The following is a 135,037-nucleotide window of genomic DNA, read 5'->3' as shown; positions in this document are numbered from 1 at the left end:
CACCCCACTCTCCAGTTCCACTTCTCGGTGTCTCTCTGTCTCCACTGTGCATGTGTTTCAAACATACTTTTTCTCTTTACCAGCCTTGCGCTCTGCTGCTCCACCTGGTGGTAGCCTCCGATATCACAGCGTCCATTAGCTTCCGTTGATCACATCATATTTTAATATTTTTTTATTTGCTTTTAACACTCTCCATGCTACTTGGGCACTTATTATCTTCAATTTCTGGCCATTTGCTGTAATGTATCTGAATTGTGAACTGATTTTGACCATTTTTTGTGCTTACAGTGAATCCACACCTCTTGTCGTGTTCCTGACACATCTGCTCCTGTTATTTGCTTGAAAATTAGAGCCTCAGTCCCTGGATATGATTTTTGTTACATACCAGGGAACCTTCATTTCTTTTTGACCTGATAAGCGGTGATAAGAAATTATAATTATTGGGTCTATAAACCACATCATTAATACAAAATTATGCCCCTAACATACTAGTATTTGACCTTTATTACACTTCCCATGACAATAAATGCATTTGCACAAAGAAATATGTAGCAAAGGGGCATATTTCTGTAAAGTTGTAAATTAAGTTTTTCATGTGTGCTTGACACATCAGTGGCAGGCAACAGTAGTAGTGGTCCTAGCTTGGGGCTTCCCCCTCTAGTAGTGGGTATAGCATGGGGCTTCCCCCTCTAGTAGTAGGTATAGCTTGGGGCATCCCCCTCTAGTAGTGGGTATAGCATGGGGCTTCCCCCTCTAGTAGTGGCCATAGCTTGGGGCTTCCCCCTCTAGTAGTAGGTATAGCTTGGGGCTTCCCCCTCTAGTAGTGGGTATAGCTAGGGGCTTCCCCCTCTAGTAGTGGGCCTAGCTTGGGGTTTCTCCCTCTAGTAGTGATCATAGCTTGGGGCTTCCTCCTCTAGTAGTTAACATAGCTTGGGGCTTCTCCTTCTAGTAGTGGTCATAGCTTGGGACTCCCCCCTCTAGTAGTGGGCATAGCTTGGGACTCCCCCCTCTAGTAGTTAGCATAGTTTGGGGCTTCCCCCTCTAGAACTGTGCATAGCTTGGGGCTTCCCCCTCTAGTAGTGGGCATAGCTTGGTACTCCCCCCTCTAGTAGTGGGCATAGCTTGGGACTCCCCATCTAGTAGTTAGCATAGCTTGGGGCTTCCCCCTACAGATGTTAGAATAGCTTGGGGCTTCCCCCTCTAGTAGTGGGCCTAGCTTGGGGTTTCTCCCTCTAGTAGTGGGCATAGCTTGGGGCTTCCACCTCTAGTAGTTAGCATAGCTTGGGGCTTCACCTTCTAGTAGTGGTCATAGCTTGGGACTCCCCCCTCTAGTAGTGGGCATAGCTTGGGACTCCCCCCTCTAGTAGTTAGCATAGTTTGGGGCTTCCCCCTCTAGAAGTGTGCATAGCTTGGGGCTTCTCCCTCTAGTAGTGGGCATAGCTTGGTACTCCCCCTCTAGTAGTGGGCATAGCTTGGTACTCCCCCCTCTAGTAGTGGGCATAGCTTGGGACTCCCCGTCTAGTAGTTAGCATAGCTTGGGGCTTCCCCCTACAGATGTTAAAATAGCTTGGGGCTTCCCCCTCTAGTAGTGGGCACAGCTTGGGACTCCCCCTCTAGTAGTCAACATAGCTTGGGACTCTCCCTCTAGTAGTAGGCATAGCTTGGGACTCCCCTCTCTAGTAGTGGGCATAGCTTGGGACTCCCCCCTCTAGTAGTGGGCATAGCTTGGGACTCCCCCCTCTAGTAGTGGGCATAGCTTGGGGCTTCCCCCTCTAATAATGGGCATAGCTTGGGGCCTCCCCCTCTAGTACTGGGCATAGCTTGGAACTTCCCCCTCTTGTAGTGGGCATAGCTTGGAACTCCCCCCTCTAATAGTGAGCATAGCTTGGGATATAGCTTACCTACAATTAAAGGGGGAAGCCCCTCTACCCCGATGGTCAGACCGGACCCAGAGCAGGCGCCTGTGCCGTTCTGGGCGCTACATGTGACATCATTACATGACAATGTCATGCCAAATGCAGGGTGCATGGAACCATGCTGTGGGGAATTGACACTGCGCACCCATGGCCCTGGGTCACACAGAGGCAGGAGGCAGCGCATGACATGATGCTTGCTGATGGCCCAAAAGTGGCAGAAAGCTTTAACTGAGGCAACTAGGATGGCCAGACAATATAACTAAATATTGTCTAAAACTGCTACTGGACTTTGAAAAAGCATTATTATAAACATAGACATTTGAGCTAATGAGATAGATGGTTATTTACTGAAGTTGTTCAAATGTTCATATCTACACCAAAAAATTAGAAGCCATTCTGATATTTACCTGTAACCTCCCTTCACTGTATATATACTTATGTATTAAAGGAAAGGGTGATTTGTGTAATAAGAAATGTACATATATTATATATATTGTATGTACAGTACATGTAGGGATGGAGCAGTATACATTATAACTTTATGGAGCTTTTTTGTATATACAGATATTCCTCACTTAACAATGGAGTTCCGTTCCTACGAATTGGACGTTAAGCGAGTACCTTATAAAATGAGAACTGGCACATTCAACCATTTCAACAATATTGAAGGATAAAGATAAAGGGGCCTATTCATCAACACTAAAATAACGTTTTTAAGGACATTATCGTTAAATAACGTTATTTTGGTATTCATGAACAGACTTAGCACAGGAGATATCACAGATATCTCCTTGCTAAGTTCCCCTGCGTTAATTTCCACACTCCCCATACATTAGTGCATTAGTCTGGGGATGTGGAAATTGTGGTATTCATCAAATTCCGAAAATTATGAATTTTCGGAATTTGATGCAGTTACTATTCGCCACTGTGAGGTGGCGAATAGCAGAATCAACTTACCTGTATCCGTGTGTGCAGGTCCTCCAACGAGTCCCTCCGGCGCTCTGCTCCATCCTCAGGCTCCGTCCTGCTGGTCTGTTATGTGGTTTCCCAGCAGAGCACAAGAAAGTTTTGAAAAAAAAAAAAAAGTTTTTTTTTTTTGTCTAATCTGTCATGTGATCTGCTGGGAAACCACATGACAGACCAGCAGGACGGAGCCAGAGACTGCTGCGCGGACAGGTAAGTCGGGGGGGGGGAGGTGAGCGGAGGGGGGAGGGGGGTGGGGAGGGGTCGGGGGGGGTACACAAACTTAACGCATCTGTAGGCAGTGCTGCGCATGCGCTGGTTTTACAGATGTAACAGCGCATGCGCAGCACTGTTTCCAGATGCGATAAGGTAGTGTAGGCAGGGAAAAGTATCTATTTCCTGAAAAGCTGTCATCGCAAAAATGACAGCTTTTCGGAATAAATACTTATGGAGAGGAGGAATGATGAATTCCACCTATAATTAGGTAGAACTCCATGCGAGTTTTAAACCTAATTATCTCTAGAGAATTTTTAGGTTTAATGAATAGGCCCCAAAGTGAGAGAGGCAGTGAAAGCATCAGCAGGTTATACTGTACTGTAAATGAATACATATGTGCTGTACAATACTGTAATAGTACAGTATTGTATATAGTATGTAATACAGTACAGTTCTGTATTTATTATGAATAAAGAAAAGGAAACTTTGCTTTGCTTTGCATAACTTGTTTGTTTTATTTTGCATATTTTTTTTTACTTTGCAAAACTTGTTTGTTTTATTTTGAATGACTTTATTTACTTTGCATACAGTAACTTACAGTATTTGTTTTATTTTGCATAACTTTCTTTACTGTGCATAATTTTTTTTTACTTTGCAAAACTTGTTTGACTTGCCATAGTTGTTACATACTGTACTTTACAGAACGTAAAAATACAGGACAAACGGCACCAAAAGAAATTGTAAACAAAACACATTCTAGCCAATGAATCCTACATCATGTGATAGTGGTTCGCGGTCACCAGCTACATCATTGGAGTTATCAGAATCTGTAGAGGGCTCGGGTAAGGGAGATGATGGCAAGGAAATGAAAGGACTTGTAGGGGTAGGGGTAGTGGGTGTAGCTTTCGAGAAGAATCCTGTTAGTGTGGTCTGCTTTGTAAGTTTCTTTTTTTTCATAAATTTCATGATAACATCGTAAAAGTTCAATCAATTGCCGTTCCACTTTCGTTAAGCCTTAAACATTTGGGTCCATACCCTCTAGTTGTAACATAGCTGCATTCACTTTTGAGAACACATCAGCTAACCCCTTTACAGTGAAGTTCTTTTGTACTTCTTCCATTCTTTCCTCTTCTTCTTCTTCTTTAGGGTGCTGTTGCGCTTCCAACTCTATTAAATTTTCATTAGTTAGCTCTCCCTCAAAATATTCCACTAATTCTTTAATATCTCCCACTTCAAGATCTAAATTAAGCACGTTATCAAGTTGCACAGTTGTTTGATTTATGTAATGAAGATGTTGATCTGGTCCATTGGCTGTATGATAAAAGTGGTGTTTTTAGGTAGATACACTACCTTTACATCTGGGTTAACATCTGACGCTAGGGGTGGTCTGGGCAATTATAAAGCAGGAGTATAATTTTAAAGGGAACACCCTTTTCCAGACAATAACGCTTGACTGGGGGTATGAAGCAGTTGGTGAACCAGTCCTCAAATAAAACTTGTGTCATCCATGACTTGTTATGTGCCTAGATGATTTAATCAAATATGTCAACAAATTTTTTTACTTCTTGCTTGTCAGCACTTGCTGCCTGACCGCTAATACTGCGATTATGTAGGTTGAATCTCAGACTAAACCGCTGAAACCATCCATGGCTTGTCGTAAATGTTTCCATCGATTCATCCTCCTTACGCGTCTTCAAAGTCTCAAAGATACTGCATGCCTTGGCTTGAATAATTGATAGGCTCAGTGGCATTTTTTTTGCATTTGGTTGTCAAACAAGATCGCCAGTAATTTTTCCATTTCATGAATGAGGCCTTTCCGCTGCCTAGTTATTATGGCTTTAAGGGGGGGATTACTAACATTACTAACCAATCAGCACCTGTTTTTTTTTTCAAACACAGCCTGTAAAGTGACAGTTAGGAGCTGATTGGTTGGTGCTATTTATCTCCAATTTTATCTCTCTCCAAGCTTTATTAAATCTCCCCCTAAATCCTGTTGATGCTTTCACTGCCTCTTTCACTCTATGTTTATCCTCCAAGTTTGTTGTAATGGTTGAATGTGCCAGCTCCAAGTCACCTGCTATCTCTTTAACTTTCTTTATAGCTTCATAATTGCTTATGATCTTCATTTTCAAGTCAAGATCAATAGCCTTCCTTTTCTTTGTGCTTCTTCTCTCTGACTTCTCCTTCTCTGACACTGACTTCTCTCATCTCTCTGACGTCTGACGCTGAGATGCCATGCACGCTGTCTGTCGCTAAAGAGTTTGGGTGTGTTGTAACTCCGAGATGGTAGCTAAAAAGTCAGCGCGGGTCGTAAGTCTGAGGTGGTTGGTAACGTGTGAGCGTGGTCGTAAGTCCGTGCGGTCAGTAAACAGGTACTGTAGGTCAATAAGTGAGGAAGGTCTGTATTTGTTATGGTGCTGCATGGAACATGGGGGTAGATGTATGAAGCAGTGAAAAGAGTGGAGAAGTGTGTCAGTGGAGAAGTTACCCATGGCAACCAATCAGCTTTTATCTATCATTTTATAGAATGTACTTGATAAATGCAACCTCAAAGCTGATTGGTTGCCATGGGCAACTTCTCAACTGGCACACTTCTCCACTATTTTCACTGCTTCATACATCTACCCCATGGTTCTATAGTGTAATTTAAAATCGACACATATGGCACTGATGTAATAAGTGCCAGAAAGATCGAGAACTGGCACATACCAGGAGTAGAAAAATGCCCTGTCACACGGGCAGATATAATGCACTGGTAGCCTGACCGTGAGGGGAGTCTTACCTCAGCGGAGTTCAGAGTAGCAGCTCTAGCATGGGTGCAGCTCCTGAGATGTCATTGCCCGGGGATGTGAACTCAGTAGGAGTCTCCCTGGAAGGAGTGGCCGGAGCCGGGGAAGGCTGTGTGACAGGGGAATGTCAGAGGAGGGCGCTGGAGGTGGAGCAGATAAAATGTATGCATTAAACTCCACAGGATAACTGAACAGTATAATAGCCTGAGAGAGAATAAAGAGGTATTTCTCAGAACATTACTAATATAAACCAGGGCCGGCTCCAGCAGGAGCAGCGCCCTGTGCAGCGAGGGACCCAGACGCCCCATATCGCTGCATGCGACCAAAAAAGGGGTGTGGCTTAATTACCATAGGCCATGACCCTAAATTACACTATTCGGGGGCGTGCCCGTATGGCATGCCTCCCATTTAACGTCGAGCTGGGGGCGAGCCCAGCACTACGTCAGTAGCTGGGCTGCCCCCGGCATCCATTCTTGTTCCCAGGGGCTGGCAACGCCGCACAGCAGCGGCAGCGGAGGTGCCCAACATCCCGACTGCCTGCGGGACACTTCGTCCCGCGTGTGGAACAGCGGGGCAGTGCTTAAAAAACGGGACTGTCCCGCTGTAATCAAGAATGGCTGGGAGGGGTGTGCCCTCTATGGGGTAGTGCCCCTGTTTGACCGCACTAGTCGAACATGCCTCGAGCCGGCCCTGATATAAACCAGTATAGACTTGAGGGAAAACATCATCATCCCTTTTACAAAGATTAAAAAATAAATAATAATCTGCACCTATTTGAGACTGTAAATTACAGTTTGCTTCAGTCTGCTCCCCTCAGTGAACCTTGTATAACAATACAACCCTGATTCAGAGATGTACTCTATGCCAATGTTTTCACAGTTCAGCGATTATTGGCAGTGTGATTGACAGGGAGCATTTAGGGCTGTTAATGGGGAGTGTCAACTAAAAACACAGGGGTGTCGTGGCCCTTTTGGGGGCTTGTCACATCCTGTGTATGTGATCTTATACGCCGTACACATGGCTCTGCTGTCTAAGTTCCCGTAGCCATTCTGCACAGTCTTAGGGGTAAATTTACTAAGAATCGAGTTTGTGTGAGTTTTGGTGAGATTGCATTCTCACGTGAGTTTTGGCATATTTTTCATCTTGCAAATTTACTAAAGACAAACTCGAGTGAGTTTGGAAGTGAGTTCTCTTTTTTCACTGTTAAAACTCATGTGAGTTTGCAAACTCGAAAAAACTCACCATCGGCCAAAATAGGAAGTACTTTAGATGAAAAAGAAACAACTCGCAAATTTACTAAGAATCGAGTTTCCAATCTCGTGTGAGATTGTAGCAAACTCACTGTGAAATAGAAGTTTCAAATAGACCACCTCCTGAGTTGCGTGTTTGGCAGAGACATACACAGATCAGTGTGATTTGTGTATGTTTCTGCCTGTATACCTCATATAAAGTGTTTTTATTTAAAAAAAAATGACATAGGGTCCCCCCACAAAAGCATAACCAGCCCCAGACTTGCCAGCCAGTCCTGGTTTCTAAAATTATGGGGAACAAAATGAATAGGGTTCCACTGTAATTTAAGAACCAGCACCAGGCAGCACGGCCAGGTCTGGTTTTAAATATACGGAGAAAAAAAATGGCGTGAGGTCCCCCACATATTTAAAACCAGTTCCAGACCCTTTCTAGCAGGGGGACTGATGCCACAGCCAGGGAAGCCCTTTCACCAGGCCCCCCTGCCGCAGCATCAGCCCTGACCGCTAGTCAGCCCAGGCAAGGGATCCCTGGGGAGTTGGGGACCCACCCCTGTCCTAGACTGATAGCCCAGGGCTATCCCCGGCACCCTAGGGCAGTGGGTGCCGGGATGATAGTGTTAGTATGTAGTGTAAAATCAATGGTTAAATATTGTCTTTAGTTGTGGAACACACACTAACACTAGCACTATCAACCCGCCACCCACCACCCATGGGTGGCGGGGATTGCCCCGGGCTATCAGCCTAGGCCGGGAGTGCCCTGGAGAGGGGGACCCCTTTATTGGAGGGGTCCTCAACTCCCCAGTGATCCCTGGCCTTGGCTGACTAGTGGTCAGGGCTGATGCTGCGGCTGGGGGGCCCGGTGAAAAGGCTCCCCTGGCTGTGGTATCAGCCCCCCTCTAGAAAGGGAGTGCTGGTTTTAATTATACAGACCACACGCTGATACACTGCAAAAAAAACAAAAATATAGTGAAGAAAAAAATTCACTTACCTGACTCCATGGACCGGTGGTCAGGGCTCCGGTGATGACTCCCCTCCGGTCAGCTGGTCTCCCATGCTGCACTGCGGCCCGGTCATCAGCTGGCCGGGTCATGGTGCAGGATGGCAGATCAGCTGACCGGAGGACATGGAAGACATCACCGGAGGCCGGATCATGCAGGTAAGTGTAAGTAAGGGAGAGGGGGGATTGCGGGGGGTCCGCGATCATGGGGGTGGGGCTTAATGACGGGGGCGGGGTTTAACTCCGGGGGTTAGCAGTGGCGGCCGGTCGGCGCATGCACGGGGCATTAGTCACAGTATTTTTTTAACGAAAATACAGTGACTAGTGTGCGGAGGGGATTCGCAGGGACAGAGCTTTCTCGCAAGCTCTGTCCCTTCAAGGGATTTGTAGTAAATCCCTGTGATATTGCAATGCGAATTCAGTCGGTAATATCGCACTACAATCTGCATTACTAATGCGGATTGTAGTAAATAGAGCCCCTAATCACTGGTTAACCTAAAGCCCTATGGAATACTAAAAGACTAATGGGAATCGGTGTCTAAAGAAATGTAAAACATTTTGGAGTTTGATACAACTGAAGAATCACATAGTGAGTGGCCAAGTCCCATTGAGCTCATTCTGAAACCCGACAAGAGTTTAAGCTTCTGCAATGATTTCTGTAAATTGAATAGTATGGTGAAACTTGATGCCTACCCTATGCCTCATGTGGGTAAACTTACTGAAAGTCTGGGAACAGCTTGGAACTTTATGGTCTATGTACTAAGCCTTGGATGGAGATAAAGTGAACAGAGATAAAGTACCAGCCAATCAGCTTCTAACTGCCATGTCACAGGCTGTGCTTGAAAAATGACAGGAGCTGGTTGGCTGGTACTGTATCTTCGTCCACTTTACCTCTATCCAAGACTTAGTAGATAGACCCCTTAAGCACTCCAGACTTAACCAATGGGTACTGGCAAGTGTTATTGACAGATAATGCAAAAGAAAATACAGCATTTTCTGCACTGTAGAGTCTGCTCCAAAATAAGATGTTGCCATTTGTGTTATATGGGGCACCCCCACCTTTCAGAAGATGATAAATAAAATTCTAAGGCCACCTGGACAGTGTGCTGCAGCTTATCTTGATTATTTAGTCATCTATAGTCCCGATTGGCAGTCTCACTTACCCAGGGTACAAGCAGCGTTGGACTCCATCCATGAGGCAGGACTGACAGCCATCCCAAAATAGTGTTGCTTAGGGATGGAAGGTGAAGTATCTTGGATACACCATAGGCAGAGGTTTGATAAAGGCCCAAATTAATAAAATTATGGCAATACAAAATTGGCCATGTAAAAGCTCTGTGCGAGCAGGGCTGCCATCAAAACTTGTGGGGCCCGGGACTCACAAAATAGGCTGCCCCCCCTCCCCCCGCTACTGTTAAGTCTCATGAGTCATGACTTACATTATTGCCTTGAAGAATGCTCCTTTCTTCTGGCTTTTTCTCCTCCAGGTCTAGCTGGAGCCAATCCTCACGCGTCACGGCTCCTCTGACCTATTCCTTCCATCAGCGTGGAGTGACGTCATGAAGTCACGCACGCCGACTCCAAAGGGGAAAAGAAAAACTGTTGAACAAGAGCAGGGGCAATCACAGGATTTTTTTTTTTTTTTGGGGGGGGGGAGGTTGTAATATATATATATATTTGTGTGTTTATTAAACACACAGTATATGTCGGGGTGTTGTTGTGATTCCTTAAAAAGTCAGTATCTTAGATGTCACACTGTGAAAATTCAGTCAGCAGGTCAGGATGTATGAATCTCTGATGGAGTTGCAATCGCTGTATAATCCAAGACAAGGACGGATGTCTCTAACTTCAGTGTAATATACTATCAATACAGCAGTAGGGCACAAAAAAACCAGGGCTAAGGCAGCAGGGTAATAGTGACACACCAGAGAGCGTTTTACTCACCACGATCCGACTGTAAGTAGTCTCCTACGCTCATCAGGTTTCTTTTCCGGGTATCTGTCCTCCTTAGGTAGTGATCTGGGGAGGTAACGGTTCTCTTAATCGGCAAAGAGCTAGCCACTCACATGTATGGGGAGCGCAGTCAGTGATTGGAGTGATGTATGGGTGTCCGCCGGCAGACTCACACGCTGCAAATGATGGTTAGCGTGTACTTCCGATTCCCATGGTACAACGTGTTTCGCCCGGCGCAGCAGGGTGCATCAGACTCAATAGAGATGATCACATATCCGTACTCACATCCTTGTATTCTAGTGATCATTGACATCGTCCTAGAGGTGTAGCGGAGGGACTTGTGCTTAATAGAAAACAATTGTTTGTACCTGTTCATTGTGGGTCAAAAAACCCACGGTGGATAGTCATAAACTTAAAGACTGGGTAGCTTAGAAGGCGACACATATAACATAAAAGTCAGACATATAGATAAAAACAACTATAGCATAAAAGAGATATAAGGTGGTATGTGAATATTATAAGGATAGACCTTCAAAAAAACATATTCGACTTCACAATGTATGCATCTATATTTTTACAGTAACTAAAGAACAAGGTGGTGCTGCATGTTCTAATAGGACCAGAAGACTAATTGTGTGGTATCACAATAATTTAAGAACAATTCAATAAAACAACAAAGTAAGGGATATATTTACTAAAGTGAGAGTTTATAGAAATGGAGATGTTGCCCATAGCAACCAATTAGATTCAACTTAAAATTTAACTAGCAACTTCTAGAAGATAATAGGGAGAATTTAAAGAGCTAGGGTGTGCACAGGGTGTGCTAGGGTGTGCACACATACCAATACTTTGTGAATGCCAGCTGACGGGCCTCCTGTGGAAATCCCACGGCCCGCCAGCCAATCAGAGGCCGCTTTACATATAGCGGCCGTTCATTGGCTGGTTACACGTGGGTCCCAGCCAATGAGCGGCCGCTACATATAAAACAGCCTCTGATTGGCTGGCAGGCCATGGGATTTCCTGAGGAGGCCTGTCAGCTGGCATTGGCGAAGTATTGGTATGTTCTGCCTGTATGGGTTCGGTTACTCGGTTTGTTATTTTGCCAAGACCCCTGGATGCTACGGAGAGCAGCGCGAGGATCGAGGTGAGTATATATGTCTATATGTCTGTTTTTTTATGTCAGTGTCTATATATCTGTTTTATGCTATAGTTGTTTTTATCTATATGTCTGACTTTTATGTTATGTGTGGAGCCTTCTAAGCTACCCAGCCTTTTCATTTATGAATATCCACTGTGGGTTTTTTCCCCTTCAATGAACAACAGGTACAAACAGGTGTTTGTGTTAAGCACAAGTCCCTCCGATACACCTCTAGGACGACGTCAATGACCATTAGAATCAAAGGATATGAGTACAAATATGTGATCATCCCTGTTGCGCCTGACGAAGCCTGTTGCGGTGCGCAAAACGTGCTGCACCTTGGAAATTGGAAGTACACGCTAACCATCATTTGCAGCGTGTGAGTATGCCGGCGGACACCTGTACATCACTCCGATCACTGACTGCGTTCCTCATACATGTGAGCGGCTAGCCCTTTGCCGATTTACAGAATCGTAACCTCCCTGGATCACTCCCTAAGGAGGACAGAAACTCGGAAAAGAAACCTGACAAGCAGAGGAAACTACTACAGCAGGATCGTGGTCAGTAAAAAGCTCTCTGGAGTTGGAGTGGGACAGGCCAGTTTCCCTCTGGCGGCGACTCTTCCTCCTATCTGACCAGCAGTACCTGGCTGGTCCCCATCAAACACAGCAGAGCCTCCCCTTCCTTCTCCAGAGCACCGGCGAGCCATTATTTAACACCTAGATGCCCTCTGAAGCCCTAATTCCAGGCTTGATCCGACACTCCTAATTGGCCAGGGGACCCCAGTACTAACCTCCCACAGGGCCCTCTACCCCACAACCAAAAGGGCCAAACATCTCAGGGGATTTTTCCCGGCCTTGGGGCCCGATTCAGAGCTGCTCGCTAGATCCAATCGCTTGCACGATGTGTATGCAAATTGCGTAGGCAGTGCTACCGCACAGCAATGCATTAGCACGCCCAGTATTTCTTAGAGAGCGATCACATAGTGTATGCAGACACCCACCAACCAGCCTGTTTTAATATGCCCACTTGTGCACGTCATGTCCAGGAAGTGTATGCAACCATCGGAACATCGGGTAACATTGGATGCTATCGCAGCGCTTGAGGTTGACCCTACCCTGCCGCAAGCACTTCAGTGTAAAAACAAGCCAGATGACGTGTACTATTTTCATACTGTCTTATATTAATGCACACGTCTAAAACGCTGTGGAGATGCTCAGGCACGCCTGCGTTTGCACTGCCACTCCCCCAATGGCCAGCTCCTGTTACCACCTACAGTACAAACGGCTGCCCCTGTCACTCACTCTGCTGGGCTGTCTATGCGCAGTGAGCAAATGCATTGTGAACTTTCGCTAAGGTATGCGCATGCGCACAATGCACACACACTGCATACCATTGGCTCCTAGGGCCGTTGCTGGCCTGTATGAAAAGTCTGTCCTCTGGCTGTGCAGGCTCAGGAGTACCAGGGACTGGTTACCTCCAGTTCATCAGCCCTGCTATTATAGGCTAAGGGCTGTAGCATACACAAAAAAAGTGGGGGACCCCAATAATAGACTTTTTGGGAGTACCACTACTACTGTGGCATTATGTGAATAAAGAGCACTACTACTGTGTGGCATAACGTGAATAAGGGGCACCACTGTGTGATGTAATGGGAATAAGGGGCACTACTATGTGGCGTAATGTGAATAAGGGACACTACTATGTGGTGTAATGTGAATCGGGCCCTATGTGCTGTGAAATGTGAAGAAGATTGTGCTACTGTGTGGTGTAATTTCAATTGGGGATACTATTGTATGGCTATGCCCCTCCTTTGTGAGACCACACCACTTTTTTGCGCGCACTGTCCCTTTATAAAAAATGGGAGTGAGGGCGCAAATTTATAGCTTGTGGGGGGTGCCGAATACCATAGCACCAGCCCTGCCGGTAGTAGGCACATTTTTCATCATAATATATATTTTTACCAGTCAGTACTACGGAACAACACGTTTCTTCCCATTTTAGATCCTTTTATTACGAACATAATACTTTCTTGTATAGCTTTACTCTGGCTATAATAAAATAGCTTTATTAACCGACATGTCACATTCTGGCGAGCGCTGTTTTTTTGTTATATGTTAGCATTTCCTTACTGTAGGTGGGGTACCCTACATAATTCCAGCAGCCCCTTGTAAATGTATTTTGTGATAATAGAGAAGTGCAAACTATTTCTTTTTACAATTAAAACCACCTGCCTATTATTGTGTAAGTCTTGTGCCGCCAAAATAGCTCTGACCTGTTGAGGCATGGACTCCACAAGACATTAGCAGCAGATCCTTTAAGCCCTGTAAATTTTGATGTGGGGCCTCCATTGCTCTGACTTATTTTTCCAGAACCCTCCTACAGCCCAAAGTGCTTGTTCGGGTCAAGATCTGGGGAATTTGGAGGCCAAATCAACACCTTGAACTCTTTGTCTTGTTCCTCAAACCATTCCTGAACAATTTTTGCAGTGTGGCAAGGCACATAATACTGCTGAAAGAGGCCACTGCCATCAGGGAATACCGTTTCCATAAAGGGGAATACTTGGTCGGCAACAATGTAGGTCAGAGGTTTCCAATCATGGTCCTCAAGGCTCCCCAACAGTTCAGGTTTTAGAGATATCCATGGTTGAGCACAGGTGATTTAATTAGTACCTCAGTCAATTTGATTTAAACACCTGTGCTTAACCATGGATTTCTCTAAAACCTGAACTGTTGGGGAGCCCTGAGGACGGCGTTTGGGAACCTCTGAACTAGATGATATGAGTAATATCCACATGAATGCCAGGACTCGAGGTTTCCCACCAGAACATTGCTCAAAGCATCACACTGCCTCTCCCGGCTTGTCTTCTTTTCATAGTGTTCCTAGTGCCATCTGCAATGGTGAGTAGAATAAAATAGTGAAAAGTGAAGGAAAATAGAGTGTCTTATAGTATATAATAGTGAAACAAAACCTAGTGATAAATAGACTCAGTGAAAAATAACCACAAAATAAATTCTTATCTTAGTTTTTGATTTTCAGGTTGTTTTTTGGGGGAATTATTTCCATAGATCCACGATGCATTTAAAAAGGAAAAAAATATACAACATAGTATGAACTGTTTTTAAAACATAACAAATTGTATCAAAGTGAAAGTACTAGTGGTATAGACAACCCAGCGTTTTGTTAGGAATATCTCGTCCCACAAACTCGCACTCAATATTATAAAGTAAAAAAGTTTAATTTAGACAACTAATAAAAAACCAATGGTAAGTATCCAGACAGATAAGCGTTCATTACTTTAATTTTGTATGTTTGCTATTTTACAATACTAGCCCCCAGAGTCAGAGGGGAATGTGACCTCGAGAGGAGGGGTACTAATTACCTGGGCTTGTTGGAGGGGCCCTTATCAGCACCTCCCCAAATGCAGTGGCACATTGAGCAGTAGCCTCTCTTCCCAGCCCAGCACCCGGGCCTATCCTCTTCTCAGTGGCTCTGCCACTGGGCTATTGCTCATGTGCAGCAGGCGTCATCTGTACTGTGTAGGATGTCACATGTACGGATGCACAGTCCTTGAGCTCCTGAGCTGAGACACCTAAATACCAATGTTAACCCTTGCAATACCGCAATTCTGCTCACCGCTGATACCGCTGTGTTACCCTGTTGATATCAATAAACTCAGCATCCTGCTTAAGTACTCTCTGGGTTGCCTAACATCCACTGTCACATTCCACCTGAAAACTATTGTGACCACCATTCCAATAGGCTATATCAATATCCTGGGAATTAGGTCCCATCTTTAAGTAAAGAAGAGGGAGTCAGACAGCATTACGTAGGAAACCCAGGAGTAATCGCGCGGCAGGCCAAGTGTGGTTAGTGTTATGCTGGCTATCCTTTTACTGGTGTTTAGGCCATGGCTTAGTAGGAGGTGTCAATTAAGAAGAAACAAGATCTGCTAGGGGAATTGCTTAGTACGTTTAGAAGGGTATTACTTGTCTGCTGTGATTCTTAGTGTCTTGTAACTGTAATTTGTTATAACTAACTTGTTTTGCACTGGTAAAGTTGTTTAGTAAGGGTCCCCTGTGAAGATATAGGGGCTGATTCTGAGTTGGGGGCAAGGAAAAAAGAGCAAGTAACTTTGCACCTTGCCAAACGATGTTGCACTGCAGGTAGGGCAGATTAAAAATGGGCAGTGAAATTTAGATAGGGAAGGGTGTGTCGATTAGTTCATATCTAAATTTCAGTGTCAAAATAAAGCTGTCCAGCATTTGTAGGCTACTTGCAAAAGCAACCAGTTTTTACCCTGCATGCAAAAATATTAAATGTATTTGCAAGATGGTTTGTTCCGATCCCATCCAGGGGCACAAGTGCCATTCGGTGATAATTGAAGGGATGAGGCTCTTTCGCCAAGGATGACAAGTCTCCTGTCCCAAAAAAAGGTTGTCATAGTTTTTCTGTATACTTACCTCGAGAGAAAGTGATGTTGATTGAGTACATGACTGCAGGAACTCCCTGGAGGTGTGCCCACACAGGATCCTCCCCCTCAGACATACCAGGTGAGTATTCTGACTGTCCTTAGAGGTAATTAGAGATGAGCGCAGACCCCTGTGTTTTAGTTGTGCCAAAACCACACTCAAAGGATTTTTGATTTTGCCAAAACCACCCTCAAGTGTTTTGGTTCGGATTCGGAGATAGTACATGAGTGCACCGCTTTCTTATATGACAGAGTGCATTGGGGGTAGAAGGGGTGGTATTTAGCTTTGTCTAGGCTGTTTAGAAACTTTGCACTGGCCGTGAAACCACGGTAGTGCTCTAATTAGTGTTATGCACCATAGTAGTGCCCTAGTTAATTTTATGTTCCATAGTAGGGCCCTAGATCACATATTACAGCAGAGGTTCCCAAATTCCACCATTACAGTCCACGTTTTGAGGATATATATGCTTGAGCACAGGTAAGTTAATCTCAATTTGATTTAACCATCTGGACTCAATGATGGATATCCTTAAAACCTGGACTGTAATGGCGGAGTTTGGGAACCTCTGTACAACAGTGCTCCCAGTTCATCATTTTTTCCACATTGAAGTGAAACCAGTTCGCAATATGCCACATTGTGGTGCCCCCAGTTCACATTATGCCACACAGTGCTCCTAGTTCATCATGAGGTACAATACAAGTGGATCATGCAGACCCCCCCCCTTCCTAGGGCCCAGAGGGTGCAAAGGTGTAGCATGGAGTGCTGATGATTTAACAAATGAGAATTGTATTTACATGCAATCCTTCAATTCAATTATGTGATGTTGAACATGGTTGTGCTTACCTTCATCCACACCTTTTCTGCTTGCCACCCCGGTCATGATTCTATGTACAACATTCAGAATATGAGCATGGTAAGACATAAAGTGAAGATGAGGAGCATGAAAGGTGTGGCATAAGTAGAAAGTGAATGGTCGGAGCAGATAGCCGAAGGTGGGGATCAGATGTGATGGGGAGAAAGATGGGATGTGACAAAGAGGAAGAAAGTGGCAGGGGTCAGAGGCACAAATGTGGAGTGGATAAAGGGCCGAGACACTCATGGGTCATGGGGTAATGGGGCATAGGCATGCATGGGGATTGTAGTGTCCAGCACAGACACACATGGGAGATAGAAGGGGACAGAGGCACACATAGGGAGTGGAGCGGGATGCAGATGCACTCATGGGGAGGGAAGGTTTTAGTTGCAATCATGGAGAGGGGAGGGAGGCACAGGCACTCCTTTGGAGGGGGAAGAGGCACATGTGGAGGAGGACAGAGGCAATCATGGAGAGGAGGGCAGGGGGGAAGAAGCACACAAAGGAAGTGGAGGAGAGGTCAGAGTCACACATGGAAAGTGGAGGAGGGGCAGTGGCACTCATCGGTGGTAGGGACGGGAAATAGAGCTGCAGCCACAAGGGGTGATATCCGTTTTAAATACACTTTGCTGTGTGGGTGGCCGGGCTCACTAAGCTGTCCTGGCCCAGTATGGGAGTGTGCTGGTAGTACCCCTCTAAAGGCAGCCCTGGTTCCCAGTATACATTATGCCACATTGTAGTATACCCAGTTTATACTGAGCAATATTACAGCGCCCCCAGTTCATTATATACTTATAGTGCCCCCATTTCATATCATGCCATATTAGTGCCCCCAGTTCATATAAAAACAGAAAAGCAGCCTCCCTCAGCCCGGGATTTTTACCAGATCCCAACACAAGCATACAATAAACAAATATGGTTGGGGGATGGCGCTGATCTGCCACACAATATTAAAGACCACCAAACTGCAATCACCAAAAGGGAAATTGATGCTTTACTCTATAAGTTATGTTCAGAGTAAAGTCAGGGAAAGTTCACCGTAGGGCATAGGCTTCCTGTCACTTGGAGGATAGATTGTTTGGTACCATGTTCCTGTGTAGAACACTGTAACTGGTCTTTATTGCGGTTGGCGGCTATTTTGTTGTGGTGGTCCTTTTGCCGTTCCCCCAGAGACTTCTGTCGGTTCTGGTCACTAGTAGCAGCCACTACCGTCCCGGCATCCCCCTCACTGGGTCCTGTTCTGCAGCTGCAGCACGGCCACTGGATGGGTGTTGTGGGCTGAGGCTGTGCGTAAATTGGGTCAAAACTGAGTAGAGTGAGAGATTGAATAAGTGACAAGAACATATGCAATATATGGAAGGATGATCTCTTTATTATTGAAAAAATAATAAAAAAGAAGCTTATACAAATCCGGTTAAGGATGAACTTTCCCTGACTTTACTCTGAACATAACTTATAGAGTAAGGCATCTATTTTCAAATTCGTGATTGCAGTTTGGCGGACTTTAATATTGTGTGGCAGATCAGCGCCATCCCCCAACCATATTTGTTTATTGTATCCCAGTTCATATTATGACAAACTACAGTGCCCTCCAGTTTATATGCCACATTACAGTGCTCCGGTTCAGATTATGCCACATTACAGTATTAATAAAATAATATAATAGACAATATAGTGCCTCCACGTTTATATGGTGCACATTCCAGTGCCCCAATTCATAGTATGTAACATTACCATGCCCCCAGGTCAGTTTATGTCACATTATAGTGCCCCCTTACCATAAGAACATCCACTAAAACGCCGCTCAGTGAAAATGTAACGTCACTACATTACAGAGCCTTATCTTTCATAGAAGTCAGTTAAGAGCTTATATGCCATTGACCACTTGTCTCATCTCACTTTATTTGGTGTTGACAGGGGAGGAGAAGCAGCAACCAACCAGCTCCTACCTGAGGAGGATATTACATAATATAGGAAATTGCACTTTGAGGGGAGATCTTATTAATTACTGCACACTGGGCCTGATTCAGAGGTGCATGCAAATCCCATTATGGCTGAAATTCTGTAAGCAGTGATTGTGCAAAAATATGCAAATGTGGCAGCAGTGCATGCAAAAACGTACCCTCGAACTTCTGAGTTACCCTATGGTCTCTCAGAATGTCCATCACAAGTAAGCCACCGAAGCTGCCCAAAATATGTCTGCGTTTGCCTTGCCACCCCCATATCCGCCCACAAACTCTCCATCAATCACACTGCACCATTTGTCAGTAATCTAATTTGGAGCATGAGTGCAAATCTGAATCAGGCCCACTGTCCCTTTCTTGAACAGTCCTAATCTCAGACCTCAATCCCTACTGACCAGCTCACTTCACAAAGGAGAGGCCAACAGTGTCAGACTCACTGATTATCTCAGCTGTACCTGTGAGGGTGAAATGGAAGCACATGAGATGGATCTCACTATTATGGAGCATTGCTGAGAGGGAGACGTCTCACCCTCACAGGTACAGCTGAGATAATCAGTTATCTATATGAGCATCGATCAGTCCAACTTTTCAGACTGGACCCAATTGCTTAGCGGGAATTTCAAACTTAGTTGGCAACTATAAGATATGTATCTGGAGCCCCTAAGCCCCTGGGTCTCGTAGCAATGGCACCCTCTACACCAGTGGTCTCCAACCTGTAGCTTGCGGTCTTAATTTTGGTAGCTCACCTAGCTGCAGTACTGCCGAGTAAGCTAGGAGGAAGTGACCTCTGACGCGTGATTCCCCCCGTGGTGTTGACGCCATGGGTGGAACCACAGGGAAGCACGTCAGGTGATTGCCTCAGCTGTGCTTCCACCCACCGCGTCTACGCTACGGCGGAGTTAGTGATTCCCGCTAAGCCCTGCCGGAAAATCACACAGCAGCCCTGCCTATACAGTATCTTTCGCTCCTGTACTGCACGTACCACGTTGGAGCCGGTAATTAACAGTGCAATGTGCCTGTGCTTAAATTTTATTTACAAACTACAACAATATCACTGTAATAATTAAATGCATTGTTTTCTATGAAACAATTTTTTTTAATTTTCTTTAAATGACCTTCAGTTGTTTGGATATTAGCCAGATTTTTTTCTACAATTTTAGTAGCTCTTCAAGAGGTTTCATTTTACTAAAGTAGCTCACATCTCAATTAAGGCTGGCAACCACTGTTCTACACCAACTACAGCTAGGCCTATAATGTGACCTGTCACATATTGAGGGGCTGAGGCAGATTCTGGTGAAAAATTATTTATGATCAAAAAAGTTGCACATGCAAAGTGTATTTCTGCTCATGTGTAGACGTCAAAGTTAGTTATGGTCAGAAACAGTAACACATGCATCTTGTTTATGCCAAGCACATGTCCCACTTGTGCCCATGTTGGAAACCATTTATTTTATGCCAACACAAGCTTTTGCTATTAAGCTTTGATTACTTTATAAACCATAATACAACAGAAACATCCCCCAAATTCCATACGCATGAAAAAAAAAATCGGATAAACATGCTCACAACAGCATAATCTATGCCCAGGTGAGAAAGCCAGAAGCAGAACCAGCAGAGTGTTTGCAAACATCTAACCAAAGTGATTAGCTAGTCATCATCATTATCCACTATTTGCACCTGTCCCAGACTGCCTACAAATATTCTGGATTTCATAGGCGTATATGCATCTTTTTCCTCATCTGGATCAGTTTGCTATTCAGGAAAAATGCCACCCTACATTGAAACTCCCCTATCTTGTCCATTCAGGTGCAGGCAGGTGTAAGTGGCAGACTCACAAATCTACATGGGTGTACATATATAACGGTACTCACTCTGCATTAGGCACTAAGGGCCTGATTCAAAGATGTACGCACATGCCACTACTGCTGCATATTTACAGTATATGCAGCACCTGTGCGCAAATATTGCAGCTGCACAAATCCAAGCGATTGCGTACAAAGACGCAGCATCGGTCACAGATTAGTCGATTATCAAAGTTCTGAATCTCTATGGATACTCGGAATGTCCGGCGAAAGACACAGCAGCATTTGCAACAGCATACAGGATTGCAGTCTGCAACACACCCGCGTTTTCATTGCTACTCCTTTACTTCCCTCAAACGCTGCCTGAATGTCAATCACACTGCGGCCAGACCCTAGCTGTGCTGTGACTGCCGTTGGTAAAGAACCTTGACATGTGCAGTGCGTACAGTAGATCACCGATAATTGCTCAACTGCGAAAACTTAGCATTGCATCCATCTCTGAGTTAGGCCCTAAATATATTGGTGGAGATTCAATCCAAGCAGCCAATTCACAGAAGTGTTTTTTACTATCCAATGTATCTTTCCCAATATCATTTTTTTTTTAACCATTCATTGTGACAATACACAACACACTTTCAACCAAAATGTAGTGAGGGAGCATAACATATGTTCAGTATAGTGCAAGACAGTTTGGAATGGTATATATATTTTGTATTCATGTCATAAGGGGTTTGTTTTTTAAAAATAGCTATGAGATTGCTTTAATAAAACATGGCTCTAAACCAATCCTTTGTGCACAGTGAATTCTATTATAAAGTTATTAAAGGTTTGCAACACAAATATCATTAGCGCTATTCACTGTATGGAACTGTGTAGGTTTGCGTAAGCAGCCAGAAAAGATGTGCATTATTCGCCTCGATAGACATAACTGTGAAACTTTAGATGTCGGTAGCAGTATTTTAGGCTAACTAGCTACCTGGCTTCTGGGACTCGAGGTCTAAAATGCAAGATTCAATCCTGTATCAGACAATACAGCAGCAGTATACACAAAAATAATATTTTCTTGTAACAAGCAAGCTATGTTCCCTTTATAGTGGCACGCAGAGGAGGTCATTTATACCATGCAAGGCGGCTGAGGCTCTCTTTGGTGGCGCTGTGAGCATGTTTACAGAGCCATAACTATTTTTTTTGGAGCCCTGTGCCAGAGAGAGCACCCCCCCCTATTTTTTAAATAGTGCACCTGAAAAAAGGGCCATGGCCTCATGGGGAAGGGCCATGGAAGATATAGGGGAGGCCAGGAGACACTGGGGATAAAAGAATAGGAAGCTACAAATGACAATGATAATAAACAGGAAAACTGACAGGCCCAAATAGCGCCCCCTGCCCTGCGGTGCCCTGTGCCATGGCACTGGTCGCACTACCCTAGTTACGGCCCTGCCTGTTTACACCAGCTGGTAGTATGATTTGGGAAAGTGCAGAGTAGGAGTTTTGTTGAACCTAATTTTGAAGAGTAATTAAAAAGCTTTCATTTAGTGCAGCAAAAATGTAAAAATAAAATGTTACAGGGTTGGAAAATGCAAATTTTTAGCTCATTCCTAAACACACTTTGCACAATGTAAATGAGTAAAAATAAATGAATAATAAAAAAAAGCTTCAACACAGTCCTGATGTCCCCTCACTCAGGATTCACGTATATCATAAATGAGGTTAGGCTGCACAGTATTGTAAGAGAAAAGCAGGAAAAGTTTAATGTAATGAAATGGTGGTTCTATAGTGTCAGAAAGTTGTGACTCTTACACTTTTGCACAGTGCGCCTTTGAAATGGTTTTCTGTCTTAGCACAAACATAGGGCGGCACAGTAAGTAACAAATTACATCCATTCATGATTTTTCTTTCCTGGCATTCATAAATACCATACCAGTATCGCTATACTCTTGGCAAGTATCGTTGATCCCTATCCCTGTTAGAAAATAGAATTTCTTGATACCATTCCTTCTCATTCTGTTAAAGCCTTTATCTCTATTATGTAATTGGATCATGAGGTTAATATTATGCAATATGAAGAGAGAGGATTTCTGAGACTAAATAAGTATCCAGATTTCTACTCCAAGGACACAGTAGAGCGCTGGTTTTGTTAACGTACAGAAGGCCTGACTCAGCAAGGATCACATTTGCTAATACGCACAAAATCGGCTGATTGTTGAGTTCTGCACATGCGTACACATAGCAGTGCACTTGCGCGAACTAGCTACTGCGATTGGGACTGCCATCGCAGTGACTACGCAGAAAGTGACGATTGTGGGTGGTGACGGGGGTGGTCGGGGAAACGCAGGCATGCCAGTCCGTTTGAATGCCGTTAAAGGGATGTGCATAAATTAGCCACTGCGATGCCCTATGCAGCCTGAGGTCTCATAGCGTGCAATGAAGTTAGCAATTTCTGAGGTCAGAGCTTGTGCAAGTGTGCGTGAGGCTGCGATGGTATTTTATTGTACCAATGGTTTTGCAGTCTTAATAAACATTACGGATGTGTGTAAGGTAAAGTGGGAGTCCTTATGCAGTGCTGCGGCAGCATTGTGATCGCAATGGATTAGTATACAATCGCAGTTGAACTGCGTGCGTAATTGCTATTGCATTTGCAATCCGTAGTGAATCAGGACCAGAGTCGCAGTACTGATTCAGATACACTGTGTCTGCAATGTATTAGAGATGTATTGGGAATTCCTGGGAGGTGACAGTGGTGGGAGTGTCGCTGAAAGTGTTTATAAAGCCGCTTCATCGCTCTCATTGGAAGCCATACTCTGATGGATAATCTGCACCTAGCATGGGGCAGGTACAAGTTTCCCTGTTGCAAATGATGGTGGCATCTAAAGGTGCATCAAGCAGTACTTGAGTGTCACACAGCTGTACACCAGGGAAGGGCTTTGTAGCGGCACTATTACACTCACAGACACTATAGCGACAAAATCAGCTCCCAAATGCAATGGCCCAAGGCTAGGATCGCTGACTCACAGGAAAACTGCTTTCCTCCCAGTGTAACTTATGGACTTATGCAAACTCTTCATTCTATTTCAAGATGAAAAACACAATTTGTAATTATTTTCCCTATTCCCAGGCCCTTATTCTATTATATCTGTCTTCCCCTCACTGTTAATGCAGCTAATACTAGAATATGCTCTTTAATATTTGCAATATTGAAAAGCAAATAACCTTATAAAGAGGACAAAACCTTTGTAATATGCATCGTGATGTAATGACCTATACTTAAATAACCTTCACTATTAGAAAAACATAAAAAAGATAATTAAAAAAGAAAGAGAAAATGAGTAGTTGTTTGTACTATTTATACTAGCTAATTGCAGTGCTTAGATCCTTCTATCACCAGAGTACAGAAATATAAGGAACTGGTGATGGCAAGTTGGGATAGTTTCTCCATAACTTGGTCAGCAGTATCATCAAACAGATGTACAGTATATCAGTTGTTACAAATGTACCACTTCTCTATGTTTACACAAGTAGCAGGATGTGTGGCAGAATTATATTTATTGCATTTTATATGCCAATGTCCATACAGGTTTGTTTCATGCACCTAGAACCTATTGTACACAAGGAATCTGCACCAGGTGCACACGTGATGCCAGCACAGTGTTGGATCTGCTATATACAGACCACAGCACCGATGAGGTAACAATTCCTGCCTCTTCTCCTCCCACCAACCAGCAGCATAGTGACACAACACAAGGTCAGATCCAGCGGAAAGGACACAATGTATGGGCTGTAGTGTGTACATGCTCTCACCCATTGTTGTATACACGCAGTGCCATTTACACTTTTCACATGAGTGTGTGTACCCTTCAAACTTCCACGCACTTGACATTCACCATAAACACACTAACTTCAACTGAAGCTCACACTCACAGAGTGCAACTGCACACACTTATCAATGTGTGTGACACACTCACCATTCACACTGTTATAGGACTTCTATATGAGCAAAATTAATACTTTTTATATTCTTGCTACACACAGACAAATATCACACTGACAATTTTTCACAGTCAACAGACTTCCGCACAAAGTGCATGACAGTTACTATTGACATTGACACCAAGCCTCATTGTGTATGTATACAGACAGATGAGATACAGCATGAGAAGAGATCGGACTCCAGCAGGAGAGGGTAGTGACAGTCTCAGTGACTGTTATAGATACACTAGTACATTTGGCTTAGGGTGACCTCCATGTTTTATTCCATGTTCCAGGAATCTAAAGCCAAAGTAAGAGGTGGTTTTGGTTTATTTGGCATGAAGAGGTATCTTTGGTCAGGGAAGGGTAGGAGGATGCAGCACACAGGAGGGAGGGTCTGTCTACTAGCCCTTCACTTGTTCAGGAGGGGTGTGTAATTTTGTGACATAACAGGGCAGTTGTTGGAAGAAATAAATGGACTATGTTCTTTTCAGCGACAGTACAAACATACAATCTGTGTGTTAGGGCAGTGGGTGTGAAATGTATACAAATAGGCAGAGTCAGTATATGTAAATAGATATTACGTATATAAGACCAACTACTGCAAATGTGTGTATCAATGGAAATAAGTAAAGGTGTGTATGACAAACATGGTATATGTTTAATTTATCTGTGAATTTGGAATGTATGTTCCATGATATGCAACAGAATTGGTCCCAAATAACATAACATTCTTAGTAGACTGCAATAAGATTTGTATGTCTAATAGTGATCCTGCCTGTGATGTAACACTGTAGTTATATATAACACAGTAAGAATATAAGTGGCTTGTGATTGTAACTAATGAACTGACACTTTAGGCTTTTTTTCTCTTTTTTTTTTTTTTTTTTTAAAAAGGGCATTAAACGCCGGTTTGGAGTGGAACTGAAAATCACAGTTCTTTCATGTGCACCAGTCATGGAACTATATATTTTACAGGTACAAAAAAATATTTGTAAAAGTATTTTGAAGACAGGGCGAGTCCAGATGGGTTGCAAACTTTGTACACATATGAAGCAGCATTTGTCCTATTTTGCAGTGCACAAATCCCCTCCAAGGCACAAGCAACATTGCTCTTCATAGTCCCCCATGTGTGCATTTGTCTAATATTAGTGAGTGTTGAGCTGTACGTGTATGCTTCATGTTGTGCACCCATCTGAAAGTGTACGTACCATATGCTCACATGTATGTGTGAGGAATGCCAGCAGTAACATTGATCCGAAACAAGCAGAGCAAAATAAATAAAGTCTGGGTTTTTGGTACCTTCAGAAATGACCAGACAAAAAAGCTAGTAAAGGGGACTTGATGAAGGACACCCGGTCCTGCATGCATTGTGGGACGGAGAAAGAAGTCCAGGCATGCTCCTAAAGGCAGTTGTAGGAGTCCATACTTCCCATAATGTGCAGTGGGGGTAAGAACACAGGAGTGGTTCTCCCCTCCCTGGTAATATCCAGCCATAAAAAGAAACAGTGCCAATTCCATATCTGTTTTGGGTTAAAAGGAATGTGGGACCCCTCTTCTGTCCGTAAGTCACTGAAGTGAAGTGCTGCAAAAATGAGGAAGACCCAAAGGATGGTAGTTAGCCATGTTCAAGTCTCATTCAGTTTCAACTGAACAAGTTTTGGGGTAGAGGGTCAAGTTGGTCTCTGATGGAAGTGCTGGACTTTGGGGCAAGGGAGGTAACTCTTCGATACTGAAGCTATTAGGACAATTCTTCCATAGCTGTCTCTGGTTCCAGGTCTTGGTCTTCTGGCAGCACTGTATTCTGACTGGGGACTGAGAGAGAGCCAGGTCTGACGTCCTCTTCAGCTGGCTCTTCTTTGACATGAACAGATTGACTGTAGTATAAAAAAAGATAAAGATTTAGTGAAGCAAAACCAACACTTAAGTAGGAATGGGTATGATATACCGTCGGGCGCATGGCCGGCGGTTCGATTCCCGTCAGCGGAAGCCCGACAGCAGCAGAGTGCGACGCAGCGGAAGCCCAACAGCGCTGGAAATCCCGATCGTGGATAGGTGAGTATCCACTAACCTAACCCCCCTAACCCTCCTTAGAGGTGCCTAACCCTAACTTCCCCCCCAAGTGCCTAACCCTAATCCCCCCTCTAAGTGCCTAACCTTAACCACCCCCTTCCCCGCTGCCTAAACCTAAGTCCCCCGGGGGGGGTGCCTAACCCTAAGTCCCCCCTGGGGGTGCCTAACCCTAACCCTCCCTCCCCCTAGCCTAACCCTAACCCTCCCGGGGGGGGGGTGCCTAACCCTAAGTCCCCCCCGGGAGCCCTAAACCTAACCCTCCCCCCCGCGGCTGTTCGCTCGCGGCGCCCGGCATCACTACGATCGTGATGCCGGGCGCCGATCTCCCGGCGTCGGGGAAATGCGGGCGTCTACAACCAGACGCCCGGCATTTCACCCTTGCCGGGATAAGACAGTCGGGAAGCCGGCTGCCGGTATATAGGCAGTTGGCTTCCCGATTGCTTCCCCTTAAGTATGTATGTAGCTTGCCCTGAATTCCAAACATAATAATCAATACAGAACTCTACACTGTCATGAGCAGATGTAAAACAGGCAGTACCTGTATTGGGGAGACAGGCGTGGGCTGCTACCATTACTGTTTCCAGGCTCTCCGGTGCTTGTGACATCATCATGTCCACCATGGAGGCCGCTGCCAGAGCTGTTGAGCAGCGGAGGGCTATTCAGCAAAGGAAAACTACTCTCGGCGAGTGCAGCCTGGGTGGGAATAGAGAACTGTTATAAAAAGGTAAAGAATTATTTAATAATAAAATGATATAACATCACATTAGTAGCAGTCTTTTTCTCTTCTACAAACATTCAGTGACAGAGATGAGCTAATGAGCAACTCCAACTAAGTATATGGTGCACCACATCACCACTTTAAGAGAAAGTATAACAAACCATTTATATAAAGCATATAGTGACCTTTGACTGTACAATGAGAATGGTAGTATGCATGTTATTGTAAACGCATCTAAGAGAATCCTTTTTTTTTTCCCAGGGAAAATATAAAACAAAGCAAGAAAAAAAAGGCAAATGTTGTATATTTCTACTTAACTACAAAATAAAAATATAATGTCAGCATGCTCTTTTAAGCATATATGCAGACCTACAGACTCAAATTATAATGCACATACTAACAAAGAGTGTATTCAAATGGAGCCTTGGTCTAAATAAATCATATTCAAATTCAACCATAACAATGAATCATGGCAGCAAGCACACCTCATCAGTAGAGGAAAGAATACTATATGCAAATTATTATAGCCTAATGCAGCATGCCAATAATAATACTCAGCTAAACAGAAAGATGGCATGAATGGGCACCTTCGTTAAGGGTAGCTATAAACAAACTAACTCCAAAACCCTTTTATGTATAAGTGTGGGTGATTAACAATGGATCACACCAGTATGAGTTGAAACTTATTTCCAAATATTGGGAGCTGACAAAATGCGTTGGATGGCCTCCTATGTTGGTGATTTTGTTGCGGAAGGCTGCTCCAGAGACTCGCACCTCTATTGGGATAAGCTATCTTGTTTTCAATTTCATGTAAGCAGTCATTGTTATGGATTTTCATATCAATTAAAGGATCCTTTAATGGATTCACACTATGGTGGCCTGTTGTGGTTTTATTCAAATTTAGGGAAGTTTGAAACAGATTGGGTCTTCAACTGGACATTGAAAAGTATTGGATGATATGCTGTTATAATACTTAACCAATGTACGCGCATTTTCCTGTGGGAGGAATTGTTTTAAAATGACATTATCTTATGTGCACCCACTTGATTTCCATAGTGAAACAAAACTGCTGACAATCTGTTTTGTAAACTGTAAGGTGACCTTGACTTGAGAGTCTTATCTCACCTGGTAACTGGCATTTAAGGCTCCATATCCCAGGCCTGAAATCATGTTCTTAACCAGGGTTGGGCTCCTGCAAAAATTAAAAGTAATGGAAAGATGATTACTTATGTTTAGAGATAGCAAAGGCCAGAACAGATTTAATTTAGGGAAAAAAAAAACATTTTGAATCATTTGATTAATTTAGTTGATTGCATGAAAAAAAAATTAACTGCACTGGAAACTAAACGAAATTCAAAAGTATTACAGTGTAATAGACTATTTTACTTGTACTATTGAAGAAATGTATCTCTGCTGCCACCTGCTGGAATTGTTTGTTGTTACATCAGATGTAACCTGTTGCATTGAGTATTTGTTTAGTGGTACACATTCAAACTCTGAACAACAATATTAACATACATTTTCTAAAGGATGGTGCATGACAATATTTATTATACACCAGCTGATACAACATTGGCAGTATTTTCTTTGTGGCATATTAATTAGTATCCATGTAAAAAAGACCATGACTGGATCACAAGTATTTTCTGACAGATATTGTGTATTTAAATTTTTATACCAGGTTCTTATATCAAAGTAAATAATATTTTTGCTGCCATCACATACCATTTTTTTGCAGATACACTTCTAGAATAGGAGTAGGTGACTGAGTTTTCTAATTAATATTTATGCAGAAGGTGTGCTGGAATCTGAGGATTAAGTTATCATCATAGTAAAGGATCATGAATATGGTATGATCAGGAGTTAGGAAAACAAAATATAACTGTGGTTGAAATCGTTTGCCAGCTATCAACGATTTTCACCTTTAAATCACAGCAGGGCCCTCTTACCTCTCTGTCTGTCTCTTAATATCCAGTCTTTTTTATAACTGTGTTCCCAATTGAAATAGAGTAATGGAATATACAGGTGCTACACTGTATAAATAGATGTTATTATTAATAATAGTTGGAACAGCCTGTCACCTTGTTTATGGCACAGCCCAGATGCTGAGCCTATAATAGTAATGGACAATAACAGTATTATATTTCATGCACGGAAAATACATGAAAATAATACTTTGCATAATACATATTTCGGAATAACTCTGTACAGATAAATAACCATTGAATATAGGAAGATGTCATCGCCATCCCCATTTGGAAGAAAAGGTATCTTCCCCAAGAATGTATCTAACATATTCAATTTTTATATTCATACGTGCAAAATGTCAGACCCAATTTCCTAATTATAGAAGTCCTGACTAAATGTATTTGAACGAAGAGGGCATTGAAGCAGACCAGCTAACTATACAATATGCATTGGTTCATATAATACTTCACTTACATTAGAAAATTGTTTGACAAATAGTAAATCTGAATAAATTCAGTTGTGATTGTATTTTCGTAACAATATATGTGGCAATACAAATATCTGTGGCACCTCAATCAACCCTCAATTAGTGACTGGACTTAAAAGGATAATAGAACCCAAACTGAATTCTACCCAAAAAGAACAAGAAACTCGGTTGACATAATTTGAGGGAAACTCATCAAACCTGAAACTTAACTTTTTTCAGAAAGGCAGTGTGATGTCTCCTGACAACACACTAGCATGCATTAACCCGTGGAGAAATGTGGGGTGCATGCAAAACCTGTTGGATAGCCTAAACATTAGACCCAATGTTACCCTTTGGGACTGGGATGTATTTAAGATGCTCCAAACAAAACAGAAATTTAAAATTTAGATCAAATTCTCCTATAGAAAAAAGGCCAAAACATAAAAATGCACTTAGATTGAATTTCAGCAATAGCAGTCAAACAGCTTACAGCCCGGGGGAACCCTGTTGTCATCAGACACCTGTGACAATAGTCAGCTGAAGCTGGACACCGTAACTCCTCATTGGTTCCAGATGAGGCTACTGTATATCTATGTTAGCTAACTTTTATACACACCATAGACTGTGGCTTCCCGATTATTAATACAATTATTAATATATTAATACTGACCACATAACCGACATAGCTTCCATGTCTTATTACATCCCCTCTCACAGTCCACACATAACCTCACATATTGTCTTTCTTTCACATACTCCTGACATTTGGCCGACATTCCTGTGTGACTGGATCATGCAGCCAACCAAGAAACTCTGCTTTCTGGCTGGACCAAATTGCAATATATAGCACCTATCCTTGTGTATCAATGCCTATTTCCCTATAGATTGTAAGCTTGCAAGCAGGGCCCTCTTACATCTATGTCTGTCTGTTATTACCCTATTTTGTTCTATAAATGTTTCCAATTGTAATGAGCAACGGTATATGCTGTGCTATATAAGAAACTGTTAATAAATAATAAAATACTGTTACGAAGAATACTACTGTACATCAACTCTTTATCTAGCTGCACAAGTAATGTTGATAGGGTTAATAGAGTCCTCTTCACATGTCCCTGGTAAAGAACATTGTTGATGGGAAGGCCTCGAGAAGAAAGTACTGCAGGAATTGCAGAACAATGCATCTGCTCACTTTGCTGACTGCTAATAATTGCTGAGAAATCATTGATCATGTGTTGACATGCGCAGAAAGTTGTTATAGTGCTGATATTCGCAGAAAGTTGTTATTGTGCATAAACATGCTATTATGGCCTTGGTGTTTGTGCAGCTAGATAAAGAATATAATTCTTTATTGCTGAACATCGAAGCTAAGTGCATAAATATCTTGTGATACATTATATCCCCCTCCCTGAAACTGAAGAACAATGCTTAATTTTACCACTAGAAACATACAATAGGCTGATCTGCTCTCCCTGGAGTCCGGGAGAACTCCCAGACATGCTGGGAGAAAAGGCATGTGGGAATAAAAATCAAGGACTTCCGCACAGGGATGGCCAGGGTTGTTAATTAGACAAACAAAATCTCAACATTGTGAGGGGCAGCATAAAAAACTGGACTTCCCCAATGACCTGTAATTATGCTGCCATGGATGCAAGAAGAGACCTGAGTGACTCTGAAAGGGATACAATTGTTTAGATGCTTTTATCAGAAGTCCAATGTTGTATTCACTCATAAACAACGGTGTCTAAAGCCCAGTACACAGTAGGTCGACCCGTCAAACTGTCTGAGGCTTGGCAAGTGCATACACACTTACCAATCATCTGCCCGATGTGCCGGGCCTTATGTCACAACTGTACGGGCATTTGAATTTGCACGCCCAGCTGAGCTGTCACTCATCGGCGAATACCTGGAGCATGTGTGTGGGCGATCGTCGGGTCGCCTGTACACACCAGTAGATGACAGATATATCTTTCAGATATCTTGCAGGGCCGATCCGATATGTCTGTGAACGACGTCGTTCAGAGACATATATGGTGTAGATACCCGCCGATGTACTATAGATATATCGGCCATTCAATGGAACGGCCGATATATCTATCAGTGTGCACCCAGCATAAGGTTATCTTAGCATGTAACGCTTGGGGAAAATCCAATGACAACTACAAAAGGTTCAACTTGTGGTATAAACTGCCAGCTTTATCAGAAATTCTCCAACGAGAATGATCTGTTAGCCAGCTATCAGTCTAGTTACAGTGTAGAAACCACTCATCATGCTTAGCAATGCATGTGTGTGAGCTCAGCGATACACGGACTACCGAGTGGTGGTTGAAGGTGATATGATCATATAACTCTTTATCATGCAGTTGAAATTAGTGCACATTTGGTGTCAACCTACAGCCCTTAGTGTTGGTTTCCACTGGCAGTTTGTAATGTTGTGGGCATGGCTTGGGTGCACTCAATCCCTTAGAAGTCATGCTAATCACTACTTAATAGTACCTAATAATCATCTTCACTCCTTTGCAGCATCTCTTTCCAGGTGGGAGGGAAGGCTAACAGGATGAAAATACACAAACATTCTTGGAACTAGTACAGACAGACTAGAATATCTAAATGGTCTAATTTCATAAATCTGTAGCTGTTATGTCACCCTCCAAGGATGACATCACCATTCCAGTGGCTACCGCGATTAATTGAATCTGTCCCAAGTTCCAAGGGGCCCTGCACTGCCCACCCTGCACCCAGATTATACTTATCTTGTGCCGGCAAGTGGGTCCCTCCTCCTCTGGGAAGATGGCACTGTGCCAGAGCCTTTGCTCTCTTGTGCGCCATCTTCCCGAATATCACTGGGAAGGTAGCGCAGCATAGAAGGGACCGGCTTGCCGCCCGGCGCACAGGTAAGATGTGCAGCTGAGGAGGAGGGGCCTCTGCAAGGCACCCACCTCGGGTGTTAATAGGCCCCTGCTCTACACAAATGAATTTGCAATCTAAGAGGTGTGGGGAACGTATGATACAGAAGGTAGCGAAGTATCAATGGTGGCGAAAGTGCTAGAGGCTATGAAAATTATTTTATATGAAAAAGGAGAGGGGGGAAATACAAGACTTAGAAAAACTTTCAGTCAGAAATATTTTGAATTATTTCCAATATAATCATATATTTATGTAAATATTAGATGTGACAGATGCAGTCAGATGATAGTAGGCCTATATCTCTACTCTGCATGAGTGATAAATATTCCTTCTGTATAGGTTGATCTGTTAGGCACAAACAATTTACATTAACTGAACATAAAATATAAATTATTAATTTAGTACAAGTGGAGAGAGATGTCATTGTAAAATAACAATCATGTGACTTGTAGTTCATTCCACTTCAACAGTACTGTGGCTATTAGATGCCTTTATACACCAATATCAATTAAGGAGTGAGAAGCAAGTCTGTTTTATATCATTACTGTTATTCATATCATCGCTCATCCTATTCTTACAAAGCTTCAGATAACCCGCAATTGTTGATGTACAAAAATTAAAAATAAGCTCATCCCAATAATTTCCCAATATGGTTCTTTATATTTCCACAGTTATACAAAGCAATGATTCAGTCAGTCTATACAGAATAATTAGTTTATTACACCATTACTATTAAATCTTCCCTAACAATTGCTGTCTAATAGCACTGAGGTCATGTGTTCAATTCCCAACTACCATATGTGGGAGGCGTTTATATGTCTTCCCCATATTTCTGTGAGTTTCCTCCAGATGCTCCAGTTTCCTCCCACAGTCCAAAAACAGACTAATTATGGACTTTGGATTGTAAGCTCCAATGGTGCAGGGACGGACATGAATGAGAACTATTCTTAACACATTGTGTGTTGTTGGAGATGCTATATAAATAAACTGGCATACACATTATATAATATATACACATACATACTTTAATTTTTCTATTTTTAGTCTGCATACATGAGCAAAATGTAATGCAGTTTCAAACAAATCAAGTTGTGTAAAGGTATGAGAACGTCTGAGGTTTGGTTATTTAAACAGATTTACATAGAGCCCTTTATGTGCATTGGTTCTCTTAGCATTGTCAATTAAAATGTTGCTAAATTGTATCTACATTTCTCAAAAAATGTTGATAATTTGAAAAATATGAAGTTGTAAAACAAAAATGAGGAATTAGTTTAAAAAAAGTTTTCAACAATATGTCCATTAATGTGTTATATTATATTCATACATTCATTTTTATCCATCATTTTTACACATTCGCTCTTCTTTCATGTAGTGATGCTATCTCTACTGTGCACATTTAATCTGGCCACTTGACACTGAGCGTACGCTCTTCATACTGAAAGCTCAGCTTTGGTAACATGAAATGAACCTACTCTGTAAGAACTTACCCTGTCATCTTTGGCGGTCTCCTCTTTTGGTATTCCAGCTCATCCACTGTCCACACTGCACCCTTCACGTTTTCCACACGCACAAAGCATTTGTGTAAGCTAAGGTTGTGGCGAACTGCATTCTGTAGAAGAGCGAATGGATTTGTAAATTTACATATTTCCATGCATTGCCCACAAAAAACAAAATACGTGATCTTTAATTTACAGCTTGGCAAGGGTGGGTCCATTTACATCATTGTTCCACAGGGACAGTGAGAGCAGGCCGTCTATATGAAACATACTGGTGTCTTTTTACTCACTAATTTGCCTCTAATTCAACCAAGTATATTTTACAGAGCCTCACAAGCTGATGCCTATGTAATTTTGATTGCCAAAGAGTTAATAATAGCATGTACATATCACCACCCTTCCCTGATGCTCCCACACACAAATTATATGACCCCAATTTCAAAGCAGCGCCCCCTTCTCTCATTCTAAGCCCTGGCTGAAGATGAGAGACTAATTCGTTAGGCTAAAACATTAACAGCAATTTGAGAGGTCAGAAGAGGGTCAGGCAAGCAGAGCTCAGAAAGAAAGGGAGAGAGAAAGGGAGAGAGAGAGAGAGAGAAAGAATGAGATAGGGGAGGAAGGAGAAATTAATACACTTGATAGGAGAAAATAGTAAAAACAGTCAAAACATTTTGAAATAAACAGCATATTAAAAAGTAAGAACACCATACTGTAATAAAACCTCAAAATAAATAAAACGCCCCAGAAAGTTCAGCATAAACTGTAATATTTCCATGGTTAAGTACGTAATGACATTTTTGCCTTGCAGGAAATTAAATCAAAATGGTAAAACATGTTATTTATAGAGAGAGATTATTTATTATATTGCTTAACCCATCTAAACAATACATGGATCAGTGGCCAATCTTTCTAAAAAAATATATATGAAGCGATTGCTCAGAATCACTCATTAATATTTTAATGAAGAATTTCTTCGATCTGGCAAGTACTCAGTAAAAAAGGCCATACAGAATATGCTGAATAATAAAAATAATAATTAATGATAATAAAATTTGGAAAGCCACATGTATTCATGCAAACACTAATAAGAAATAACACACACAACGCTTTCACTGTTTATGTTAATATAATGTTACGTTGTTGCTTACATTTATAGTAAAAACCCTTTCATTGGACACTGACAAAGTGACAGACAGTGATGGATCTGTACATAGAGATATTTCCTACACTTACAGATCTGTCCCTCCTTACCTTCCATGTGGCTGTGTTCCGTCGAAAATACGCAAACATGCGTGTAAACCAATTGTAGATCTCATTCAGAGTCAGCTGCCTGTCTGGCGTGTCTAGAATAGCCTGTTAAGAAATCAAAAGTGGTGTCAATATTTCAAATAGGGATCATAAAGCAACTTTTTGTTAGTCTCTCTCTCCTCACTTCTTCTGAGCACTTACCTGTCGGATGAGGGAGGCGTATGTGAATGGCGGACGGACTTCTGCATTTTTATAAAACTCGTGATTCTGAGCAAGCTCTAAAAGATAGTAAGAAATATAAAGCATTAAGTGCATAATAGTAACAAGTAAAGAAGGCTGTGAATGAGATGGGAGTGATACAGCCAATGAAGCAAAACAAACAATCTAAAAGAATATTTACTAAAATGAGAGATACATAGGTCTTAGCTACATTTTGTTTTTGCCACTAATTGAACAAGGTCTTTGTATTATTCAGCTAAAGTGCAACTAAACTACTGACCTAGTAGGAAATGTCATCTAAAAAAAAATAAACAACTGTTCCCATGTAACCTTGTTTTGGACATTAATATATACTATAATACTTTGTTATTAGCAATTTTTACTCCCTGACTTCCAATAGACCTGCTTATATACAGTCAGGTGCATGAATATTGGGACATTGACAGAATTTTCATATTTTGGCCTCTATTCACCACCACAATTGCTTTGAAATGAAACAAACAAGATGTGCTTTAACTGCAGACTTTCAGATTTAATTTGAGGGTAATTACATCCAAATCAGGTGAACGGTGTAGGAATTACAACGGTTTCTATATATGCGCCCACTTTTTAAGGGGCTAAAAGTAATGGGACAAACTAAACAATCCTAAATCAAACTTTCACTTTTTAATACTTTGTTGCAAATACTTTGCAGGCAATTACAGCCTGAAGTCTGGAACGCATAGACATCACCAGACGCTGGGTTTCATCCCTGGTGATGCTCTGCCAGGCCTCTACTGCAAATGTCTTCAGTTCCTGCTTGTTCTTGGGGCATTTTCCCTTCAGCTTTGTCTTCATCAAGTGAAATGCATGCTCAATCGGATTCAGGTCAGGGGATTGACTTGGCCATTGCATAACATTCCACTTTTTAGCCTTAAAAAACTCTTTGGTTGCTTTTGCAGTATGCTTCGGGTCATTGTCCATCTGCACTGTGAAGCGCCGTCCAATGAGTTCTGAAGCATTTGACTTAATATGAGCACATAATATTGCCCGAAACACTTCAGAATTCATTCTGCTGCTTTTGTCAGCAGTCACATCATCAATAAGTACAAGGGAACCAGTTCCATTGGCAGCCATACATGCCCACGCCATGACACTACCACCACCATGCTTCACTGATGAGGTGGTATGTTTTGATCATGAGCAGTTCCTTTCCTTCTCCATCACTCTGGTACAAGTTGATCTTTGTCTCATCTGTCCATAGGATGTTGTTCCAAAACTGTAATGGCTTTTTCAGATGTTGTTTGGCAAACTCTAATCTGGTCTTCCTGTTTTTGAGGCTCACCAATGGTTTACATCTTGTGGCGAACCCTCTATATTCACTCTTGTGAAGTCTTCTCTTGATTGTTGACTTTGACACATATACACCTACCTCCTGGAGAGTGTTCTTGATTTGGCCAACTGCTGTGAAGGGGTTTTTCTTCACCAGGGAAATAATTCTTCTGTCATCCACCACAGTTGTTTTCCGTGGTCTTCCGGGTCTTTTGGTGTTGCTCAGCATTCCGGTGCGTTCTTTCTTTATAAGAATGTTCCAAACAGTTGATTTGGCCACACCTAATGTTTTTGCTATCTCTCTGATGGGTTTGTTTTGATTTTTCAGCCTAATGGCTTGCTTCACTGATAGTGACAGCTCTCTGGATTTCACATTGAAAGTCGACAGCAACTGATTCCAAATGCAAATGTCACACCTAGAATCAACTCCAGACCTTTTACCTGCTTAATTGATAATGAAATAACGAGGGAATAGCCCACACCTGTCCATGAAATAGCTTGTGAGTTGATAGTCCCATTACTTTTGGCCCCTTAAAAAGTGGGAGGCACATATAGAAACCGTTGTAATTCCCACACCGTTCACCTGATTTGGATGTAATTACCCTCAAATTAAATCTGAAAGTCTGCAGTTAAAGCACATCTTTTATGTTTCATTTCAAAGCCATTGTGGTGGTGAATAGAGGCCAAAATATGAAAATTCTGTCAATGTCGCAATATTTATGCACCTGACTGTATAATCTGATGTGGATAGAAAAAATACATTCTACATGATCTTCAATATACACTCATGAATGTACAGAGTATATGTTAAAAAGAAACTTGTGATTTAGTGGTGGTGGCCCTAGTGAAATGTAATGTCCTGCACCTAATTGTACTGCTTAGGGGAAAGGGCAAAATGGCATGAGCACGGGCAAAGTCATGGTTCCCTTTTTGGTTTAGTGGACAAAAAAATTAAAAATGAGTGCATATTAGAGACATTAAATAGTCATAATGAGTATAAATGTGTGATAGAAGGTGTGGACTAAGTATCTTTCACCTGAGGATATTGGGGTGCAAAACTTGTCCACTATCCTTCTTCGCACTGGGCCGAGGCTAGGCAGGCTTGACGAGCTGATCACAGATGTGCCTGCTCTCATTGGAGTGATGGGGGCTGTTGCAGAGGTTGGAGGTTGAGGTAAGCCATCTGGGTAGGTGTCTGGGGACATTTTGGTGAGGGATGCACTGGAGACCAGGTTGAGCTGTAAAATTATAACACACACACACAAACAAATGAATAGATCGAAAAGGAACAGGTATCAAGTGACAGATAAAAGCTGAAGAAAAGGCAGATTAAGCAAAATAAATAGGATAGTAGTTCAATAGACGATGGTGACTCACTGGTTGATTGAAGTGCTTTGGTTCTGATGGTCTCATGTGCAGATGTGTCATCATGGCCTGTAATCGCTCACTCTCTTTTGCCAGCTAATACAGAAAATATATTGGTTAGCTCAATATAGTCAAAATGTCAGATTTAGACTAACACAGTCAACGATTAATGTAATCAGCTAAACAGTGAAAACAACCCATGAGACTACTCTACAAAGTCAATATTTAAACAAATGTAATTGTTAACAATATTATAATTAGGGGTTGCAGTTTTCTGATAAAAAAAAAAGGCTAAAAATCAAGACTTGACTTAGATAATGCACAAGCGCCGCCGTCGGTCCATGCCTATGGGCTGCAAAAAGTAACGGCAGCAAAACATGGCATTAGTTATGGAGAGGCAAGTGAGACTTGCTTTATACATTAGTGGGCCACGCTATGTGGTAATCCTCTGAAAATAGCCATTTTCCATGGACTTTCTGCAATAAGGGCTTAATAAATAGGCCCCTCTGTGTGAGGAGCAGATCAGCACACAATCTTCACTTTGCTGCTTCCCACAACAGCAAATATTTATTTCTAGGTCACAGGAACATTTCTGAACTAATCCAGCAGGTAAATGAGACAGAGAAAGACAGAGATAGAGGGAAAAAGAAAGAGAAAAACAAAGAGAGAAAGACCGATACAAAGTAAGAGACTAGTGGGAAGTAAAAGAGAATGTGGAAAATGACTATGATATACAGAGATACATTAATACTACATTTGTTTTACTCTCTCTCTCCTGACACATTATCCCCTCTCATTACATCTTCTCCAGATACCTTGTCTCATCTAATACCTTTCCCGCTCACTTGCTGCCTCCTCCATTGCCCCTTTTCAAAAGCTCCATCTACCTTGGGACCTTCTGTCTTCCCTTGCACCCTGTATCCAGTCACCATCTCCCCTCACTGAGGTCCATCTCCCCTACGACTCTCTCCTGAAATCATTGAACCCTGTATCCTGACATCCTCACTCTTTTCTGCCTCTCCTGAAACCCCAACACCTTATCCCCCCCCCTTGGACTCTGCCCTTTACAGATAAACTATATTGTATTGTTTATTATTTTGTTTTAGGATATATGCAGTACATAAACATAAAAATAAATAAATAGCGGTATAAGCCACAAAATAACAATTGAAGCTGTAAACCCTAGTTACAGTCTATAGATCATATAGTCTATTGGTCTTTCTGATACATCAAGATCAAACATGGATGACGACTTAATGTCTGGAGGCTCTCTATTCACCTGTATCTCCAGTTGCTGCACCACCTGCATCTGTACTCGGCACTGTGCTGTACTGCGATCATCCAGAGCATGTTCTGTGTTCAGGTGTCTGCATAGTCCACAAAACATGAATGCTTAAAATGATAGCATTAGCACTGAAGTATTTAATAGTCTAGAACGTGCAGTTTTACAATACACTGCCTCATTTATTGTTCTTAAGATGACATTTAAAACATAATTATTTCAATTCAGATATAGCCGGTTATTATAAAATAGGTGCGAGTATGTAAATACCTTCTGTTATAAAAGGTGGCTTATGTAATTTAAAAAAAAGCTATTAAAAAAAAGGATCTAGCTTTATTTATCATTTTAATATCAAAACACTAAATGTACAATAACTCTTGTGTGTACCCAGCATTACTTACTATTTTGGACTAGTGCAAGAACAAAAATTGCAGTTGTATTTTTAATGGGGTAAATAACGAATGAGAAAGTGTTTGTTTCATTAATCAAAATACATTTACTTAACTTACACACATATATACGGTATAGTATATTTTTGTGACAGAACCCTAATAAAAGCAAGGATGAAATTGTTGTTCTCTGTTTCAATCAAACCTAATGATGTAACATTTTGTGGACATAGTGAAATAATCCCTAGGAAAAATAATAAAACCCAAATATACTAACTTGATAAACTGTCCCATATCCTCACATAGAGCCTCACAGCCTGGCCACCGACATTCACCATGTCCATACAGAGGATGTGAGCTGGGGGGCATCTCATAATGTGATGAACTGTGGAAAGATGAGAACATTGTGGTCAAAAATAGACAGTGTATGGACATGCATATTCCACAGACAGCAGTGCAGGATTTACACCGAAAGACTCTGCAATAAGGTGTGTTGCTCCCGATGTCTGTTTACTTACTGGTAAAGGATCACGCACTACAACCAAGCTTAGGGCAACCTATCATGTGTGCATACATGTGATTAGATCTAAACACCTAAACAGAAGCTTGACTCTCTACATGTTATTAACGGGAGACTAACATAATTAGGATTAGAAAATATGTATGAATAAAACATTCTTATATCTTTTCATATAGATTACATTGAAAGTACAAAGCACAACTAAAGAAAAGACTGTACAATTACCATTACTTTTAGGTGATAGCTAGCACTTACCTGTCCCGGCGTGTGTTCAGTAAAGCACCTTGACCATTGGGTAATGAAGGGTAAACAGTGGCAGGGGACATCTTGGTAGATGGGTATGAGGTAGTGATTGTAGTGCTTAGTTCAACACTGTCCTGCTTGCTGGAATCTTCTTGATTATTACTCATTTCCTTCAAGAGTTGCTGCAGATCTGAAGGGGATACCGCTAGGAGGGGATTCCAAAATCATGTGTAAGTTAATATGCAAGTCAAAGGCTTCCTATCTTTAGAATACTGTGCTATATTTCTCAGGGTACGACATACCTAAGTCAAAGGCTTCCTATCTTTAGAATACTGTGCTATATTTCTCAGGGTACGACATACCTAAGTCAAAGGCTTCCTATCTTTAGAACACTTCCCTTACTGTTGTGTGCTATATTTCTCAGTGTACGACATACCTATTATATGCATGTTGTAAGCCTTCCAAAATTTTCTATCTTTTTTTTTTTTAGATAAAATGCAACTTCTGATCCCTCACCTTGTGGGAGGCCTGGCAAGGTCAACGATCCTTGCCCTGGCTGCAGTCCTATCAGGCTCTGTCTCTGTAGGTTTAGCAAGTGTTGTTGTTGTAGCTGCTGCATCTGTAGAAGCTGCTGCTGGAATGCTAGCTGTTTATTCCCCAATGCAGGCTGTAAAGCAGAGATCTAAGTACATGAGCAGAAAGAAGGCTGAGAAAAAAAAATGTATACAAGACTACACCAGCAAATTTGAACATACCTGAAATTCTGAGGATGATACATACATAACCAACATCTCTAGGTAAGTCTTACTAAATCCATGACTTGGTAGGTGTTCAACAATACAGAAAAACACGCAGTTGGTATAAAATAACAAAAAGGGGCCACTCACTAAAGGTGGGTACACACTTGCCAACCCCCTGATGTTTTGGCTGATGGTGACAATAAACTATATATTCGGTGGGCGGTACACACTGCACGATCTGGTGACCGATCACCCGTTATGTCGTTCACTAGCACCATTGACCTTGCCGGCATTGGCAGCTGGGTCGCTCCGGCCGACAGACCGACCCCAATGTCGGCCAGCAGGGGCGCGCATGGCGGTACACATTAGACGATTGCCCGATATGTTGGTCTCACATATCGCCTAGTGTGTACCCAGCATTAGGCTTGGGGCATACAAGTAAGCAGTTTAAAGACTAGTGCAAATGATGGCGTGATGCTTAGAGAGAAGTCATCTAAAGAAAATGTCTGATATACAAGTAAATTGTGTATATAGGAAGAGGTAGAAGGTTATATCAATTGGAGCTTTATGACCATTAAAGGTATAACCTTATAACATTTAGAATGTAAGCTCTCACGACCAGGGCCCTCTACCCTCTTGTGCTTTTCCTTACTTATACTGTGATCTACACCTCACTCGGGTAGCCCAACACACCATCAGCGTGGGATCACGCACCGTTCGCCACTACTGTGGGATGCGGCAGGCATGGCAATGAAAGGCGGGAGCGGGATGCAGCAGCGGGACTGCTGCGGGCATGGCGGATGGTGGTGGCAGCGTGACGATGAGGGAGGTGGCAGTGGGCAACAGTGCAGCTTCCCATTTGAAAAATGGCAATAACCGTGGCGAGCCAATCACAGCTCACTGCATCTATGCCTCACCCCCTTTATGCCAGTTTATATGCCGGAGGAGGAGCGATGAAGAGCTCCTGAAGATAGTAGACGCCGGGGAAGTCCTGGATGGGCAGCGGCCATGTAAAAGAGCTTAAAGGCCGCCGCCTACCAGGTGAAGGTGCAGCAAAATAAATTATTAAAACTTTCTGTGTCTTGTTTTTATTTTAATATTTCTGTTACAGGAGTACTATAGGTACCAGCGGGCCCCTATTGCCCCGCCTGCTGGTACTTGTGGTTTTCCAAGTACCAGCATACTGGGGAGACCTGCTGGGACTGTAGTTCCACCTGTAAGAGACAACATTAAACTTTTACTAATGGACAATCAACATGGCACCCACAGCCCAGGGTTGCCGGGGATAGCCCCGGATTCAGCCCTGGCCTTGCGGGCCCTGGAGAGGGGGGAACCCTTTATTGGGGGGGGGTTCTCACTTCTCCAGGAATCGATGGCCTTGACTGACTAAGTAGGGGGGGATGAATGCTTTAGCTGGGAGACCACGTCAAGTGTGTCCCCTGGCTGTGGCATTACACCTCCTGCTAGTGGAGCCCAGTGTTGGTTCTGAAAATACAGGAGACCCCTACTAACCTACTAATACCCCTATAAAAAATACAATGTTGTTCCTCATATTTTTAGAACCAGTGCCAGTTCCAAGAGCCTGCTGGTTCAGCAAATATGGGGGACCCCTACACGTTTTGTTCCCTGTATTTTTTTGAACCAGAGCCAGCTCAAAGATCCTGGGGCTGGTTATGCCTCTGTGGGGGGAATCCCACGCTGTTGTATTTGTTTTTATGGAAACGTGAAATCCTGTCCCCATCCAATAATCAGGTTGTTAATTCTCAACCTCCCGCTCTTCACCATTATAATTAAATTCCTCATTAATAAATCCTCTTTCCTGCACAGACGAATGTATTTTATCAGACTGTTTCAGCAGACAAAGATTGGAGGTCTGCTTAAATTTGGACAAGTGAGTAGAGAGGATTGGATGTAAGATCTGTAAGCAGGTCTGCAGTAGGATTGTATAAACAGTCCCATCTGCCGGCTGATCTGCCGTGTATTGGACAAGTGTGTACCCAGCTTAAGTCACTTGTTGCTTGTTCATAAATTTGTCTATTTACTTTGTAAGGCACTGCGGAACATTTGTGGTGCCATATAAATAGGATAATAATAACATATTATTTTAATTCCTTTTTAACTATCAAACACAGAATTAGTATATTTACATAATTATTTTTTTAGGTGTGAAAATAGCAAAGATGTGCTATGAAGGGACGGAACTGTCCCCAAAGGCAAAACATACGCCGATATCATGTTCACATAACATAATAAGTAACTGATTTATAACTGAGTCCATAAAGGACAACAAAGTACAGAAATGTAAATACTTGGCTATACTAAGGCAGCTTTGTTAGACTGCAATGTGTTGTGTATTGCTTCCTCTTCCATCTTTCTAATAAAATCAGCTATAGACACATATAACACAAACAAATAAGCACAGCGCAACCCGCGTATCAGTTGCATTTGCTGAAAGTGGATCCACCGATGTGATTATGTACACCGCATTTCTGATAATTAGCAAATCAACTTTTCTGATTTATGTATTGTTCCTACTCCAATCCATGTTTTAACAGTGGTGTAACTAGGGTATTTGGAGCCCAGGGCAAATTTGAAAAGGGAGCCCCCCCCAGATGTGCGCGTGCGGCAAACAATTGGGCGTGGTCACTTAAAAATGGGGCGTGTCAACATGACACACCCCTTTATTTTCACGCTGAACATTCCTATCCATATGCACCTTAACCCCAGTAGTACCCCTTATACAGTACCCCCAGTATGCAGTTGTGGTCCCTCTTATGCAGGCCCATAGTAGTGCCCCTTATACAGTATCCCCAGTAGTGGTCTCTCTTATACAGCCCCCAATTAGTTCCCCTTACTCAGTATCCCCAGTAGTGCCCCCCCCAAATGCAGTGCCCCATGTAGTGTTCCCCCTTATGCAGTGCCCCCAGTAGCAGTCCCCACAATGTAGTGCACCCAGTAGCGGTATCCCCTTATGCAGTGCCCTTTATATAGTGCCCCCAGTAGTAGTCCCCCCCTATGCAGTGCCCTTTATATAGTGCCCCCAGCAGTAGTCCCCCCCAAGCAGTTTTCCCAGTAGTGGTCCCCTTTATGCAGGCACCCAGTAGTGATCCCCCCTATCCAGTGCCCCCTGTAGTGGCCCTTCCTATTATTGCCAACAGTAGTGGTCCCCCCAATGCAGTGCCTCTAGTAGTAGGCCCCTTTAATAATGCCCCCAGTGGTAGTCCCCCCCCCCCCAAGTAGTAGTCCCCAGTAGAGGTTCCCCCTCCCGATTAAGTGCCCTCAGTAGTAGCCCCCCCCAGTAGAGGTCCTCCCAATAATGGTGCCTCCAGTAGTAGCCACGCCTCCCCCGTTGTGCCCCCACCCCCAGTAGAGGTCCCCCCAGTAGTAGCCTCCCCCGTTGTGCCCCCAGTAGTGTAGACAGGTTTAAAAAAATATATATATATAAAAATATACTTACCTGAATCCACGCTGCTGCTCTGGACCACGACACTGCTCCCGCTGCCGCCGCCCGACAGTCCTCCCGGGCTGGCGCGCTCAGCATTATGGGAGAGACGTCATGATGTCATGACGTCTGTCCCATTACCCACTGCAGGAGCCGGACGGAAGCCCGGCTCTTGCAGTGGGTGCTGCAGCAGTCAATGAGAGTCTCTCTGACTCTCATTGGCTGCTGTTTAACACACGCATCGCCGCCAGCACTGGCGGCGATGTGTGTTATGCACAGCCTGAGCCCGCCTCCTAGCGCTATTGGGCAAGCGCTCAGGGGGAGGGAACGGGCTCAGGTGTGCAGCTCAGGACCGGCGCTGGAAGCCTAGCGCCAGTCCTGTGTAAATGTGTAGCGCTGACCGCACTCACTGCGGTCGGCGCTACACTGGTGGCTAACTAGAGCGGGCCAGACTGTGCCGCCGGTCTCCCTGCGCCGCCAGTCCCACAGCGCCCAGGGCACGCACCCTGCCCGACCCCCCCTAGTTACGCCACTGTGTTTTAATGTCAAGTATTACAAGATGGAGAAGCAGTGCCCTCCTAAACTTATTCTCAATCACTGCTTTCACCAAATAGAATAGAACTTTAGGCTAGGGCTAATACAGTAGAGGAATTTAAACATGCTTTGGGTAGGCATAAGGAAATCCTTTTCAAAGAACTAAAGATCAAATAGCTTTTGAGGTTACCATAAGCTTACAAAAGTGGTAGACTAGATGGGCCAAGTGGTTCCCATCGGCTGTCAAAATCTATGTTGCAACATATATTATTATTTTTTTTTAAAATGGAGGTTGAATTGTAAGGTGTTTCAGAAGAGAAATGAAATAGCAGATGAATGCAAAATGTGTTCACTCAAAGGTGGAGTGTTAATATCTGACAAAATAAGTCCATCAATTGTGGGGTTTAGTGACCTCATACAACCCTACAATATATTAACAATTATGTGTGGCCAGAATAGGTCCCATCGAAAACAAATGGCTGTATATGACATGACAGATTACTTGGGGCAGGGTTTCCTAAACTCGGTCTCAGTCTTCAATGCAACCTTACAGTACAGCTTTTAAGGATATCCATGCACAGATGGTTTAATCAACACTGGTTAAATCAAAGTCGCCTGTGCTTAAGCATGGATATCCTTAAAACCTGAACTGTTAAATTCTGTCCTCAAGACACCCTAAGGATGGCAAACAGTGAGTTGGGGGTTTAGGACAACATTAGATTGATTTGCAAGTTACTCACCTCTTTGGGTTGATGTTTCCCTGCCTGTTGCTGGGAGAGTAATTGGAGGTGTAGTTGCTCTTGCTGCTTTTTGTAATATTCCTGCAGCTGACAAAAATAAAAATCACAACACATCATGACTACAAGGGAGCAATGGCTGAAAAGGTATTGTTCCCAGTTGACGATTTCTGTAGCCAAGCACTACAAAACACTAAATCATGGATGCAAAAGCCTTTTGAAAATTAGGGTTTCAGCTGGTTTTAACCATATTCTACATATACATATCACTTTAGTGGATTAATAGTGTATTTTGATAACCTTAAAAACGAGTTATAAGTATAGTTGTAGACCGGTAAGGTTGATAGGTTTTCAAATAACCCAGCTCTGCTCTCAGGGGTTCTAGTTCTTCAACATGCAGCCTTCAGCTGCAGTGGAACTGCACAATCCTGCATGCCCCGTCACAGTTTTTCTACTAGGGCATGTTAAACTATGGCAGGGCATGCCGAGATGTGCAATTCCACAGCAGCTGGAGGGCAGCATGTTGAATATCCCTGGCATACAGTATAAGTAACTAATAACAGAGGGAATGTAAAGTACAATATAGTTATAGTATACTATATACAGATGTGTGTAATAGTATAACTACATAAAAAAAAAATCTTAATTAGAGCAACAACTGAAAGGAGAGTAATACAAAAAAAAGACCCTGAGAATAAGGCATTGGGCTGCGAATACCTAGCTAAGTCGGTCATTTAAGCCATACTGTGTCCCATCCTCTCTTCTCTCTTTTCAGCATCAGTGACTGAACTCACCTGTTGTAACATTAGTGCTTGCTGCTGCTGCAGGACTGCTTGGAGCTGTCCTGGGGACAAAATCTGCTGCATCTGTTGCTGTGTGATCATCTGAGGAGACATCATGGCCACCGAGACTGGGACCTGTGAGAGAGGTGTGAAAGGAAGTGACCTGTCAGGCTTCATGACAAGTCATCATTATGCTTCAATACACCTGTACAATGAGTCTCACCTGAACTGATGTCTGCTTGTTATCTGTACTGCTAGGAGAGTTCAGTCCAGTTGCCTGCTGAAGCAAAAACTGCCTTGCCACCTGTAAAGCCTACAGGAAAGAAAATCCGTAAAAAACTCTATATGCGCAACAAAGATTCTGAAAATATGTGTTTCTTGCTTTAAATTTCATTGGATAGTCTTTGATTTTAAGAAATATAAACTATTTTACTTGTACTGTACTTCCTCTTATATAAAAGACCATGCACATTTTCTCTCATTACATTCTCCCTTCCTTTTCTACCACTGTTTATTTTTCTTTAATTGCCCTCCCCCTTTATCTTCAATCTGTGCTGAAGCAGGAAGTGTAAGTCCTAGAGGTCACACTGCTATTTTTCTGTCACCTTCACCTATATGGTCTTCCCCGACACTTCCTTCTACATTGGCTTTCTTCCAAAGCACTAAAATAAGGTCACAGGGGGAATACAGCATATGACATCATGAAAGGATGGCAACATTAAAACAAGCAAGTTCAATTTATTCAAACTTTCCCTTTATAAATCTGGGACAGAACGTTTGTAAAAGTGGCATTACACATGAGAATTTCAGAATTCCCATTTTTATGGTTATCAACAAATCACTGCTCTTTACCTGCTGCTGTTGGAAGTGTAGGAGTTCTGCCGTACTTAACTCTCCATTAGTATCCCCACTTGCACTACCTTCCCTTGCCCCACCTCCATCTGATTGGTTGGGAAGGCTGCCCACTCCATTCTGACTTGTTGGAGTTGAACGTATCGACTCAGATGCAGATTCCACCATCATGACTTGTTTTTAATACCTTAGACAAAAAAACAATAAAAAATTAAATGTAAGCTTGCAGACATCAGAAAAGAGCAAGAACATTCATAAGGCATTGGTGTGTGTGGATAAGAGGAGTTTGTAGCATGAAAGTTCTACATGTTCTAACACACTCACACAGCTTGCAAAAAGTCATAGATGGAATCGCAGAGAAGGACAGAAACAAAAGTGTCTATATCAGGTGCACAATTAAATTGTTAAAAAATACATTTTATTAATTTCAATGAAAACAAAATGTGTGCATACAGTATTACAAAATTCACTAAAGTTTATTATAAATGAACAATAAATCTACACAGGCGGAAAGAGTCTTAATACACAATTTCATTTCTTTCACACATTCATTGTTTTACTTTGCTGTTTTCTTTTGTAATTTATGTACTTATTTGTTTTAACTGAAATTAATAAAAGTTTTTTTTATTTTTTTATTTATAGATGAGTGGTTAGGTTCTGCTGCAAACCGAACGCACCCAAACTTTAGGGTTTCGAGTAGAACAGAGTCCCGACTCAGATCTTCCCACAAGTCAGATCTCAGATCTAAAAACTTGTGTGTTTTTGATTGCATGAAAGTTCCTCCCTCATGATTTCAGGTGCCAAAATTGGTCAAAATTGACTGTAAATAATGGTTACTGATGTTAACAATACTATAAAACAAAAACAGGTCCAAGTTACAAGATTTTAGCTGTTTTTATACATTTTTAAAGAAATCAAAAACCAAAACACTTGAGGGAGGTTTTGCAAAACCAAAACACGACGACGATTTACAACCAAATTCAAGACCAAAACACGGGAATCTGTGTACATCTCTAGTATTTTTAACAATTTAGTTGTGCACCTGATAAAGACACTCTTATTTCTGTCCTTGCTCTGCAATACCAATTATATATTTGTGTGTATGGCAGTACCCATTTGTAGCCAAAGTAATTGCCCTGAGTGCATTAATAATTTAAAAACTAAACTTGGGTAATCTAGATTCTTTTTAATATATATTGCAGCTATTGGCATTAGGGTGTGGGAGCATAAGTCTAAAATATACAAATATATACCACTTATATCGAGGGAAATATTAGGTATAAACTGTTATATTCAGATAGCACCTCAATGACCACATCAATTTTCTATATTTTTACTTGGCATCAGTTTTATGGGATATAACCAGCTGAGTTGTATTATTGCTGCAGTGTATGATAAGGACGGATTCTGAGGAGCAAGTATATTTGTATCTGGAACAAATCATGTTGTAATGCAAGGAGTGCAAATACATTTATTGTTTTACATGCAGGGTAAATACTGGCTGCCTTTGCATGTAGCTCACAAATGCTGGACAGCTTTATGTTTACACTGCAGTTTAGATTGGAGTCTGGACATGCAACCATCTCGGCACATTTAAATCTGCAGCACCTGCAGTGCAGCATGGCTTCACAAAGGTGCATTTTTTGTTTTTGCTTTGCTTCTAACTCAGGGCCTGATTCAGAGCCGCTCGCAAAAAGCGAGCGCTCGATCTGAATCAGGGCGTGTGTTTTTTCTTTTTTGTTGTGGCCTCTTGGCCGCTCACATAGCTGTGGGTTACCACCCACAGCTTATGCGAGCGGCCATGATGATGGTCGCGATGGTCAAGACCATCGTGACCATCGGGCTTGCGACGAGACCTTTGCGGTAGGGTCTCGTTGCCGCAGGCCCCAGTGGACTTCCTGCACTATTAGAGCAGGAAGTCCACCTACTGACATCAATAGTGATGTCAGTAAGGCCGCCCACAAACGGAGGCGTTCCTGCAGGAACGCCTCCGTTTGCTCAGCCACCCCCCCCCTTCCACGCCTTCCAAACGGGGCAGCTGTCAATCAACATCGACAGCTGCCCCTTTTGGATACGAGCGCCAGAGCGAGTGCTTTCTGCGCTCGCTCCGGGGCTCGCGTGCGCACTGGGCCACCATTGACCCGCTTGCGAGCGGGTCTGAATCAGGCCCTCGGTTCCATAATCGCCCCAGCCAGGGGTGTATTTATAATGGGTGCAAAGTGTGTGGTGCACACAGGCTCCTGGGTCCAGGGGGGCCTACACACTGTACAGCCTGCACCCACACAAATATACTCACTGCTCCATTGGGCCGATGTTGGCTGCAGAAATCACAAGGAAAATGGCCACTGCGGCCATTTTCCAGTGATTCGCGCATGCGCTGTAGAGATGTCCCGGGAACGCGGTGTGGGTGCCATGTTCCCGGAGTCCTGCACATGTGAACACGAGCCCTCTACTCTCTTAAACCACCTCTGGCCCCAGCATTTATCTGGGGCAGTCCCCTACCAGCATACATTCCTGTTCATATTACATTAAGCCTTGAACTCAAAGTGCAACGATCACATGAATAGTAAATATGCAATTGTAGACACACTTGGGAGTACTTCGAGAGTTATACTGTCAAATCAAACTTCAGAACATAGGGCCTTATTCACTGTTCCGCATAGTGCAGCCACAATAGAGACCGTTTTCCATACTAGGAAATAAATGCGGTTCTCCACCTGTCGGCACCACCTAAGTGCCTGCATCACCCCCAGCCATCCGCTTGTGAAAAGAGCAGTCATCACTTTCTGTGCGGATTTGCACCAGCTCTATCCTTGGGGGGAATTTAATTCAGTGCACTGTTGATAGTGCTGGGAGGGAGCTCCCGGAGCTATTCAATTCAGTGCACTGTTGATAGTGCTGGGAGGGAGCTCCCGGAGCTATTCAATTCAGTGCGCTGTTTAGTCCGACTAATGATTTCTTCTCGCACTCTCCTGAGGGTGCAAGGATAAATCCAACTAAAGTGCCAGCTGCGAGGCTGTTCTCCGGCTTAGCGCGGCACTAACAGCCTTGCGGATGGCACTTTAGTTGGAGAATGCAGATTCTCGTGACTAAACACCAGGTTTAGTTTCTGTAGGACTAAACAGCACACTGAATTGAATTCCCTCCATGACAAATGAGATCAATATGAAGTTGGATCTCTGTATATGCTAACCTCTGAATAGCCTGCAATTCTACCAATACGCCCATGGAACACTCATCCTAATTGTGAACGGCCAAGTGAATATACCATTGAGAGCCATATGACTCTAAATCACCCATAATTAATCTAGGTTGATTAAGCAATCTCCACAGCGGGCACAATTTGCTAAAAATCCCAAGATCCGTCAGAAGATGGACGTCAAGTAACTCTGTATCAGCCCCATTATGTTTATAAATGCATTCCTGTTAGTAAAAAAAAAAAAAGATATGAAATTATATATATATATATATATATATATATATATATATATAAAAACAAAAAAGACGTGTTCAGTGATGTGCAGGTCTACAATGTGTGTGTTGGCTTACTTCTATGTGTTACGTTTGCACTTATGTTCAGTGATGTGCAGGTCTACAATGTGTGTGGTGGCTTACTTCTATGTGTTACGTTTGCACTTATGTTCAGTGATGTGCAGGTCTACAATGTGTGTGGTGGCTTACTTCTATGTGTTACGTTTGCACTTATGTTCAGTGATGTGCAGGTCTACAATGTGTGTGTTGGCTTACTTCTTTGTGTTACGTTTGCACTTATGTTCAGTGATGTGCAGGTCTACAATGTGTGTGGTGGCTTACTTCTATGTGTTACGTTTGCACTTATGTTCAGTGATGTGCAGGTCTACAATGTGTGTGGTGGCTTACTTCTATGTGTTACGTTTGCACTTATGTTCAGTGATGTGCAGGTCTACAATGTGTGTGGTGGCTTACCTATGTGTTACCTTTGCACTTATGTTCAGTGATGTGCAAGTTACAATGTGTGTGGTGGCTTACTTCTATGTGTTACGTTTGCACTTATGTTCAGTGATGTGCAAGTTACAATGTGTGTGGTGGCTTACTTCTATGTGTTACGTTTGCACTTATGTTCAGTGATGTGCAAGTTACAATGTGTGTGGTGGCTTACTTCTATGTTACGTTTGCCACTTATGTTCAGTGATGTGCAGGTCTACAATGTGTGTGGTGGCTTACTTCTATGTGTTACGTTTGCACTTATGTTCAGTGATGTGCAGGTCTACAATGTGTGTGGTGGCTTACTTCTATGTGTTACGTTTGCACTTATGTTCAGTGATGTGCAGGTCTACAATGTGTGTGGTGGCTTACTTCTATGTGTTACATTTGCCACTTATGTTCAGTGATGTGCAGGTCTACAATGTGTGTAGTGGCTTACTTCTATGTGTTACGTTTGCACTTATGTTCAGTGATGTGCAGGTCTACAATGTGTGTGGTGGCTTACTTCTATGTGTTACGTTTGCACTTATGTTCAGTGATGTGCAGGTCTACAATGTGTGTGGTGGCTTACTTCTATGTGTTACATTTGCCACTTATGTTCAGTGATGTGCAGGTCTACAATGTGTGTAGTGGCTTACTTCTATGTGTTACGTTTGCACTTATGTTCAGTGATGTGCAGGTCTACAATGTGATTGGTGGCTTACTTCTATGTGTTACGTTTGCACTTATGTTCAGTGATGTGCAGGTCTACAATGTGTGTGGTGGCTTACTTCTATGTGTTACGTTTGCACTTATGTTCAGTGATGTGCAGGTCTACAATGTGTGTAGTGGCTTACTTCTATGTGTTACGTTTGCACTTATGTTCAGTGATGTGCAGGTCTACAATGTGTGTGGTGGCTTACTTCTATGTGTTACATTTGCCACTTATGTTCAGTGATGTGCAGGTCTACAATGTGTGTAGTGGCTTACTTCTATGTGTTACGTTTGCACTTATGTTCAGTGATGTGCAGGTCTACAATGTGTGTGGTGGCTTACTTCTATGTGTTACGTTTGCACTTATGTTCAGTGATGTGCAGGTCTACAATGTGTGTGGTGGCTTACTTCTATGTGTTACATTTGCCACTTATGTTCAGTGATGTGCAGGTCTACAATGTGTGTAGTGGCTTACGTCTATGTGTTACGTTTGCACTTATGTTCAGTGATGTGCAGGTCTACAATGTGTTTGGTGGCTTACTTCTATGTGTTACGTTTGCACTTATGTTCAGTGATGTGCAGGTCTACAATGTGTGTGGTGGCTTACTTCTATGTGTTACGTTTGCACTTATGTTCAGTGATGTGCAGGTCTACAATGTGTGTAGTGGCTTACTTCTATGTGTTACATTTGCCACTTATGTTCATTGATGTGCAGGTCTACAATGTGTGTGGTGGCTTACTTCTATGTGTTACGTTTGCACTTATGTTCAGTGATGTGCAGGTTACAATGTGTGTGGTGGCTTACTTCTATGTGTTACGTTTGCCACTTATGTTCAGTGATGTGCAGGTCTACAATGTGTGTGGTGGCTTACTTCTATGTGTTACGTTTGCACTTATGTTCAGTGATGTGCAGGTCTACAATGTGTGTGGTGGCTTACTTCTATGTGTTACATTTGCCACTTATGTTCAGTGATGTGCAAGTTACAATGTGTGTGGTGGCTTACTTCTATGTGTTACGTTTGCACTTATGTTCAGTGATGTGCAGGTCTACAATGTGTGTGGTGGCTTACTTCTATGTGTTACGTTTGCACTTATGTTCAGTGATGTGCAGGTCTACAATGTGTGTAGTGGCTTACTTCTATGTGTTACATTTGCCACTTATGTTCATTGATGTGCAGGTCTACAATGTGTGTGGTGGCTTACTTCTATGTGTTACGTTTGCACTTATGTTCAGTGATGTGCAGGTTACAATGTGTGTGGTGGCTTACTTCTATGTGTTACGTTTGCCACTTATGTTCAGTGATGTGCAGGTCTACAATGTGTGTGGTGGCTTACTTCTATGTGTTACGTTTGCACTTATGTTCAGTGATGTGCAGGTCTACAATGTGTGTGGTGGCTTACTTCTATGTGTTACATTTGCCACTTATGTTCAGTGATGTGCAAGTTACAATGTGTGTGGTGGCTTACTTCTATGTGTTACGTTTGCACTTATGTTCAGTGATGTGCAGGTCTACAATGTGTGTGGTGGCTTACTTCTATGTGTTACGTTTGCACTTATGTTCAGTGATGTGCAGGTCTACAAATGTGTGGTGGCTTACTTCTATGTGTTACGTTTGCCACTTATGTTCAGTGATGTGCAGGTCTACAATGTGTGTGGTGGCTTACTTCTATGTGTTACATTTGCCACTTATGTTCAGTGATGTTCAAGTTACAATGTGTGTGGTGGCTTACTTCTATGTGTTACGTTTGCACTTATGTTCAGTGATGTGCAGGTCTACAATGTGTGTGGTGGCTTACTTCTATGTGTTACGTTTGCACTTATGTTCAGTGATGTGCAGGTCTACAATGTGTGTGGTGGCTTACTTCTATGTGTTACGTTTGCACTTATGTTCTGTGATGTGCAGGTCTACAATGTGTGTGGTGGCTTACTTCTATGTGTTACATTTGCCACTTATGTTCAGTGATGTGCAGGTCTACAATGTGTGTGGTGGCTTACTTCTATGTGTTACGTTTGCACTTATGTTCAGTGTAAATAATTAACCCATTTCTCCTGGTTGCGGTATAGCTGTGAATACAATGTATACATTGCTCCATTCAGCAGCCCCTTGATTTGTTTTAATTCTGCAATTCAAGTTGAGAGATTAATAAAAAAAAATGATACATTTCCCTTTTCTTTGCATTTCTATGCATTTTTATTTTTTCTAAAGAAGAATTAAGAACAACTTCGTACTACCAACTGTATATACTCTATTATCAGCTCACTTGTTGGTATAAGAAAGAGTGTATACAGCAAAGGATGTTAGCAATGGAGAATAATACATCAAGTGCACTTTTATTAAGGTAAACAATAGATGCTGGAAGTTCACTATGACTGGCAGAGTTGGGAAAATATAGAAGATTAGTTTTATTCATTATAGGTATGCCTTTAAATCTCAAGTAGTAGTCTCAAAATGTGAACATTCAGTTAATGATTAGTAAACATTATTTTATGCCACCCATTACACAAACAACAAATAACCTGTTACTATAGAGTAAAGCTGTAAGAAAAAAGAAAGACAAAACTTGTGAGTTGTTGAAGTAAGGAGGCGGGGAGTAAAGGTCAAGGGTTATGCAAAACAACACATAGAAACATTCTAATGAATACAAAAAATAATACATTGGTAAATACAGACAATACACACCAACATTTTATGTGAAGACAATGTATAACACAATATGAAACAATAGTGTTTCACCTTCTGGTACATTATGATCTCTTCACAGACATGCACGTTTTATATTGCAAGCTACTTACACATGAAGTTCAGAACTTATCTGAAGATGGACAGACAATAAACTGACTGGAACAAGGACTCCATCAGCTGCATGAATGCGTTGCACTGCTTGCTAGTACTGAAAATCGCCGGGGCACCTAGCTCGAGGTATTAGTGCCCCTCTAGGTAAGCAAACACTGCAGGGCGTTAGTTTACAGCTGACACTCAAAAGTGGCCAATCCACATTCTGCTGCACAGGTCACACTGAGATAAGAAGGGGGCGAGGAGGCGGAGGAACACTTATTGTTTTACCTGTACAAGGAGCCAGGTGAAGGGTCTCGGACTCTGCCCTCCCACACCCCACAGATAGGGAAAATATGCTCAGCCCATTAACACCTTCTCAACACTACTGATGAGAAAAGAAAAAACAACTAATCTTGCACATACAATATTGTAGAGGGAAAAAAAAGTGACAACATTGTTGTTTCAGTGTGTGCAGAGAGTGTATTCACATGTAAGGTGTGTCTATATTTATATACACAGCAGTAAGTCTCAGCAATTATGTTTGTAGATATTTGTGGAGCAAAGTTCCCCAGCAATCTATTCTGATATTACAGTTCCCACATGCTATGCTCCTAGCTTCTGTCCCTTGATAATATTCTCTAGTTAAATACATTAAAAAACAATATTAAAAAAGAAAACCAATACTATGTTGAATTTGTATCTCCCAAATCATAGCAGGGCTGGATTTAGGGCAGTGAGTACCCTCTGAACCATGGGCAATGACAGTTAACTGGTCTCATAAATAAGAACGTTTTCCTTTAGACCACCTCATTGCACATTGGGAATATATGTGTTTTATCACCCAGATAGAATTGAGAAAAAGCAAATTAGTTTTGATATATTCTTTTTCTGAATGTGAACACTCATTTGAAGGTACTCATTTGTGTGAGATATATATATATATATATAATGCACACACACACACACACACACACACCAATCAGCCACAACATTAAAACCACCGTGCTATCAAAACAGCTCTGAGCCACCAAAGCATGGACTCCACAAGACCTCTGAAGGTGTACTGTGGCATCTGGCACCAAGACATTAGCAGCAGTTCCTTTAATTCCTGTATGCTGCAAGGTGGGGACTCCATGGATCTGACTTGTATTTCCAGCACATCCCACATATGATTAATCAGATTGACCTCTTTGTCATGTTCCTCAAACCACTTCTGAACAATATTTGCAGTGTGGCAGGAAGAACTATCATGTTGAAAGAGGCCACTGCCATCAGGGAATATTGTTGCCATGAAGGGGAGTACTTGGTACGCAACAATGTTTAGGTAGGTGGTACATGTCAAAAAGAACATCCACTTATAAGCCAGGACACAAGGTTTCCCAGCAGAATATTGCTCGGAGCATCACACTGCCTCCACCAGCTTAGTGTAAAAGAAAACGTGATCCTCATGAGCAGGCCACCTTCTTCCATTGCTCCATGGTCCATTTCTGATGTTCACGTGCCCATTGCAGGCGCTTTTGGCGGTGGACAGGGGTCAGCATGGGCAGTCTGACCGATCTGCGGCTATGCAGCTCCATACTAAGCAGGCTGTGGTGCACTGTGTGTTCTCACACCTTCCTATAATAGCCAGCATTAACTTTTTCTGCAATTTGTGCTACATTAGCTCTTCTGTGGGATCAGACCAGACGGGCTAGCCTTCACTCCTCACACATATCAATGAGCCTTGGGTGTCCATGACCCAGTCGCCGTACCTTGGACCACTTTTGGTAGGTACTAGCCACTGAATATCAGGAACACCCTACAAGACCTGCCATTTTATACACATGTGTCCTCATACATCTAGCCTCCTTGCGTGTTAAACAACCTTCTAGTCACGCCATGCCGCGTCATGATTCTGTAGCGCTGAGCGTATTTCGTGCAACTTTTCCCTTTAAATGAGTCTAAGTTGCACAATGATGCAAATAGGACGTACATGCAGTTTCTGCCAATTAAAATTATATGCAGCATGCCTATATTCTATGTACGACTGTGGGTGCATCTGCATGCGAAACGCTACGTTACAGTGTTAAAGCCGCTTACACTGTAACATAGCATAGGCATGCCACATATCATTTTAAACAGCAGAAGCTTGTGCGTCCTATTCACATTGTGCAAATAAGACGCATTTCAAGGGAAAAAATTGCACAAAAAGACGCTTGGAGCTACAAAGTCACACGGCGCTCACATGTTGTGTAATGAATGATAGATGGATGTGGACACATCTGTATATCCCAAGTTTTGACAGGTGCCATTGTAAAGAGATAATCAATGTTATTCACTTCACCTGTCAGTGGTTTTAATATTATGGCTGAGCAGCGTATATACAATAGTTAGAATTTTACAACCAAAAAACAGGAGAGGTATAGAAATTACCAGTGAATGAACGCACAGTGCTAGCAAATGAATGGACAAGTCCAGTAAATTAATAAAACATAGTCAATAGATTTAATCTAAGATTGTATGCACTAAAATGAAAGATTACTGTGTTAAACCTGAAAACGTGAATTCACTGGTTGTGTTCATTTACTGGCTGATTCACCCTGTAGACTGTTTATAGACTAACTGACTGTGATCATCATGATGATGTGTGTACCCAGCGTAAGTTAAAGGTAGCCCCAATCTAGTAGGAGTTCTGCTAGCAATGGTGTTAGTCAGTAACTAACTGTAACTTGGCCTGGTAGGGCTAGGTAGGAAACTACAACTCCTATGTAACAGTGACACTCACAGACAGAGTATGCATTATTATATATCATATATTTATTATAGATCTATAAAATATATTAATTCACTCAATGGTCCCATCCTAAATTAGCAGTAGCGACAGGCCTGCAGCAGTATATGTATATATATTGTGGTCGGACACACTGTGGAGTGCACCACCAGGAGAGGAGTGGACCAGGACACTAAAGCTGTGTACACACTTGACGATATGTCGTCCAAACCCTCTGATTGGAGCGACATATCAGGTACATAGTCTAATGCAGTGATTCCCAACCTCGGTCTTCAAGGCACACTAACAGTCCTGGTTTTAGTGATATCCATGCTTGAGCACAGATGGTTAAATCAAAATAACTGAGGTATTAATAAAGTCACCTGTGCTCAGGTATGGCTATCCTTAAAACCTTGACTGTTAGTGTGCCTTGAGGACCGTGATTGGGAACCCCTGGTCTAGTGTGTACCCATAATAAGCGCGCTCCTGTGGGTCCCTAGCGACATCGCCCGTTGGCCCTGTTGCAGGGCTAATGGGGGATGAGGACACATCCCTCTTCCGTCTAACCCGGCATTGGCAAGTGTGTATGCACTAACCGCATGCTGGGTCCAGTCGCCGCCGATGTCGTGCTGGGTACACATCGTCTAATGGGTACCCAGCTTTAGGACATGCTCTCTGAAACAGCACAAGGGATCAGACGCAGCCCCTCAGACAGGCAACACTGAAAGCCAATCATGCCTTGCCGCGCCGGTAGTACAACACAGAGGTATAAGGCAATCCAGGTAGGACGCAGCACACCACGGCTGCAGAGCATACCGGCCATGGACCAACTGCGCAGAGCTGCTAGGAAATATAGTCCTGCACAACGGTGACATTCCACTGCTTACATTGCGGATGAGCTTGCCAATGCCCCATAAAATGCAGTGTAGCAGTGGGCGGTGGGCACCAATGGTGGGAGGGTCCTCTCTGAGTACACTAGTAGTGTGGGGCCCCTTCGTGGTGGAGGCCCTGATTTCTGGTGGAGGCCCTGATAGGATGACTTGGAAATCATTGTGATTTTTTGTTTTTCTTCTGCCTTCTGATGAAAATAATGTGTCCTAAATACATCTAGATTCTACTTGTCTGCTGTAGAATCGAGCTGACCTGTATCAATTGAGCTTGGAAAGATACCAAACCGGGCTTTCATATCATTCTCTTTACCTGTATAGACAGCAAGCGACAGTCCTTTTTTGTGCTACACTGTAGAAACCATTAACCCCTACTGCAAACAGACTCTAAGCAGCTTATCAATCGGTGGGTAAGAATAAAAAAAAATTATAAAAATAATTTCCCTTTTAGCCTTATTTAAATATTTACCTAACAGTTCATACTTTGTAAATATGACTGCTTGTTATAGATTTTCAATTTACCTTCTATATGAATTATCTAACTTTATTTGTTTATTTATAGAGAGCCTCCATTTTACACAGCACTTTAGCGAGAATATCTTTTCATTCACATCAATCCCAAATAACCCTTTTAAACATAAGACCCGGGAAACACACAGGTCTATGAACCTTGGAATTTACTGGATCTCAGTCTGACCCTAGTACAGAGCAGGGTTGTGGACCTGGGACTTCGGCCCGGTTCGTTTCTATTCACATATCGCAAAAACCCGGATTGATGCTCGTTCACGGCAAAAAAAAAAAGTTTTAGCTGTATGTGGGAAAGGGGTATTACAGGGAAATTCAACAGATTTATTATGATGGGAACTATTCAATTGTTTGTGCCGCTATCACAGATTTCTGCTCGCACCTTCGTTTAGGTGCTAGCAAAAATCCACCCAAAGAAGGGCTTTTGGGCGCCTTAATCACATTGTGTCCGGCTTTTGGGTGCCATAACTGTCTCTTTACGTAGTTGAAGCCACATTGCACGGCTAATCCCCCGCATTTTGAGCGCAACAATTGAATAGCTTCCATTTTTATTTTTGCTTATTATTTCCAACTGTTGTTGTAACTAAATTAACAGGATCAGCTGGGATTCTTATGATTGAGTTTTCTGTATTTGGCTCTCAGAAGGAAGAATTGGGCGGTCTTTGTGGCCTGAGCAAACTTCAGTTCACATGCATGTCCCAGCTTTATTTATTTCAAAATGATGTGAGCTTTATCATGTATACCAAGATATACCTGACCCAGTTCCAAAAGTGTGATTATTGGTCTATACTGTGCCAATAATCCATTTCTAAGGTCATGGACTATAAACGTTTACCACAGGATACGATGCAGTTTGCTACTTTACTTTTGTTTGACTGGTTGTATGGCTCCGGTGACACCTACAACTATTCTGCCTGGTCCAAGTAAAGATTAGTTCACAAAGTTTGGACACTCTCCTTTTACTTGTTCTGGGCAAATGTCTACATCATATTGTGGGTCCAGCTTTTGATACTAGTGGAGCAATATTTACCAACAAACAACTGGTGTTTAGTTGGAAACAGTGCAAAGTGCACAAACGTCCTGCAGTCCTTCAGCTGGATGCTTTCATTTTGTAGCCTGACTGAACACAAAATCTGACGAGTAGCAACATACAGTATGTGTATATTGCATCATGTTGGTATGTGGCGAGTCTACAGCTTGCGTATACCTGGAACAAAGGAATAATAGTAGTGTCTCTTCTTTCTACCGTTCCTCAAAAGCTTATAGACAAAGACTTGATGAAAGTGGATTCCTGTACTTTAATGCACCTATCACAATTACTTTCATCATATGTATTTCCCACTCAGATTCCAATTCTATATATAAGAAATCAAAACCTTTACCAATCAACGATTTGAAAAAAAAAAAAAAAAGAATTCTGCTGTAGCAATTAATCTGAAGTTTATCCAACTTTTGTGGACAAAATATTACCAACCAAAAAACAGTAATCTCTACTCTGCATGGTATACGAATCAGTTCTTTACTTGACAGAGTTTATATGGTCCTATGGTGGCTGTTTTTCTCATGGTGGAGTGACTGGCCTACGCAGCTCCACACTACCAGATCTTGAAAGTTAAGAAGTACTGTACAAGAAGAGGAAGCTTATCTTCTCCATCTCATTAAAAAGGTAAACATGAGAGCCAGCTAAGTGTCTAATTAAGCTTCTAATTAGTCCCTGCTTGTTACTAATGCAAATTAGATTACGCCGCTTAACTACAGCATGTCCACAACACCCTTGTTAATTGCGGCCTTTGAAATTAAATTACTCCCTAATTAGCATATCAAAGCCATTGATTCTCAGCCAGAGAAGACAAGGGCAGGAGAGAGGCGAGTGCCAAGTTTTGTTAATTAGGGTCGCCTAATTAAATTGTGACGTGTGACTGCATGGTGAGGTCTCAAGTAGTATAGTGGCACGTGTTTGCAAAGTGCCAGCTCATGGGGCTAACATAGAAAACAGTGTGCAGTAAGATTATTGATATTACACATGCATTCACCAGCCACATAAAAAGCATTAACAGACCTATATAAACAATATTTAGCATACTAATCTAGAATCCTTTCAACGCAATCTGAGGGTTAAAATAAACCCAAAACAATAGCAACTCTAGGCTTATCATATATTACACGCAGTCTCAACAGGCACAATGCACTACTGAAAAATTTGTATGTAAAGGGACCTGTGATTAACCTGGCCACCGCTTGGTTGACTTTAGTGAAGTAGTTCCAAACAAACAAAAACAGGATGGAAATGGTTTGTCATTACATCATCAACTACCCAGAATGCTCAACCCTCTCTATGAAAATCTGCTCAGTAATACACTTGTTCAGTGGGCACTATGGGCCTGATTCAGAGCCGTTCGCTATTTGCGGTCGTTCGTTCAAAAACAAGGGGTGGCTATTCAAATGATCCGTTCGCAAATTGCAGTCTGTTCACACCTCTAAGTCTGAACGAGCGAGCAAAACATACGCTCGTTTATTTGTTAAAAACGCCCCCTGGCCGCTCGCACCATACGTCATGTCCGCTATTTATTAGATTAATCGAGTACATCGACCAGCGTATGAACTGCTCGCTATTCTTGTGGTTGGTTTTTGCTACCACAATCTTGCGAGCAGTTCCGGCTATAAAATAACCCAGTGACGTGGTCAATGACGCTGCTGTATTAATTATGCACACCCATAAAACGCCCGTTTTGACCTTTAAGCACGCCTGCATTCTGATCTCCACTCCCCGTTTTCAAGCACCTTCCCCTGTTACCACCCACATACGCCTCATTCTGTCACTCAAAATAGCAGGCATTCGCTATTTTGCGAGCACATGAATTTCGGCCGCACTGACTGGTTCGCGCATGCGTATAACGATCCGTATGCATGCGCAGATGTGCGAACATCACTCGGAACGAGCGTACTGCCGCTAGCGAGTGGCTCTGAATGAGGGCCTATGTTGTTAGAGCTCTGTGGACAAGAATATGTATAAATTAACTCACAATATGTATTGTGTGTGACCAACTTAATCTTTGTTACTTCATTTGCTGATAATTATAAACAATCTGTCTTTTACAGAAAATCAATTATACAGTGGTAATAGAAATTTTACATTTTTGGAGCCAAATCATTCATATGTCTTTTTGATAACAAATGTTCTATGTACAAAGCAATGGAAATTACAGCAAAATTCAGAAATAATCATGATATTGTTTTAGATATTTTCGGCCAATATTGTCGTGACTTTAACTTAGTTTCCCCCGATATGCAATAAACTACTTCACAGGGACAGCGGTTGCGTTAACACTCTGTTCCTGCGCAGGCCGTCTTTTCAGTTGTCCGAAAGACTGTCCTGCACTGCGCATGCCCCATCTCTGCACAAATTTATAATATATAAATTTAAGACAGTCATACACTTTATTTGCAGGAACATCATGTTAACACAACTGATGTCCCTGTGAAGTAGTTTGTTAAATAGAGGGAAAAACTAAATTTAAAAATGATAATAATTACCACAATATTGGCTGAAAATATTCAAACCAATATAGTGATTATTGCTGAATAGACCCAAAAGTCCCAAAAACTTTACCATATAAAATGTTTGCACATCATTCAAAAGGGAAGAAAGTATTTCCTATAGACCGACCTAAAAGATAAGAGTAATCTCCAGAGAGAGTTTCTCTACTCCACCCAAATCTATAAATAGAATTACCAAAGAGGAGTCAATCATTGAATCTGCTAGGGTGCCGATGGCTGTAACAGCGCTACATCCCACACCCTCTCTACTCCATTTAAAAAACAAGGTTCACTGGGTATAGGAGTCACCATCGTCTTGTTTTGTTTGTAACAGAGGAGAGATGAGTGCAGCATGAGGCCGTTACAGCCATTGGGGACCTCAGCAGATACCACAAATGGACTTCTACTTTAAATACAATTTCATTTTGTTTATTAACTCATTGAACTCCATCCACACCTACATTTTTCTTTTGTGTGGGGCAAAAAACAATTAGGACCGAATGAATGAGGAGATGCAGTATGTGTACTGAGCGTGGGGAGAAACAACCATCACACACTGTATAGCTTACATCATCTCAAAGCAGTTAAACGAACTATCCACCAATAATCTTTTAATTCTAATTTTCTATTGTCAGGTGGTACATGCTGGGTGCAGACGTTCCCGAGCACAGCAGAACCTTCTCCTTATCACTTGTGGCCTTGTGGACATCTCAGAAACGACAGAACTTTTCCATGCCTGAAGCTTGAAAGCTTTCCCTGAGACAAGAGGAACAATTTTTATTCATCTCTTATTTTACTGAAAATGTATAAAAATGGGAAAATAAAAAAGGAAGGTTTCATAATGTTGCAGTGATTGAAATAAGAAAGGGAAAAGAAAGCCCAGAGAGAGGCCGCTTTTAATCACCCTCCACACAAACCCCGTCCCTGAGCTGATTCAATTAACTGATAACAGAAGCATCAAATTAATTTTTCAAGGATGTTAGATTTTGATGAAGAAAATCTTTCTGATTTTAATCGGCATGGTGTTTAAAAGGCATAAATGAATATCCCTTTTAAATCATCAGGGGCACCAAAGGACACTGGCGCTTCGCTTAACGTGTACATTCCAACCGTTTAATTGGGGAGGGGGCGAGAAAAGAGTAGCAAATCTGTATTAATAAATTAAATTAAAAATAAAAATCCCCACGCCCCTTTAAAATATTAAACAATGGGATGGGAAACTTTTTGCATTATGGATTTCTAAAGCTGAAGGGAGATATAGAACAGAGACCCAAGATACTGAATATAAAAAATATGAATTACCTGGAAATACAAATATTAAAATAGCTTATGTAAAGCTTGGCTGGCTTAATATTGTGGCTAACATTATTGTTACTATAAGCATCAAAAGCCAGTTTTAAAACAAGATAAAAAGGGCAATTTCTGGTGCCCTCATTTTCAAAGGGTCCCTTGAATGTTGATTTTATTTGGCTCTGGTAAATTGATGTCTACATTTGAATGGCCTAGTTGAATGTGATTCCACAGATCGACCCTGTACTAGCAAACACCATATTAGCTGGTAATAATCTCACACATAGATTAATAGCGGTCATCTTATGCCCTTATTTAGACTTCCTTCTAGCACCCTTCACCTGTCACAACCGATGCCATTCCTTTTTCCTGTCTGGGGTGTCTCTCTCTGCTTCTGTGCTTCTAGCACACAAACTACTGAATCTCAGCAGTTTGTTGCCTCAGCTGAGTGTGCTAGAAGCACCAGAGCATAGAGCAACACCCCAGGTAGGAAAGAGGAACTGCACGGGTTGTGACAGGTGCAGGGTGCCAGAATGAAGACTACCCTTAGTTACCAATGTGGCCCTAGCTTTCTAAATGGGTCATACTTGAGTACTGCAATAATTTTGTGGCTAAACATGGCGATATCTGGATAACTGGCATAAATTGCCAAGTGCAAATAAACAAACACCACAATTCCAGCGCTATATAAATTGCCAAGTATTTAACCAATTTTAGATCCAAATAGTTTAAATTGCATTGGCTAGCCATACTTTTTTATAATGAAACAGATTTTCAGGTTAATAAACTAAAAACTTCACCACATTTATTTATATATTACCAGTTATTTATATGCTGCACTCAAATCAGCCTTGCCCCAATGGAGCTTACAATCTATTTTTTGGCTTCAACCAGAATCTCCCATAACAGAGATTTTAAAATAGTTTTCATGGACACTTTGGGCGTGGTTCTGTGTTGCACACAATTTCCAAAAATGAACTTATTTTAATGTTTTTCAGCAAATTGCGTATTCGCTGCACCAAACACGCACCTTGATGGAAGCTCAGTGTGCATCTGGCTCTTCCAGTCTGTGAAATGGACATATTTGGATTTCAACTGGGTGGCTGCCTTGCAGACACTGTGGGAGGGTTTATTGTCAAGAGTTCTGTGCTACTCTTAGCCGGGACTATGATGAAGGGTTTCCTCTTTCTAATGGACCTTTTGCACCCAGCAAGTGCTGATACTCATGATGACAGTTGCGGCTGCATACATAAGAACAGTGGGCACTGTGAGTATAGGCATGAAGCCCTACAAATACTCTCATTAGCATAAGGTAATAAATCTGACTGCTGTGGATCTCCGCACTTGTGGCTGCATTGTATGGAACTCAGAGTCAGGCCCTTTGCCATATGCCACTAAAAATCTATACTGTCTCGGCAGGTCTCTCAGATCACTAGAATAGAAATCATGCCATTTACTGAATTAACAGATAAGAAGCATAGATGTCAGAAATTCCAAATGTCATGCAGTAAGATTGGAAGTTTAGCGACAGTTGACAACTAGTCGATTTTGGGACTATAATTGCTTGAAGCAATTGCTTGTGCCCACCTCACATTGTCAAAGTTATAGTACATTAGTAAATGTTTAGTAATTAAATAAAATATATTAAAGTAATTCTGTAGCTATAAAAAAGCAGTGCAGTACTAGCAGCCATTAATGTTCATTGGCGCAGAGTATTAAAGTTTCACAAAAAATTGTAAATATTGAAACATTATATGCTTTTCGAACAGTATGTGTTTTATAAAGCTCCTTGTGCTGATATATATATATATATATATATATATATAGACACACACACACACACACACGCACACAGGTATGTAGGTGATACCCTCGCGGTCGGGATGCCCGTGCACAGAATCCCGACTGCCGTCAACCTGACGCTAAGTAATAGGGTTAGGGGGATGGTTAAGTTTAGGGGTTAGGCACTAGGGGCAGGATTAGGCTACGGGAGGGGGGGAAGGTTAGGCTGCGGGAAAGGTAGGTTAGGGTAAGGCAAAATACCTTTGGGTATCAGGATTCTGACTGTCAGGATGCCGCTGTTGGTATTCTGGCAGCGGCATACCGACCACCTGGATTCCCTTACCCAACCCATATATATATAATAATACTACTCCCTTGTCTGAAAGATGCACTGTTCAAAATTATTGCTTGCATGATCTAAATGTGTATTCTACGATCTTCCACAATAATATGGCAAATGGAAGCAGTCTTCCATGAAGCTAATGGCTGATGTTTTATCACTGCCAACCACACAGAAGGGCAGTATTGTTATGCAAATATTCAGCAAGCTACAGTTGTCTGTGCAAAATATCACATGGTTATATATTTTACTGAACATTTATAGAACAAAAAATTGAAAGTAACTGCTTATAAACAGCTGTCTGGTCTATGGAAATTTTGCAGCAAAATTACCACTTGTTAAGACCAAGCTTTGCATATTAACCACATAAAAATGATGATAAAAGGAAGATGATTTGCTGTAGTTAAGTCTTTCAAAATAACACATGCATTTTTGTCAGTGTAAAGGCACTAGGGAACTTACACAATGTTCTGCTAGGGTAAGGAGAGAGGGTTTCTGACATGAGAAAGATGTGAGAAGAGGTACATGCTACGTTTTCAGCTTGAATAAAAGTAGGACAGAGATTGCACAAAGCAAAGAAAGAGAACTTGAGTAGAGATAACCAGGTTAAAAGCAGAAATTCTTGGAATGAATGTCCTAAGAGAGAAAACAAACAGAGAGGAGAGCACATTCTCTGTCCACTCTTATACCCCTCCCCTTCATCTCCCCTATGTGAGCACAGAGCTGGGAAAATGGGGTTGGAAGCAAGTGAAGTCTTTGTGGGAAGTTGGAATGAGGCCAGTAAAATTATCTAATTTGAATGGCTTAGTGCATCATCTCATCCATGAGGTTCCATAGAAAGCAAGATAGAACCCTTCGACAAACCCATAAAATACATACAGTATTTTCAGAGGGCCTTACACATACTCTACATTGCTATTAAAAGCGAACTAGGTATAGTTACTACATGTAGATATAACCCATGTCTATTGCTTTCTCAGTAGATTTTTTCAAATAAAGGCAAAAGTTTTTCAAATGATACATTTCTTCTACGTACCATAATAGTACACACTTACTCGATTACAGGGATACTATCGAGCTTCCTGTCCTTACCTAAATATGCTACTTTTATTTGAAGAATTATGTATTGACCCAGCAATTTGTGTATTTACTACAAAGGTCTAGAAATAACAACCAAAAATGATTAAGGTGGCGCTACCTTATACATTTCTGGTTGTGTCTTTCTTTGTGGAGAGCTTGGTGAAGCTCTCCTATAGGTGTGCAGCAAACTTTCACACTTTATCCATATACACCACTGTTAGCGCCGGGTACCTTTTTGTCTTTCTAGAAATAACAACTAAGAAAAAGGTCAGACTACTATGGAATTTAGCTTGCTTGATAACAATGATGGACAAATAGCCCAAATTGGGAAATGGATGCAAAATAGTCAAAAATATATGTAGACAATAGACTGGGTGATAATGTAAAGTACTACAGACAAAATAAAGAATAAATAAAATAAAAACAGACAATGTCCTAAGAGTTATTACATACTGTCAAGCAAAGTATGTTTTCACATTTCTTTTTGGGGAGTTAAACAATGGTGAGAGAGTGGACAAGTACACACCTCCGGCCGTTATAAAAGATACATTTTTTACAAGCTTCAAAACACTTAACACAATATTTCTAGGAATCTATCCAATGGGAATCTGTAAATGATAATCTATTTCCAACCTAATACTAATTTAACCAATATCTCCTTTTTGCTAACTAGCAGAACTGTGGAGGTGCTCATGCAGTGGACCCCTGCAGTTTAGGAAAATGTACCCTTGCCATCAGAAGGGCGATGGAAACTGCACTTTGTTTCTAGCAAAAACGCTGAGTAAGCTGAGCAGAATCGGTACAATTAACACCTGCGTCAGAGGCTAATGTTGCATAGATTTCTGACAGTGTTAGTTAATAATACACACATACATTTTATATATATATATATATATATATATATATAAAATCATATGTATTTATTTATTTTGGTGGAATTACCCTTTAGCGCTTGATGACCCAATGATTTACACTAATAAAAAGGTAAACAAAACTCTTGTGTCTGTACAAATGAATAATAAAATAATATAAAAAAACTTGCTTTCAGGAATACACTGGTGTTTCAATAACCTGTTACATAAGAATAGCTATATTTGTTTCTTAGAAGACAAACTGACATTTCTGTAAATGTCTGAAAGTGTGACATCCTGACTGGATTGGGAATATTTGGACCATCATCTAACAGTATTGTTAAATTGGTTAGAAACAGAGCACATATTTTCTATATTAATTGCTTCTACTTAAAATAAAAAGGTCCATTGATCCCATTACTTTGACTGTACATTTATTAATCAGACAACCTTATCCCCAGCTCAGACCTGGCAGTTCATATAATGCACAAAAAACAGACACTATATGAAGTGAAGAGTGATACAGATTATAAGAAGTATGTTAGGTATCTGTTCCAGAGCAGCCTTATGTATTTATGAGGCACGAGACAAGTTATAAAAGTAGACATGACAGAGATGTACAGACACAACATACAGACATAATAAACCAATGCATAATACACAGAGGGATGATGTACAAGGACAGCACAGAATGCAGAAACAAGAAACAGATGTGCAGCCAGTATACTGAGATAAAACAATATGCAGATACAAGACTTAAATGTATAGACACAGTATGGAGAGATAAGACATTTTATATTAAGACTTTATATATTGGTGTACAAGATTTATAACTTATGCACACAGTGGTATTTTGGATAGATTCATGGTATACTTCAGTCTGTTCAATAAAGAATAACTGTGTATATAACAAAACCTAACTTATATAAAAATAAAAAGGTACAAAGATGCACACACATACATATTAAACATATATATCAGGATAGAATCTGAAATGATAGGAATTGCATTTGTTTTATTGCTTGACAATGGAGTGCAAATTATTGATTTTGGTCATCACCCATTTCAGGCAGAGAAGTCAATCATCTGTGTTTTCCAATGGGCTTGAATACAGGAAGTCAGCTGTGCATTGAAAAAAAATAGTTAATAAAAATAAATCTTTCCACATAAAAATTTCCTACCATATATAAAATCAAGATGGTGAATACACTGTGGCTCGCGCTGCTAGAGGGATCAGTGACAGTCCACTCAGTATTCTTCAAAAGAGCTTCATGGTACTGTAATGAAGAAGACTGGAGAGACTGTAATGCCCCAATGTGAGGTGCTCAGGTAACAGAATGGAGATCATTTAGGGGATTCTGGGGCTTGGTTACAGTAAGCATTTATGCCTATTGATATACATGTTACTAGTCACTCATTTGCACTTTGATAAAATAGCAGCTACAGTAGGGCCAGTTTGGCATCTAAGTTGTGGGGGCACCTACCAATAAATATGTCAATTAGATATTCAAAATATAATGCGTAAATTCACCCAACACCACAAATTTAGTTCCCCCCCGTTCACATTAAGCCACCGTTTCTCCCATGATGGTGATGTAGCTATGTATGGGGTCCCCTTGGTAACCTTCCCCACCACACTATCCTACTGCAAATTCTACTCTGAGCTACATACTAGATAGACAAGACAGATATAACACCAATGACAGGTAGGCAGTGCATGCTGTACACATATGATCACACTGTATATACGGTCACAGAGACCCAGGAGAAGACAATATCAAGCTCAGATTAGATTTATGAATTAGCATACTGACCCATACTGCTTACATGTCATTGTGATTTTATGAATGTGGTACCCATAAGAACACAAATGAATATGTACAGCTATAAGTTTTACTGAGCGGAGTGACAGATCACAATCGTGTATGTTGCCCAAGACCTCTACAGCTTTGTTATGCACATGAAAAGTTATAAAAGTGGCCATGGCAAAATTGTACAGACACAAGATAAAGCAAAAAGCATAATACACAGAGACAGATGTACAAGGACATCTGTCACTGTGTAATGAAGGAATACAGATCATTTCTCACTTCTAAGCAAAGCCAATACTGTCACACTGATCTGCTCAAACATTATGCTACCATTTAAATCTGGTGATGACAGAAAAAGCCTCACTCTTTAAAAAGTACAGCTTCCTTAAAACAAAGTATGACATTTATGCATCTATTGCATAGGTCATATAATCTGCTTCCATTATTAGTGGCACTGTTAATTCTACCTGTGATGTGGAATACCATAATATGAATTTACTATCAGCATTGTAATATTATGTCAAGTAAGCTGCAAATAAAGTGTAACACTAAGTTTATCTTAAAAGCACTGGTTTGCAAATTAGGAAGAGGTTTCAAAAGATACCTGTAACGAAATGGAATATGACCAGTGTACAATAAGTGCAATAAAAGGCTGGAGCTTAGTCTATGCTACACTGCTCTATATAAAGAGTCAGAAACAGCAGTTTAACAGAACACACACCACTACACAGATGCAAACATGCAGAACACTGGCAAGCAGAAATGCATGAAAGGAAATATAAAGGTCACACTTTCACTTAGGTGCACACACAATGTCACCAACCTCAGCATACAATGGGCCACACAGTCGAACAAAAACATGCAGTGTCACAAAGATTTGCAGAAAACAGAATATGTAGCACAGGCAGGATCACCTACACCATGTCGCACAGTGCTACAGAAGACGCAACTGAGGTGGCCTCACTGCACACTCTTGGATTTTAATGGCACATTTCCTGCCTCATTACACACCAAAGTTATGGGGTCTGAGAGCCGCTGTAGGGTGACTGTGCAGTATCTTGCCCCCCTCCTTGTAGTCCTACTGATCTCAGCTGTGTAAACATCCCATCCTCACCCCCTAAAATACCTCCCAGTTCCGAATGGGATACGAAAGGGAAACGCAGCTGGTGACTTTGGCCTTGATAGAGTTATGGACAACTCTTGCCCTGATGCCATTCTCCTGTACTATACAGTGGCAGTTGTGTTGCAGCTATACATAACTTGTGAGGCACAATTTAGTAAATAGCTGTTCTCTGTTGAAGTTCAGCATCATTATTAGCTACAGATTTGTAAGGTGTTCTAAAAATGAGAGAGAGAGAGAGAAAGAGAGAGAGTCCACAGAAAACCAGTGTTCATAGTCCGAGTTAAAACAACAGTAGCAAGCCCAAACTTGCAGGATTTCGGCAACTATGCAGAGATCTGTAACAATCGACAGCGGTGTTTAATAACAAAATGATAAATCTTATCTATTACTGGAATCTGCTGGAGATTATCTCCTGAGCTCACCTTGCTGCTGTAAGATCACACATTCAGAAGAAACCCCTGCTATCTTACATGTGGCTGATCATTACGTTGAACAGGTGTTGTTTATTTTCCCACAAAACATTGTTAACTTATACAACTAAGCAGGTGTTTAGTTTTATACATTGTTTGCATTCCTACCAAACAAGGTACAGACTGCAGAAATTGAACACAAAATAAATGCAATATAAAAGATAAGATGCATACAGCATCTTGAGGATGTAAAAGTGCTTTAACAATTTAAATGCTGATGACCAAAACTAATTTAATGATCATTTAAATATACAAAGAACATTCAGCTGAAAGTCTGTAATGACACTTGCCATCCCTTATAAATAATGAAACAGGTCATTCTACCTACAATAGGAGAAAAAGTTATGCTGGTACCAATTACACCACAGATATCTGAACAGCCACATAAACGAAGGTTAGACGACTAGTGTATTACTTTCCAGGTGCTCTGAATAGAGATTTCCACAAATATCACTGTGCTGAACCATCTCTCAATAACTGAATATAACTGTACAAACTGGCAAACATGAACTAGTGTATTACAACCAGGGAATCTGGATCAAATGACAGCACTGATGTCAGATTAGAATAAATGAGTGACAGGGACTAAACTCAGTACCTGGCATGCTAGACAAAGTAGATGTGTGAGGAACAGCCCAATGATGCTTGTTTACCAACAAAAATATAGGAAGTCTTCAGCAAAATAACTTTTTCCAGCCCTGCAAAGAAACCACCTGTACTAATTTTGTAAAAAGAAAATGACAAATATTTACACTGTGTATGTGTAATTAGATGGTAGACTATATGTCAATAATCTGTTATGTATAGAATACTATCAAAGATTAGGAACTGTACAAATCCAATGGACCAAACAAATTGAATGTGGCAAATGCAAATATATAAATTAAAAGTAAAGTTTTGTTCATATATTTAAGAGGTTTATATCTTCCAGTAATTATTCCAAATACATTTTTTTAATTTAATTTTAATACACTTTGTTAGACAAGAAAAAAATGTTTAATTGGTACCAACAAGAACTATTTAGAATATTTCTAGCAGTAGAATTTCTTGTTTATTTTTGGTACAAATACTACAGATGGCGGACACTCTCTGTCCTCCGGAAGATCAGAGGATACGGGGAAACGGATCAGACAGATTACTTGCCTGGATCAGTATACACTGCTACCGTGAGTACATTACTTTCACATAAAGTGAATTTAAGAAGTATTGGCGCAGAAAGCTACTTAGTGAATATGTTGTGCTCAATTCTATATCGCTGCGCTAGCTTTTCTTATTGCACTGAGAATTTTGAAAGAACACTTGCGTTTCTCTATGTTAAACCATACAGTAGTGTAAGTAATATATCTTCGGTTTTGTTAATGTTACATGTGATAAATATTTTTTATATATATATATATATATATATATATATATATATATATATATATATATATAAATTAAAACTATTTTCAATGTTAAAAAAAATCAAGAAAATGGCACACAAGATAACTGACAATATCTGTAAAATATAAAAATTTTAGTTTTTTGGGGTTATATTCAGCTGTGGATTTTTGAAACCCTCAATCTTTGAAGATTTCATCTGCCAGAATTAAAAGGTCAAAAATAATTAATGCAAAAGCCTGATATTGCATGTACTATTATTGTCCTTTTAAATATGAAAAAATGTGTGGGGTTTTGAAGATCAATTGCTTAGTAAATACACCCCTAAGTCACTGTTAGATATTCAAGTTGTTCTTTTTCTGTATACTTCTGCATAGCTGAACCCCAAAGCATTTTAATTTTTCCCCCAATTTGTTTTAAACAAAAAGAAAAATTCCAAACATCCTCTGGAACGAAGGACTTCAATAAACTCCAGAGTTTTCCAACTGGCATCAGAGAGCCCAAAAGTGCTCTCACAACACAGCACAATACACACTATTGTTATTTATGGAAGCCAGTTCATGTATCCCAATCACACAAATACAAAACTGTGAAGGAGAAATAGGAAGACACACATGCAAGTTGCATATTCAGTCGTCATAAACTCTATGCTCTCCCACTCTTGTGTGAAGTTATAGTATCCAGACGTCTCTCGCCACTTGCTCTGCATACACACACACGCACATATGTGTTTGGAAAATGTGCTGAGAATACGTGTATATATTATATAAACACACACATGTTAAATACCTGTACACACCAATATGAACATTCTCTTTCTTGTCAAAGTATGTCTGTTAATTTTAATTTTTTAATAAATGCAAATCAAAATACACCTTGCACTCTGGCAAAACACTATAAACATCTATGCATTTATACTGCATTTAACAGTTTGAAACATACATATATGAACAAAGGTCTGGAAAGTATGTTATATAAAATAAATGAGATTGGCCAAAAATAAAAAAAAATCTAATACAGAAAGGACAAAAACTTCACAAGTAAATGAAACTTTGTTCCTTCTTTAATACAGTTATTTTCTCTAACATATACATGTAATCATTAACCTATATCCAAACAGAGGTATGCATACTAGCCATCCTGACGACAGTACACAAACAAAACGAACACAAGAGGCTTTCTAGAAAGAAATAGTCACTTTAGTACAAGACCGTAAATGAAGGTTGAGTCAGTAAAGGTCATGCAGAGGTGGCTAGAAAAAAAATGTCCCACTTCAGAAGGATGAGTGACTAATTAAGACTTTTTTTCCCAGAGGAATCTAAGTAATATAATGATTTGGGGGAGGCAGTTGAGCAGAGATGCGCCTTATTCCTATATAGAACATGTGAACGTTCAGGGGTACAGTAAGTATCAAAAGATGCCACTCCCTACAGGGGAGAAGTAGTGTCTGCAAACATACAACACAAAAGTGTCATAAGGGAATAAAGATCCATCACTGCACTCAGAGGCTTGGAATAGTGGCCTTGCCAGACACAACAACCCCAAGCCACTGAGAGAAATATAAGCTAAAAAACTAAAATAAAACAAAAAGATGTATAAAGTGTTTGCAATATAGATATTAATGCAAATTGTGTTGCCATTTGGACTATTAAGCAAATATTGATTGGTATTTATATTCCCAACATATCTACATATATTTACATAGCAAGCACACACTTAGAAACACCCACACAGATAATGGGAGCAATCATTCCCTGATTACTGTCACCTCGTTAGCGCATGGGGATATGACAGGCAGGTCTCACAAGATTTGCACTAAACCCGCCATAGTCAGGAGTACATGGCCCTTTCACAACCACAATAACACTTTGCAACAGTGTGTTATTTACACTACTAACTTTTTATTCATGTACTAATTGTTTGCACTAAAATTACATGTCATTCAATTGTGTTTTTACACAATTTTGCAGTAAAAATCACTGCAAAATGAAGAATTGTACGTGCTTGGAAAGAGCTTTAGTAAAGATTCCTTGCTTGTTGTCCCATGAGCAAGTCGTGCACAAGTCTGATAACATGTCTTTGACAACAAAAACCACATCAAAACCCTTTACATATGTGAAACCTCAGTGATTACTGTTGCTAGACTGGGCCCTGAGCATATGTTGTGTCTCACCGAGTTATATTATCATATCACAGACATGATATGTTTCTATCACCTGACAGGAAAGCAATGTGACCGATTTACATTGCGGTTGCCAAACTTCTTACACAGCCTGTATATATATATATATATATATATATATATATATATATATATATATATATATATATATATATATATATATATATATATATATCGTTTGTGGGGGAAGACATTTAGACATACATCTATTATACCTTAAATACAGCAAATATTTTTTTAACCTGTATGAGTATAGGGAGGGGATAAAGGGAAAAATCAAATTCAAGCAATCTGTTTAAGCCCATGAATACAGATTCCCAAGTCTATTTATATAAGCACAAGCTTACCTCTAGATACGTGGAAAGGAGCTTCCTGCAAGTGACCTGCCAGTGACAGAATCCATGCAGATGCTATTCACAGCAGCCACAAAACTTCTAGAAAGAGTAGAACTTTCTGTCGCACCCAGCCGCAGCTTTACCTCCTCCAGACCATGTACAGTGCCCGTGTGTGTGTGCGCCAAAGGCTGGATATCCCACAGGAGCAGGTGGCACACACTTCACTACAGTGTGGGAGGAATACAGTAACAGAGGAAAGGAAAAGAATATTCCCCAGTTATGGGAAGGAAACTTGGGAGGAAGGGAGAGATTGTCCTTGCTGCTTCTTCTGAGGCAGGAGGCAGAGAGTGACTGGATTCAGGAACAGCAGAAAAAAGCTCCTTCCTCGCCCCCCCACCGTGACACTACAAAGACAAGAGCAGAGCAGCACCTCTCTCTATCTGCTCCACAGCCCCCTCCCCTCCCAAAACACACACACAAAAAAAATGCAGACAATCCTCTCCCGGCCCCCTCCTCCCTCTCTGCAAGACACCAGCTCTGAGACTGAAAGGGAAGAAAGCAGGCTAGGGGAGAAGAAAAGATTGGGTCTTCTCTCCAGGCAGGAAATCTGAGCCGCCTCTTCACATCTCAGTGCACACGCGGATTCAGACTGGGCTTATTCACCAAGCAGCCAGCAGCTCGCTCTGCCGGCTCGGAGCCGGGGCGATCCTTCTATCTAGCTGCACTCCTTTCTTGTGTTAGCCAGGGCTCCCCGGCCTCCTACTGATCGGAGATTTGCAAGGGGGAGAAAAAGTTTCAGCTTTTATTTTTGTTTGGTGTGTTGTTATGGTGCGTTGTTAAATGTTAAGGCCAGAACCCCCCTAAAGAAAGGACTTTGGGGGACAGGGGGTGGGGTGTGGTGGGGTGTTGATCAACTACTTCTCAAAAAAAAATAGTTTGCTAAAATATTTCAGTTTAATCTTTCCAGTTTAATGTGATTCATTGTTCATTTATTTTAACAAAGTGCAAAAGTGCCCTGTTACTTGGCAGCACAGTACTGGAACAATAAAAATGTATGGATAGAGCTGTCCCCCATAAACATGAATTTATTTAAGCATTATTAGGTCAGATATGCAGAGAGAAGAGTTCTGATCAAGTTGATCTACTGATAAGACAATCTGCTAAAGTACAATAAAAAGCCAGTAAAACAAAGTCACTTTTCCTTTAAATATTCTAATGTTATATATCTGGTAAGGTAATGCCTCACTGTTTGCCTGAATGTGCCCAGAAATTCTATTCAGTGTTTCTAACAAGTCAAACTGCGACCGAAATAAGGCTCAAAACCTCTCAATTATTACGCTGAAAAAAAAAAAGCTATGACAAGAAAAGCTATTAAGTGTAAATGTATTCAGATCTTGCGTAGTATTTTTTTTTATGGCGTAGTATAGGTAATTAAAGGAAAGCACATTGGATATTTGATCCATTAAGCAAAAGTTCTAATGGTGCAAAAGACAAATGTCACTGTTTGTTTGTCTATATCTATCTATCTATCTATCTATCTATCTATCTATCTATCTATCCACACACATACACATATATGGTTACATGGCTTACTAAAAATAAAACATACTGTATGTTGCATTTAAGTACCAAAACAAAGGACTCACCGTATATGAGAGGCACAATGATTAAGCAAAAGCTGACGGGGGTTTCAAAGTCTTCTTTTAAGTGGTGGAGAGCAATGGTACCATAAAGAGTCAAGAGCAGCCAAGGGAAGTGGTGTGGTTAGGTGATGCTGAAGAGGAAAGTTGCTTTAGTAAAGTGACGCTCTTCTGAAAAGCAGCAGCTGAACTTACGTGTGCAGCCAATGATCAGCCTAACATGTTCCCTCACACCCCAGAGTTAGAGGGGTAAGCGAGCTCTGTAGAAAAGTGTCCATACCAAAATAAATAGAAATAAACAGTTCTGAGATGCTGTGCCTGGAGCAAAGAGATTCAAGAGCAAAAACCTGGAGAAACCAACCATTGCGTCTTCTCCTTTGTGCACTGGAGGCTTCAATAAAATGCCTCACATTTACTTTAATTAGCAAGTAATTTAAATTGCTCCTGAGCCGTGTTCACCGGAAATCCTTACTGGAAATGAGTCCCTACATGTCACTCAAGCAGTCTGAAAACACAGTGATATTCCCCTGACAGTGCTCACTTTCAAGGTTTAAGTCCTGCCGATGGCTAAAAAACCAAAAAACAAAACAAAAATAACAAAACATTTTTCTTTTCTCTTAAATGTTAACTGGTAGCTTACTTACTACGCTATGACAAGCAGATGTGTAATTTGGATGAAATGTTCTACTTTGGACAGATTCTAAATCCTGCTAGCCCCCTTTCTTTATTCTTAAAATCTAAGAGAAACCCTCTTTTAATGCCCTACAAGCTTCTTGATTCCTTTGTTCAGCGATCCTTTGCATTTTCTGCATCTAATAGGTACTCAGCTGAGGAATTTTTCTCACCAGTCAACTACAGTGCTTTATACGGGTTTGTTTCCACTTTTAGTTATACCTGTGATTTGGTGCCATGTTGGTGACCCATGAAAATTGCTTGAAAAATGCATTGAATGCCTGTACATTAACATCAGTGCCTGTCTCAATGCAAGTGAAAGAGAATGAGACATATTGTGTTTTTGTTATTTTTCTGACTTATGTCCAAGCTGGAACAGAGATGAGGTCTTACTTACGGTAGTCTTTGATATCAATAATCCCTCCAGCAATCTGCTTTTTTCAAGCAATGTTCATGAGTTTACCACACTCTGGAGTAGTACGCGTATGCCAGAGTGTAGGAGCAAAGCATAACAGCCTGTTTACATCAAGACTTTCTGTGTGACACAGTCTCTCACTTTTTATTCTGAGCCATATTTTGTTAATTAATGCGGATAGATTTTTCCATAGATTGTAGTGTCATGTGTGTTTGCTTCTTGGCCAAACATCAGATCAGTATGCACATAATGTTAAGTTGCATCATCATTCACAGGTGCAGCTGACAGAAAGCATAGTCAAACTTCACCCATGTGTTCTCATGGGTACCAGGAAATCAAATTGAATTTACAATGAGGGAAACAGATCTAAAACTAGATATAAACACATAAATAACATTGGTCTGTGTGATGTTTTTCATCTTGGCCAGAATTGGTTTGTAAAGTCAAGAATAGGCTAATTTATATCACAATCCAAATCATTAAATTATCCCTTCTGGCCTGTCAGTTGATTGCCTTATTCAGAGGTGGAGGCAGAAGTGCAGGCAGCAGCATCTATTGGTGGTCGCCAGTCTGATACTTTATGCAATGCAGCTACAAACGCTTTACCTTTTGTACATCTGTGCGTCCGAATGTGCAAGGACTGAGACGCCAACTTTCAGTGTCCATAGACACAGTACCACCGATCATTGTGTCCTTAGGAGCCACCATCGGTGCACCATTGAAACTTGTACCAACCCTGTGACAGGTGCAGTTTCTTCATCTGACTATGGCCTCTTACGTGTGCAGCTGTGCGACTTTGTATGCAGCCACTTTCGCTGATACACCTGCAACATCTCCATAACATGCCCAATAAATGGATCATGTTTTGCTTGCATTACCAACCACTTCCCAGTCATCGCTCAGGAACTCCTTGATTTTTTCTAAATTTTTCGCTTTTACATGGGACTTAGAATCCGGGCCAATAGCTCCACGTATATAGGGTCCTTCATTTGCAGCCCTGTAACAGTGAAAGATGTAAAAATATCATACAGAACATGCATAATTGGGCCCTGCTTTGCCCAAGTAGATAAGTGACCTGGCTGTTATATGCACTAGGCTGACTTTCTCCACTGTGTCTCAATCAACAGAAAAAATGTATGCTTTTTTTTTCTAATTGCTGATCAATATATTTGAGACATTTAGAAACAATATAGTTATATCTCATTATCATTAGTTTATATACTTTAAAGAAGGATTATTTATTTCTTTTTTTTGCATCAAATGATAAAGGTATCATAGAGTTTGATATATTTTGCCCATGTTAAAGGGTTAGAAGTCTGCTGGGATGATGCAGAAGCGGCACCTGCCTTGTAGCTAAGGAGGAAATCTTTAGACAAGGGGTTACATCTGGCTGCCTACACCAGGAGTGAGAGGTCTCCACAAATAATTATTGCCACCCAGGCCTCCAATTTATTGTCATGATGCAACCATTGATATTAACACATTTCATAAGAAGTGTTAAACGCAAGGCGGATCAGGTGCAAATTGCGCTTCCTCTGTAGCCTTTGGCTACTTCGCTGTTGTTTGATCATTCTTCTTCATGCAGAGAAGTTTACACTTCAGTCCAACCATACCACTGAACTCAAGATCTATGTTATTAATTTCATATGATCTAAAACCATCAATTGCATGGAGGGTTCAGAGTTAACGTGAACCAAGTCCATGAGAGTCAAGTTTGAGAGAATGGGGTACAAGAATGTAAGTGTGATGGATTGGAGTCATGTATGACAGTAATGATTTTATGCAGGTTTTCTTTTTTCATTCATTTGAAAAGGATGATGTTTCCAGTGTACCAAGGCAGTGTTAGTGTAACCCTTTTTCTTACTGGGTCAATAAAATGTGCCTCCACCCAAGCTTAATTATATGTGTGTATAATACCTAGGCTCGAGCTATGTCCCCAATTATTGATGAGATCAATCAGTACTTATACTGTAGATAATTTGAAGGTCGCTGCTTGCCCAAAACCTCAGAATAAATCAGTACTCCAGGTGCTCTTCTATCCTTAGGATTACAGTGCTACTGCTGTTTCCACTGTCACTAGTTAGCTTCACTTACTTCTGCTGCCAGACTAGCTGTCAGCTGCCTGTATAATGCAGGCTCTCCTTGCCTTGGTATCGGTGGCTGGGACTCAGGCACGGCTGTCAGCTGTCTCAGTATGGGCGGTCTCTCTTACTGACTGGCCCCGGCTCTGACGCCGCTCTACTCTTCACCTCCAGCCGCCTTCTACTGGAACAGCCGCTGGGAACTGTGGTCACCTCTGGCCAAGTCGCTACCCATTCAGCCACGGCAGCCTCACTCTGGCCCTGTGCAAACTCTCACTCCCGGATGCTGCTAGGATCTCCCTTCACACAGCGCCGGTGGAGTGATGAGTGGCAACCTCTGGTGAGGGGGACTCCAGACTAACTGTCAGCTGCTGCTGACAGCTCTTATCTACCACTCTCTAAACGGACCCTCTTTTCCTGACAGAAACCAAATCACTCCCACCTATATTACTCCGCCCTTGCTCTGCATGCTTATGTTCCAACAATAACCCCTGCCAGTCCCGCCCTTTTACAATCAAAACATAAAATTTTACAAAGATTCATCTCTATATTTATGGGTCTATTTACTAAGCTGTGTTAGGAGACAGAGTGAAAAGCGATAAGAAAGTGATAAGGTGCCAGCCAATTAGCTCCCAACTGTCATCTCACAGGTTTGAAAAATGACAGTTGGGAGCTGATTGGATGGCACCTTATCACTTTTCACTCTGTCTCCTAACACTGCTTAGTAAATAGACCCCCAAATCTTATATGCTAATATAACTTTCCCTAATAAATTGTGATATATCATACCTCAGTGATCTGTCACAATATCCCTATACTCCCTGTGTAACAAAATCTAGACATATATCAATATGGCTACATTAGTACGAAATGGGCAAAAAATAGACTTGGTTCACTTTAACTCTGAACATTTCACATAGTGCATTTTTATTTAAATGTGTTAAACCATCTTTAAAAAATTGCACTGTCTGTGCATTCTGCATTTTTAAATGACTTCCAACTGATGACATGATATATGATGATAATTAGTGCATTTTGCGCCTGACCTGCTTACCGCTGAACCTTTGTTTAAATTCAGTGATCGCTGTGGTGTGTAGGGTAAGTACATCTCAAGGTGACATCCCACACCAAAGCTAGCAAGCCCTGGGGCCTGACGCATAATCTGAGCAAGAGACCCCCATATTCTTTTAATCAGTGATCCCTACATAATTGCTGTTTATATAATTACAGTAATAAATAAAATACTGATAAAATTAAACTCATCCTATTTACCTGCATATTGCAGAAACTGTCACTTTCACTCTTAAGCTGCATACACACGGTACGATCTCTACCACCAACCACTTGAAAGATATCTTTCAAAGATATTGTTCAAAGATATCTTTTAGTGAGTCATCCTTCCACATCTCTGAACAGGCAAAGATAACGATATCGTCCAAGTTGGCCTGCATGCATGGACGATGAAAGATATATCGTTATCGTTCATGCGGGAACGCGCATCATTGGCCGATCGTTCACTGCATAAAAATGAACAATATGAACGATTTATCGTTGAACGATATCGTTCAGGAAAATCGTCCCATGTGTATGCAGCATTACTGCCACTCAACACAGTTCATTCGGACTAAGGGCAAAATTTACTAAGCGGCGGGTTCTAAACCCCGGCCATCAAAACAAATTTTTTAATAGAATAGAACAGGGCTGTCATTTAGAAACCACCGCCAAACCGCCACTAAACCCCGGGGTTTAGAACACAAACTGCTGGGATTTAAAACCCGACGCTTAGTAAATTTTGTCCTAAAGGTGGGTACACACTAGACCAGTGATTTTCAACCTTTTTTAACTCGAGGCACAGTACGCAAGATATTAAATTTGCCAAGGCACACCATTCGTCGATGCGGCATGCGCAACCTATGGAAAACAAACATATTGGCTCCCACATAAAAAAAGCACACATATTGGCCCCCACAGGAATAAAACGCACATACATTGGCCCCCATAGGAATAAAATGCACATACATTGGCCCCCATAGGAATAAAACGCACATACATTGGCCCCCATAGGAATGAAACACACATACATTGGCCCCCATAGAAATAAAACACACATACATTGGCCCCAGAGAAATAAAACACATACATTGGCCCCCACAGAAAAAAAAATAGCATTGGATGACCCCCACAGAAAAAAAAAATAAAATATAGATATTGCTGGCTCCCAAAGAAAAAAAAGCCCACATTGCTACACATAAAAAATAAATTGACATTTTGCATACTGTCCCTACCTGTCCCTCGTCACCAGAGCTGTCAGCAGGGTGCAGCATGCAGGCAGACAGGCTGGCTGGGGGTGCTGGTCGCCGAGGGCTTGCTGGCTGTACTGGTGGCCGTGGGGCGGGCTGACGGTGTTGGTGGCCGCGGGGCTGGCTTGCTCGCTGGTGAGAGAGGCAGGCTGGCTGGCGGTGCTGGTGGCCGTGGGGCTGGCTGGGGAGGCAAGCTGGCTGACTGGGGGTGCTGGTGGCCTTCATGCAGGGCTCCTCTAGGGGCCGCGGAGCTGACTAGAGACGCGGCGTGCGTGACCTGTGATGTCACGCCGCCGCGTCTGCATAGGTGATGGATCGGGCACGCCTGAGACTCCCAGAGGAGCTCAGCGCTGCCCGGATCGCAGTATGGCAGATCTGACCGGTGGATCTGACCACGCGGCACACTAAACAACCGCTCGCGGCACACTAGTGTGCCGCGGCACAGCGTTTGAAAAACGCTGCAGGATATGATATCTTCAGTGATTTGGCCGATTCCAATGCATCGGAACGGCAATTTGTACAAATCATGTGATGTGTACCAACTTTCACGATGCCGATGCGCAATTCCGCGTGTTGTTTGTTGCATCCTCAGATCTTGTGTACATGCAGAAAGATCTGGTGAAACAGTTAGTGATGCCACGCAGAAGGGTTTCAGCATGGTCCCCCCCCCCTCGTGTACAACGTCTGTACACTCAACATCGTCTAGTGTGTACCGGCCTTTACAGAGGATCTTCAGTTTTACCTGTTATTAGCACCTAAGTGCTAATTGGCTGTAACATTATAAGTGTCTTGACTGTCTGTGAACTTCAAATGTTAGTAGTAATAAGCATAGTACATTATGGCTTCTATGACATGGCAACTAATGCAAAATTTGACTTGGGAGCCCTGAAAACATTTTTGTTATGGTGCAAAGACATCATCTAATGATATTTCCAATTTAGGAAGCCCCCTATAACTAATAATCAAGCCATGCTGGTGCTTCTCCTGTCACAGAAGACATGCAGCACTGAGTCTAGCATGGCATATTGGGGTTATGCTGGGGGTGGGGGGCAGATGCTCCTGCTCTTGCTACAGCTGTGGCTATATGCGGTTGCGATGGCAAGTGAAATGAAACCTGGCTGCCAAATTGTCACATTAACTTTAAGGGGTCAATCTTATTAGGTGCAATGATTTGCGTGTGCAAGTCATCACTGCAGTGGCCGCACTTTACAGATGCCCGGCTTCGCCTAATATTGCTCACAGCCCCATAGGGCTCAGAGCAAAATTATGCAAATCCAGTCTCGGGTCGGGTAGGGAAGGGTGCTAGATGCGGTGCTGTTACCGGCATTTGAATGCCATTGCAACGGCACATCGCACTCTTCGCACCTAATTGGATTGACCCCTATGTCTGGCCTCATTAGGTGCCATATAACCTTGCACCATACCCAGTTTTATATTCTGCTATATATTGTTTTTCTGTTGTATTTTATCAAGTTTAGATTTGTAAATGTATCATTAGTTTACATAAAATTACATACTTCCCAGTTATTTTATTGTCTATTTTTAAACAAAAACATACAATACAGAGTGGGATTCTAGGAGCCCTGCAATAGCAAGCTTGGACCAGATTGCATTATTTTGTTATTTGTTAGTGGCTAATTTTTAATATTGCTTGTTTTCGTTTTATATGTTTTCTATATTAAAAGGGAGAACGTGTGTGTGTGTCTGTTTGTCCTTTATGCATGGACAGAGTTTTGTACCTAGCTCCACCAAATTTGGCATGGTGGTGTTTTTTGACCAGGATTAGGTTTTGACTATGTTTGAAGTTTGTCAGGGCCATGGAGGTCTAGATGGTGCCCACCAAGTAGGCCGTGGAGTCTCTGTTTTGACATTTTTGTTTAAGCAAGTTTGCTCAAGATGTCTTCCAATGCCTAAAACTGCACTGGTCTTATTGATTCCTAAAAGTCACTATTTAGCGCTGCAAGTCGCTTAAGAAAGAATTGCTTTCCAGTCCAATCATGTGGTTCCAAAGCACAAAAAGTTATTTATGTAAACAGGGAAAGATTTAACAATTAGAATAAAAAGCAATGAAAATAGTAACAGCCGATACATACGCTACTGGTCCCAGTATGCAGTCCTTCAATCCTGAATCCTGCGGTCACCCAAAATGGAGAATGAGTGAACACTGAGACCAGTACACAGAATATATACGGTACAGTTTACAAGGATAACAAAGGGACAAGTTGTAATGTTTTCCTTGGTTCTTGCATCTGGTCAATCTGGTCATTGGTCAGTTCATATGGTGTCATCAAAGGTGTGGCTCAGTTTTCCAACAGCTTCTTTGTGTAGCTTCCCGCCGAAGAACTAGTTAAAACTGGCTACAGACACTGCATACAAGTAATAGCATTCTAATCAATAACTCCCTATAATCCATAACTAGCGAACGCAAGATGCAAATCCTTCGCCGATAGAAACAGATGTCTGCAAATAAACAGGGATTTAGTATGATACCAAACATAACATGTCCACTGTATTCTGAACCTTAGATCTCTTTTAAGTACATATTACATTATAATTATTAGCTAACAATACCTTTAATAACTCTGGTTATTAACTATAATGTGTGGGAACCATCTTATATGTATGCGTTCGCATATGTGCGTCTGTGTGTTGAAATAGCAAATAGTATGTGACTATATACAGATGAGCGTCCATGTGTAAGTATGTGTATACGCATTTGAGCGTCCGTATATATATATATATATATATATGTGCGTTATGTGCATCAGCGTATGTGTGTTGTGAATACGCAGTTTAGCGCATCGGATTGCACCGACGCAAAGTAGTGTCCTAGTAATACATCATAAGACCATAGACGACTATATCGTCAGGTAATTGTACAGCGATTATAACCAATTATTTGACTTTGACAGTCCACCCTTTGATAGCAAACATAAACTAGCACATTCTATTCTTAACCTTTTTAGTCATGCATAATAAATTATTATCTAATGTTCTATACGGTATGACACAATTTGGTTATTGAACCGTCAATAATGCGCTTCAAGAAAGGGTAAAACAACCCTTATACGCACTCAGCAGATCTATAGGGGACCATTGGTAAGATGTGGGACCTCATCGAACCTATAAAGGAAGTTTGGGGGAAATGAGACTACATTATCTAGGATGTTTAAAGGAACATTTACAATATTTTATCATACATGACCAAACCTATTCACATATTATTATCTGATGGTACATTCAATTTCAGGATTGTAATGCAGTTCTTTGTCAACCTTAGTACCTATACCACCACCACTCACCACCATTAGGATTTCCTTTTCACGATTTACCTTGGTGGCATATTTTCCACATTTTACCACAGTAAGAACACATCTGAAACATAAACCAATTACTAAGATGACAAAAAGTATAAGAATAAGAAGCTTACCTACACTAGCAACCATCTCCTGTACCCACTCTCCCAGACTGGTTAACCATTTGACAGGGTTTAACCACGAGCACCATTTCTCTACCTTTACCTCAGTCTCATACAAGGAAGTATTATGGTCCTTCCGAAAGTCCCACTTCAGTTGTATGATTTCATCCATTTTCCGGTTAATCACCTGTTTGGGGTCATCAGTATTATTGGTGATGTACGTGCAACACTTGACATCAAATTGGGTGGCCAAAGTCACACTTTATCCACCAGTAACAGCTGTCAGGTAGTTTAACACTAACCTATGTTGTACCAATTCCTTTTTATAAGCCTGTAGCTCCTTACCCGTATACTTGAAAGTGTCATCATACATGTCGGTGATGTTGTCTATTAATTTAGCCATGTCTTGGATGTATCTAAAATTTAAGGTTTCCCGGGTGATCCTGGTGGGATCTAATGCTACCAAAATGTGAAAGCCAGTTGTTTCACTAATCAACTGTGTGGCTATATGTTCTTCACCAGGGATCATATTTCTTTTGTCACAATGTTCATACTGTGTGTGTATGTACGGGGGTGGTGCGGTTTTATGGATACTAATCATTTCATCATGTGTAAGGGTCATGATTTCTGAAACAACCTTCCAAGATAACATAAACCGTCAGAGCTCGGAGAGAGCCACTTGTACTCTTTCCTTCCACATATAAAATACACATCATCTGGGAGAACGTAAGGAACAGAATGCATCATTATCATTGAACACATTATTCTTACAAAGAATCCTGCTCCCATTTCCTCCATTTGACTGGTACACGTTTCTGTTTGTATAATATTTGCACAGTACCCTAGTGATACTCTGCCCTCTCTGACCATCACCTTCTCTCTTTTAACCTATCCCTCTCTCCTTGCCCTCCTCTAACTGCTAAGGCTACCATTACTAAGCGTAATATTGAGGCTATTGACACTGTTGCTTTTTCCTCCCTGCTGGACTCTCTTCTCTCCCCTATCATTTCTCTCTCCTGTCCTGAACAAGCTACTTCCCTGTACAATTCCTCCCTTGCTTCTGCTCTTGATTCTGTTGCTCCAGCAATAACCACTCACCCTCGCAGATCCACACCACAACCCTGGCATTCCAAATGCACCAGATACCTACAAAAGTGTTCAAGAATTGCGGAGCGTCAGTGGAGAAAGTCACGCTCTAAGGCTGACTTCCTCCATTTCAAATTTATTCTCTCCTCCTACAGTGCTTCCCTGTCTCTCTCCAAACAAACATATTTCAAGAACCTCATATCCTCCCAGTCCTCAAACCCCCGGCATCTCTTTGCCACTTTCAACTCCCTACTCTGCCCTTCCCCTCCTCGCCTTCCCTCCTCTCTCTCTGCCCTTGACTTTGCCACCTACTTTACATCTAAAATTGACTCCATACGTGAGGACATCATATCCCATCAGACCCTTAGCACTCCTCTCCCTCCTTGCCCTTACCACCCCTCCCCTTCTGTCTCATCAACTCTGACATCCTTCTCCCCTGCTTCTGGAGAGGAAGTCTTGGCCCTCATCCGGTCCTCCCCTCCTTCCACCTCCCCTCTTGACCCTATCCCTTCCCGTCTCCTCTCCCACCTGTTTCCTTCTGCCTGTTCCCATCTGGCTCACCTCCTTAATCTTTCCCTATCATCTGGCACTGTCCCTTCTGCATTCAAACATGCTCTTGTCTCCCCCATTCTTAAAAAACCTACCCTTGATCCTAACATACTTTCAAACTATCGACCCATCTCTCTTCTCCCTTTTGCTTCCAAACTCCTTGAGCGTATTGTCTACAACCGCCTTACCACCTTTCTTTCCTCCCACTCCCTCCTTGACTCATTTCAATCTGGCTTCCGATCTCTCCACTCCACGGAAACTGCCCTCACGAAAGTCAGCAACGACCTCCTTGCTGCCAAATCCAAGGGCCACTACTCTCTGCTCATTCTCCTTGACCTTTCTGCTGCATTTGACACTGTAGACCACCCTCTCCTCCTGCAAATCCTTTACTCTCTCGGTTTACGTGAAACTGCCCTCTCCTGGCTTTCCTCCTACCTCTCTGATCGTTCCTTCGCTGTGTCCTCTCATGACTCCTCTTCCCCTCCACTTCCACTAAAGGTAGGAGTTCCCCAAGGTTCTGTTCTTGGACCTCTCCTTTTCTCCCTATATACATCCTCTTTAGGTGAACTCATTAACTCCTTTGACCTCCAATATCATCTCTATGCAGATGATACTCAAATTTACCTTTCCACCCCTGAGCTCACCCCTGAGCTCCTTAACCCGTATCTCCAACTGTCTCTCTGCTGTCTCTTCGTGGATGTCCCAGCGCTTTCTTAAACTTAACATGTCTAAGACTGAGCTGATCATCTTCCCACCCTCTTCCACTACATCACTTTCCACAATTTCGTTATCTATTGATGGCACAACTATCTCCTCTAGCCCCAAAGTGCGCTGTCTTGGAGTTATCCTAGACTCCTCCCTCTCCTTTAAACCGCACATTCAGCACATATCGCAGTCCTGCCGTTTTCACCTAATAAATATCTCCAGGATTAGACCCTTCCTCACCCAGGATGCCACTAAAACCCTCATCCACTCACTGGTCATATCCAGATTGGACTACTGTAACCTTCTCCTAGCTGGCCTCCCAGTCTCTCACCTCTCTCCACTACAATCTGTTCTCAATGCTGCTGCTCGGCTCATCTTCCTCTCCAGACGTTCTATATCTGCTTCCCCTCTCCTTCAAGCCCTACACTGGCTCCCCTTCACCTTCAGATGCCAATTCAAGGTTCTTACATTCACCTACAAAGCCCTCACCAAATCCTCTCCCGCATACATTTCTGACCTTCTCTCCCTTCACACTCCCACCCGCCCACTTCGCTCAACTAATGCATGCCGCCTCTCTTGCCAACTGATTACTTCCTCCCACTCCCGCATCCGAGATTTTGCCCGTGCTGCTCCCTACCTTTGGAATGCTCTCCCTCTCCCTATCAGACTCTCCACCTCTCTACAAATCTTCAAACGGGCTCTCAAGACCCACTACTTCATCAAGGCCTTCCAGCACTCCTCCTAACCCACCTCATGCTCTTTCCTTCCTATCTTCCCCTTCTGTGTCACGCCTGTCTGTCTGCCCCTCCCCTTAGAATGTAAGCTCTCATGAGCAGGGACCTCTTCCCTCATGTGCTTCTCTTTACATTTTCTTCTACTCTCTACTCCCCATTAGGGCACCTAACACGGGACCGCCAACTCCCGGCAGCTTATTGTGAGTGCTTTAATCACTATTTCAGCAATGTATATAAGTTGTGTCCTTGTCCTGCACTGTAATGTACTGTAAGTTAATTGTTTCTTGTTCACTTATTAGTTCTATGTACTATGTAAGGCGCTGCGGAACACTTGTGGCGCCATATAAATAAAGGATAATAATAATAATAATAATAACCATTACTGTATCGTATCTACGTGTGTACCTATACCGGAAGTATCTCCCGGTTGCAACAATTCTGCGTACAAGTTCAGAATCGATAGACTCATTATCAGCTCTGTGTGAGTAGGTCATTGTTTGATTGTTCCAGGTCACCTCCTAATTTCCTGGTTTTCTGAAATTTGTGATATTTAAGCATATCAGGGATCTATCTACCTGGTACTGGTGGAGCTTGAGACTAGGGGGTCTAGATATATTATATTTTTTGTCCATCAGTCTTCCCCCATGTAATTCAAGTACCTCTGCTAACTTTAATGGGTATGGCACTAATCCCGATTTACTCTGTCCTTGAGGTACTTGTGAGCACACCCAACATTCAGTGTGGTTTAAGACCTTACCCACCAAGGAATGGTAATCCTCTACAGGATGCTCGCCCAAATACAGATTACTCTTGGACTGGCATCACTAGATGCATTTCTCATCAACTATGGACCCACAGTACTCGCAAATACAATATTCATCAGACAATAACCCCTCACACTGTCTCCGAGTTACATGACTAACAGATCTCTTAACAATTCCTAAACTGAGTTTGACCATAGGTTGCCCTGATCGTTTTATTGCTCTCTCCTCCGACTCCACTCCATCGGCATCACCATTGGCCTCCCTCTCCGTCATCTGCCCTCCGTCACAGAAATAAGACATCCTGAAACAAATAAGCATGAGGAGAACCCTGGAACAAAAAGAGGACACAAAAACAGATCGCCACTCCATTGCTGGAATAGTAATCTGCACACGTCTCCGGCTCAGGTGTTTTCACTGCAGTCTCTAGTTCTCCCAGAACAAGCTCGCAATCAACAGGTCCACGTTATCTGTCTCGATTTCGCCCTGTACCTCCTTCCGGTGGTTGACCTTTCTGCAGTGAGTGGAATGGACCCAGGTATCCCTTTCTGCTACCTTCAACGATGTGGTGCTTGTCATCAACACCTGATAAGGACCTTCCCACCGGTATGTCAAACAACCTGAGCGTAAGAAATTTCAACATCATGACAGTTTATTTCTGGCATATCAGGTGACAACATTTTCAATTTCTGTTGCTGTTGTTTCAACTGTCTACTCATTTTTATAAGCTATCACACAATAACCTCATTATTACTCTTCAAATCATCCTGTGGACTTATAATCAAATGAGGTTGCCTCCCAAACAGTATCTCAAAGGGGGATAGATTAAGAGGAGATCTGGGATTGGTTCTGATGCTATGGAGGACGAGCGGTAAGGCTTCTGGCCATCCTAATCCAGTTTCAGCCATGATCTTACTCAGTTTATTCTTAATGGTACCGTTCACTCTCTCCACCTTCGCACTGGCTTGCAGTCGGTAGGGGGTGTGAAGTCTACTATTAATATCCATAAACTTACACATGTTCTGGAAAACATCACCAGTGAAATGAGTACCCCTATCACTTTCTATGATTCTAGGGATACCGTATCTGCATACAAACTCCTGAACAATCTTTGTAGCAGTAAAAACAGCAGTATTAGTGGCAGCTGGATATGCCTGTACCCAATTAGAAAATACATCAGTACAAACTAATACATACTTGAGATTTCTGCAAGGTGGTAATTGAATGAAGTCAATTTGTATTACCTGCAAAGGACCATCTGTCAGAGGGATATGGGATGGCTCGGTAGGTATTGTCTTCCCAACATTTTTCCTCAAATAAGTCAGACAGGACATTGCTCTCTTTCCAGCTTGAGAAGAAAAGCCTGATGCACACCAATATGCGACAGGACATTGCTCTCTTTCCAGCTTGAGAAGAAAAGCCTGATGCACACCAATATGCTCTGACCATCTTGCACATACCTTCTTTTCCCAGGTGAGTAAGACCATGTGCTGCCTCAGCCAAGCTTGGGTAGTATTCCGTGGGAGCAACAGGCCTACCTTGAACACAAGTCTTGCATTTCAATTAATTTCTGTGTGTCTATTGTCTGGAAGACTATCACTTTGTTAGTTGTTATGTTTATGCGTAACCCTGCTGCCCATTTGGCAGCTTCATCTGCTCTGTTATTGCCCATTGACACCGGGTCTTCCTCACATGTGTGGGCTTTGCATTTAATGACAGCTACTGCCTTTGGTAGCTGGATTGCTGTCAGAAGTCCTTTTATGTGCTGTGAATGTGCTACTGGTGTGCCTGCTGCTGTCATAAAGTTCCTAAGATGCCAAAGAGCCCCAAAATCATGTACTACCCCGAAGGCGTACCTAGAATCAGTGTATATGTTAGCTGATTTACCTTTTGGAAAACCGGACAAAGATGGTATAGTTCCCATAAGGAATGTAGCAATGCATTATCCATGGACGAGAGCAGAATTACATTCAATAGTGTCAGACTTCCCAGATCCTAGGAAACAGTTAGCCAAATGCCAGAAATTTGTTAAAGATTTAGGTAATCTAAATCATGAGCTAACTAATAAAGATTGGCGAGTGGTATTAAGGGCCTGTCTCCCTTCCGAGACTGATGTACAAAAGTTTATTAAGGATTGTGTATTGGAGGAGGATGAATCCTTAATTGATGAAGATAATCAGGTAACTATAAAGCAAATAATCATACAATTGGCTATATATTTTAGTCCAGCCAACAGTCCTATTTTTCCAGTGAAGAAGACTGGGGGAGGGGCTATAGATTAGTGCAGGATCTTAGGGGGGTTAACAAAGTTGTTGAAAGCCAATTCCCTGTAGTGCCCAATCCAGCTGTCATCCTCATGCAGATTCCACCATCTGCTACCCATTTTACTGTCATTGATCTATGTTCTGCTTTCTTCTCTGTTCCTCTTCACCCTGACTGTCAATATCTATTTGCATTTTCCTACAGAGGAGTACAATACACATGGACACGATTGCCCCAGGGTTTCATAGATAGCCCAAGTATTTTCTCTCAGGCCTTACATGACTGTTTGCAATCTTTTCAACCAAGCAATGGGTCTGTCCTCATTCAATATCTAGATGATTTGTTGCGGTGCTCTGATTTGTTTATGTCATGTTTGATACTACACTGTTGTTGCTTCATCTCTCACAAACAGGGCATAAGGTTGCAAAGGACAAATTACAGCCATGCCAGACTAGGGTCAAATACTTGGGACACTGTCTAACCCAGGGGCTACGACACTTGACAACGGACAGAATACAGGCCATACAGACCATGACACTGCCGCAAAGCGAGCAGCAAATCCGTACCTTCTTGGGCATGTGTGGATACTGCAGGACGTGGATCCCAGGTTTTTCTATTTTGGCTTTACCATTGCAGGACTTAGTTTCATCCTCGAAACCCGACCATGTCATACACACTGAGGAGACAGAGCAGGCTTTCCTTAACCTTAAGGATAGTCTGACAAGAGCACCTGCCTTGGGAATGCCAGATTATGAAAAACCCTTTGAGTTATATTGTATGGAAGCTGATGGCTTGTTTAAGCAAGTTTGCTCAAGATGTCTTCCAATGCTTAAAACTGCACTGGTCTTATTGATTCCTAAAAGTCGCTATTTAGCGCTGCAAGTCACTTAAGAAAGAATTGCTTTCCAGTCCAATCATGTGGTTCCAAAGCACAAAAAGTTATTTATGTAAACAGGGAAAGATTTAACAATTAGAATAAAAAGCAATGAAAATAGTAACAGCCGATACATACACATGCGCTACTGGTCCCAGTATGCAGTCCTTCAATCCTGAATCCTGCGGTCACCCAAAAGGTGGACTGACTGAACACTGAGACCAGTACACAGCATATATACGGTACAGGTTACAAGGATAACAAATGGACAAGTTGGAATGTTTTCATTGGTTCTTGCATCTGGTCAATCTGGTCATTGGTCAGTTCATACGGTGTCATCAGAAGTGTGGCTCAGTTTTCCAACAGCTTCTTTGTGTAGCTTCCCGCTGAAGAACTAGTTAAAACTGGCTACAGACACTGCATACAAGTAATAGCATCCTAACTAATAACTCCCTATAATCCATAACTAGCGAATGCAAGATGTGAATCCTTCGCCGATAGAAATGGATGTCTGCAAAAAAACCAGGGATTTAGTATGCTACCAAACATGACATGTCCACTGTATTCTGAACCTTAGATCTCTTTTAAGTACATATTACATTATAATTATTAGCTAACAATACCTTTAATAACCTCTGGTTATTAACTATAATGTGTGGGAACCATCTTATATGTATGCGTTCGCATATGTGTGTCTGATATGTACAAGTGAGGGAGAGACAGGCAAAGCTCCAACGGAAAAGCAGTGAGTCGGAGGATCAACTTTCACACTGCACCTGCACTGACAGTTGCGAAGTCAACTTGGGCCTGACTTTAGAGAAAATATGTGTGAAGACATTCATTATGAAGCAAAACGAGCCAATCCTGAGCTAAGGTTACAATACACTGATGCAATGTTTAATCAAGCTCTCATCTGCTTGGAGAACAAAATTTAACAGATGGTTAGCAAGAGTCTTCATCAGTTAGGGCTTCCAACTCCTGACAGAAGTAACACTTCTAGGGGTCTATGTACCGATAATCGCGGTACTGCCATGATATTATGTACCTAACTTGCCGGGGATATTTTAATTTTTAATAAAAATATCCCAGCTATGTACTACGGGAACTCGCAGGGACAGCGGCTGCGATAAACACTGTCCCCGCAAGTTATATCCTCGGCATTTAGGAGAAGTCTTTCACAGAAGTGAAAGTCTTTCCTGGGGGAAGCTGACACTGCGCATGCGCACAGGGTCAGCTTCCGGAACTGGCCGGGGGTTGCGGGGGAGAGATCAAAAGATCTCTCTCCTGTACCTGGAGCCCCCATAGGCTTACAGTAGGTTACACCATCTTAAGATGGTGTAAACTACCGGTGCTAAATTCCAAAAAGCTTCACTCTTTGGAGTTTAGTACATAGGGGTCAGATCGTAGTCCCCATTGAAAATAATGGGGACTGCGATCTGCAGTGCTAATTAGCACTTTGCTGGAGATGTCTGTGAAATATCCTGCATTATGCCATTAGTACATAGCAACAATACATAGAATTTTATGTAAAAATCAGTTTGATACATATGCCCCCTAGTCCTAGTAAAGACTACGTGAAACAAGCTATAATGTTGCACAGTTACAGAGATTTGTGGTAGAAAATGAGCCCAGGCTGATGTCAGATCAAAAAGTTGCATATAACAGAATTAGTTCTGTAGCTGGGTACACACTTTTTCGATTGCAGGCTGATCGGGTAAAACTGTCCCAATCAGCCGTGCAGTCTGTCCCCAGTGTGACCCCCTGTCAGCCGCATACACACTGTGGAGACATAGCACAGTGTGTACGGGCTTCTATGGGATCGGGAGGTCGAACTGATAAATATTAAACAGTACATAAGATGCGACCTCCCAATCCCCACCATTGCAAGAGCGTTAAAAGCCGTTTATCAGCTAACGCTCCTGCATCGGGACAGGGTACACACCTATACAATCCAATGACCTATACAATCCAATGACTGTTCTCTTGATATTGGATGAACAGCCTGATGATTGTATAGGTGTGTACCCAGCTTAAGGTAACAAGAAAAACTGGAGCTATTGTCTTTCTAGATGTTCCAGGGGGAACAGGAAATTGCAGAAACATTGTTTATATAACATTGTTTATACCTCAGTGTTGAGATAACAGTGTCTAACTACTCTATATAAAGGGATAGATAGGTCCTTTTCAGGGCTAAAACTATGTTAGCAAACAGTGTGGCCCTTTGCAGGATCAATGGAAAGGGTTATATAGGTGAGGACAATGTAAAAATTAAGGCTGCAGATGGACTTCAAAGTCCATTTTTCAACCCGGCCAATGTTGGGTATCCCAGCTAGTAATTAACTGCTCTCTACTTGTATGCAATCCAGTTACTGGGAGCTATACCTCTGAATATATACAGCCAAACACAATAGCGATGTCTAGTTCATAGTTGCCTACCATTGCTGTCTCCTCCCCGGCAGAAGCCCTGGGAGGAGAGGCAGGTGGGTGGCGATGGGTGCGGGGCCTGACGAATCGCGTCATTTAGCCCCGCCCCCTCATGGTTAAATGCCCGCGATTGGCTTAAATCAAATAGGGGCGGAGCCAAATGACGCAAGTTGCACCATTAAGCCCCGCCCCCTGCACGGAGACCCGCGATTGCCGCGAAAATTCTCCTAATTCTGCCCACTTCACTAGGAAGTGGGCAGAATGCAGGAGAAATGCCTACCCTTCTGGGGGTGCGGGGGATTACCCAAAAAATCGTGAGCCTCTCGCAAAAACCAGGAGGGTTGGCATGTATGGTCTAGTTGCACTTGCCCACCTAAGAATACATCGCTATTCAGTGGCAGCTTCTTGCTGCAATGTTACTGCCTGGAACCAAAGTGCACAGGGCATGATGAGTGTTAAATGTGGAAGAATTGGGCATCTCTATGTATGCTTGGTGCTGCAGAGTTTTGTGATACTTTGCAAAGTAAAGGATGATGATGATGTAAAGGGGCCCCTATATATTTAGTTTGAATTGCCAGATGAGGTGACACAGGTGAAAGTGTGAAGAACAAACACATTTGTTAATACAATGGTCCCCAAGTAAAGTACACTGCTTTATTTACTTCAGCATTTAATTTACTTGCAATGAATAAATAAAGTCAACAGTGGTCTACAAGTCAACATTGAAGCTGACACTGGGTATTGTCCTGCTGCCTCCCAGCTTCTACATGGTCTCTTTCCCTGTCACCTTGGGGCCCATTTATTAAGGATCGCATTTTGCAATGCGATCAGGGCATGCAGTATCGCCCATGATCGCATTGCAAAATGCGATCATACCGGCCGAATGTATGACCCGGCACATGCAGGGAGATGGGCTCCGAAAAGAGCCCGTCCCTGCGATGTGGCCGGAGCGCATTCCGGGCTACCGCGCATGCGCAGTCCCGAGGACTGCACATGAGCGGTGCCCATTGCGGACAGAGGGATCGGGAAGATCCCTCCGCCGGCTGAAATGCGGTGAGTGCCCATAGGACACAGCGGCTAACGCTATCTTCAGATAGCGTTAGCTGCTGGGGTCAATATCGGGAGTGCTTCGCATTCCCGATATTGATACATTTGGCAGCATCGCATCCCCCATAGAAACCTATGGGGGAGGCGGCTGCTGGCGGCAATGGAGGGATCGCAGCAGGTATCGGAGATACCTGCTGCGATCCCTCCTTCATACATTCGGGGGATACTTAGTATTTGAGGTAAACCCCCGAAAACAGGTGTTTTCGGGGAATTTACCTCAAATGCACGTTGATAAATGGGCCCCCTTGTCTCTCTCTGTTCAGGTTAGCAGTCACTTCACAGGTACCAGGGCTCTTGATCAGTCAACTTGAGGTAACTGGAATTTGACACCATGCTAATTCGTGATAACAGAAGACATAGAATATCCAGGACATTGGAGCAGGCATTTAAATCTTCAGCTCCTGCCACAAATTTGCCCAATTCTTCCCAGGCTGTCACTGTCATATAAGAAAACGACAGAGCTCACATCTGTTGCACAATGTTAAGGCCAAGGTGGCACTACTTGTATATTAGATTTAATAGACAGAGAGAGAGCAATTAATGTGGATTTCTTTTCCATGTTTTCTGGAACAGCACACAGCAGTTTTCTTCCTAGAAAATAACTTAATTAAACTTTATGTTTCCATGTCCTTGGAGGTGTCAGAGATCAGGCCTTGACCTATATTTTCAGTGGGATATTCTTTGCTTCTTCCAGGTGCCCTTTATATAAGAATGTGCATTTCAGGTGCGTTTAATATGGCAATACATTTTCAAGTGCACTTCAACCAATGCATAAAAGACATTCATATGTATATTGGTACTTGCAATAAAGACAGCTCCAAAGTCCCCACATACTACTGATTGACTTAAGACTTAAATAAGGCTAAACACAAAAGTATTGTGAGATTTTTTTTTAAGTTTAAAGGCTGAATTCAATTAGCCCTGCATTACATAAACATTATTTTCCTTGCGCACGCAATAGATATCCACGCAATTCAATTAGAAATGGCAAGTTGCGCGCATCACGGCAATGTCTCTCCTTAATTCTGCAGTGTGTGACCTGGGTGAAGAGCATGAAAGAGTGGGGATATCTTCATGAACACCACGAAAGTGGAAAATAAGATAGCAGGACAGTGTAGTTAGTGTTAGTGGCCATATATAAAGAATGGGGGCCAGATAAATTGTGTGAAATTGTTGATCTTTGCAACTTTTATAAATGATGGAAAAGTGATAGCCAGCAAGTGTACTTCAGCAAATAAGTGTCTACGGAATTTTGCAGTACATTAAAGCATCTCTATAGCGATTTTAAGTGTTTAGTGTTTATATCCAAGTTTGTAACATGTTGGAAAAAACACTCCTATGTGCAAGTTCAAAAACTCCTGTACCATCCATACAATACCTCAACATGAATGTCCCGGGATGCGGTCAATATCCTGACCGCGGGGATTCCGCCGCTCAGAATGCCGGCACTGGAATCCTGCCACCTGTCAGAATCCCAGCGTCGGCATTCCAACCACCGGAATCCCGATGTAAGTAGCAGGGTTATTCTGGAGATGCGCCACTGAGACATGAGCTGACTCAAATTTCTAATTGGATAGCAAAAAGTCACACTTTAAAAAGTCATGCAACTTAGTTCACAGCTAATTAAATCTTGCCCTTGATCACAGAATGGGTGGTCATACATGTTGGGAATGTGCCCCCTGGTTGTCTTTTCCACACTTGTGTATCTGTTTGCCATTTACAACTGAGCACCTTGGCCCCATAACCTGTTGGGAATATGTGTGTACTGCGGTGGTTTAGCAGAGTAATGTACACACCAACGGAATTTGTATTCGAACCAATCACAAGTCCAGTGTCTTAACCAGTAGTTTACTGATAAGTGACCGTACAGCTGTACTCACTGTTACACTGGTTGAGGCATGAAGCAGAATTTTTCACCAGCCAGTAACTGTCTTTTGGATGCGGGCAGCGGTGCAGGGTACTGGAACAGCAGTATGGTGGGAAAAAAAAGCGTCAGGTCTCGTGAAGCTAAGGGGGAGATGTCCGTCTCCCACTGTGCCAGTTTCTACACACCAGTCAAGTCACGGTGCTGCGCATGTGCAGTAGTAACTATTGAGGCCATCTTGGTAAGAGATTGAAGCATCAACCCTAGAGAAGCCATATTAGACAATGCGCAGTAACGCTCCCCCATTCTAATACTACAGAGGTGGTAGGTTAGACTTCTTGACCTCTTTGCCTATTCTGTTTTGTGCATTTACAGGTGCACCCACACTCTTAAAAAGTGATCACATCAGAGTCAGTGAGTCCTTGCAATTGCCGAGAACAAGTGCCTGGTGACACACAGGGTGGTGGGTTGAAAGAGCTTAAAGCTGCACAAGGTGTGAAATCCTTGTGCTTTTTACAGTGGTGAATTTCTTCCTGGGCTGTGTGCCTGTGCAGTGCACAAGAGTCCCAGACAGTGAGGAAGCAGAAGGAGGAGGAGAAGAGGTAAAGTAGAGAGGGGGCAGACTCTGTGTGCAGATATATATATATATCACTAAAGCAGCACAATCCTGTTCTGGCCTAAGCCAGGGTGGATGTATCTGCCCCATAATATGATCCTCAAATGCCGATGATCTTGGGGGCAAAGAAGTACCTCTCATTTACAGGACTGCTGAGATTATCAGCATTGGCAAGCCCTCTCATCAACTTGGATTCCTTTTGTTTGTACTACCTGTACCTCCCTGATGGTGGTCCTGTGGACCAGAGAGGAGAGTCACTGCTACTATGTCAAGTTCAGAAAAAAGTTCCAATTGCTGGTAGCCAGGGAGGAGTGCCAGAGACAAAGCAACAAGACAGGGATATGAAACAAGGTTAGTATTCAGAAACCAGGAAGTCAATCAGCAATTATTGTGCAAGGACATAATAAAAAGGGGAATCGGTATGAAATACCGCCGGCAGTTCGATTCCCGGCAGCGGCAGCCCGACAGCTGAACAGATCCCGACAGCGCTGGAAATCCCGAACATCCTGAGGTAAGTAAAAACTAACCTAACCCCCCTAACCCTCCTTAGAGATGCCTAACCCTAACCTCCCCCCCAAGTGAATAACCCTAACCCCCCCCCTTTCCCGCTGCCTAAACCTAAGTCCCCCGGGGAGGAGCCTAACCCTAAGTCACCGCGGGGTGCCTAACCCTAAATTCCCCCTGGGTGCCCTAAACCTAACCCTTCCCGCTCGTGGCGCCCAGCATCACTACAATCGGGATACCGGGCGCCTGTCTCCCGGCGGCGGCGGGAAAATGACAGGTGTCTAGATATAGACGCCTGTCATTTAACCCACACCAGGATAAAGCAGTCGGGAAGCCGGCTGTCGGGATCACGTCAGCCGGTTTCCCGATTGCATCCCATAAAAAGGCAACCAGTGCAGCAGTTTTTCAGCCTTATTTCTAAAAAAATTACAATAAGACTTCTGATCCTGGCCGCTTGGCCAGATCGTCCTCTACCCATGAGGGTAGGGTGCGCCAGAAAGTCATCTTGCTACAGAAGGCATACCCACCGTGTATCTGGGATAGCTCCTGAGGGAGTATATGCTTTGGCTGCTTATCTTTCCCTGGAACTTATCTGTGGAGCAGTTCCGCTGGTGTTAGGCGGCAGGCTCTACAGACACCTGGCCCAGCTCTCCACACGTCCTGTCACTCAGGTTAGGAAATGCAAGAAAACTCCATAGGAAGCACTGGGTTTGTCATTTTAAAATCTTTAATTTTCACACATTGAGGTGACACCTCCTCGGTGTGAGGTGCAATGCCCGAATCCCTGGTATAGGGTGTTTTAAATGAAGGTATTGACTACAGAATAGTTAGTGGGTCTGTCTTCCCCCACTACCTCCTGCAGATTCCAGTGCCCAGATGTCTTGTAAAAATCCATCTAGAACAAAACACACTTCATTATGTTGAAAATGAGGATTGGCATCCTTGATGCCATAACACTACCTCATTTACCTGCTTGTAGTCTTTTGTGATGTCACAGGCCTGGCTCCCCTTCAGAACCCAATACAAGCTTCTCACACTCGCTTACAAAAGCCTCACACAATCCTCCCCTATTTACATCTCTGACTTTATCTTCCTTTACACTCCCGCCCGCCCACTTCACTTCACAAATGAGTGCTGACTCTACTGCTAACTGATTACTTGCTCCCACTCCCGCCTCCAAGGTTTTGCCCATGCTGCTCTCTGCCACTGGAACTCTCCCTACCAGACTTTCCTCCTCTCTATAAAACTTCAAGAGGGCTCTCAAGACCCACTTCATCAAAGCCATTCATCCCTCACCCTAAGCACTTCCCCATGCTCACTGTCTCCCCCATCTGTGTCTCTCCCCTTTACGAGCAGGGCCCTCTTACCTCATGTGCTTTTCCTTCCCTTACTTATACTATCATCTATTCCATACTCCATACCTGACCCTTGGTTTCTGCTGTCTTGCTACTTACATGAGTGTTATGACCTCTGATGCAGCAATGTTTATAAACCATGTCATTGTAATGCAATGTTTTGTACTGAAAGTCACTTGTCACTTGTTTCATGTCTTGCTCATTCTTTAATGTGCTTTGTAAAGTGCTGTGGACCCCTTGTGATGCCATAAAAACAAAAAATAATAATAATATTAATAATAGTACAAACCGTGCAGGTAGCAGTGGACTAGTGGTTAGATCATTGTGCAGAGACAGAGAATCACAGACAGTTGGCAGTATCTCCCCCAGATTACAGTGATTGGTTACAAGCAAGATGTGGGTAGAGCATGGTCTATGTATCTCTCACCTCGCCGTGGCACATTACCAAGTCAACAGGACTTGATATCAAATACCATGATCACATTCTGTGCTTCTCTTGCATGATCATGACAATACTCCATGTGGTCATGGTTAAAAGGTAAAAGAGGATTAAATGTTTGTATAGAAGTGGGAGCAAAGACAAATGTAGCTGAATCTCAAAAGCTTTCTTCTAAATGGGACCCCTTTCTCTAGGTGAGGATCTTCCTGTGGACTGATAAGGCAACATCCAGCCCTATACATGAATACACAATATAATCTGTTAAAGAACAAATCTCATCTAGCTTGACCAGAGAACAATTTCATTAAAGACTTCAAATGTTGAAGGCTCCCATGATCTGAATAAATAGATATTGGCAAGAGGTCAAACCACTGTCACAATCTAATGGCACAATAGGTCCCATAGTGTACTTCCTGCAGGTCAATTGATCTAATGCCATGGGCCAAATGCCCGCCTAACTGTGGCTCAACCCTTCTGGAAAAATATTGGGCCTAGTGATGCCAGTACCACAGGCTTTATACCCGCCCAAATGTGAGGCCTGTCCTATAATTTATACTAGGGCCTAGTGCCCGCAGTTGCGATGGGTCTAATGCCTGATAACATTCAAAAGAGAAACCCTTGTAGCCTATTGGAAGTAAGTACAAATGCCCCACCGGGGTCTTCCCTGTTCCTGCATCTTTGGCCTAGCCTGCAGAGAGCCCTCTGCTGCTCCAAGACTCTGTTCACTGAAGTTCTTCCTGTCACATTCATTGTATACATCTGGTTTCTTTACCTGTTATTTATATAGCTCACACATATTCCGCAGCACTTTACAGAGGACGTTTGGCCATTTACATAAGTCCCTTCCCCAGTGCAGCTTCCAATCTATATTCACTACTACATGTATACACGGAATCAGTATGCAATACCATCGGCCGCATGTTTCAAATCCCGACAGCGGAAGCCCAGCAGGGGTGAATATCCCAACAGCTGATTTTGGTAAGTACCCCTAACCCTACTCCACACCCTAACCCCAACCTTCCCTTAGGGGTGCCTAACCCTAACCTCCCCCCCTAGTGCCTAACCCTAATCCCCCTTTAAGTGCCTAAACCAAACCCCCCCTTCCCTGCAGCCTAAACCTAAGTCTTCTGGTGGGGGGCCTAACCCTAACCTCCCCCCTGTGGGTGCCTAACCCTAACCCCCCCTTCCCCTAGCCTAGATCTAACCCTCCTGGGAGGGTGTCTAACTCAAAGTACTTCAGGAGCCCTAAAACCTAACCCCCCCCCGCAGCTTTCCGCGCCCAGCTTACCTTCATTCGGTATGCCGGGCGTTGGGCTCCCAGCATTGGTCTAATGACAGGCGGCGGGATTTCGACGCCTGTCATTAGTACCTTGCCGGGATTTGACATTCGGAAGCAGACGGTCTGCATTTCAACCATCGGCTTCGTGACTGCATCTCATACTCACACTATGATTTTTTTTTTCGTCAGCAGCCAATGAACCTACTACTATATTTTTGGATTGTGGAAGGAGTACACAGGGAAAAATATACAAAATCCACACAGTTAGGACTGTGGAGGTAATCGAACCGAAGACCTCAGTGCTGTGAGGCAGTAATGCTAACCATTACACCATACGAGCTAGCCATAAGAGTAGGTATATTTGCATAAGTTGTTCCTGCCTCAGAGTTTTCAGTGACTTCTGCCCCAGTCTTCACCTGAGCCGTGGTAGGCATCATTTGCCAGTTCTCTGTCCTTCTTCTGGCCACTCTTTTCTGGCGCAGCTTCTGCATCTTTCAGCCTTTGGTGATCGGGTCTAGGCTGTGAAGATTCCCTTCTTTCATCCATATCACTGCCGAACTGACCACAGCATCCTCATGCAGGCTAATAATATCTTTTTTTGTTATCGCTGCGTCTCTGGGATAATAGTGTCCAATAGCTGTTTTTGCATTACCTACAACTATATTAAATGGCTTTAATGGATCTGGATGGTCTAAAACCAGAACAGTTTAAAAAATACTTAAATAAATATTTTTAAAGCTTATTGGGCATCAGGGGGTAAATTTACTAAAGTACGGGTTTAGACGTGGAGTTGTTGCCCATAGCAACCAATCAGATTCTAGCTTTTATCTTCTAGAAGGTGCTAGATAAATGATTAGTAGAATCTGATTGGTTGCTATGGGCAACAACTCAACTTCTAAAAATCTGCAGTTTAGTAAATATACTGTACTCCCTGGTGTCCAATTAAAAAAAGTTATTTTATGGATTAATGTTAAAATTGTTTTAGTAATCCTGTAATCATTTTATATAAAACACTAGTAAAAAAATTAATGAAGCAGAGAAAGCATTGTATCATTCTTCAATTGCCCGACTACTACTCCTAATAAGGTCCTTAGACCTTCAAAAGATATGAAATTCCAAGAAGGCTTATAGATTCGAAAATGTTGTTTTCACATTTAGCAAATAAACTGTTGGTTCTCAGATCTTCATTGATATTTGGATATTAGATCAAATAGAGATATACAATATAGGCATTAAATAATGTCCCAACTGAAATAGATGGCGAGGATAGATGTGTCCAACCAATGTCACTCCTTAGGATTCTTCTTCATAACTTCAGACATTTAAAGAAGGAGAAAAATGACATAATAATTATTAATGTTATTTTTCACCTTCTATTAGCTGTGGGCAAATTCCACGCCAAAATCCAAGTCCTAGCCTGAGGTTCAGAACATTGGTAAACAAGCAGGGTTGCAACAGGTAGCCAAAGGATTAGGCAGAGCCGTAGTCAGCAATGTAGCCAGTGCCAGAGCTGTAACTAGTCTTTTTGGTGCCCTGTGCCAGAGAGAGCATTGCCCCCCCCCCCAACATTTTTTAAATAGGGCTATAAGATAGTGCAACTGAAAAAGGGCCATTGCCTCATGGTGAAGCGCCAGGGGAGACATAGGAGAGGCCAGGAGATGCTGGGGATAAAAGAAGAGGAAGCTACAAGTGAGAATCGTAATAATAAGGAAAATTGACAGGCCCAAACAGCGCCCCCTGCCCTGCAGTGCCCTGTGCCATCAGACGCAGAGGGGTAGTCAAACAGAGCTATGGTCGAAGTCCAGCAAATCCAAAAAGCAACAGGAATATGAGCAGCTAGATTAATGGTTAGACCACACCAATCAGGCAAAGGTGATACTGATTTATAACCACAGCCTGCATGGGATTGGCTGTGGCCAGGAAGTGGGTGGAGAGCCAGTATAATGCAGAAAGTTAAAAGATGACAACACCAGAAACAACCTCAACAACTGCAATTACTTAGCTTAACTGATTGGAACACTGGTTTCAAGTCCTGTGGAGATCATCAGCACCTTTTCTTGCATGATCGTGACAGACATATTCCAATTGGTATCCCACATCCAATGACAAAACTTGATAGTGTAACCCAGCACGTAGCATGACTAGTGGTGGAGACTGGATAAAACTAATTCCACTGTATAAGTTCTGTGAGAGTCAAATGTTCGAACCGGCCACTGCGATCTGGACAGCGATCGCAGTGATTACGCAGACCCATCGCAGAGTAAATGACAGGAAGTACCGTTTGTGGGTGGTGGCGAAACGCAGGTGTGCCAGGGCATATGAACGCCGTTGCAGGGGCGTGCAAAAATTATCCACTGCAATGCCTTACGCAGACTGAGTACTCATAGCGTACGATGAAGTTAGCAATTTCTGAGTAAGGTCAGAGCTTGTGCAAGTGTGCGTGAGGCTGCGATGGCAATCGATCGTGTTACCGATGGGTTTGCAGTCTTGCTAAGGAATACGGATGTGTGTAAGGTAAAGTGGTCATCCTTATGTTGTGCTGCGGTGGCATAGCGATTGCAATGGATTAGCATACTATCGCAGTGGAACTGAGTGCGTAATCGCTATTGCAATCGCAGTTGCGATCCGTAATTAATCAGGCCCCATATCTGCAGAGACTAAGGGGCTTATGTAATAGGGTGCGATCTGCAGCCGCTGCGGGAACTCCTGTGAGTCTTACCGTATTTTTAAAGTGCCAGTCATTTTAAAGACAAAATCAAGCTGGCTTTACCTTTAAAATTATTGCCTCTTTATAAATACAGTAAGACTCACAGGAGTTCCCGCAGTGGCTGCAGTTCGCACCCTATTACATAAGCCCCCAAATGTGTTTTTCTTATGAGAGTGTAAAAACTGAAAGTGGGTATGCACCTTGCAATCAGCGGCGTAGAGAGGCCGTCTGGGACCGGGTGAAGGGGCATGGCCTAATCATGTGAGGCATGGTCACTCCCCATTAGGATTCTTTTCTTAAATGATTATTTGGCTAGGTAGGGGGCCACTATGAGCCTCTCAGCCCAGGCAATGCCTATGCCCAAAGGCATAGGAGACTGCTGTTGCTGCTGCTGCCAGGCCTAGGTAATTAGTATACCCCGCCTCCCCCCCCTGCCTTGCAATGTACAAATAACTGCTCTATAGGCCTGATTCAGAGCCGCTAGTAAGCGGCCGCTCGTTTGTTCCGAGCGATGTTTGCCCAACTGTGCATGCGTACGGATCGTAATATGCATGCGCGAACCAGTCAGTGCGGCCGAAAATCGTTTGTTCGCTAAATAGCGAATGCCTGCTAATATGAGTGACAGGAGGAGGCGTATGTGGGTGGTAACAGGGGAAGGTGCTTGAAAACGGGGAGTGGAGATCAGAACGCAGGCGTGCTTAAAGGTCAAAACGGGCGTTTTATGGGTGTGCATAATTAATACAGCAGCGTCACTGACCACGTCACTGGGTTATTTTATAGTCAGAACTGCTCGCAAATTTGTGGTAGCAAAAACCAACCACAAGAATAGCGAGCAGTTCATACGCTGGTCAATGTACTCGATTAATCTAATAAATAGCGGACATGACGTAGGATGCGAGCGGCCAGGGGGCGTAGTCATCCAAAAAACGACCGCAAGTTTTGCTTGCTCGTTCAGACCTAGAGGCGTGAACAGACCGCAAAGAGCGAACGGTTCATTTGAATAGCCACCCCTTTTTATGGAACGAACGACCGCAAATAGCGACCGGCTCTGAATCAGGCCCTATGTCCACATATTTTGAGGTTTGTAAAATATCCTTAGTAAGTTCGGCTTTTACTCTATAACTATGTGCATTTTCAAGTGGATCTGCAAAAGTATTCTCATATCATTATTATAGGGGCAGTTCAAAGTATTGAAAAGTAGGCATAAAACTTAAAATGCACTTGGTAATCAAATAAATGCATTTGTACAAATAAAAAAATAATTTAGGCCCACATATTTTGAGGTTCATAAAAGACCTTTTTTAAGGAACATTTTATTTTTCCCACCAGACACAATACAGGTTGGGTCTCCCATATCCATAATTGTAAAAACTGAAATATTCCAAAAACCGGAATATTTCGGTGTAGCCTTGACTTCATGACGTGTCCTGTCGTCATGACGTCACTAGTATAAATGGGCAATGACTAGCGAGGTGGGCATGGTCCACACGCCGAACCGCCCCCCGCAGCACCCGTTGGAGCCCATGCCGGACCCTTCCCCGTCACCCGCCGGACCCCTCGCGACAGCAGCAGCACCCGCCAGACCCTTCAGCATCGCCCTCGCGACACCCGCAGCACCCGCCTGACCCCCCCCGCGACACCTGCTGGACCCACCTGCAGCACATGCTGGGCCTCCCGTGACACCCAACGCCCCCACCCCCCTGGTAGTCTGAAAACCAAAATAATCCAAAGTCCGAAATGCTCCTGGTCCTGAGCATTTCGCATATGGGAGCCTCAATCTGTACAGTCAGACCTTTTCCATTGGGAAACTGTACAATACATACCTTCTTTCTAGTGGCTGGAATAACAATACTGTACCTATACTCTGGTAACTAGAGTATAATGTAGACAACCACTGCTTTCCTAGTGCATACCCCTAACCATTCCGCTTTGGGTGGGATAGTCCCACTTTTCGGGCACTGTCCCACCGTCCCACCCTTGGGCTGCAGTGTCCTGCGGGGAGGAAAGGTAGGGGGTGCACTCTTTCATAGCAGAACAGCGGGTGAATAGATGCCATGCTCACGACATATACACAGTGCAGGGTGGAGCCTGGAGGCAACCCAGAGTGATGGAAATGGGGGCATGATGTAAGGTCATGCCCCTTACCATGAGAACAAGCCTCTTTCTCTAGCGGGAGCTGGAAGCATCTCTCCTTCCTTAATCCATATGTTGAGAGGTATGAAATACTAGTAATACAGACATTAGTAGTTCAACATTTACAGTCAAACTAGACTGCCATTCCATTCAAACATCAAAAACATATACAGTAGATCAATGTAGTCATAATTTACTACTAAGATATGTTACTTGCCACTTGCCAGGCTCCATTGACTTGCAGCAGTTCCTCATGTCTCCTATATGAATGTCTCACTGAGTAGGAAGGGGAGGAGAGGGAAGGGGATGGGCCACAGGATAGTGTAAGTATATGATTATATAATGCATGTAAATGGTAATACTTTAACTATGATCATTGTGATATCAATGAATAATTGTTTAGAATGTGTTTGTGCAGAAATATTTGTGCAGAAACATTTCACTGTGGGACGCAGGGATGCCATACTGGAAAAAATCAAGACATTTCCTGTATTCAGTGAGAAGATCATGCTGCTTTCTAGTAAGCAGGGCCAGACTGGGACTAAAAACAGGCCCTGGCATTTAAAGTACTCCTTGTGTCAGCATGTGGCTCCTGGCATAGACTCCTCCTCTTACTTTTTCTGACTCCTCCCACTTTTTAGTCTATGCTCTTACAAATATAATTAATATTAGAACAACATACAAGCGTACGTCATTCTCTGTATTAAAATACATACAAGAGAGCATATTCTGTTAGATAAAGTTGGCACTTCATTTGTGTAAAGAACGGGAAGGAATTTTCCCAATTGACCAGGACCTAGCAGTTGTAGAGGATTAGATAGTGTTCACTGTAGGAATTTTTTAGGGCAGGGTGCAGAACACAGAGGATACATCTGTGCACACGAAAGCAGAGCCGTAACTACACATTTTGCTGCCCTGTATACATAAAAAGCATGGTGCTGACATCTATAAGTGAAGCAGGTGTGGTCTCGCTAGGAAGGGGCATGACCTCACAATAGTACTCCCAATTCAAATGATACCACAAGTGTCCCTTTGTCACATTGCACCACACAGTAGTGTCCCTTAGTCACATTACACCACACAGTAGTATTCCTTATTCACTTTACGTCACACAGTAGTGCCCCTTGTTCACATTACACCACATAGTAGTGCCCCTTATTCACGTTACGCCACACAAAGCCCATTCACGTTATGCCACACAGAGCCTATTCACATTATGCCACACAGAGCCCATTCATGTTATGCGACACAGTAGTTCTCCTTATACATATTATGCCCCACAGTAGTAGTGCCCCTTATAACACATTATGCCACGCAGTGGCCCTTACACATTATACCACACACAGTAATGCTTTTTAAACCACATTTTGCCACACAGTAATGCCCCTTACACATTTTACCACCACCCCCACCTCCCCCTGTGTACTGCCAGCAGCCGCTCACCTCTCCCTTTGTGTGTCCAGCAGCCTCTGTCCTACCCCCCCATATGCCAGATCAGCAGGTGAATTTGGTGCCAAGCTGCCAGCACACCAGCATGCAGCTGCAGCCATGGAGAAACAGCACTGCCACCTTTGAATCCGGCGCTGGATTGGCTGCCTGTCCGTGAACTCCGGCTGGCTCGTGACCAGCGCTAGATTCGAATGTAGATAGCGCTGTCTCTCAAGTGCTGCAGCTGCATGCCCACCAAATTCACACTGGTGCCATTCAGGAACTCTTTGGTGCCACTGGCCGAACCGGCCCATCTGGCCATCGGCCCTTCAAGGATTTGGGAGAATTGCAAGATGGCCAGTCCAGGCCTGGTATTAAATATGCAGTAAGCAGTCTTTTTATGTGGCTTTAGACTAATTATGATTCCTCGGTAAGTGTGATGGACTATTGATGGGATGGAATTCAGGTGCTATTTGCAGGATGTACTATGAATAACCTATATTTGTATGATCAAATTCATGGTGAGCAGGATTTGTATATTTTTGGATATGGCTAAATCATAAGTATGAATTTAGCAATTGGGCATGTAAGCGTTTTTCTATTTTTACAACAATAGATGGAAGGTGCAACAGGAAACTGAAAATGTGTGTTCCACTGTGGAACGCATATACTAGGGGTATTCAAAATGCGGCCCTCCAGGTGTTGTGGAACTACACATCACTGTATGCACTGCCATAGTATTGCTATTTACTAATAATAGATTATCTGTTGGCGCTCGCTGATCACGATGAACACCAATTTATCTTGTCAGTGATGGAAGGACAATACATCTGGGATGCGGTCAGGAAGCCGTCTATCTAATCCCGGCCGGACTCTAATGACAGGCGTCGAAATCCCGACGCCTGTGATTTTACCTGCGATCAAAGGTAAGCCGAGCGGCGGGCGTGGACAGCTGCAGGGGGAGGGTTAGGTTAGGGGCTCCCAGGGGGAACTTAGGGTTAGGCTAGGACTTTGGGTTAGACACCCTCCCAGGAGGGTTAGGGTTAGGCTAGGGGAAGGGGGAATTAGGGTTAGTCACCCCCGGGGGAGGTTAGGGTTAGGCACCCCCCTGGGAGACTTAGGTTTAGGCTGTGGGGGAGGGGGGGATAGGTTTAGGCACTTACAGGGGGGTTAGGGTTAGGCACTTGGGGGGGGTTAGGGTTAGGCACCCCTAAGGGAGGGTTAGGTGGGCGGGGTTAGGTTAGTGAATACTTAAAATACTTACCAGTCGGGATCTTCACTGCCGGTCTTCCAGCATTGGGATTTCATACCGATCCCATACATCTACCCCATCCACTGATGCAGTTTGCGTACATGTCCCGTCAGATCATCAGAATAATTAAAGCTGCAATTATTATGATTATATATTTTTTAATAGTTTTCTCTACTATTTCATTTAGTCAGACTGGGAAGAGGGAATTGGGGAAGTAGTGGTGGTAGAGTGAAGCTTTCCCTAGGCTGTCTAGAAGCCTATGCATCTGGTAATGGTCTGGTGACATACTAGTAGTGATGTGTTGCTAACATCTGAGGCTAATTACCACAGTTTCAGGCATGGACATGCAGTCAGGGTAGGCAGGGGAGACAGAGCCTCCCCTGTCATACTCCTGAGATTTGATATAAAATGATTAGAATAATACAAAGCAGATATTTATAACTTATAAACATCTTGTTTGTTTATTGTAATCATTTGTATAGTTAACACTCACCAGCTTTGTTGAACTCCCTAGGATTACAGAGAGAGGAGAGATAAGGCAGCAACGGCTCAGCCTCACTTCTGTATAGTCACACACTGCTTGCAGAGCTGGGGGCGGGGCTACACCACGGGCAGTAAGCTGCAAAGAAAAAGCTATTAGAGGCATGCCTCTGAGTATGGGGACGAGCCTTTTGCACCGATGTACACCTTGGATGTGCCATGTGACCAGGAAGTGCACTGCAATGTTTAGATATGGGAGCTCTCAGTCAGCTCAGCAAGAGAAGACACAGTGATGCAGGTAGGAAAATCAATGGACACTGAAGCTTAGTGTAGTGAGAGTTACAGTGAGTAGGGGGTAAGACAGGCTCCCAGCACCCAGACCCATCTCCGTGTGTGCCTCCCCAACCATTGACCTCACCACACGTCACTGGTTTTGGGACTATATAAGAAGCCTCATGCTAGTTTATTGAGCTTATTTATGTGAAACAGCACTCTGTACTGGGCACCTTCCTGACTACCTGTTCCTGCTATTGGACTCCACCAATCAGTGTCTGCCATTCAAAAACCATAATACCTGACACCTACATTAAGCACCACGCACCAGTAAAAAGTATGTCAAACATGTCTTTAGTAGCATTTTTAAATGCAACAACAAATAACAATCAGCGGGTATAATATGTTAGACATGTTTTGCCTAGAGAACTTTGGGGTTTCCGAGTCAAACTGAGTTCCAGCTTGGATCACTTTAGGGTTTTGAGTAAAACTGAGTCCCAATTTGGGTCTCCTTGCCAAGTATGGAACTCGGATCTAAAACCTGGATTGAGCATATTTTGATTTGCATTTAAGTACCTCCCTTGTGATTTTAGTTGATAAAAATTATCTGGAAATTACTGGAAATTAATGTTATTGATGTTAAGAATACTATTGGAACAAAAACAGGTAGTGTGTGTCTGTGCGTGTTAGGCTTAGCCGCACAAGATACAGCAATGCAACCTAGTGCTGCCCAACTCCAGTCGTCATCAATCTGTGCTCCTGGCCAAAGTTCTGGACCCGAATAAAAAATAAAACAAATAGTGTCTTTTTTTGTCTAATATTTTTCTGTGTGTGTGTGTGCGTGTTAGGCTTAGCTGCACAAGATACAACAAAGCAACCTAGTGCTGCCCGACTCCAGTCATCATCAGTCTGTGCACTGGGCCCAAGTTCTGGGTGCAAAAAAATAAATAAAACAAATAGTGTATTTTTTTGTGTTAGGCTTAGCCGCACAAGATACAGCAACGCAACCTAGTGCTGCCCGATTCCAGTCGTCATCAATCTGTGCTCTGGGCCCAAGTTCTGGACGTGAAAAAAAAATAAAACAAATAGTGTCTTTTTTTGTCTAATATTTTACTGTGTGTGTGTGCGTGTTAGGCTTAGCCGCACATGATACAGCAACACAACCTAGTGAGACCCGACTCCAGTAGTCATCAATCTGTGCTATGGGCCCAAGTTCTGGACGTGAATATAAAATAAAACAAATAGTGTCTTTTTGTCTAATATTTCTCTGTGTGTGTGTGTGTGTGTGTGCGTGTTAGGCTTAGCCGCACAAGATACAACAAAGCAAGCTAGTGCTGCCGACTCCAGTCATCATCAATCTGTGCTCTGGGCCAAAGTTCTGGACTCGAAAAAAAAAAAAAAAAATAGTGTCGTTTTTTTTGTCTAATATTTTTCTGTGTGTGTGTGTCTGTGCGTGTTAGGCTTAGCCGCACAAGATACAGCAATGCAACCTAGTGCTGCCCAACTCCAGTCGTCATCAATCTGTGCTCCTGGCCAAAGTTCTGGACCCGAATAAAAAATAAAACAAATAGTGTCTTTTTTTGTGTAATATTTTTCTGTGTGTGTGTGTGCGTGTTAGGCTTAGCCGGACAAGATACAACAAAGCAACCTAGTGCTGCCCGACTCCAGTCATCATCAGTCTGTGCACTGGGCCCAAGTTCTGGGTGCAAAAAAAATAAATAAAACAAATAGTGTCTTTTTTTGTGTTAGGCTAAGCCGCACAAGATACAGCAACGCAACCTAGTGCTGCCCGATTCCAGTCGTTATCAATCTGTGCTCTGGGCCCAAGTTCTGGACCCGAATAAAAAATAAAACAAATAGTGTCTTTTTTTGTCTAATATTTTTCTGTGTGTGTGTGTGCGTGTTAGGCTTAGCCGGACAAGATACAACAAAGCAACCTAGTGCTGCCCGACTCCAGTCATCATCAGTCTGTGCTCTGGGCCCAAGTTCTGGCTCCAAAAAAAACCCAAAAGTGTATTATTTTGTCTAATATGTTTCTGTGTGTGTGTGCGTGTTAGGCTCTGCCGCACAAGATACAGCACGGCAACCTAGTGCTGCCCGTTTCCAGTTGTCATCAATCTGTGCTCTGGGCCCAAGTTCTGGGTGCGAAAAAAACCCAAAAAACAAATAGTGTCTGTGTGTGCGTGTTAGGCTTAGCCGCACAAGATACAGCAACGCAACCTAGTGCTGCCCGACTCCAGTCATCATCAGTCTGTGCTCTGGGCCCAAGTTCTGGGTGCAAAAACAAATAAAACAAATAGTGTCTTTTTTTGTCTAATATTTTTCTGTGTGTGTGTGCGTGTTAGGCTTAGCCGCACAAGATACAGCAATGCAATCTAGTACTGCCCGACTCCAGTCGTTATCAATCTGTGCTCTGGGCCCAAGTTCTGGACGCGAAAAAAAAATAAAACAAATAGTGTCTTTTTTTGTCTAATATTTTTCTGTGTGTGTGTGCGTGTTAGACTTAGCCGCACAAGATACAGCACGGCAACCTAATGCTGCCCAACTCCAGTTATCATCAATCTGTGCTCTGGGCCCAAGTTCTGGATGCGAAAAAAAAAATAAAACAAATAGTGTCTTTTTTTGTCTAATATTTTTCTGTGTGTGTGTGTGTGTGCGTGTTAGGCTTAGCCGGACAAGATACAACAAAGCAACCTAGTGCTGCCCGACTCCAGTCATCATCAGTCTGTGCTCTGGGCCCAAGTTCTGGCTCCAAAAAAAAACCAAAAGTGTATTATTTTGTCTAATATGTTTCTGTGTGTGTGTGCGTGTTAGGCTCTGCCGCACAAGATACAGCACGGCAACCTAGTGCTGCCCGTTTCCAGTTGTCATCAATCTGTGCTCTGGGCCCAAGTTCTGGGTGCGAAAAAAACCCAAAAAACAAATAGTGTCTGTGTGTGCGTGTTAGGCTTAGCCGCACAAGATACAGCAACGCAACCTAGTGCTGCCCGACTCCAGTCATCATCAGTCTGTGCTCTGGGCCCAAGTTCTGGGTGCAAAAACAAATAAAACAAATAGTGTCTTTTTTTGTCTAATATTTTTCTGTGTGTGTGTGCGTGTTAGGCTTAGCCGCACAAGATACAGCAATGCAATCTAGTACTGCCCGACTCCAGTCGTTATCAATCTGTGCTCTGGGCCCAAGTTCTGGACGCGAAAAAAAAATAAAACAAATAGTGTCTTTTTTTGTCTAATATTTTTCTGTGTGTGTGTGCGTGTTAGACTTAGCCGCACAAGATACAGCACGGCAACCTAATGCTGCCCAACTCCAGTCATCATCAATCTGTGCTCTGGGCCCAAGTTCTGGATGCGAAAAAAAAAATAAAACAAATAGTGTCTTTTTTTGTCTAATATTTTTCTGTGTGTGTGCGTGTTAGACTTAGTCGCACAAGATACAGCACGGCAACCTAATGCTGCCCAACTCCAGTCGTCATCAAACTGTGCTCTGGGCCCAAGTTCTGGAACCGAAAAAAAAAATAAAACAAATAGTGTCTTTTTTTGTCTAATATTTTTCTGTGTGTGTGTGCGTGTTAGGCTTAGCCGCACATGATACAGCAACGCAACATAGTGCTGCCCGACTCCAGTCATCATCAGTCTGTGCTCTGGGCCCAAGTTCTGGACCCGAAAAAAAAATAAAACAAATAGTGTCTTTTTTTGTCTAATATTTTTCTGTATATGCACGACTGCACGTGTGTGGATTTTGTAACCGCAACTTGGCTACCCTATTGGTGTTTGTGACACTGCTTCTAGACCGCAGAAAATATGGAGGGCTGTCACATGACAGGAGAGCAAGGCCAAAAACCACATGTTGTAGCTGCCGCCAGCAGTCATCATTATAATGCAAGGCCGTCACCTTCCTTGTCCTCTATGAAGGCCCATGCCCCAGGGTTTAAGTCACACCATGGATATGGTAAAGCTACTTTTACTGTAGTAAAGAAACAGAAATCGAAAAGCAAGTTGCCTTTAGCTAACCAAAAACTTGGCAATATGCCATTCACTACACAAAGTGGCAAGGAAAGGATAAGGCCTTGGCCTTTATTCATGTTGACTGCTGGTTCTGATAGCCCTTCTGCTTGTAGTAGTAGTGGTGGTGGTACCATTAAAAAATTGAAATTTGTTAAGACGAGTAAGACAGCTCCGGAAAACCAACTGTGTGCCCTGAGAAATCAAAATCACAAATCCCCGAGGAGAGTGCAAGTGTGTCCGCGGTTGCCATATGTGAGCCAGACCTAAATACTAGTGTACTGGAGGATCCTCCAAGTTCCAACATTTGTGTGCCCTCTGTAAATGTGGGGAAGGGCAGTCAACATCTTGCAGATGTAGTCAGTGAGGATGCATATGGGGAAGGAGGAGGAGGATATTTTGGTAGTTGAAGGCGCTAAGGATGATGAGGATGTTGATGATGAAGATGTTGGTGATGAGGATATTGATGCCGAGGATGTCCTTTGTGTAAGTAATGCAACAGCTGTTGCCCATGGATTGAAAAACCAAAGCCCATTGAAGTCATGGTAAAATACAAAAAAATCCACTTCTCACGTGTGGAATTATTTCCACCAAAACCGGACAACAGTTGTCAAGCCATATGTAACCGTTGCCAAGCAAGAGTGAGTAGAGGGAGGGACCTAAACCACCTAGGAACCAGGGGTGTATCTAGGGATCCAAGCACCCCTGGCAAGGTAATGGACTGGCGCTCCCCTCCCCCCATAATTTCAGGAAGTGCCCCCAGTAGTAGTCCCCCCTATGCAGTGCCCCCAGTAGTAGTCTCCTCTATGCAGTGCCCCCCAGTAGTAGTCCCCCCTATACAGTGCCCCCAGTAGTAGTCCCCTCTATGCAGTGCCCCCAGTAGTAGTCCCCTCTATGCAGTGCCCCCAGTAGTAGTCCCCTTATGCATTACTCCCAGTAGTAGTCCCCTTATGCACTGCCCCCCAGTAGTAGTCCCCCCTATACAGTGCCCCCATTAGTGGCCCCCCTATACAGTGCCCCCAGTAGTGACCACCCTTTATACAGTGCCCCTTAGTAGCCACACTCCCTCACGTGCTGTGCAAAAAAAAAACACACAGAAAAAAAAAGCAACTTACCTGATCCCCGCTCCTGCCGACATCTGCCACTGTCCAGTCCTCCAGGCCTGCTCTCGCTCTGCAGTATGGGATGGGAGAGACATCATGACATCTCTCCCATCACCCGCTGTGGGGGGAGCCGGAAGGCGGAGCTCATGAGTGAGCTCCAGCTGACTCCCTCCATGGACGATGTAGCAGCCAATAAGAGTCTGTCTGACTCTCATTGGCTGGCTGCTATAAACAAACACACATGCCGCTGCTGGCGGCTGTGTGTTTGTTACTGTGTAGGGCAGACCGCTCTCACTGCGGTCTGCCCTACACTTGTAGGGCCCGGAGGACTAGCGGGGCTAGTTCAAGCCTCTGGGGTAGTCCACCCATTGGCTGCTGGTGGCACTACCGGACGGCACCCCCCCTTTGGCTGGCGCCCCTGGCGAGTGCCATCCTGACCAATGGGTAGATACGCCCCTGCTAGGAACCTCCTCCTTGTTACGTTACTTGGAACACATTCATCAAATATCAAAGTGTATGTCACCAAGTTCTAAAACTCAAAATGTCCAGTGTCACCTACCTGCTCCTTCTCTGTGGGATCCAAGCGCCTTCGATCGAAACCACCAACACCTGCATCATCAACATCCTCATTCATCATCTGGAGTAGTCCTGCTGCATCCAATGTTGTTATTCAAAGCATGATTGACTCCTCTCCTATCCGTGATTCCTCAGAAGGATCCTTGATGACTACGCCTTTTGCTGCTGCTGTTACTGTGAGTGGATCTTCATCCCAGAAGGGGACCAGGAAGAAAACTACTTGTAGTGTATCCTCCAAAAAACATTTAACTGTCAAACAATCGTTTGCAAGGGCAAACAAGTATGACAGCAAACACCCAGTTGCACAGCGTATTACTGACACCATAACAGCTATGCTGGTATTAGATGTGCATCCAGTATCCGCCATTACTGCAGTGGGTTTTCAACAGTTAATTGAGGTCCTGTGTCCTCGCTACCAGATCCCTTCTAGATTCCACTTCGCTAGAATAGCAATTCCAAGTCTGTACAAGCAGGGCCGGCGCTACCACTAGACAAGCTTAGGCAGCTACCTAGGGGCACCGGCCACTAGAGGGCGCTTCTGAGTCCGCCTAACTACAGGGGGTGCGGTTGCTATGAGGCCTGGCGGCTTAAGGGGTCCGCTGGCCCAGCGATCGCACCGTCCATGTGCTGGGCACCTGCTGAGATTGTGTTACCAGAGGGTGCCCGACTCCTTCTCTTCCCCCCCTGGCGCCAGCGGACGAAGCTCACTCCTGAGCTCTGGGTCCCACAGTACACTATGGGAGTGACATCATGATGTCACTCCCATAGTTCTGAGGAGCGGCCCTGGGGACGGACAGCAGCAGGCACTGAAGCGAGGTTTAAGGTAAGTATTTTTTTTGTGTGTGTGTGTGTGCGTGTGGGGCTGGGGGCTTGCTACTGGGGCCTTACTACTGGGGGCATCATATGGGGCACTATTGGTAGCACTACAACTGGGGGGGCACTACCACTACAGGGGCCCTTACTACTGGGGGCACTACAAGGGCATTACTGCTGGGGGCACTGCAGGCAGCATTACTACTGGGGGCACTGCAGGGAGCATTACTATTGGGGGCATTACAGGGGCATTACTACTGTGGACACTGCAGGGAGCATTACTACTAGGGGCACTACAAGGGCATTACTGGGAGCACTGCAGGGAGCATTACTACTGGGGGAACTGCAGGGAGCATTACTACTAGGGGCACTACAGGGGCCCTTACTACTGGGGGCACTGCAGGGTGAATTATCCCTTTAATTCGGGTCATGTGAATATTATTAGGGTGCTGTGTATGTGTCTGTGAGCTGGGCGGAGGGTTTGGGGGAAAAAGGGGGGCATTGTGAACCTTTGCCTAGGGCGCCCTGAAACCTTGCACCGGCCCTGTGTACAAGGACATTAAAAAAACCTTATTAATTTCCTCAGAAATGCCGTTATGATCACTGTCCACGTGACCACTTATATGTGGACAAGTGGGACAGGGCAAATTAAGGATTACCTGACTATGACAGCCCACTTGTTACCTACAACAGCAACAGTAGCAGCAACATCTACCAAAAGACAGCTGATACAGACGCAGGCTACTCTTTGTATAACTGGTTTCACTAAGAGGCATACCGCTGAGAACCTCTTAGAAAAACTCAGGGAAATCATTGCTAAATGGCTTACCCCACTTGGCCTATCCTTGGGATTTGTGATTTTGGACAATGCCACCAATATTGTGAGAGCATTACATGTGGGCGAAGTCCAACACGTCCCATGTTTTGCTCACACAATTAATTTGGTGGTGCAACATTTTTTTTAAAATGACAGGGACGTGCAGGAGATGCTCTCGGTGGCCCGCAAAATATCCGGACATTTTAGACATTCGGCAAACGGTATTTTTGAAGATTGCATGACCAGCAGGTGCTGTTAAATTTGCTCTGCCATTGTTAGGATCTGCAGTTTCCAGCCTGAGTCACAGCATTACTTACTGCCTGTCTGTGTGTGCAGCATCAGGTGCACATTGATTGATTCTTCTGCCTGAACACAGCACAGGTGCTCAATAATCTGTCATTAAGGGAGACTTGCTTTGATTGGACTCTGTCTCTGTTAAATTCCAGCCAGCCCAGCACTCCATGCCGGTGATGGAAGTTTTTTCATACTTCCTGTTCCTGTCTCCTGCTTGCCAGAGTCAGTCCAGCTGTGTTTTGTGTGTTCCGTTTACTCCATCCAGGCGGCTCCACCTGCATCCCAACCACACATGCTGCTTGTACCATCTGGGCAGCACGGAGCACTTCCTATCCCAGAAGCGTCTATCATCATCCGGTGGCCAGTTTCATCCCGGCGGCACTGGTAGCAGCTCTGCGTTCCAGGTGCGCAACCTCGCACACCGTTGCCAGTGTCATCCCGGCGGTACTGGTAGCAGCTCTGTGTTCCAGGTGCGCAACTTAGCACACTGTCGCCAGTGTCATCCCGGTGGCACTGGTAGCAGCTCAGCATTCCAGGTGCGCAACTTGGCACACCGTTGCCAATGTCATCCCGCCGGCACTGGTAGCAGCTCTGCATTCCAGGTGCGCAACTTAGCACACCGTTGCCAGTGTCATCCCGGCGGCACTGGTAGCAACTCTGCGTTCCAGGTGCGCTATTAAGCACACCGTCGCCAGTGTCATCCCGGCGGCACTGGTAGCAGCCCCACGTTCTGTTGCATACCTCACCTGAGTGTCATCAGCCCAAAGGTTGCTTCACATCACCAGTCCCTTGGCCATGACTATAAAGGCCACAAACAGCCCCCAGGGCTGCTCCAACAGCCCAAAGGCTGCTTCACACCATCAGTCCCTTGGCCACGACTATAAAGGCCACAATCAGCCTCCCACTGCTCTAACAGCCCCAAGGCTGCTTCACATCACCAGTCCCTTGGCCACGACTATAAAGGCCACTACCAGCCCTCAAGGCTGTTGTCAGTTGGCTCTACATTTACCATCGATTCCCTCCAGGAATCATAACATTATCACCGGCCCTAAAATTTGTAGAACCACGGATTGTAATCATGGAGCCAGGTCAGAACCTAGCTCAAATACTGGCTGCCCAAATACAGGGCCTAACACAAAAGGTCCAGGCACTTTCTCTCCAGGTAGAAGAGACATGTACAGCTCCTCCCTCAGTTTCTGCTTCTGCCTCAGCTCGGCCCCTCGAACCTAAACTCAATCTGCCGGATCATTTTTGGGGCAACAGTAAGGACTTTCTTAACTTCCAAGAAAGCTGCAAACTATACTTTAGGCTTCGGCTCGGCATCTTCTGGATCAGAGACTCAACGGGTCGGAATTATTATTTCCTTGCTCCAAGGTGACCCTCAGACCTGGGCCTTTGGTCTGCCTCCAACTCATAGCGCTCTGCAGACGGTGGATGGTTTATTCACCGCTCTGCCTCTACGATGATCCAGACAAGGCGGCTTTAACAGAGTCGAAACTCCGGTCCCTGTCACAAAATCAAAGAGCTGCAGAGGATTACTGTACAGAGGGTCTCCTTCAAGGGGGTCGATGGTACCCAAATGCGCATGCACACGATGGAGGCTGCTCCATCGTGAGCATGCGCGAGACCCGGCAAGCGATGGGGAAGCCGTCGCTCGGGGTCTCGCACCAAAGGGGGCGTGCTGTCGATGGTTATTGACAGCATGCCCCCTTATTGGGCGTGCCGGGGGCGTGGCTACCGTCTGGGTCCGGCGCCCACTGACATCACGAGTGATGTCAGTGGGAGTGATTTTGGTTCTGATAGAGCCAAAATCACTCCAGGGCTTGCGGCAATGAGACCCTACCGCAAGGGTCTCGTCGCAAGCCCGATGGTCGCAATGATCTTGACCATCGCGACCATCATCATGGATGCTCGCATAAGCTGTGGGTGGTAACCCACAGCAATGCGAGTGTCCAAAAGGCCGCTCCAATATTAGGTAGGAGGGCCCTGATTCAGAGCGAGCACTCTGGTCAGAGCGTCTGGCTCTGAATCAGGCCCAGAGTTTCATTAGTGGGCGAATGATGGTTGGAATGACCCTGCGCTATGAAGTCAATTCCAATTTGGTCTCTCAGACCAGATTAAAGATATCCTTGTCCAGCATACCGTTCCGGAGACATTGGATGACTTCATGCATCTAGTCATTCGTATAGACCGCTGCATCCGAGAACGTAGAATGGATAAGGAGCTTCCTACACCTGCTCCTCGGTCTCCAGTTTGGGTAACTCAGCCGGATCCTGGATAGCCTATGCAGTTGGGTGTCTATCGGCTCTCGGCCGAAGAGAAGCGAAGAAGACTCTCCCAGGGCCTCTGCCTATACTGTGGAGGAAAAGGGCATACAGCTTTGAATTGTCCTGTTAAATCAGGAAAGGCAGGGTCTAGGTGTTGAAGGAGAGCTACACCTAGGCCTTGCATCTGTCTCTCCCTCTAATTCAGTCCTAATCCCCGCCGTTATTCAAAGGAAAGGCGGACAAGTTTCCATTACAACATTCTTAGATAGCGGTGCAGCAGGGAATTCTCTAATATGACCTCTCTCTGTAGTTGGACTTAATGGAGAGGAACAATACAGAGTTGGTGTTGTCTCTCAGACATCTCATATCCAGTTATCAATCGGGGCTTTACATTCTGAGGAGATCACGTTCTTGTTGCTTCACTGTCCGCTTCCTCCATTGGTGTTGGGTCTTACTTGGCTCGGAAGACATATCCCCCGTCATTGATTGGCTAACTGGAGAAATTCTTCAGTGGAGTGATTTCTGTTCTCTACCTGCATCACATTCCCTCGCCGTCTGGTTGCTGCCGTCCAGCCTGAATTGGCCTCCAAGATCCCGGCTCCTTATCGAGCTTTGGCAGAAGCTTTTTCTAAGAAGAAAGCAGATATCCTGCCACCTCATCGCTCCTATGACTGCTCTATTGAACTTCTGCCCGGAGCAAGGCTTCCCAAAGGTAGACTTTATTCACTGTCTCTTCCGGAGAGCAAAGCGATGGAGGAATATATCCAGGAGGCCTTGGAGAAAGGCTTTATTCGACCTTCCAAATCGCCGGTCGGAGCGGGCTTCTTTTTTTGTGTAGAAAAAAGATGGTTCCCTCCGACCGTGCATAGACTTCCGTGGTCTAAACAATATCACGGTGAAGAATTCATACCCACTGCCTCTGATTTCTGTCTTGTTTGATCAGCTCCGGGAGGCCTCCATCTTCACCAAGTTAGATCTCAGAGGGGCGTATAATCTGGTTCGCATCAGAGAAGGCAATGAGTGAAAGATGGCCTTTAACGCCCATTCCGGCACTTTGAATATTTAGTGATGCCATTTGGCCTATCCAACACCCCAGCCATTTTCCAGGACTTTATCAACGATGTGTTGAGAGAATATCTCGGGGTATTTGCAGTAGTCTACCTCGACGACATCCTGATTTACTCCAACTCCCTGGAAGAACATCGTAAGCACGTGAGGCAGGTGCTACTAAAACTCCTGGAGAATAATCTTTATGCGAAACCAGAAAAATGTGAATTCGAAGTCCAAGAGGTATCATTTTTGGGATACATTATTTCCTCTCAAAGATTTTCGATGGACCCAGGCAAAGTCTAGGCCATCTTAGATTGGGTTCAGCCAACCAATCTAAAAGCAGTTCAATGCTTACTTGGCTTTTCCAACTACTACAGAAGATTTATTAAATCTTTCTCATCCATAGTCGCACCTATTGTAGAGCTTACCAAGAAAGGAGCAGATGTGACGAACTGCTTGACCGAAGCTCTTCAAGCCTTCAACTCCTTAAAAAACTGCGTTAATCTCCGCTCCCTTCCTCCGACATCCCAATCCAGATCTCACGTTCATTGTCGAGGTAGATGCCTCTAAAATTGGCGTGGAAGGAGCAAACCACATCATCACGGTGGTCTCTGTCCATAAAAATTTGTCATATATCGAGTCCGCCAAGAGATTGAATGCCAGACAGGCCAGGTGGGCATTATATTTCACCTGTTTCAATTATGTTATCTCGATCCGGCCCGGCTCCAAGAACTTAAAAGCGGTTTCCAACCTGTTCAGCCGAACATTGTCTTGGATAATACCATTGTTCCCACTTCTAACATCCATTTGCTGTAACCAGAAATCTAGCAGATCTCATTTGTGCCTGTCAGTTGAAGGCTCCAGCAGGGATGCCACAAGGGGTCCTGTTTGTTCCAGAGAGATTTCGGAAGGCGGTTCTGCTTGAGTTTCATTCTTTCAAATCATCCGGGCATCCAGGCACATTACTAAGACGGTTGAGTTGCTGTCTCATTCAGTAGGGTGGCAGTCTATGGGTCAAGATGTCCGGGAGTTTGTGTTAGCATGTGACATCTGTGCTCGAAACAAGTTTCCTCGTACAGCTACTCCTGGTCTCCTGCTTCCTCTTCCTACTTCTTCCAAACCGTGGACCCATATTGCCATGGATTTCTTCGTAGACCTCCCACCCTCCTCCCGTTGCTCTGTTATCTGGACGATTGCGGACCATTTTAGCAAGACGGTGCATTTTGTTAGTCTCACCAAGTTTCCATCTGCTTGTCTTACTTATTCATGCTTCATGTTTCCAGACTCCATGGCTTACCCATTGACATCGTCTCTGATTGAGGGACACAATTTGTGGCACAGTTCTGGAAGAATTTCTGCTCCACCCTAGGTATCAACATCAGCCTGTCATCTGCATACCATCCACAGCTTGACGGGCAGACAGAACGGGTAAACCAGTCTCTGGAGCAGTACCTTTGATTATTCATCTCCAAGTACCAGAATGACTGGGTGTCCCTTCTTCCCATGGCGGAGTTCGCTTTCAACAATTCCTGTCACTCCTCATCATCTGTGTCACCTTTCTTCTGTAATTCTGGGTTGCACCCTAGAGCAAACTCCTTTGAGACAGTTTCAACTGATATTCCATCCTCCACATCAGTTGCAAGGCTATGCTTAGTTTGGAGAAAGGTTCGCCAGTGTCTGATTAAATCATCCTGTCGTGCCAAGACTTTGTCCAGATAAGCATCGTCAACCGTGTAACTTCAAAGTAGGAGATTTGGTGTGGCTGTCCTCCAGAAATATCAACATCCACCAGCAGTCTCCTAAGTTGGGTCCCAGGTTTATTGGGCCATTTAGAATCACCTCCCGAGTCAATCCTGTGGCCTTTCATCTGAAGCTTCCTGTTAACCTCAGAATCAATAACACCTTTCACTGCTCTCTGCTCAAGCCGGTCTCTTCATCCCTCAGGTACAGCTCTAGATGGCCAGCAAGACCCTCACCCATCTTGGTCCGAGGACACCAAGAATTTGTGGTGGAAGAAATTCTAGATTCCAGACTCTCACAAGGAGGCCTTCAATTCCTGGTCCACTGGAAGGGATATGGACTGGAGGAGCGCTCCTGGATTCCGGAAAGATCTTTGCATGCTCCTACATTGCTGAGAAGATTCTTTGAGAACTTTCAAGACAAACCAGGGTCTAGGGGTTCCTCAAGGGGGGGTACTGTTAGGATCTGCAGTTTCCAGCTTGAGTCACAGCATTAATTACTGCCTGTCGGTGTGCAGCATCAGGTGCACATTGATTCTTCTGCCTGAACACAGCACAGGTGCTCAATAATCTGTCATTAAGGGAGACTTGCTTTGATTGGACTCTGTCTCTGATGAATTCCAGCCAGCCCAGCACTCCATGCCGGTGATGGAAGTTTTTTTGTACTTCTGGTTCCTGTCTCCTGCTTGTCAGTCGAGTTCCTGAGTCAGTCCAGCTGTGTTTCATGTGTGCTGTTTACTCCATCCAGGCGGCTCCACCTGCACCTCATCCACACGTGCTGCTTGTACCATCTGGGCAGCACGGTGCACTTCCTATCCCAGAAGTGTCTGTCATCATCCGGTGGCCAGTGTCATCCCGGCGGCACTGGTAGCAGCTCTGCGTTCCAGGTGCGCAACCTCGCACACCATTGCCAGTGTCATCCCGGTGGCACTGGTAGCAGCTCTGTGTTCCAGGTGTGCTACTTAGCACATCGTCGCCAGTGTCATCCCGACGGCACTGGTAGCAGCTCAGCGTTCCAGGTACACAACCTTGCACACCATCGCCAGTGTCATCCCAGCGGCACTTGTAGCAACTCTGTGTTCCAGGTGCGCTATTAAGCACGCCGTCGCCAGTGTCATCCTGGTGGCACTGGTAGCAGCCCCACGTTCTGTTGCATACCTGACACGAGTGTCAGCATCACAAAGGCTGCTTCACATCACCAGTCCCTTGGCCACGACTATAAAGGCCACAATCAGCCTCCAAGCCTGCTCCAACAGCCCCAAGGCTGCTTCACATCACCAGTCCCTTGGATGACTATAAAGGCCACAATCAGCCCCCAGGGCTGCTCCAACAGCCCAACGGCTGCTTTACACCATCAGCCCCTTTGCCACGACTATAAAGGCCACAACCAGCCTCCAAGCCTGCTCCAACAGCCCCAAGGCTGCTTCACATCACCAGTCCCTTGGATGACTATAAAGGCCACAATCACCTCCCAGGGCTGCTCCAACAGCCCAACGGCTGCTTCACATCACCAGTCTCTTGGCCACGACTATAAAGGCCACTACCAGCCCTCAAGGCTGTCATCAGTTGGCTCTATATTTACCATCAATTCCCTCCAGGAATCATAACAGCCATCAGCTGAAGAAAGAGGTAGTAACTAGGTGGAATTCTACCGTCTATATGCTTCAGCGGATGGAGGACCTGCAAAAGGCCATCCAGGGATATACAATGGCCTATGACATAGGCCATGGAGGGGGAATGCACCTTACTCAAGTGCAGTGGAGAATAAATTCCGTGTTGTGCAAGGTTCTCAAACCCTTTGAACTTGCCACACGTGAAGTTAGTTCAGACACTGCCAGTTTGAGTCAGGTCATTCCCCTCATCAGACTTTTGCAAAAACAGCTGGAGAAACTGAAGGAGGAACTGAAACAGAGTGATTGCGCAAGGTATGTTGCACTGATGGATCAAGCCCTTGATTCACTTCACCAGGATCCAAGAGTAGTCAATCTATTGAAATCTGAAAAACATATTTTGGCAACCATTCTGGATCCTAGGTTTAAGTCCTACCTTGTGAGATATTTTCCAACATACCAAAATCTAAAACTATGCAAAGAGCCGTTGGTAAAAAAATTGTCAGCTGCAGCCGCACGTGAAACGCCATCATCACCTCCTTCAGTTTCTGCAGCTGCCAGGAAAAAACTAACTTTTCCTTACAGAATGCCTGCTGGTCATGCAAATCAGTCACCAAAAAATTACATCTGGTCGAGCCTGAGAGAACTGCCTACTAGTGACATGTCTTCTACCGTGACTATGTGTGATACGGTCTCCATTCACAGAATGGTGGAGGACTATTTCAGAGATAATATCCTAATAGGCATGTCAGACAGTCCCTTTCAGTACTGGCAGGAAAAAGAGGCAATTTGGAGTCCCATACACAAACTGGCTTTGCATTACTTAAGTTGCCCACCCTCCAGTGTGTACTCCGAAAGAGTTTTCAGTGCAGCTGGCAACCTTGTCAGTGATTGGCATAGGAATTTACTTCCTCAAAATGTGGAATAGATGATGTTCATTAAAATGAATTACAAATTCCACGAGGAAGACCTCTACCAACAATTACATAAAAAAATTACAGAGGCGCCTTTGGTGGGTCCAATGGGGATGAATTAATATTGTGTGAAGAAGAGGATGTACACACTGATGGGGATGACGAGGACGACGACAACTTGTAATGTAAAGCCAGTTTCTTTATGGGATCATTTTCATTTCCATGTCCAAAGCACATTGGCAGCTTGTTTTATGGGGGTCCAAACAAAACAATCATTTCAGCCACAATTGGCAGTCCTTGTCGCTGAAATGATTGGTTTGTTAAACTGTGAATGTTCTGTTTCATATACAACATAATGGTGGGTGGGAGGGCCTCAAGGTCTATTCCATCTTGCACCTTTTTCCTTTCTATTATGTGCTGGTTGGGGCATTGCTGCCTGACATTTTAAATGAATGTTATGGTTGGTTTAGGAACCAATTATTTGTTTTTTAATTAATTTATTATCATTTACAGATAGGGACTGCACCAATTAATTTATTTTTATTATTAATTATACAGCCCGGAGCTGCACCAATGAATTATTTTTTAATTAATTTATTATCAATTTTGCAGCCAGGGGCTTCATCAACTATCAATTATTCAATCCTCAAGGGTATCCCAACCATCATCTTTGCACAGTCCTCAACTCTATTAATAATTATATCAATCAGTTTTGAGCCAGCAAACTGGATGCAAACTTTTGGCCCTTTAACTAGATAAAAAAAAAATCAATATTGTGATCTGTACGGTGGTCAAAAAAATTGTGAGGTGGTCAAAATTTATTGGAAATGACTGGGAAATAAATGTTATTGAGGTTATTAATACTGTAGGAACAAAAAAAAGGCCAATTTTATGTGATTTTAGCTTTTTTTTTTTTAAGAAAAAATCCAGATCCAAAACCAAAACACGAAAACAAAACACGGAGGTGAGGTTTTGGCAATACCAATCCAGATCCAAAACCAGGGGGAGATCCAGATCCAAAACCAGAACACGGGGGTCAGCGCACATCTCTAATCAATATGATGCATTCACTTTAGCTAACTCTCCCCCCTCCAAACACACACACGCAACACACAACACCTCCATTCTCAAACTTAAAGACTCTCCCTGAATGTCTGGTAGACTCCCTGAAATAGTGATGATCTCCCTGACTCCGAGAAAAAAGTGTAGCGAGCTGCCTGCACATACAGTACGTGTTGCTTTCACGATCTTCTTGAAAGGCTTTTTCAAAAGAAAACAAATAGGCCCCTTATCCACAACATCTCCTCCCATACTCCACCACCATATAAGCTTAATCAAGAATCTGTTAGAGGGGGGGACTAAGAGAGGATCGCCCATTGTGAAGCTGTGCAACTTATATACAGACATAATGCAGCAACTCCTCCTCATTATTTATTTATTAGCAGTTCTTATACAGCGCAGCATAATTTATTTGCCTTTACAACTGGAAACAACGGTGATAGAACAAAACTGGGTAATAACAGACAGACATAGACGTAAGAGGGCCCTGCTCACAAGTTTACTATCTATAGGGAAATAGGCATTGATACACAAGGGTAGGTGCTATGTATTGCATATTGGTCCAGCCAGATTACCGAGGTTCTTGGTAGGCTGTATGATCCAGTCACACAGGAAAGTTGGTCTAGGGTTAGGAGGATGTGAAAGTGAAGAAAGAGAAAATATGTGAGGTAATGTGTGGACTATAATAAGGGATGCAATTATATAGTGAATCTATGAAGGTGTCGCAACTCTCGGATGGATTCTGGATGCAACCCGTATACAGGGAATTGGCTAGACCTATTCCTGGGGTGAGGAGTCTCATGTGCCGGCGTTATTAACCAGGGCCCCTTGCAAGAAGGTATGGACTTGGCTGCGTCCGACACACAGGTCGTGACCCACAGGTTAGGTTTCCCTATACAGGTGCTGGTGAACTTTGGATGAAGTGCAGGAGACTTTAGCGTAGTCAACAAGCCAGGTCAAAACCAAACAGATGAGATGGTACCAGGGAGCAGGTGTAAACGGGTCACAGGGAATAGCCGAGGTCAGAACCAGATATCAACGCAGAACCAGGGATCAAACAGAATCGGAGTCACAAACAAAGCCAAGGTCAGGATCAATAATCAGGATATGCACGGAGTGCTGGAGTATGGTAATGAGCCTATACTCTGGCACCTGTCTGGTGCCAGAGACTCCCTTTTATAGGGAGAAGTTCAAATCTTGCGCCAAACCTGACTTCACATTTGGCGCGCCTGTCCCTTTAAATTATTTTGCAGGTCAGCGCACGTGCTTCTAGGAGAGCCGCGGACACCTGTAGTTGCAGTACCACCGCGAGGGGGACCTGGAGCGTATGTCACGGCAGCGGGCACCAGGGACTTCCCACACGTTGCTCGCCGACGACGGAGGTTCCAGTGCTGCTGGACCCGTTAAGTAATAGCCGGTGTCCAGTGCACTGTTACATTACCCCCCCCTCTAAGTGTGGGCACCGAACACCCCACAAATGGTTTGCTAGGAAACTTCCTGTGGAACTTCCGAAGAAGTTGAGGAGCATGAATGTCTGAGGCCTTGACCCAGCAGCGTGCCTCAGGACCATACCCCCTCCAATCCACCAAAAACTGAACAGCTCCACTAGAAACCCTAGAGTCCAGAATTTGTTTCACTTCATATTCCTCCTGATGGTCTACCAAAATTGAAGGGGGAGGACTGCAAGGAGTTGAGAAATGATTAAGTACCAAAGGCTTGAGAAGAGACACGTGAAACGCATTAGGTATTCTTAGAGTATTCAGAAGTTTCAAACAATATGCTACTGGATTAATCACTTGTAAAATCTGGAATGGGCCAATGAATCTGGGAGCGGATTTCATTGTTGGAACTCTTAATCTCATATATTTGGTTGACAACCAGACTTTATCACCAGGGCCCAGCACCGGACCTCTCCTCCTTTTCCTATCTGCAAACAACTTGTACCTAGAAGAGGTTTTGCATAAATTCCTTTTTACCATTTTGCAGATCCTAAAGAATCGATTCACTGTACCATGTACGGCTGGAGGGGATACTGATTGAAGGACCGGTAACACAGGTAACACTGGATGCAGACCGTACTGAACAAAGAATGAAGAGTGTCCCAATGCCTCATGGTATAGATTATTGTGACCAACAAACTAATGATACTGGCGCTTATCAGGAAAATAATAAATAAATTCAATCAAATACACAGATGTCTGTAATTAATTAATTAAATTGAAGCTGCAAGTCTTAAACTATGGGCTTTGTGAATACCCAAAAAAAGACAGAACATGAATTATTCACAGACTTTGCTAATACGCCGTATTAGTGCTTAGATCGCAGGATTCACATGCATCAAAAAACAATCATGGCTCCAAACATATAAAAATACACCCTTTTATTATAAAAATATATATATTTCAATTAATAAAAAACAAACATTCAATTGTCAAATATACTGTCTCTTAAATTGCAACAGTAAAACTCTAATGAGCATATAAAACTAAATAAAAAATCCATCAAATATGGATTGATAAGGCATTAAGTCCTCATCCATTGGATGACTCTTTTCACTAAGTTCTTCCAGAATAGTGATGATTTCCTCATCAGATTTATCAAATAATATGGGGTTACCTTCAATATTTTTATCTTTAATATTTTTTGAGGCAAAATACTTTTTGCGGCAAAGTGACCTAAAAAATTGGTTTAAATCCACAAACAATTCAAATAAATTGGGGTCCTTACTTGGAGCATAGTTGAGACCTTTACTTAACAGTGTAATTTGGGCTTCACTTAGTGTTTTTCCTGTGAGGTTAAAAATACCCTTATGACTTATCTGACGTGTTGTCTTCTTACGTAATTTTCTACCTCCTCTGGTTCCTCTATTTCTCGGGAACGTTTGGGGAATTGTGCGCAAGAGGAGCATAGCGATTTAACTGGGTGAACCTCCTTGTTGATGGGCTTTCCCCTAAAAAATCGTTGCCTGAATTCGATTTCCTTCTATACTGAAACAAAGGTTATTTTCCACTGGTGTGTGACTGATGTTGAGAGTATGAGTTTAGCTGACCATTATCATTACTTCTTGGAGAATTGGTCCTATTGTATTTCGATCTAAATTGATCTGTATTACCTGATCTCCATTTCTTGTCATGTTTGTTAATTACAGTCAGTTGTTGCTCATTAGTAGGGTCTGGGGACGAATCTTCATTATATGTTCCTGATTGAGCTATATTTTTCTTCTTATAATTTCTAACCAGTCCCTCTTTGTAGTCATGATTATCTCTAATAGACTTTCTATTCTTATTTGAGATAATTCTCACTCGAAATTTTCAACTTTCTTTTTTTTTTAATTTTCTCTCTTTCATCAAATCGGGGCATATCTTTAAATTTAAGTAATGTATTTTTGGTTTCCTCAATTTTACATACGGTTTCTTTTACCTTTTATCTCTATAGATTATTAATAATTCCATTAATTTAAAAGAACACTCGTCTAGTGTATTAAACCATTGTTCAGTCAGAGTTGGGTCATCCAGTATAGACATAGATTTAAAAATTCTTAAACCTCTGGGAATTTGTTTCTTAGATATGTATTTACCCAAAGAAACGCTGTCCCACCAATGGCACATTTCGTCCTTTAATAGCTGTTCCAATTTTAAAAAACTTTTGTCATTTCTATATCTGGTTCCATTGTAACCTCATGAATATCAGTCATATCAATACCATTAATATGTTGTTCCCTTCTAGTTAGATGATCATTGAAGCATGTGAACTCTGCCATCTCACAAACAAGGCCAATTTGTTAATTATGTAAAAGATTACTCAATAATAACTCTATAGTAAATTTGAGAGCTAACAAATTAATCAAATAATGAATTAATAGCTGCCTAGGATCCACACAATTAATAAGATACAACCAACAAACTAATGATACTGGCGCTTATCAGGAAAATAATAAATAAATTCAATTAAATACACAGATGTCTGTAATTAATTAAATTGAAGCAGCAAGTCTTAAACTATGGGCTTTGTGAATACCCAAAAAAAGACAAAACATGAATTATTCACAGACTGCGCTAATATGCCTTATTAGTGCTTAGATCGCAGGATTCACATGCATCAAAAAACTGCCATTGCTCCAAACATATAAAAATACACCCTTTTATTATAAAAATATATATGTTTCAATTAATAAAAAACAAACTTTCAATTGTCAAATACACTGTCTTTTAAATTGCAAGAGTAAAACTCTAATGAGCATATAAAACTAAATAAAAAATACTACTTGAATAAATAGTGCATTTGAGTATCTTGTGCAATCTGAATTGGAGTAATTGATGAGCACCTGATATATTATATTAAACTAATGTCCAGAAAAAAAGAAAGGAAAAAAAATAAATATATGGAAATAATGTGTCAAGTGCAATTGGTCTGATCAGATGTCGCTGTAAATCAATGATATCTGTCCATAGCCTATTAGGCCTATTAGGCTGTACAGCGCTGCAGTGTTTGGAGGAGGACGGCTTTCCCAGAGACTGTCGGCGGGTGCCAGATGAGGGTTGATGTTGCCTCAGCAATTGCTACTGTCTCCCTTGGTGGCTGTGCAGCCCGCTATACTTGCCGGGTTAAAGCCAATTTAAAGTCACTTCCATGTATTGCCTGGAATACCGCTCAGCAGAACAGGAAATGGCTGTTGAGGTGCGGAGATGGTACATCCAATATGGAGCATCCGTATGCAAATTACACCTGACGCATTTCGCCCCTTACAATGGGGGCTTTTTCAAAGAGTGACTGTCAGATATTTCAGTTGGGTTTATAAAGCACAAGATGGCTTTCCATTGGATCATGACTCAAATTGCTCATTACTCCCAGGTGCATTGCACCTGGAATCCTGGAGGCAGTAATTTTGTTCTCCAATATGAAAGTCCTTGCACTAGTATATATTTCTTTCAAAAATGTAACAAAATCATTACATATATATCAAAAAATATAACATCAACCATTGTCTTAATATGCATATCGAAAATATATATCTTTGTTCTATATGCAAGGAGCTCATGACGATATTAACTTATAACAAACAATACATATTAAAAATAAATAAAAAATTTTAGTAAAAAATTAGTTAGTTTAATTATTCACTTCATCCCTGTCTGGTAATCGAACCTTGGACCCTACTGACATTGATTACTAGACGTTACCTCTACACCATAGAGGCAGTTCACTCAGTGCAAAATATTTTTCCTCATACATTGTTATTAGCCTCTATCAGAGCCCATATCGCTCCTGAAAAGATTTTTTGTTTCATATTTATAGTGAATTTCTTAATATAGATATACATCATTGTTATTATTGATATGACCTTCTATATTCTAATAGTTAGATATAACCAAATAGCTCTATGGTAATAATATGGCAACCAATATACTGATATAAATTAAACTTGTTGCTGTTATAGGAATATATGTCCCAATGATGGACACACAGTTGTCTAGCTGCATATCACTAATAACCAGTCACATAGATCCCAATTAGTAAGAATAGATTGGAAATAGTTGCAATAAAAATTCCACATCTACAATACCCCTATCTCAGGAATTCTTATATGTAAGGGCAAAAGTTATCTGTTGATTATTAGTTCTATCCCCAACCAGGATTCGAACATAGGACCCTTCAAACATTAATCAATGTACATTACCTCTGTACCACAGAGGAAATACATCTAACTTGGAGCTTATCTTCTTCCTTACTTAAACTCTTGAAAATGGCTCTGGATGCATATATTGATTTCAATTTAACATTTTATACCCAATTAATGAATCTAAATCTAACTATATGGTTATAATAACTGTATTATGAATTCACCTTTATGATAAGATGCTAACTTGCATATCTCTAATAAAAATAGTCTAACAATGATAAACCCCCATAATTGTGCAAATTGGATGTAAGTACACAGGTACTAAATACCTAACTTCCAAAGTACATCATAATCTCTAACATCAGTCTACCTAAGATCAATGTTGAAAAAAACTCCTAATGATTAAATTCATAGATCATGTTGTATAATAAAACCCGTATTGAAGAATTGGGCTGGGCATATATAATCTATCATCCTTGCCATACCTCATATAATACATACCAACGATGGACATGGAAGTTCCACAGAGACAGATAACTGACACATAAGTGGATCTTCCACATGAGTTCACCCTTAATTAATGACATATGACATCCTCACTTGGACATATAAGCCCTCATGAACCTAAAACAATCGATTACCCATTATTAAATTGAATATACAAATCTCTAGTGAGCTAAGGACTCAAAATTGATAGTCTCATTGTGGTCATCTGGATATAAGGTACGAAGCCTAAATATCCAGAAAGCATCCTGGGAGCAAAGCTGTCTATAGCGACTGCCTCCTCTATTGCTCTTCGCAATTGTTCTAACACCAGTGACTGATAGTCCTTGAGGATTCCCATTATGTACATCACTGAAATGGCGGGAGACACTATGAGATTGGAACCTTTTAAGAATGTTGAGCCTATGCTCCCTGAATCTGGTCTTAAGTGTACGAATGGTTCTCCCCAAGTACTGCAGGCCACAAGCGCACTGCAGTACATAGATACAATAGCTGGAATCGCAGTTAATAAAGTCCAAAATTGGAAAGCTCTCTTTATTGGAATATGATATTATTGTAAAACTTAAAGATGGAACCCGGAGGGGTGCGCTGTGGGATATGACAAGAATGAAAAAATGGGACAATGATTTTATATACCACTTATGTCTTCAGATTGGACATTGTTCTTGGGGTCCTGGCTCCCTCTGTTAATTGGTCAAGTTCACTCCGTGGTGGTAAACATAAAAGAGAAAAAATAGACAAACAAAAAATCCCAATGGGTATATCTGTATATCCGATAAAATGGATAGGATAAAGTTACATATCTTCCACTATAGGTTCATAATGAGGTGAATAACAGTTCTTCAAATAAATGGACATATATAGAAATATATATATTCTTCTCTTTAGATCTCCCACCAACGATAATAATAAGTTCTAGGGGACGTACCCCACTCACTTGGCAATGGGGATGTAAAGATGTATCTAGGTATCTTTAGTCTTTCATGCGTACCGTACTCACGTGTAGTTCAAGTGTTGTCCTCTTTATCAAGGTATCTTTAGTGGAAGCGACCTTGTCCTCTGTACTTCGTTACGAGTAAAAATGGATATCCACCCAAATGAATGGTTAAAAAATTACAAATGCATTTATTTGCCCAAAGGGCAGGCCATTAGCCCAGAAAGAAACAGATATACAGATGTTACATGTGTATAATCAACTCTCCAGATGAGTGATACAGTATGCACCTGCTTCAACTGGAAAACAGCTTGCCCACCAAAATATAAAATATACAATAGCAGCACACACCGACGCGTTTCGACCCTGTAGGTCTTTTTCAAGGTAGGTGTAGTGTGCTGCTCTGTGCTCCTTTATATACCCCTTCAGCAATTGACAGAATGGAAGGGGCGGAGTTTCTCCAATTAAACCCCTATCCCTATATACTGCCTGTATCTGGAGGTTGTCTCTCCAATAAAGGTTCAATTAAACCCCCTGGTTGACGCGGATGGCTAATCCGTACTTTTATCTCAAACTATAAACTTTCTTGAGGTAAATCGCGGCTATGCGTTCCACACCGTGGAACGCATTCACTTCCGGCGGAAGTGTATTGCCGCGAACCTCTGCGTTCCACCTCGTGGAGTATGTACACTTCCGGCGGAAGTACCTCACCGGGAGTGATGTAGGAGGGCCATACTTGTTTGCGTTCCACCCTTTGGAACGCACCCGCTATGTTGTCACATGTAATTACACATCGTGGTGCTGGAAGTTAAATATAGAATACAATGTTCCATACTAAACATTGAACCGCACGTCTCAGCCATCATTAAAGGACCCTAATTGGTAACAGGATCCAATATTAAAGACGGAATATTAGGTTATGGGGAAAAAAAGGATCCATCCATACCTCCTCTACATATAAAACATTCAGTACGAAGAATAAAAATTTATAAAAATAAATACAGATAAAATAAATATAAATGGGGAAATACCTTTTTCTT

At 42.7% G+C, this 135,037-nt stretch overlaps 2 protein-coding genes across 11 annotated transcripts in view; one reads left to right on the top strand and one right to left on the bottom strand.

The window, feature by feature from the left end:
- Positions 1-23,816: 23,816 nt before the first annotated feature.
- Positions 23,817-77,109, bottom strand: FOXP4 (forkhead box P4). 10 transcript variants are annotated; one of them, XM_088479594.1, is made up of 18 exons: positions 76,987-77,109; positions 69,100-69,161; positions 47,566-47,752; positions 46,937-47,026; positions 46,726-46,848; positions 45,935-46,021; positions 40,995-41,160; positions 40,491-40,683; positions 39,993-40,100; positions 39,324-39,411; positions 38,057-38,140; positions 37,716-37,917; positions 35,351-35,427; positions 35,153-35,254; positions 33,893-34,014; positions 28,193-28,259; positions 26,888-27,060; positions 23,817-26,153 (listed from the first exon to the last, which is right to left on the bottom strand). In XM_088479594.1, exons 3-18 carry the CDS (start codon positions 47,734-47,736, stop codon positions 26,018-26,020), a joined length of 1,989 nt encoding a protein of 662 aa, XP_088335720.1. In that variant the 5' UTR covers positions 47,737-47,752; positions 69,100-69,161; positions 76,987-77,109; the 3' UTR covers positions 23,817-26,017. The 10 variants fall into 10 exon arrangements, with proteins under 10 accessions (XP_088335720.1, XP_088335719.1, XP_088335718.1 ...); XM_088479593.1 differs by lacking the exon at positions 76,987-77,109 and adding an exon at positions 75,353-75,776; XM_088479592.1 differs by lacking the exons at positions 69,100-69,161; positions 76,987-77,109 and adding exons at positions 63,266-63,452; positions 75,353-75,776.
- A 46,011-nt stretch (positions 77,110-123,120) lies between these two features.
- Positions 123,121-135,037, top strand: part of LOC148516730 (uncharacterized) — a 13,260-nt gene continuing 1,343 nt past the window's right edge. Inside the window, exons 1-2 of the mRNA XM_088479627.1 lie at positions 123,121-123,290; positions 123,322-123,786. Of these exons, the coding sequence (XP_088335753.1) occupies positions 123,121-123,290; positions 123,322-123,786 (635 nt within the window). The remainder of the gene's footprint in view (positions 123,291-123,321; positions 123,787-135,037) is intronic.

This window comes from Taudactylus pleione, unplaced genomic scaffold (genome assembly GCF_031769625.1).
Source record: "Taudactylus pleione unplaced genomic scaffold, aTauple2 ptg000242l, whole genome shotgun sequence".
In the NCBI taxonomy this organism is placed as follows: domain Eukaryota; kingdom Metazoa; phylum Chordata; class Amphibia; order Anura; family Myobatrachidae; genus Taudactylus; species Taudactylus pleione.
Note: the sequence above shows the minus strand (reverse complement) of the source record. Positions and strands in the feature narration are given on the sequence as shown.

What these genes read in the sequence shown, in the direction of transcription:
- FOXP4 (XM_088479594.1), bottom strand. Translation starts at nt 47,736, where the DNA reads ATGATGGTGGAATCTGCATCTGAGTCGATACGTTCAACTCCAACAAGT. An exon ending in CTGAACACACGCCGGGACAG is followed by an intron (nt 40,101 to 40,490) that starts GTAAGTGCTAGC and finishes ATCTTTCCACAG; the next exon opens with TTCATCACATTATGAGATGC. An exon ending in CCTTAAATGCCAGTTACCAG is followed by an intron (nt 27,061 to 28,192) that starts GTGAGATAAGAC and finishes TTTTTATAACAG; the next exon opens with TTCTCTATTCCCACCCAGGC.